The following is a 144,179-nucleotide window of genomic DNA, read 5'->3' on the forward strand; positions in this document are numbered from 1 at the left end:
TTTACTGGAACCCATTACAGGACCTAATCAGAAGATTTCCATGTACTACCAAGACATGTTCAATCAGGTGTGTGTACTAGGAAATGAGGACTGTAATTGGCATACAGGAAGAGCTTTTCATCTATGCAGTTTAATAACCTTTTTCTAACAGTGCCCCTTCTGATGCAATGTGATTCAGAGATGAATTGTGCCAAGCAAATGGTGTCTTTATCATTGCATAGCAGACTTTACCAAATGGTTAGTGCTTATTATTGGCAAACGCCCTAGAACTTGGAGCCCTACAGTGTAAAATGTTAGGAGTTACGTCTCCTATAAAGCTTGGGCCTCTTCATTAAACATCATGAGGGTGTTTATGGTTTTCTTTGTATTCTGCAGATCACAGCAGAGGTCCAAATTTTTCAGCATGGGATTTTTCTTTGTTTGTAACACTGAATTAGATTGAAATTCTTTCCACATAGCTCTGTTCTGCAGGACAGCTTATGATAGAAACAATAAGTCCAGTACTGTTTGTCCTTAGCTGGCTCTGAACCAAGACATATATATTTAGCCTTTATAATCTTTCCTTGTGAAACATTTTCCCCAACCATGTAATAATTTCTGTCACTCTCTGCTGACCCACCTGATACTGACGTAGCAAAAGGAATTTGCTCTCTTGGCTGCCACCCATATCATTAGGGAAAACAAGGAAAGACAGAAGTACAAAGGCAAGTCATTGACTGTGCAGAGCAGCAACAAATAGAATATAAAAATGCAGGGTGTAGGAAGGAGATGGCATTTTAAAGGGTTTAAAACTTGCAGAATACTGAGAAATTTCTACATGTAAAATTTTTCTCCTGCCACATTTTTTATTCCCTGAGGCACCACCGTATGATAAAACAACATAAAACCAACAAAGTATACTCAAAATCAAGCCACCAGTCTGAGCTAATTATTATCTAGATATGGCATTACCTTGCACCTCATTTACAACATGAGCCACTATTCCTTATTTAAATGCATATTTGTGTACACATGTTCTTTAAGGTGTCAGTGAATGTGCAAATGCATAAGGTGTCCCATCCATATGATCATGCTTAATGATTATCACCTCAGACACCAAGCACTTTGGGCAAATCTTCTCAAATACATTACTAGCTATACTTAAATCTACAGACACACTTATCAACATCCAAGGTAATTTGTACTGCACCTTTAGAGCTCCATGATATCCTGGAGCTTCTGCTTACCAGCATATTTGTTAGAATTTCTAACAGCAGCTCTTAATAACTAACTTTTGTTTGTTTAGTTTAGTGTTTTTAAGTGTGGCCAGCAAGAGCAGGGAGGTCATTCTGTCCTGTGCTCAGCATTGTTTAGGCCACACCTTGAGTACTGTCTCCAGTTCTGGGCCCCTCAGTTTAGGAAAGATGTCGAGTTGCTGGAACGTGTCCAGAGAAGGGCAACAAAGTTGTTAAGGGGTTTGGAACACAGCTATATGAGGAGAGGCTGAGGGAGCTGGGGTTGCTTAGCCTGGAGAAGAGGAGGCTCAGGGGAGACCTTATTGCTCTCTACAACTACCTGAAGGGAGGTTATAACCAGGTGGGGGTTGGTCTCTTCTCCCAGGCAACCGGCACCAGAACAAGAGGACACAGTCTCAAGCTGCGTCAAGGGAGGTTTAGACTGGACGTAAGGAAGAAGTTCTTCATAGGGAGAGTGATTGCCCATTGGAATGTGCTGCCCAGGTAGGTGGTGAAGTCACCATCACTGGAGGTGTTTAAGAAGAGACTGGATGGGGTGCTTGGTGCCATGGTTTAGTTGATTAGATGGTGTTGGATGACAGGCTAGACTCGGTGATCTCAAAGGTCTTTTCCAACCTGGTTTATTTTGTAAAAACAAATCAAAACATAACCACCCTCCCCCGCCCCAAACAAACAAACAAACAAACCAAACACCCAAACCAAACGAAAACACCATCAGGTTTCTTCAAGTGCCGACGCTGCAGCCGCTTCCATCCCGCGTCCTACCCAGGAAACCACCGGCCCGGCGCCGTTCGCCTTCCCGGAACCTTTGGAGCTGGGACGCAGATTCGCGGCGCGGGGGCCCGGCCGGAAGACGATATTGGGTGGACCCTGGGAAAGATGGCGGCCGCCGTGGAGGGCCCACGTGGACGTGAAGCTGCGGTGGGCGAGGAAACGGACAGCGGTAACAGGCATTCCTTGTCCAACGGGAGCGGGAAGGGGTTTGGGTCTCTTTCTTCTCGGACGGGCTTCTAGGGTCTTCTCAGTTTCCGTTGTAGGCCACCTTCGGCCTTGATAAACTGCTCCGCTCTGCCCTATCCAAGCCCGCCGGTGCTCCCGGACCCCTTCTTCTACCGTGCCAGGGCCTGGGCCGAGGACTGGAAACAGTTGGCACGGGGCGGCGGGAGCGAAGGCAGTGGCCCAGCTGCTGCAGAAGTTCTCCCGGTGGTGTGGAGGCAGAGGGACACGGGGAACCCGCGGGCTCTACCTGCGGGGCTACATGTGGGTGACTCTTCTGTGGTCCCTGAGGTGCCTGCTCCTTGCCTAGTCCTTATGCTGTGGCTTCTGGTTTCTCTCTACTTAGCCTCTGTGTGTGTGTGTACCGGCAGCAACTCGCTTGTTTTCTGGGCTTACCTGAAAACAACATCATCTGCCGTTTGTTTCTGGGATGTGCCTTTCTTGGAGGGGAGCGGAGAGCGATTGAGCAGGGCTGGACGAGCTCCGGGTTGCTGTGAGCTGAGTGTCTCTGCCTGTGCCTTTACGAGACCGGGGCTCAGCTTCTAGCTTCGAAGGATGCCCGTGCGATAGGCCAATTACATTAATCCACCAGGATAGCACGGAGTGTAAACACACACACTCGTACTCTATTCTTTACAGATGGTTCTTCCCTCAGTTTTGCCTCTTTAAGTGTATTGGGGGTATACCTAACTAGCTGTGATCGTTTCTTAATTATATTATATATGGAAATTGTTTTCTTTGGGAGGAATCAAGTTTGTGACCATTTGGAGCTGTAGCTCACAGTGGTTCTGTTTGATTTGAGAATCAGAAGTGAACCTAAAGGGAAGCCTTGTGTGCAGCTTCTTTCAGAGCTCATTTCTGAATGATTGCCTACACCTAGATCACCGAGCAAGTTTGGAAGAATGGAGATGTATACATGTATTTTACACTCTCAATCAGGACTAATATAGAAATATTTTAAACCTATGCTAGGCTTCAATCATTGTGGTTCAGAATAGAGCCCAACGTCCTAGTTGTGATAGAGTTAATCCAGTTTGAATTATTTCAGAATACCTCCTCTTTATCTCATGCTATTGTCAAATCCTTCAGTGTACTAAAGAACCAGTCATGGCTGGTTGTTGAAGCTGTGTTCATCTTTCTGTGATGGCTGAAAGCAAAATATTGTTGATATTATTCATCACTATTCTATTTTGTTGGCAGAAAATATGTAAAGGAGATGAATGGATGCTTTTGGAGTTTTTGGTTTTTTGTAAGTCTGTTCTGATTTTTATGGCTAACTGTGGAGCTGGTCCTAAGTAGTATGTGGAATTCATGTTTAGACTTCTGCTAGCTGTAAGCTTTTTCACATGTATAAAAACTTGCAGCTGGAGGTTAATTACTCATTTTAAATCTATGTATCAGTGTTCTAGTGTGGGTAGGGCTTTGTGCTGAAAGCTTGACATTCTTTCACAGGATATGGAGGCATACTGATGTAAAAGGAATGCCTTTAGTAATATCTGAATGTACTGAACAAATTTGTCACTTCTAACTTTCCAATTTATAGTAAGGACTGTTGGGAAAAACCTGCAATTTTTCCTGCATGGAGCATGACACCTTGCTGTGTTCATGCTGGTGGTAGTAAAAATCATACGGGTATAGATAATGAGCAAGTGTTCAGTAAATATTTCTCTTCCACATGTGTGATGTAAAAACACAATTTTGCTGCTTTCCATGATTATAACTAAATGCTCTCCATGCTTTTAAACATACCTGGGTGTTAGTTTGTTTTAAATAGGTTAACACCACTGCTTTGTGGTGACCTTATTGCTCTCTACAACTACCTGAAGGGAGGTTGTAGACAGGTGGAGGTTGGTCTCTTCTCCCAGGCAGCCAGCACCAGAACAAGAGGACACAGTCTCAGGCTGCACCAGGGGAGGTTTAGGCTGGATGTTAGGAAGAAGTTCTACACAGAGAGAGTGATTGCCCATTGGAATGGGCTGCCCAGGGAGGTGGTGGAGTCACCATCATTGGAGGTGTTCAGGAGGAGACTTGATGGGGTGCTTGGTGCCATGGTTTAGTTGATTAGGTGGGTTGGATTGGTTGATAGGTTGGACACAATGATCTTGAAGGTCTCTTCCAACCTGGTCTATTCTATTCTAGTCTATGTTGAGAGCTTTTCGCTGGTTCCAAAAGACACGGGAAGGCAGAGTAGAAAGTTAGTCTGGCAACAGTGTGTGTTTGTGTTTAAGTAATTAAATAGGCAGTTGATTAGTAATGAATATCATTAATAGCTTTCACCAGGGTTTTACAGCAAATACCTTTTGGAAGCAGTCAGTCCTGGCTTTATTCTCTTAATGATTTGGTTGATAAAGGTAGTACACAGGATATAATAGTGCTTACAAAGTAAAGTGCCTGTCTCAGTAGTACTTAACACTGTGATTTTAAAATATTCTTTAAGTAGTGTGATGAGTGTGATAGGTGGATGAAAGCCTCTCAGCTGGTATCTCAAGAGTGCGTGGAGAACTGTCCACTTGCTGGTGTGACTGAGAAGGTGTCAGAAACCAGCCTCGTTCTGTCCAACACTTGATTTGTAGTCTCAAAAGCTGTGTGTAACATAATTAACTTAAAACTTTTGGGTGAAACAAATTATTAGTGGAATGATAGGTAATAGTGGCAGACACTTGAGTGCTCTTGATTAATTGATACAGTGGGTCCACTGAAAAAAAAACAAACATGTTTTAGCCCACCCTAAACTTGCAACTCATTTCATTTTAGTTAATGAACAGACTGATGAGGGAAGCAGTAGGTTTTTCGTGTATTTGATTTGCCGTCTTGTTCGCTGTTCTCTTCTGTCTTGCTCCTGCCTGATTCCAGACTTCAGTATTTTAACTTTCACAGAATTATCAGTGTTGGATGGGGACCTCAAAGATCATCCACTTCCAGCCCTGCAACTATGGGTAGGGATGCCTCATACTAGATCAGATTGCTCAGATCCACATCCCGCCTGGCCTTAAAAACCTCCATGGATGAGGCTTCCACCACCTCTCTGGGCAACCTGTTCCAGTGTCTCACCACCCTCACGGGGAACAACTTCCTCCTAACATCCAGTCTGAATCTACCCACTTCCAGTTTTGCTCCATTCCCCTTAGTCCTATCATTACCCAACATCCTAAAAAGTCCTTCACCAGCTTTCCTGTAGGCCCCCTCAAGATACTGGAAGGCCACAATAAAGTCTGCTCAGAGCCTTCTCTTCACCAGACCGAATAGCCTGACTCTCTCAGTCTGTCTCCATAGGAGAGGAGCTCCAGCCCTCTGATCATCCTCGTGGCCCTTCTCTGGACATGCTCCATCACATCCAGATCCTTCCTGTAATAGGGGCTCCAGAACTGGATGCAGTACTCCAGGTGGGGTCTCACCAGAGTGGAGTACAGTGGGAGAATCACCTCCCTCGACCTGCTGGCTATGCTCCTCTTGATGCAGCCCAGGATGTGATTGGCTTTCTGGGCTGCAAGTGCATACAAATTGCTTATATTGAGCTTCTCATCCATCAGTACCCCCAAGTCTTTTCTTCAGGGCTGCTCTCAAGCCCTTTTCTATTTTGTAGGGAGCATAGAGTGAGTAAATTGAATTGGGAGATACTCTGTTTGCATATCAAGAATTTGAGCAGTTATACCAGAAAATTTCTGTGCCCCTGGTTTCTATTGGGCTGACAAATATCTTAATTCTTTATTTCACAAAGCAGTCTCCCCTCTATGTTCAATCAGTTTTGCTAGTATTATTTTCTTTGAGCAGATTTTGCTTTCATGTGAGAAATGCCCTCCCCGCCCCCCCCACCCTTATGTTAATTCATGTGGCTGTTTGCATTTCATGGAATCATGAATTGTTTTGATTATACGAGGCCTCTAAGATCATTGAGTCCAACCTTCAACCTAAGACCACCATGGCCATTAAACCATGTCCCCCAGTGCCATGTCAACTTTTCTTGAACACCTCCAGGGACGGGGACTTCACTACCTCTCTGGGCAACCTATTCCATTGTAACACTAGGTGTCAGTGTTGCAGCTCTTATATAAGTATGTACATCCATACATTCATGTATATGCCTGTGTTTATATCTGCATTTGCAAAGTATAAATTTTGAACTGGAAAATACTTTTTTTTTCCCTTTCCATAAACTCGACTCTCTTAATGTAGAAATGTTTATTAATCTAATAGTAAATTTCCAAGGCTGCCTGTTTTCTAACCTCTGAAATCACTTGAAATCATCACCAAGATGAGCAAGCACTTGAACGGGATACTTTCTAATAAATTAATTATGGGTCAGGCCTGCTTGAGCAATTTATTGTAACAGCAAGCGGTACATGGCCCTGAACTCCAATAATATTTGCCTATGGAACAAATTAAGCTAGTGATGGATCCTTACTAGAGATAGAACTCCTGATACATTTGTTTGTTTGTTTCCATTTTTTTTTTTTTAACACCTAGATTCTGAATTAAGCTCAGGAATTCCAGAAGACAGCTACTCTTCAGGAGGTGAAGCCCTGGATGGTGATGATGAAGATGAAACGGCAGCCCCTGGCAATGTGGCTAAAGAGGCAACAAGCTCCAAAGCTGGCTCAAGTGCAGGCTGGGCAGATGCCATGGCAAAAGTGCTCAACAAGAAGATTCCACAAAATAAGTCTACCATCTTGGCCAAGAATAAAAAGCTGGAGAAGGAGAGACAAAAGTTAAAACAAGAAAGGATGGAGAAGAGAATGAAGGTGAGAAATATTTTGTTGTACAGTCAGTCAAATGGGGATACATGCAGGATCCCCTCAGTGACTGTCTCAGTTTTGGAACCCCTCCTGCACCATGTTAAGTAGCTTCAATTATTTTTACTTTCCAAACAGTCATGCTGTAGGGCTTTTTCCTTTCACTGCTTTTTCTGGGCCATCAGGCAGGCTGATCTTTGGCAGCAGGAATGTTATAGTTTGTCAAGTAAGGTGATTTTGTGGTTGAGAGAAAGCAAGCAGCTGCTTTAAGCTTAGTTTTCTAATTGTTGTTGTTAATTGGGGTATAATTCACATTGTCAGCATTACAAACTGAAATAGTTCTCTCTCATAAAAAATGAGGGGGATAAAGAGAAGACTGCTTTCATTTAAGTTCTGCAATGACTTCCAAAATCAAAGGCCTCTGCCTTGAGACTGCACAAATCATTGATGTGGTCATGGATCATTGTTTGCTCCTCTCAATGATTTTCCTGGTAGGAGCTTTCTATTAGAGTGCCCATGCCCTAAATTGCTTCTGGTTCTGTAATTGTTATGAAGAAAGCATAACTATGTTGGCACTAAAGTTATTTGTATGTCTTCAGTGAAACCTTTAATTCCAGGCTGTGATTGATTTACCTTCAGGCTAAAAATACATTAATAATGATTATGTCTCATCTTCCCAGTTCTGTTTCAATAAGATAACCAGATTATCCACCTGACGGTCCAGGACATGCTGTGGTAGGCCACAGCCTGCCTTTTAAATACACAGAGCTTCGGTACGGCATCTGCTCAGTTGTGGTTGCCCTAAATACTTGTTCTCATCTAGTAAATATGTGGGAGTACTGCAAAGCAGAGTGGGGCAGCTGGTCCCCTAATGGACTTGTTTATCCTTAGAAAAATTTGGGACCAGCATGCCTTCTGTTGATTTCTTGCTGATGGAAGTTAGAGCAGGGCAGTTCTTTTGCTAAATGCCAAAACACAGCCAAACTTGTGAATTCTCGGTAGTCTGCCTGGAATTGTAAGGACTCTGAAACTCCATTCTTGCATAATCCAAACTTGATACAGGATTACTGGGCCTAGAACATTGCTGGAGTGTTAAAAGGGATAAAAAAAAATTACATTGCTGCCTTGGTGCTGAAGCAGAGTTCGAGGGAATGCAGTGTTCTATTGTAGCATGACAAAAAACTGGTGGTGCTGTGGCCTCTGGTGATGGGAAAGTGGATCAGTCCATTTTTAAAATGAAGAACCTCAAAAACAAAGACAAAAATAAATCTCCAGTGGGCACTTGGTGCTTCTCCTGGTGGTTGAGTTCAGCCCATCACAGACTTTGCCATGTGTCGCTGTCATTCACACATCTACTCTGATTAATTCAGTGAGGGAAGTCAAATTCTGAGGGCTTAAAATGCAACATGCCTATCCCAATAGGCCCAGGATTTTACTACATAAAATTTCTCTGTGATCAGCTTGTGAAGGCTTGGAGTTGAACCATAGAATTGTTTCAGTTGGAAAAGACCTCTAAGATCATAGAGTCTGAGCATCAACCTAAGACCACCATGGCCATTAAATTGTGACTCTACCTCCCCAGGCAACCTATGCCAATGTCTTTCCCCAAGGCTCAGGCAAGAATATCTGTGTATAAAAAAACACACAGAAAGCAAAAGATTGTCCTACTGAGTATCAGGTGCTGTGGTAACAGACATCTATGAAATCATCTTTATTGTCCTGTTGAACTCTTCTCCCACCTCTCAGCTGGTGATGGGTACACAGCTACCCCTGCCAGATGGGCTGCTGGCAGGGCTGGGCAATCATCAGAAAAGGTCAAGCTACAATACCTCCAGGCTTTTAAATCTAAGTGCTAAAATTACTGTGTGGAAGGAGCACACAGCTGACTGAATGATTTCCTTGTGTGTAGCAATCAGTTTGAAGCATTTGAGTTTGTCTGGACTTATTTTGCTTGCCTTGAGCCAGAGTCATCATTCTGGTGCAACTCTTCTAGCTTTTGTTACAGCAGAAGGTTATCAAAGAATCTTTGAGATTTGTCTGTGGCCCCTGGTGTGTCAGTGCAAGAGACTTGCCTCAGACCCGTTGTCCGGCCTCATGTTGGAGCTCCCCTTAGCCTCAAACCAAATTCAGCTTTGTTGATCTATCTTTCCACCCCCTCACCCCTCCCTCCCCTTCTGCTACCTACTCCTTCAGAGTTTGCTGCATTCCCAAATGCTCCATGTTGTTTCACATAACAATATTTATAACGCAGCTCGACAAGAAGCGGGAGTGGGAAATGATGTGCCGAGTGAAGCCAGATGTTGTCAAAGACCGAGAGACTGAAAGAAATCTTCAGAGAATTGCCACAAGGTAAGAGGGTTGGTTTTTTTGTGTTTTTTTTTTTTTGAATGCTTTCCTTAAATATATGTATATTGAAAAAAAGGAGGAAAAGGGGAAGAAAAGGCCTACGCAGGTAATCTGTTTCCAATCAGATGGAACTCGTAAGAAGTGACTAGCAGGAGCAGAGTGATTTATATACAGGCCTGCATTGTACAGTATCAAGTTCAAAAAACGATTTCAGAAGCTTTATGGAAGAGTAAAAATTTAAATGGGAATGTAATGTTTGCTTAACAGAAGTGCTTTGTTGGATCCTCTCATTTTGGTCATGTTTAAAAATGCAGTACAGTTGTTTCTACTACTCTGTTTTTCCCTTCTCTGTAGAGCATTCACCAGATCCACATCTGTTATGTTCAGTTGCCTGTTCTGCATTGTGGTAGTTCAGCAGAACTAGTTGAACACCTTGATATGTTCTCTGTCTCACAGAATGGTAGGGGTTGAAAGGGACCTCTGGAGATCATCTAGTCCAAACTCCCCCTGACAGAGCAGGTTCACCTATCTCCTTACTCATTCCTCTGCCTTGTCCTTCTAGTCCAACCGCTCTTAAGATTTTGTCTGAGGAGTTTAATATCTGATTGTGTTGTGAATAACATGGTTCTGGACATGAAATATGCTCTTGAAGTGATATCAGTGCCATGCTACCATGCTTACTTTGGGGTCTGAATACTTACTTGTGAATTTGTTTGTAAGTGTGAAAGAAAAAAGAAAACTGAGAGTCTCTTGAGTTGTAAATGTTGCTTCCTACCTGAATTGAGGTTTTAAGTAACTGTGTTGGGGAGCTAGAAGCCATCTAGCATCTGCCCTGATTAGTTGCTTTCGTAGGAGCTTCATTTCTGTAAAGAGAACTTAAAAACATTGTTTTGTTGTTGTCTTTTTTCCCCCCTCCATCCCAGAGGTGTTGTGCAGCTATTTAACGCTGTCAGGACACACCAAAAAAATGTTGATGAGAAGGTGAAGAAAGCTGGGAGCTCCATCAGGCAGCGTGCTAAACTGATGTCATCTGTGTCAAAGAAAGATTTCATCAGTGTTTTAAGAAACATGGAGGGTGCGAAAGGAAGCAAGAATCCTTCTGGAAAGGCCACAAAAAGTAAACAGGTAGGCTTAGTCCTGGGGGGAAAAAGCATACAAGATACCATCTTAGTATAATAATTGTCTGTTAATGGGCCTGCTCTTCAGAGCAGCTGTGATCCAAGTGCCTGGGTTTTTCTGAAACTACTTAAGAAGGGAGCAAGTAGCTCTTAGCTTGTTTTCCCTGTCTTTTGACAATCTGAGCACAAAACATGGAAGCTCTTCTGATAAGGCATCAAGCTTTGAATATAAATAACTTGGTTTAGTTGTGTGTTTAAGAAAAGAACATGAAAATTTGGATTTTATCTTGGGTTTTTGCACTGACCATGGAACAAACTACAGGATTTTAGTGGGTTATGGCATTTGGAATTAGGCCAATAGTAGTTATCAGCTCTTTAAAATTGCTGAAGGCGTGGGGGCACTTCCTCTTACATGGTGTATTGGACTGTACTACTTGTGTGTACCCACAGTTTTGGGCGTTGCAAACTCACTTCTGAATAGTTATGGTATCTGGAACTGAAGGCCTTTGTCACACAAGTGAATACCACAACAGAAACAAACTGAGATATATTGAACTTTATATATAAGCTTTTCTTTAATCCTCTGTGTGTGTTAGGCTGCTGTGGCTTTAATACTGCTAGGATGTTTTGGAAAGAAGCATTTTAACACATTTTCCAAACATGCTTAAGAGAGACAGGGTAGTTGTCCATCAGTTCTTTCAACTCACCAAGTAGCTCAGAGTTGAAAACAAGCTGCTCTTTCTCGTATTTCAGAAGCTGCACGTTTTTGAGGCGTATTTGTGCTCAGGTTTGAACTTTGTGCTTGGTAGTGGGTGGAATACTTCTTTTGGCCCACACTCACAGCAGTTAACTAAGTGCTTTTCTGTGCCAGGAAGAAATACCTTAATCAGTTAGGAGACAACAGTTTGTCATATGTTTTTTGTTTGTGTGCACTTGGGGAGCATGCTGAAACACTGCCTGGCATGAAGAGCTCCTACAATTTTCATGCAAGTGTAATATTAAAGTATTTTTTAAATTCTTTGGATAATGAGAACAATTTAGCTTGGTGCTGACACTATTTCTCCTTAAATAATTCCAGCTTGTGTGTGTGTGGTTCTTTTTTTTTCCCCTCCCTCCTGAAACAGCAGTGCCAACTGCTGTTGTAGTAGACGTTCAATCAATAGCTGAGCAGCAAATAGGAACTTTTTCTTCTTTGTGTCAGATTGTAACAGGGCAGTTTTTTAATTATTAGGTCAGGAAACATTGCAAATGTTTCAATACTATTGTGGTGGGTTGAAAATTCCACCCCCCCCAACATAAAATTGCCAGACTAGCTCAGTTAGAAAGCAAATGAAGCTGTATTGACAAGCAAAACTACAATCTAAATATGACTTGCAATTAATATGTACAAAATATACAATATTTATAGGTATACAATAAGGTAGTACCTTTAAATATACAATAGCTATAAACAGCACAAGAAGCCCCCTGGACAAACTAGGGGGCTACCAACAGCTTTCCCCTTCCTGTTCCCTTCCCTCCCCCCTGTACACGGAGCATGAGAAGAAAGGAGAAAAACAGAGACAGCTATTTGTTAATACTTAGCCACAAGAAGAATGCATTCAAGGTCAGCAAAGCCAACAGAAGCACAAGTTAATATCTGCTAGAGCAAAAGAAGTGAAAAGAGAGAGTTATTTTACAGATATTTCATGTTTGTTATCTGTCCAATAGGATTATTTAGAACTTATCATTATTTTTGTTTTTTTTACATCCAATACTAATTTATTTACTTTCTGCTACTTCCTGTTCAAGATCTGTGGAAAATTTTCTAGTCACAGTCTAAAACTACCACAACTATGAAAAAAAGTCTTTATACAGCATGCTTCTATTGAAGTGCCCTGGAGATTCTTTAAATGCTGGCTGGATAGGGTTAGTTTTGAGTATTGATATAGGTGCTGCTTTCACATAGCTTGTGAACAAAAACTTCAGATATTGGTTTTGGTTGGTTTTTGGGTTTTGTTTTGTTTTGTTTTTCATTAATATATGGCTGTAGTCATAGGTTTGTTTTGGTTTTTTTGTTTGTTTGAGGAGAGGGTTGGAGTTACGTGTGCTGGATGGACCCCCCTCTCTTCCCGTGTGGCATTTGCTTCAGTGCCTCTCCATTCAGTGCTCAACCAAACTCTCTTAACTTCCTTTCAAGCTGTTTTCAATCTGCCTTATTTTCTCTTGAGAACTTATCCTACCTATTTAGCAGGCTCCCACCCTTACAGTTGTTGATTCTTGAAGGCTGAGGCCAAAATCTGATCTTAAGTCTCCTCAGAATGACACAAACTTTTTAGCTACCAAACAGTGCTACTGGCCTTCACTGTTGTATCTCTGCTTCTTGGTCACTGAGGGTTTTTCAGAGGTTAGTAAGCAGAGATAAGGCTTTTGGGTGGTGAATTCCTTGCAGCAGGAGTTTGGCAGATTTTTTTTTTGTGCCATCTGAAAGCTTGTGCTTGTTTTATGGCATTATTTCTGTGTTGTAGCAGCTTGTCTTGCTTTTTAGCAGTTGAGAGTATGGCATGCATTTCATTTTTTGTGAAAGAGGGGGGAAATGCATTTGTTTATCTCAACAAAAACAATGGAAGAGATGCCAATCCCAAACTCCAGGCACTCTGCCATCAATTAAAATGCAGTCCAGAACAATAAAAAACACTACCCCACCCACATAAAACAAGCAGTCAGCAGGAAAAATAGCAGAATAAAGTTTTACCAGTGAAAGCAAAACTTTCATAGCCTTGTGCTATGAAAGGAGACTTGACTATATTTGTGAGAATGGGCAAACGCTTTTTCTTTCTTTACAGTGGGTTTTGAATGCAAAAATAGCTGCTGTAAATGTGAAAGTTTGGTGGCTTCTCTCAGATGTCTGGGGTTGTTGAATAAACCTCTTATAAAGCTCTGTTGTGGTTGACAGTTTAGGTCTATACATATGTGAGGAAAAAAAAAAGCTCTGTGAAGTCCAATATTTTTCACAGTAGCACAACCACTTTGAAAAGTTTTGTTTTCTCTTTCCATCAACTTCAGACATTGATGGGAAGACCAGGTAACCTGTGCCCTGTAAGAATGTTGATAGTATTGGATACTATTAGCCATCGGGCTAAATATTATTTAGTGTACACCTAGCCCATGTGGGTAAGAAAGAAAGACTGTAAGGCTGTGAAAATTTTCCTGTGCCATGTGAAACTGTAGCTCTTCTTGGGGCTTTTTGTTTTTTTCTGGGGCACAGATGGGAGTAATTACTTAACTCAGCTAGAGCCAAAATCTTTGCCTTTGCTATCATTAGCTGTTTATCAAGGTATTTCTTAATCCTTGCTGAGCCAGCTGACTGTGTAATATTTTTCCCTGTTTTTTTGTTTGGTTGGTTGTTTTTTGGTTGTTTTTAAGGTACTGACTGTACATGATGCTTGCCTCTGGGTAAGATCATCCAATTTCCCTCCCCTTACCACCTTCTCTGAAAGCCTATTTGTTGGTTAGGTGGGAATTTTTTGGTTTTATTTTTTAAGTTTTGGGATGTGTTTGGGGAGCAGCATTCATTGGGAGGTTTCAATCTTGTTCAAGACGGTCCTTGCAGACCAAATTGTAGCTTGCAGGTTCCCTCCTGTAAGATGCTGTAAGAAACAGACTACAAGTTTAAAAAAGGTGCATATCAGAGATGCTATGTTTCCAGCTCTCAAGGCTGAAGTCATCTTTCTGTCTGTAGAATAAATAAAAGTAGGTAGTGACATAGATTTCTGGATTTTGTTTAGGATTATGGGTTAGGGCAGTACCTTTGCTTCCAGGGCTGAGTGCAATTTCTGATCTCTTCAGAGTAGCACAGACAAGGTGACTGATGTAGTCAGTGAATTACATAAGGCCTTAAAATCTTACTTGTAAGAAAATAAAGAAATTCAGAGCTGACATTCCCAGAGCAGCCCCAACTCTTCTCCTTTATTGCATGTTAGTTACAATAGGATGATTCAGTACTGGAAACTCTGGTCTTGACTTTGTGCTTGCAACCAGTGCTACTCCTTGTAAAGCATTGCTGGGTGGTAAAACAGTTTCTAGTGACATATAAATAGCTGGCATGAAAGTTACAAATACTCCTTGTGACAAGCATAACTTGCATGCATCAACCTTTCTTTTTGACTTGGGCCTTTAGAATAAAATAGAATTAACCAGGTTGGAAGACACCTTTGAGATCATCGTGTCTAACCTATCACTCAACACCATCTAATCAACTAAACCATGGCACCAAGCACCCCATCCAGTCTCTTCCTAAACAGCGCCAGTGATGGTAACTCTACCACCTCCCTGGGCAGCACATTCCAATGGCCAATAACTCTTTCTATGAAGAACTTCATCCTAACATCCAGCCTAAACTTCCCCTGGTGCAGCTTGAGACTGTGTCCTCTTGTTGTGGTGCTGGTTGCCTGGGAGAAGAGACCAACCCCCACCTGGCTACAAGCTCCCTTCAGGTAGTTGTAGACAGCAATAAGGTTTCCTCTGAGCTTCCTCTTCTCCAGGCTAAGCAACTCCAGCTCCCTCAGCCTCTCCTCATAGGGCTTGTGCTCCAAACCCCTCACTGGATTTGTTGCCCTTCTTTGGACACGTTCCAGCAAGTCAACATCTTTCCTAAACTGAGGGGCCCAGAACTGGACACAGGACTCAAGGTATGGCCTAACCTGTGCTGGGTGCAGGGCAAGAATGACCTCCCTGCTCCTGCTGGCCACGCTGTTCCTGATACAGGCCAGGATACAATTGGCCTTCTTGGCCACCTGGGCACACTGCTGGCTCACATTCAGCTTACTGTCAACCAGTACCAGTATAGCATGTTTTTCTGAATCACCTGTGTGTGCTTCAACTTGTAAGTTTGCTTACAACAGACATGTTGCAGAGTATTTCAGGGGTGGAAGCGAGGACAGGGTTTTGTGGTCTACTTCAGTAACAATGATCCAAATTCTCCAAGTCAATTTTTCTGTAAACTGTGCTGACTACATGACTTGGAGGTACGATTTGCTTCCTGTGTTGTGATGGCATCTGGAAAATCAGTGTATTGGTCTCAAAACAGTACCTATTCTATAATAATTTATTGATGAGAAGAAAGATGAGTGGAGAGTAATACAAGTGCTATTTCGTATCAGCACTGTCTCATATTGCTCATATGGGACTTGAAATAAAATGCTTTTCCAGAGAAGTTTCTTCTGCCTGAAGTGTATTTTATAAATGGTCCAAGTGTTTGGTAAGTAGTTTGTAAACACAAATTGGTCAGGGTTACTGTAGATTTTCCTTTTGTTTATAAAGCCATCAATATTCAATAAATATTTTAGTTTTAACCAGTAGTTTTAAGATTGTTCAAGGCCAGGATGAATGCAACACTTTTGGCTTTGACTGCTGTTCTTGCTGGGACAGAAGTGACATGGGAGCTTTCATTTTTCAAGTTAGATGGGGATAGAAATGTGCTTTCCAGCTTAAAAATTAGATCTGTTTAAAACCTGTGAAAGCAACTGACTGCCTTCTTTTTCTTGCAGCTGCAATGGCAATTGCATGGCAATTGGTGCATTGTTCTACTTTTTTCCACAGTTTTCACAGTGTGGAATTGGGGAGCGGAGGGACAAAAGATTATTTTCATCCATGTACCTGTTTGGAGAGACAGTGGTCTGAACAATTGCTTTAACGAGCTGTAGGAAGTTGTTTGTTTCTGAAGTGTGGATCGCAGACATAGATGACTCTGAGAAATTTGGAAAGGTGTATCAACTCCTCTTTTAATAGTAAAAGGAAGCTTTTTTCCTTAGGTGATAATGACATTGCAGAGTAACAGAAGTTTATTACTACAGCTGTTGTGTGCTGGTTTTGCAGAACTAATTGAAGGAGTAACCAGGCTTGTATGTATTCCAGCAGATTTGAGAGGGCAGCCAAGTATTAATTCAGTTCAGCTGCAGCCAGAGTTAGATGTGTTCTCCCAATTTTAATAAATGTCTTCCCATCACATGCACAGAAAATTTTAATTTAGATTCCTTTATAAATCATGCATTTTTATCTGTTTTCTTCCCAAATGGGTGTACATTCTCTTGAAGATCACTTGTGTAAGTTTGGAGTAGTGGAGGTAGTGTTTTGGTTTTGTACCAGAAGGTTGCTGACTACCTAATTGTTTGCTGTATTTTGACTGTTTATTTTTTTGTCCTTAGGGATAAATACAGTGCAGCTTGCCACCCAGATTGCTATATCCTAAGTTCTTGACGTTCTTTAAGGCAAAGAATTGTTGTGCAGTATGAGAAGTTGTTTGATGGCAACATATTCACTTGATTACAGGAATATGTATTGACTTAACCCAGTCTGGGTCGTCATCAGGGTTAGGTTTTTAAGACCTACAAGCTCAGTTCCTTATCTGTTGCTGTGGCTGGTAACACACATCTGTGTTAGCAAGGGAATGCAGACCTTTGCCAATATTTAAATGTGTATGTCAGTTAAATGTGTAAATGTCAACAACCTTGTGAGTTCAACTCAATGTAAGAGGATTAAGGGGCCTGTGACAGTTGTATTTCACTAGATTCACATCTTCTGCTTTCCATTTCTGTCCACTTGATCAGAAGTCAGGACGGGGAAAAGATTGTGACTTTGCATTCTGTTTCCATCAAGCTCTCTTTTTATGCTCTTCATATTTTATGTTCCTGAACACATTCTTTCTCCCTTTACCTTTGGATCAAGCATGCAACGCTGTGTCTTGGTGCCTAATGTAAGAGCAGCCCTGACATCTGCTTGCACAGAAAGACCAGTGCCCCATTTGTTATCATGAATCACATACAGTCCAGTTTAATGCTCTCTTCTAATATGCAGACAGTATGTGATCAGTGAAGACAGATATTTGAAGATAATTTGGATACTGAATGCCTATCCTATCTACTTTGTTGATGAACTCGGGTTTGGGGAGGGCAGTCCTCCAGATGTTTACAGCTTGTCCAGATCTGGGAGAATCATAGAATCAATAAGGTTGGAAAAGACCTCAGAGATCATCAAGACCAGCCTATCACCCAACACCTCATGACTAACTAAACCATGGCTTCAAGGGTTCGTGGAGATAGCAAAAGACCTGTTCCTTACTACAAAATTTATCCTTAACTGTTTGGGTTTTTTAGGTTTCAAAAGAATCAGTAAATGACACAAGATTTTAATGGATGTCTGTGGGAAATCTCTCTTCTCTCCTTAAAGCTATGGACAAAACATTTTAAGTTTGTCTTTCTGTGAAAAGGGACAATGTGATTTTAGTTGAATCATTGCACAATCTTTCAGCATGAAGCAGTTGAAGTTTGACAAATTTTCTAAGTGAATGTAAGCAGGGTCTTACTGAATTGTCAGCTCCATCTGTCATATTTGACACTACCTTGCCTTGCTGTTTGATTACTGGTGCACAAGATACTAAGATGACATTCTGTTTTCTCAGATATTGCAAGGCTCTTTTTCTCAGTAAATCTGTCTAAACCAACCACATTTAAAAAGCTGGTTACATACATATTTTGATCTTCCTCTAAATATATAGAGCACAAAACCTAAAACCTATTAGACTTTTATCTGGTAAATGGAGTTGGAAGCCTTGTAAAATCAGCTCTCCACTTTTGGCTTTGTAAATTGCAGGCAATGTACTTAGAGAAAAATGTGTCTAAAGTTTGGAAGGAAGGAAGATAGAACTAGTAGATCTGTATTATAAATGAGCTCTGTGGGCATCTACTCTTATCTTTGTAGACTTCAGGACTGATTAGTCTAACTGCTCCCAGCTTCCAATGGTTAGAGGGTTGCTGAGTGTACAGTTGTTTTTTCCCTATGGGAAAATCTGGCCAATTTAATGACTGTTTCTGAAATTTACTGAAAGCTTAGTAAATATACTTTATTTATTTTTTTTTCTGCCATCTACTATTACTGCAAGTAATACTAAGGCTGTCTCTTTGGTTTGTTGCTGGACCCCGGACAGTGTTTTGTATGTTGTCTGTGTCATTTCTTCTCCACCTGCAGGCATTGGGAAACCCATGCAGAAGGAGATGGAAGGGTCAGAAATGCACACAAAAGGGTAGCCAGATGGCTAAGCTATGAAATTGGGATCACATGCAGGCTACATATTCCCACTTCAGGTTTAAACTGCTTATAGAAAGCAGCCTGGAAGTGTTGAGGGGTATGTTCTATTCCTTAATGGGTTTGCCACTCACCCATGACAATGTGAAGGAAATTATAGGAATATAAAATCAAAGAGACTTGCATTTGCAGACATTTAGGATATGTTACAAAAGCCATTAAAGTAAAAGAAGGGGCAATGAGGTTTAGTCATACAAGCTGCTTAATAGTCATAAAAACTTCAGTATTTCATTTTTAGTAATAAAAATACAGAAAAGTTAGTTCTTTGTGGTTTGGTTTATTTTGTTTTTGCTTTTTTCCCCTCCTGCCTCAGTTTTTTGGATCACTAAAGTTGTTTCAGGACTCAAATGTAAGTGGAAATCCTGACTCAGGAAGAGGAGGCTTTTTATTAGCCCCACTTCTTCCTCATCAGCTACTCTGTGAGATGATTTCTTAAGTGCTGTAAGTGAAGGACTTGGGCATTACTGTGGTCTTTGTTGTTTGAGACAACCTCTTGGAACTCACTCTGTTACACCTCTTGCTGAATCATAATGAAAAACAGTGGATGATTTCAGCATCATTTGCAGGAAATAATCTGAGTCCCATTAAAAAATCTGCAAGCTGCTAATTTATTCTAAAAAAAAAAAAAAAAAAAAAAAAAAAAGAAAGAAAAGGGTCAAAATACTCCAAACAGCTGCAGGCCTATGTGTTTCCTTACTGTGCCAACAGGCAAGCTTTTATAAAAAGCTGCAGACAATTTTAGGTACCCAGCTGAGATAGTGCATAAAGGTCTCGAGTAGATGTGTGACATCTGAGAAAAATCTGTTGTGACTCAAAAATGTTTGTCTCAAGTGGACTGTTGAAAGACATTTGCACTTGACTTCTGAGGATTAGCACATCAGAGGCCTCACTCTTGACCAGACCCTTTTGGCTAGGCATTCTTGCTGTATCTGCATATTTTCCAGGTACCACCTGATGGTTTGGGAGCTGTGCAACTTGAAACAAGGATGTTGTGGATCTGCATAATTTTTAGCTGATCTTTAAACTTGTTCATGTCTTCATTACTGCAGAAAATACATGTTAAGAGATGTGGGACCAGTTGATGTCATCAAGCCTGTCATCTTTTTATCCCTTGTGAGAAGTTGTGTGGCATTTCTTTCAGGGCTGAAATGCCTGAAATACCTAGAAAAGTTCTTTCTTCCTTTGTTTTGAAACCCATCCAAACAGAGGAAGACTCAGTTCATTAGTTTCCTTTCAGGAATAACAATGGAAGCTGGTAAGGAGTTGTCATCATAGAATAGTTTGGGTTAAAAGAGACCTCAAAGATCATGTACTTTCAACCTCCTACCATGGGAAGGGACACCACCTACAAGACCAGGTTGCTCAAGACCCTATCCAAGCTGGCTTTGAACACTTCCAGGTTGGAGCCTCTGCAGCTCCTCTGGGCAACATGTTCCAGTGCCTCACCACCACCATTTCTTCTTAATGTCTAATCTAAATCTAGGTCCTTCCAGTTTGAAGCCACTACCCCTTGTCTATCACTACATGCCTTTGTGAAACTCTCTCTCCAGCTATCCTGTAGGCTTCCTTCTAATACTGAAAGGCTGCTATAAGGTCTTCCCCAGGCTGCCTCTTCTCCAGGCTGATCAACTCTCTTAGCCTGTCTTCACAGGAGCAGTACTCCAGCCCTCTGATCATCTTCGTGGTCCTCCTCTGGACGCACTCATAACAGTTCCATTTCCTTCTTGTGTTGGCAGCTCCAGGGCTGGACACAGTATTCAGGCTGGGTCTCACAAGAGTGGAGATGAGGGGAAGAGTCACCTCCCTTGCTTGACACTCTGCACAGTCATGTTGCCTTGTGCTTTACAGAATGTGAGTTACAAATTGCAAACTACATTTCACAAGGGGAATTGTTAGCTTCCCCCATACTAACAGTTCATACCTGTGTTGTAACTTAACTAGAATACGATTGTTCCATTAGGGTTTTTTGGTTGGTTGGTTGGTTGGTTGGTTTTAATTTTTGACAAGCTTTCTTCTGCAAGTTACTCCTGAGTGTAGCTGTTCATCTCATTAAAATGTGTAAAGGGAATATCAATGCCACTATCACCATTCATTGTCCTGCAGCAGAGTAGGATAAAATTCCTTGTGCAGCAGAAGGGTTTCAGAGCCAGCTGCCATCAGAGCTGGAGCACAGTATGGGCTGAGAAGTTCCAGAGCGACCTATATTCAGAAGGGCCCTGTGTTATGTTTGAATTCTTAAGATATTTTTACTTTTTCTGACAGAAATAGTGATTTATGGGGTTTCAGATGATCTAAGGCTGAAGAAATCCGTTCTCTCATAAGCTCTTTCTGTGATTGCTCTTTATAACTGAGCATAATGATGAGTAATGATGCTAATGATTTTTTTTTTTTCCTTTGCTTAAGTCCATATGAATGCTTGTTGTTAGATATTCTGTAACTTATTTTTGACCCCTCTAAGCCTGGGGCATGTATAAGCCTCTGCAGGCTGACCCAAAACATTCCTTCTCATTCGTACATCCCCAGTTGTAGTAAATCCTAGAGGAGGATGTGAGGATGGGGAAGATTCCTCATGCAGGTCATTAAGCTCTGGGTGGTCTTCTGGCTGTGCTCAAAAGGAAAATTAGTATTTGTTGTGCTTGTAGTAAAAATTCCAGTGTGTTACTTGCAGAGAGGTTTGAAGAGGAACAGCAGATTCAGAACACACTGTAAAATATTTCATTCTTAGATTTATTTAGTAGAAATGCCAGTGCAGATTTGGTGTGCACAAGAGATCTTCTGGTCTGAGTAAATCTTCTGTGCCACTGTTGATATCTTCAGTCGCTTCAGCAGTACCAAGGAAATTTAGTTCAGTCACTCTGGCTTTTTACTTGGAGGGAGGATGCAAATGGGTGTTGAATGACTCTCACCCTAAGGAATAAATGATCATGCAGAATTATGCTGCGGCAGAATAGACTTCTGTTGTGCTGCTTGCATCTTCTGCAAGCTTGGGAACGCTTTCCTAAGTGAATTGCTGTGAGACTTCATCTCAGAAGTTCAAGGTAGTAGTGGTATAGGATATATATTCTATTTCCATTTCTGTTGGGGGTTTTGTCTGTTTGGGATCAGGTATTCATAGGAACCTTTCTTCTAGTCAAGGTCTAACTGTAATTAAAATCAGATAAAGTTGCAAACAGCACTAATGATTAAACCCAAGTATCATTATGTTTTCTACTTACATTGCTGCTTTAGCTATTTCAGCTGCAGTTGTCTTTATTTCTTCCCAGCACAGAGGAAGCATTAACCTATGAGCTTAGGTATTGCTGAAAGCAAATCTGGGACAAATGATTATGCTGCCGTTCTTTGTTTTGCATTTCCATAACTATCAACCAAGTGATGGTTATTTTTTCTTTGGGGTTTTTTGGTGCTTTTCTGTTGTGTTTGTTTGTTTGTTTGTTTGGGATTTTTTGTGAGTTTGGGGTTTTTCTGTTTGTTTCTTTGGATTTTGTTGTTGCTGTTATTTTGGGAGTTTGGTGGGGTGTGTTTGTTCCATTTGTTGTTTTGGTTTGGTTTTTTTTTTCCTTTTTAATTGAAGTTTAACACACCTCAGTGTAAAGTATATATATGCCTGTGCTGTTTGATTTTTTGAGCTAGGATTAAACACTCTTGCTTGGGGATGAGAAACAGAATAGCAGCAGTCATTCAGAGCAAGATACAGGCTGGCAGGGAAGACGGTCATCAGATGTATGTGAGAATGTGTTTTGGCAGCATGTACACTTTTTAACTTCTCCATTGTGACAAAAGCCTCCCTGTATTTCAGAATCTTAGGCATTTGTATGGAGCAAAAGAGAAGAACCTGGGGAGGTAGTTCAGTTGAGTTGGACATGTTAGAATTGTTTTCCCAGGGCTTAGAGTGGTTGCTTGAGTGCTATTTATGTTAGAAATTCCTTCCCTGACAGGTACAAATAAACGTTTATTGTATGTGATGGTAAAGAGAGATGTCCCTGCAAGCTCTGGCATTTCGTGCTGTACGCGGAGCAAAGGCGTGGGAGCATGGCGTGATGACTGTAATTCCTCGGTCTGAAAAAAATGTTCATTTGTTGATAGCCTGCAGTTACTGTCTGCTGGACACAGGCTGTAGGGGAATGTCTGTGGTGATGTAGGTATGTTTGCTGTTTTGCAGTTGCAGAGACTGGGTTAAGTTCAAGTGACAGGAGCTAGTGGGAAGCAGAGGCAAATGCTGTCTTTAATCTGTGCACTCTGATTTCAAACCATACCTTTTAATGTTGCTGCTCATCAATAAGCATTTGGGGACTTTGGTCTGCCTCTGTGCAGGGTTCTGAACAGCTCTGGCAAACTTTCCTGCTCCAGTTTTAGCATGTTGCTGTGCCAGTGAAGCAAGAGATGAAAATGACAGTGTCCTGTGACTTAAACTGAACTTAATTTCCTTTAAGCATTCAAAGGAAGCAGGCTTTGAGCTAAAGCACTCACTTACAGACTGAAGCAGGTATGTGCAGAAGTATTCTGCTGCTGCTTTTCATAACTTCAGAAGGGTAGGGAGTATTGATCTTCACCTGAATGCCAGCGCAGCCTGCAACTCCAGTGTTGGGCTTGGCAGGTCTCAGCTGAAGATACTTAGTGTGATATTAGTTCCAAAGAGCGAATTACATAGCTCCAATTTTTTGCAGTGGTTAAGAAATAAAGCAAAACAGGGAGATTCTATCTTGATCATATAGTTGCATTGATGCCATGGGGCTTCCATAGACCGATTCCACCTCCAGCCCACTTAAGCTAATGCTGTGATAGCTTAGGTAGCACACCAAGCAAGATGACATGTGCTTTATTTCTATAGTGTCTTTGCAACTGGTCTGTTGGCCTGGCCCAGCAAATAAGTATTTGCACAAGAGTAACCACACTGTGCATTGATGTCTGTCTTATTTCAACTCATGATGGGGGCATCGCTATGTACCAGTGACTACTGAGATTTTACTAACTGCTGCCTCTCAGACCTTTTTAAGTAGATTGCTCTTTGCCTGAAGGTGTGGCAAACTCATTGAAATGTGTATATATATAAAAAGAGTAAAAAAGAAACACTGAAATTTTCTCTCCTTGCCTTATCAAAGGGTCCGCTTTATGTAGCATTGCACACCGATGTTTGTATAGTCTGCTTTGTTTTCATTTGGGGTTGTTCAAAGGGGACCTCAGTGTTATAGTGAAAAGTGGGAGATGTGGATGAACAGCTGACTGGAAGTTCAAAAGCAATTGTATAGAATGCAAGCTGGTTTGTATTCCACATGCCAAGAATCAGTTGTGTTTTGTTTAGATGAAACCAGATTATGGACTTGAGAACACAAGTGTTCTAACATTCTTACATAGAGCAACTTGGGAAATGATGTTACAGTTGAACTAGTTGTTAATGATACAAATAGTCTTGCTGCATATTTTCTAAAGACTTAAGGAATGTTTTGTGATAGGGTAGGTTTAGGGAGTTTAGGTTTATTCTGAGTGGAAAATAGAGCAGTAAATTAGTTAGGAATGAAGATATTAAACATGGGGTTTTCTTCACTTGGGAGCATGCTTAAAATTGATTAAATATTTGCTTTCAAGCATTTAATCTTCATCTTTGAGGCAGAGACATGCTACCTCTGTGTTTTTCCTTAGGGCTTGTTGTAAAACTCTATTTAAACTTTTATGGTGCCCTACATACTGGGTAATGCTATGGAGGATCAGCGTCCCTCTTTTGTTGAGATCCTACTTTTGTCCTATTGTTCGCTTGACATAGCCAGAAAGAAGGGCTAATGGTTGCTGAATAGTAGCTCATGATGAATTTGAGCATTGGGGTTTTCAACCCTGAGCCTTTCACTGTCATTGTTGACAGTGATGTGCTTCTGTGCTGTTTAAAAAACAAAACAAAACAAAATCCCTGTTCTATGCATCCGAGGGAAATTAAAAAAATCTCTGTTGGCTTTATTATTGAAAACAAAAATAAGAAAATCAGACTGTTTTGTAAGGAAGATGGGATTGGGCCATCTAGGTATTTCAAATTTAACTCTGTGGCATGCTCAAACAGTGATTTGTGAAAGTTCTGGGACTGAAAAGGCAAAAGGCGTGATGACTTTTGGAGTCTGTCTGACATTCACAGAACATTAGAGGTTGGAAGCGACTACCAGAGATCATCCAGTCCAACCCCGCCCTGCCAGAGCAGGATCACCCAGGGTAGCCTGCACAGGAATCACAGAATTCCAGGGGCTGGAAGGGACCTCAAAAGTTCATCCAGTCCAAGCCCCCTGCCAGAGCAGGATCACCTATACCAGATTACACAGGAACACATCCAGGTGAGTTTTGAGTATCTCCAGAGAGGGAGACTCCACAACCTCCCCGGGCAGCCTGTCCCAAAATGATTCTCAGTTCTGCGAAGGTAAACATATACAACAACTGAGATACAGTTTAAAACTGGGGAGAGAAACAAAACCAAACCAAACAACAACAACAAAAAGGCAGCTACCCTCTCCTTGCATTCCAGAACAGAATACCTGTGTTTGGCTAACACAGATAATTCCCATGTGAACATCTGAATGTCTGCCTAAGGACTTGCCTTATCTGTAACTCTTAATTCCAGATAATTGATTAGCCTGTCTGAGATGATTTTAGGCTTTACTGGTTATAGCACTTGAAGTGAATTGCTTCAAGGGTGGAAGCTGGTTAGGAGGCACTACCCAGGGGGAAAAGAGGGATTATTTGGATGAGATACGGTCTTAAAAGTAGGCATGTGTGAAAACACCAGCAACAACAACAAACCAACCAACCCCAAAAAAACCTCAACCCCAAACCACAATTCCCCCCCAAACAAACAAACAAAGAAACCAAAAAAGCAAAACAAAAAAATCCCACAAACATCCCCTAAACAAACAAGCCAAAACAAGAAACCACAAAACAACAAGCAGAACAAAACACAGTGCAAACATCTTGAGGGACAGATGTAAAGTTGTGGGTTTTTTGACTGCACCCTGGGAGATTACTTTAGGGAAGGAAAGTGCTAGGAGTTGTTACACAGTTTTTGCGAGAGCAGTCTTTCAAAGAGAACTGCAGGAGAACTCAAGGTTAGCATTTCTGCCTTGAGCACCTATAAATAACCTTGTTTGGCAGACTTGCACTCAAATAACTTCTGCACCAGTACAGGTTAGGAGGTGATCTGCTAGAGAGCAGCCCCATGGAGAAGGACTCGGGACTCCTGGTGGACGACAAGTTATCTATGGGCAATATGCCCTTGTGGCCAAGAAGGCCAATGGGATCATGGGGTGCATTAAGAGGAGTGTGTCCAGCAGATCGAGGGAGGTTCTTCTCCCCCTCTACTTTACCCTAGTGAGGTCCCACATGGAATATTGCATCCAGTTTTGGGCTCCCCAGTTCAAGAGGGACAGGGATCTACTTGAGAGAGTCCAACAGAGGGCTACAAGGATGATGAAGTGGCTGGGGCACTGCCTTATGAGGAAAGGGTGAAAGACCTGGGCCTGTTTAGTCTGGAAGAGAGAAGGCTGAGAAGGGATCTAATAAATGTATACAAGTATATGAGGGCTGGGTGTCAGGAAGGATGGGACAGCCTCTGCTTGCGTGCACCCTGTGACAGGACAAGGGGCAATGGATGTAAACTACAGCACAGGAAGTTCCACCTCAATATGAAGAGGAACTTCTTCACAGTGAGGGTCACAGAGCACTGGAACAGGCTGCCCAGAGAGGCTGTGGACTCTTCTCCTCTGGAGACTTTCCAGACCCATCTGGATATGTTCCTGTGTGACCTACACTAGATTCTATGGTCTCAAAGATCTCCAGAGGTTCCTTCCAACCCCTAACATCCTGTGATCATGCTGGCATGGTATGATGTATTAGATTTACAGTAATGGACCTGCATCTCTGTTCTTCATTTCTCCTGCCATACAATTGTGTAAACTGTTTTCTGCTGAAGATTGCACCAATGTCATCTTAAATATGCTACAGTTCTATGCATCGCATATTCCTGGATGCATAACAAAGAAGAGGTATGAATAGATGCCTACAAAGATCTGATTTTGGACATGGTAGGTATATATGCATATGCAGAAAGTGCTGTCACAGGTGACCCCCATCAGAGTAGAGTATCAGCGGGTGGTAGTAACTTAAACCAGGGTGAGTCAGTTGGGGTCTATCCTTTTGAGCTGGGAAGTGATAAAAGCACACCTGAGATGCCTGTATTAACAAAGAGCCTGCAAAAGTAAATTGTTGTTTTCAGTGCCCCTGATTCCACTTTCATAGGACAGGTTTTTGCTTGCCTTCTGGACACTGAGCCACGTTGTTCCTCAGAAGTATTTTGCTGCTAAGGCTTAAATCACTGAAATCCTTCTTTTCACTGAACATTAAGAATGTAGCTTCAAGCTGTTCTTCGAATCTGTTGCCACAGGATGGGGCTGTTGCACTGCCCAAATATGAGCTGTCCTTTAAAAGAATGCAACCAAGCACTGTTTTTAGTGCTCACCTAAAAACTACGCTTTTCTTACTTTATTATTCACCAGTCTGTGCAGTGTGGCCTCAGTTTATCCACTTTCAAGAAGTAGGAAATTTGGAGTAAGGTGTTGTTGGCTTGCTGAGTGTAGTTCAACTGTTTCTTTTAGAGGCAGCTTTGCACCATATGACAAGCCCAGGTAGTGAGGTAATGATCCACATAAAGGGGATTTGGTTCATGTATTGCAGAATATGTTAAATATTAAATTTGGGGTGGGGGGTGGGGGGGGTTAAGCCTTTATTAAATCCATATTTGTGTTGTAGAAATGTGCCAAGAAGTGTTCTAATGAAGCAGCACCTGGGAGTTAATAAATAGTATCATGAATCCATTCTGATTGCCAAGAAAGATTTTAATAAAGGAAGCCATGCCCAGGGTTGACTATTTCATCCATGAGGAATAATGGTTTTGTTTCCATATTTCTTTTATTGGTTGGTTAAAGCAAGTTTGCTTTTTAGCATCAAGTCATTTATGATTGTTCTGCATATTTCTGTGTACCATCTGCATGAAGAGCTACCCTTCAGAAGGACTGCTGATGCAAGTTGTAAGCACGTGAGAAGTATTAACTTGGATTTCATTAAGAGCTTCCATCTTTTACTGGCTTTCACATTCATCTCATCTTCCTCTGTTCCCTCTTCTCCTTCCCATAAACATTCAGGGTGAAGAGGGGCCAGAATGGAATATACTGCGTGACGACTTCATGATGGGAGCATCTATGAAAGACTGGGACAAGGAAAGTGATGCAGAGGGTGATAATGAACAAGGAGGTGGTCTGAAACAGGAGGATGACAGTGACTGAATGAAACTGAAAACCATTCAAGATAATGTTTTACCTTCCTAACTTTGTTTGGATAAAAAGTCAGCATTCTGTGAATGTACACCACTTGGAGGATGTATCTTTATTTTCTTTTTTTAAAACACAAAGACAGACTTGCACAACTTGGGAGTGTTTTCCCCTCCATGTCAAATTTCTATTTAATATAACTTCATTTGCTATACTGAAATCCTGAAACATTTTCCAAAACATGTATAATTTTCAACATATTTCCAAAACATTTTGTACAGTCAAAATAGTGGCACCTGCCCAATGAAAGAGATTTTTGCCAAGGTCATTAAAAGTTTATACATTAGTCATGGCCATTGATGTATTAGTGTGCCTGCATTTCCAAATCAGTGTTGCACTTTGAAAAGTTGTTAGCAGTTCACAATAGAAATGACTTACAATAAACACAGAAATGCCATCACCTTGTAAAGTTATCAAACTCCTATAGAGTCTTTACTACTTTATCCAGGAAAGGGTTTGTAGATAATAAAGAAAAGTAACCGTTAATGTGATAGTTCTGCTCTTGGAGCATTAGTTTGATTGGAGGCAACTCTGGAAACTTAATTGTAACGAGAGACATGAGCTTACTGATTGGCTTTCATGTTCTATTTACATATATATATTTATATATGTGTGTGTGTACATATATATATGCATGTATATGTTTTTTCCATTGCATATCTGAAGTTGTTGAAGACTGGGAAGAGAGGGAAGGACAGTTCTTGATGTTTTTGTTGGAGGAGTGAGGGCTTTTCTAGCAGTACAGCATAAAATTGTGTTCATTGTTGCTACATATGCAGCTTTGGTGTTAGGACTGTTCTCAGCAAGGAGCTGCATCTCTGAGATACATGCTGGGAGTTTAGTCAGCTTTAATGTTAACTCCTCAGGTCTGTAAAGGGTCAAACAAAAATCCTTCATAGAATGATTAAGGTTGGAAAAGACCTTTAAGAGCGAGTCCAACAGTAAGCCAACAATATTCATTGAAGTATATCCTGAAGCACCACATCTACATGCTTCCTGGGCAGCTTGTTTCAATGCCTGACTAGTCTTTCAGTAAAGATTTTTTTCTTAATATCCAATCTGAACCTCTCCTGGCACAACTTTGTCTTGGGTGCATACTGTAACAGCACCAAATTTTGGAAGACCTCCATCAGCACAAAACTGTTGACTTTGTTTAAGCTACAGCAATGTCTCCTAACTGGTTGCTGGGCTGTGGAGGTGCAGAAGCTAACATACATACTAACAATATATTTTGTGTATAAGCAATTGCATACAGAAGGAAGTGCATTGTGGTTAAGTTGCTCCAAATGAGAGGCTGAGATAGACTGTTCTGGTTGATGCTGAGTCATTTGTTTGACTTTGCTATCACGTTTCCCCGTTTGCCCTGTGAAAAAAAATGCCTTGGGGCCTATTAATTGGTACTTAAAAAGCATAGTGCAGCTCTGTCTATTTCTACAGATGTCCTGAATACAAACCTCTCCTTGTACCTCTTCATGTAGAATATATGATTAGGAGTGACTTGTAAGATTTTCTGTCTTCAGCATTGACGTGTGGTAGGATGCTGGATTTAGATTTTGCTAACAAAGGCACTGAGGAGGGGAGAAGGTCTGAACTTTGTATATACTGCAGGATAAAAAATAGGTGTCCAAAACAACAGAGAACTCCCATCCTGACAACTGGCAGTAGCTGTGTTATCCCTAGCCTATTCCTCTGATATATATTGTAGCATAATTCTTTGAGAAGAACTCAAAGCTAGCAGCAGAAATGTTTAGATTTTCAAGCTGCTTTGAGTGCTAAACATATTAGATATCTAAGGAGACGTTGGTTTGTGGCCTGATATTTATTATCACAAATGAGGGCACACACCCAAAATATCAAGTGGCAAAACCACAGAACTTTGACATGTAGATATCCTGGCTTCTGAAGGCTAGACATCTGTTCAGTGAGTGTTGGCATCTCATTAGTGCAATACAAAAATATACTACAATGAATTTTGAGTTGATGAAGCAGCGTAATAATCTAATCTGACATTGCTTTCTTTCCACAAAGTTCACTCACTTTCTGTGGAAAAATTCTATCAGCACAAACCTCCAGTTCTTCTCTAGCTTGGTATCACCAGTCTCTGACATCAAACCTTTGGAAAATAATCTAGTCTTTCCTAGGAACTCTTGACATCCTGAGGTAATGATTAAAAATTTCCAAAGAGTTTAGAAATTGTGGGTGTTTATAAGTTTTATGTCTGCATTTTTGAAGCAGTATTTTCATTAAAGCACTGAAGTGTCACTTGTGTGACACTTCAGGAAAATGTGGACTATATGGCTGAAAATATCTTGAGCTTCCATTTCATTTAAAGCATATAGCAGTAATTTTAGCTCATAAGTGGAGAGCAGTTCTTGCATTTTAAGAAGCATAATACTCAGATATTTATGTATATTGGTTTTCAATTTTGTTGCTGTACCTTGCCTTTACCTTGTCCTCTGGTTGTGCCATGTGCAGGGAAACTCCTAGAATGACTTAAATAGTTAACTGCCTCGAAAAAGGAATATGGTCAGGACTTTCGTGGCAGGTAGGAGCTAAATTTTAATTTCAGGCATTTGGTGGCTGATTTATTTCACAAGCTTTTGTTTTAATTGACTAGCAATTCAAAAGAAGTTCTAAACTCTGTTTGGCCGGGAACTTTCCAGGCTCCTCATCTGTGGCATCCTACTGCCCCCTCTTCACACGTCTTCAGTAATGTTCTTCCTTTTCCATAGCTACCAAGAAGAGCCTTTAGTGACTTTTCCCAGCCGTCAGAGTACTCAGTCTGTTTTGCCTGCTCCCATGAATATCTGTGCTTGAGCATAGCTGTGCTGCTGCCCTTCATTCCAGAGAGCATGAATCATTTCAACTTTGTGTATTTCTGTACCTATCTATATAAAGCCAATAAGGATGGGGTGGTTCCAGTTTTGTTAGGCTTCAAGCCAGTTCCAGGGTATGTAGAGTTTAATATTCTATGGATTGAATGCAACGACACAAAGTTTTATTTAATAAGAGAAGGCATAGAGTCAGCTCTTCCCCAGGTCTTATCATCTCATTTAATTTCTCATGTTAACTGTGCTAACTTTTTTCAGCAAGGAAAGAATGAGTTGGCCTACAGAAAAAAGTCAACACAACTATCTTCTCTTTCCTTTTCATCAGCCTGCTGTTGGGGAAACACTTTGGGAGTGGTGGTGGAATATACTTTTTGGGCCTGATGCTACTGTACTACAGTGTCTTCCCTGCTAAAACATAGAGGGAATGGCTCCCACTTCTGCAGCTGTAAGGCAATTTCTCGGCTCACAAGTTCAGCAGAACAAAAGAGATGGAAGCTGCTTACTATTGGAGATAGGGTTGTTGGGCTTTTGTGTGTGTGTGTTTTAAAAAGAGAAATTAAATGTTTGGAAGCCATAAAATTGTTTTGACTATCTGATGATTTCAGAAGAAGGTGGTCTGTAAAGCTGCATCTGTTCAGAGCTGGCTCAGTAGCTGTCTCCAGGGAGGAAGGCAGAAGTCATCTGGCACACAACACTGCACAACTTAAAATTACAAACTCCTTATTCTTATGAAATGAGTCCTGGCATAGTTAATGTCCACACAGAGCAGTCATCAATGTTGTTCCCTTCCAAACCCTGCAAATTGCTCAATGATTTCTTCACGACTTGCTGAGGTAAGGAGTAAGAGGGCCAGGAGAAGGCTTGAGGTAGTGAAGACTTGTTAAAGTTAGGGTCCTAGTGCGAAAGAAGATCTTAAACTTAGACTGTAGGACATCAGTGGTTGACACTGTAGAGCAGACAAGTTCTTGGTTAACAGATGATGGAAGACTACTGATTTAATTTCCTGCTATTGTATACCAGTGGCTTTTAACCTCTTGTCAGTATGTAAACATCAGAAGATTTCACCTCTATAGATGATCTATTGGATAAGGGCTTTTCCTTAATCTTTCTCAGTCTGGTAGGGATGGATGATATTTCTCTAAACAAAGCATTTTGTTTTCAAATTCATCTTTTTAATAGTGCTTCTGTCTTAAGGGACATACTGATTGCAACTCCAAAGTGGATGGCTTCAACACCCAAAGTGTGTCTGTAATTCCTCATCCTTTGGAATGATTTCTTTTTGTTTAATCTGTTGAATATCAAACTGTAAAATTAACTGGGACGCTTTCATCAAGCTTTCAGGTGTGACTTCATGAGCACAGTGTCTTCCAAGAAGCACTTTGGAAGGTGTTTTGGAGAATACTCATAAAAAGCATTATTTCTTCACAGTGCCTCAGTTGTTTCAATAGCTTGTTCTCTCATGCCAGTGAGTCAACTTTTTGATCATTATTTTGCAACATTTTCTTAGTGTTTCTTAACTCTGTTCTCAGTGAATATGGTGTTAATTTTGAACTGCTAACTGAGATCAAACTTGCATTGATGTTTCATACCACTAGGACTTCTTAGACAGACAGATGTGTTCTCAGAAGTAGCTAAATAATTTATAGGAATAGTTCACATTAAAGATGTGTGTATATATATTGGCTATATTTCTTATCAGAAACTTAATGCATAGTTTAGAAATGGTTAAATATGCAACCTGCTGATGTTTCCACTAATCAGGTCTTTAAATCATGTCTATTACAGGCACACGTGGAAGATAACAGAGGGTTGTTTGCCATAGTTTTAAAGTCTGTTTGAATATTGGAAGTACTTAAAGATTCCACTAGCCACTTATGAGCCCTTTATAAATTGCATTGTGAATGTAATGTAATCTTGGAGATGAAGGGCAATCAAAACCACATTGTTAACCTTTCCACCACTGTTTGTCTGCTTCCACACTTGTAAACCCAGTGAGTTTCAAAAGAGCTTTAAAGTTCATAAGTAAAGGATGTCGCACAGCTGCACATGGGTAATACTAGTGTGGTTTTGTATGCAGTTGTTTAGGTGGGTGAAATATTTCACACCACCTGCTGAAGGCTTGTTACATGCTTACAAAAGAAATACTTTTTTTAATAAAAGGCTTCATAAAATTCTATAGTGAGTGTCACTTCATGGTAACAGAAAGAGGCTGAAGATTTTTCAGAACTTTCAGACAAAATCCTCAATTCGAGGACTCTGCTCTGCCACAATGTATTAAATCTACTTCCAGTGAGAACACTGATCAAACAAACCCAGTGTGGGGGGGATGATACATTGACATTGATTCTTGTGGACTGTGTTAGCAGAGGGACCAATTGAGCCGTGCATGAGGTTTGAACATCTTTCTGATGTTGTAGCAATTCAATCAGCAGGTCAGATCAGGATTGCCAGTGCCACAGCTGTTCTCTCCGTCTGCTGTGTTTAAAAAAAAACCCTGCTGGAGCATCTGACTTGTGAGAAGTTAATTTCTTTTTATTTCTTAAAGAGACTGCAGTGCTGGGTGTGTGGATTTAGGCCCTTTATGTCAGATGGTACTGGGTCTGACATCTGCATTGTCAGCCAGTGCATAGGCTTTTCTAAGTTCTAACTTAGCTGTTGATGAGATGGATATTCAAATGACATGTATTTGTGAGAGTAGGCTTTTTAACTGTTAGCTGAACCATAATGGAGAAGTTTAGAAGGAAATATCCAAAGGACAGACTTAGTTTTGTTATATGTAATGCAGAGAGTCCTTATATCTGATGTTCTTAAATCTTGTTTGCACAATACCTTTCTCTTATTTTTCTATGAAATACAGGTCTCTTATTGAACTTGTGGAAAAAATTCTTTTGATCTTCCTTATACTTTGAAAGATCTTTGTCCTTACCCACAGTCTGCCCTGGATGGTGTTCTCAGGTGGTCCTCCTTCTGGAGAACACTGCTGAGCATGCTCACAAAGCAGACCACCCAGTTGGGGCAATCATGCGTGCTGTTAGAATTCCAAAAGGGGACATTGCAAAAAGCCTTGGCATGGTATATGGCTGGATGAGGCAGGCCTGGTGGATGTGTAGTTGGAGCTGCTCCTCAGCTTCTCCAGGGCAGCCTTGGCCTAAGGTGGTCCCTCTAGGTGGCACAAATCAAAAAAGTATGGAGGGTCTGTCTGAGTACAGAGCTTGGAAGCCCTGCTGCTGGGAAAGCTGAGCAGTTGTACAGATCTTGTAGCCCGCTGGGTCTTCAAGGCCCAGCTATAGAAGAGGACAGCAGGTGTCTTTAACTGCAGTCCTGTTTAAAAGACCATTGGTTTGGGAGGAGTAGATACTGAACACCTTTGCTACTCAATATAGGTGGCTTATTCTAGATCCAGTTCTAAAATAATCTGGATCTGGCTCAAAATTCTCACTGTCACAGAAATGAATCCTTCTGTTCTATTTCTAGATTGAGTCACAAAGCTCAAACCATTTGGCTGGAAGGATGCAGTTTGATCGCATTCTTTGCTTTCATTGATTTTGGTAGCCAGGCATAGAAAACAGGCTTAAAAATGTGGAATGCTGAAAGGAAACACAAAGACCTTCTCCAGAGATTTGGTGAATGCAGCACAAAAGCTTGGTATTGTATGAGTTTGTTTTGGTTTTTTTTTCCTGAGTTAATATTAAACAATTTATGGCTTTCATTAAACTTGCTAGGACTAACTTAATCATGAGTTGCTTAAAAACTATTAGGAGAAAACCACTTCTAATAAGCTAATGCAGCTTCAGAGCTTTTCTTCTATGCAGACTGCACAGGCATCTTGTGAAGAAGACATGAGTCCAGTCCCAGGGCTGTTAGCTACAGAATGACTTAAAATATGACATTACTGGCTGAACTGTCTTTGAACTTGTCAATTAATCTTGCTCTATACCTAATCTTAAAACTTCAGCAGTGCAGCCTGAGTGCATTTTCTAACTTGAATGACATAATCTTAGTTTGGTGAATAAACTTCTGTAGATCCTCTGTTAGGAATATCATATGTATAATTTGTTTGTTAATTACTGAGATACAACTCAATCACTGAGCAGTTCAGAAACAGAAGGCAACAGCTGTAATGCTGAGAGAGAGGTGCAGGTCAGGAGTTCAAACATTGAGATTAAAGGGGTGACTTTTACTCTACTGTCTTTGTCATGCTTGCTATAAATAGATGCCAAGACTCTCCTGGTACATAAACCACTGTGCCTCTCTTTCTTAATTTTAAGAATTTATTTTCAGTTAGTGGATTTGATAATTTTCCTCTGCTGATATTTAGGTCTTCCTGACTTTAGTGGAAACAGGATTTCCTGTGGTGATTAAAACCACAGGTGCTAGGATTAAGGAAGGCCTTTTCTTTTTGGTGGTACATAGACTAAAGCTGGAATGATACAGAGAAGATTAGTGTGGCATTCTCAGGGATGACAAGCAGATTTGGAAGAGCACATGAGGGGATCAAACTCTGGGAGGTGTAACCATGGGGGAACTCCTCTGTCATTCACAAAATTCTTACCAAGACTTCAATCTTAAGTGATTTAAAGATGTGAATTGTCTTTTGGAATCAGAAACCTCTTTGGATGCAGCACTGATTGTGTGCAACTTTGTAGAAAACATATGGGCAGTTTAGACCATTGTTCATTGCATTGTTTCCCTAGACCCTCTAATGTCCAGCTGTTCTCTTTGGAGAGAAGCAACTTTACTGCAGGGAAGCTATTTTCTAGGTTGCCAAATCCAAGCCATGTAAGATACAGGTAATAACCCTAGCACTGAAATACAGATTAATGGTAATGTTCCTTTCTGTTCCCTTATTCCTCTTACCTATAACTCTTGTGGGAGGAGGGAGGAGTTATTCTAAGGGACAACTATAACATCTCAGTACCATTTCCTTCAAATTTTACTCATCTGGCTTGAGGTGTCTTGGGATCATGATTATGTTTAAAGTTTGTTTGTTTTGTAATTGCATTCTAGAAGCCTTTTATTAAGGTAAAGTTTTAAACACCCAGGCTCTGCAGTGCTATGTGGACATTACAGCTTGGTGTAATACTATGTTCTCACTCATGGTGCCATTCCATAAGGTCATTGAAGTGACACCTGAATGCCTTTTTGGACCCAATCCTGTTGACTACTCTCTTGTGATTGTTTCTACTAAAGTTACTGAATCTATTTGTAGGAATGAAAACTTTTTATATTTATATATATATGTGTGTGTGTGTGTGTGTATTAAAAATACATTTATAAACCAGATATTTTAAAGTGTGTGTATCTATAAATATATATATGAAATATAAAACCCCAAAAGTTGTCATTCCTACTGTATATATTTCTTCCTATATATATCAAAGACTTTAAAAACAAAATATCTTGTTCCTACAAATAGGTTCTCTCTCTCTCTCTATATATATATATATCAGAAACATACCTTTGATTTTCAAGTTGACAAGTAGTTATGTGTATGTATATATGGATAGCAGTCTTGCATGTCAAACAGCATGTTCTATAAAGTAGCCTTTATCTTCTGCAACGTGAGTGTTGCAGGAGTCGGCTGTGGTTGTGTGAAATGCAATCCTAGGGGTGGTGGGGCTTGCTTGTATTAGTAAGGTCAGCAGGATTTGCTCTCAAATTCATCCAGGCATTACTGTGCACACTAATGAAATGTGCAGCACAGAAGCACGGACTTCTACTCACTAAGGATAATAAACAGTAAAATCTAAGGTTTTATTATGGTATATATTACAATTTTCCATTATTTGTCATCTCCTCTTTGCCTCACCTTTATTAGGTGCCACCTTGGCTCTCTTGAGTTGAACCTTTGGACCTATATTTTTATAAAAAGGAGAATTTAAAAGTTGTTTGGTTGTGTTTTTTTTTTTTCACTAGCACCCTGCATCAGAATAACTTAAGATCCTACACGACCACAGTTACAGCTGCAGATTTCTGTGCGTGCCACAAAGAATTAATTGTGCAATCATCCTGCACTCGTCATCAGGGCGAGAGTTTACAAAAGTCACCTCTTAACTTTTAAAAGTTATTCCTCTTCCAACAGTGTTCTTTAGTGTATGAAATGCGGCCAGCCACCTTACTTAATGGCCTGGTCGTCAGCAGTTTTAGAAAGATTATTGCTTTTGTATTTCGCACACCACATTTGCGTACAACCAAAACAATCTAAAAAGAAACCACAAATTGTAAAACCCTGACCACATAATTTTTAACTTAATAGGAAACATGAAACCTTTACGTTTAGTGAAGTAACTTTCCAGGTGTCCCTGTTTTTCTAATAAACAGTTACTGTTTATTAAAAAAAATAATAATAAAGGGGGGAAAAAAAATCAATATATAAAAAGACAGTATTGTACTGAATTAAAAGCTTCAAAACAGGTAAGTTTTGTTCTTTCCCTGCGTGCATGCTAAGGGCCCACTCCTGCTTTTTTACTTAGAAAGCTTCCACTGACAGCAACTTCACGGTCTTGGGCTGCCCGGGGAGGTGGTGGAGTTGCCATCATTGGAGGTATTTAGAAGGAGACTTGATGGGGTGCTTGGTGCCATGATTTAGTTGATTAGATTGTGTTGGATGATGGGTTGGACATGATGATCTTGAAGGTCTCTTCCAACCTGGTCTGGTCTGATCTATTCTATTCTATTCTATTCCATTCCATTCCATTCCATTCCATTCAACTACAGTCCAAAATGGACTTACCATTTCATAAAGGCACAAAGAACAGTGTCAACTGAGTTAGGCTTTAATGTGTGGTAGTGTCAGCAGCTTTTGAAACTCACATGTAATCATTACATATTTTGGAATGAATAATAATAATTAAAAAAAAACAATAAATAAAAAGCTTTTCTGGCTCAAATACAAAGCTATAATTGGGATGGTTTTGTCATATCAGTCCTGAAAGTTAAAGGTAGAATGTGGGAGCTGGGTTACCTGTGCAGAAGGGCATGTGGTGAATTGTGGTTATATTCCTCTTTATCCAGCTCTGTAGGGTACACACAGTTTGTGGTTTCTGACAATTTACTTTAGAAAGGTAGAAATGGCACCTGCTTACAGTCTAGCTTGCAGGACTTTTATGGTAAAAAACAAAACAAAATAAAAACTCCCCCAAACCCTGAAATGTGCAGGGGAGAGGTTTTAGAAATAAATGCAGGTACATCATGATGTATATCATGATGTATATGTTCCACATATTTTCCACTTACAAAATGGAAAGTTGGCATTATGAATGCTGATGTGTTTTTGAGTGATTTGGCTAGCAGGTAGGTGTTCCTTCCTGGGGGGAACCAGAGCAGCTCAAAGCATGTGTGATGGGCCTTCTGCAGCTGCTGGGGATTTAGCTCAAGTGGCTGGGGCTTTTTGGAGTGGGGAAGCCAAAGCCTGTCTTTGCTGCTGTGTGGGGAAAGTTCTGCCTGGCAAAAACATCACCATGGTGATACCAGAGAGTTTTAGGGAACCAAGCTTTCTTGCAGTGGTGAGGCAAAATGGAGACCTGCACCTGGGTAAGCCTGACACCTGGTGTCACAGTAAAAGGGTCAGAAGAGAAGCAAATGGATTATCTCGAATGTCAATTAAAAAAATGATTTTTTAAAAGTTTTTAATACTCTGAGGAAAAATTGCCAAATCAGAAGGAATCTCAGCAACTCTCAAAATCTAGTCAGACTGGTTTGCTGTCAGCCTGGCCAGATCTCTGGTGGCTATGTGGAGGGCCACTCTGGAGCTTGGACCTCCTGCACCTGTGGCTACAGGGGCAGTGTAGCTGACTGGACCCCAAGCGCAAGAGGGGTTGACAGCCTCCAGTAGGCATCTCCAAAGTTCCAGGATTTGTGAAAGTCTGGGGGCTGTTTTTGGAATAAAACTTGCAAGTATCAAAACACTTTGTTCTCTGGCACAGTTGTATCTGCAGAGGTCTCCTGAGAGGTGGTGAGCAGTTTCCTGAAGAAGGAGGTTGCCAAGTATGGTCCTCATGGCTGCTCTCAAGCCAAGTGGTGGGCAGTGCAGTGAAGTGATACAGGGCCATAGATGCTGTGTAAGAAATTTCTCCATGGTTTCACTTGTAGCTATTGGAGGAAATAATTTAATAACCCTTTTCCTTAGAAGTGTTTGTGGTTGAGGTACCTCATGTAACAGAGCTGATTCCTCAGCTGGTTAGCAGCAGAACTCTCAGATGTAACAGCTTGAGGATCTGCCCTCTAGGTTTACAACAGGTGTGTGGCAGAAGTGAAACTGGCTGAGTCTACTTGTTGAGCTTGCTTGTTTATTCGAGTTGTTTTGGAAACATTGCCGTTCCTGACACTGCAGCTGTGTTTTTGAGGTCAGTAGGAGCAGGACGTTGACCTGTATGGCAGTGAAAGTGTGATGTTGTGGCAGAGGTGTTTAATCTGGCCTTGCAGGAATTCATGGATTGAAGTGGAAAGCACCATTTACTCTTGTATCAGGAGGATATAGTCTTGGTTGTGTCTGAAGAGCTGTGCATACCCTTCAGAGTCCGTTTTGTGTACATTCTTGTAAATAATATATTTTCTTAACTTCTTTATCCCTTGAAGAATCTTGTCTTTGCTGGTACCCACGGCAGCACTAGGTTAGCTGGCCAAGCTGGTGCAGGATTCCCTTACAGCAAAGCCCTGCCAATGCAAACAGCATGCAGCAGGTCTGCGCTGCTGAGCATCTCCATCGCCCCAGCGTGCAGCCACAGCTGCTCGGGGGAAGCACTTCTCGTGAACTTGCTAGGGAAGAAAAACTCACTTCTAATTTTGGGGCTGCCATTGGAACATTCTGCAGAAAGAAGATGTTTCCTAAAATATGGCCAGGTGCATAAAGTCTTTTGTGGTGTTTGAGTGGTTTATGTCTTTCATCAATCTCTTTCAGATGGAGATGCTATCTTCACTTCTGTTATGTGTGTTGACCAGTAATACCATGGGCAATGGTCCAGCTGTGCTTCTGAATGCCTGTGGTCCTTCAAGTTCCTCTTCTACATGTTTCTGCTCTGGAAATAAGGCAGAGGTTCTTCAGAAACAGCCTTGTCCTACTTGGGGGGGGTGGGGTGGGGGTGTATGATTAGAAACTCCTGGCAAGTAAAACCTGTGATGACTTAACTCAGAATGGATTACTGGTTGAAAGTGGGTGATGGTAAAGAAAAAGGCTCCTTGATCGATTTATAAACTTAATGTAAATGTACAGGGTTGATAAATTGACCGTGAAGAAAAACCTTTATGGCATGAAGTTGAGTGATGCCTAGTAGACTTAATTTCCCTAGGGCAGAGAAGGGCAGCTGTCCTGAGGTCAAAGCATGAGCTGTTCCCCACATACACCCACTGGAGCAGACATGGATGGAGTCTGTGATGTTTGCTGTGGCCAAAAGAGGCAGTGGAAAAAAATTAATTACAGGCACAGCCTAAGAATTTGGGGCTTCAGAGTTTGTCAAGTGCAGATGAGGTTGTATTTGCACACTTCCGACAGGAGAGGAGACCTCGTCTCTCATCCCGTCCCTGCTTGGCGGGCAGCACTGATTTACCAAGCGGCCCGGCAGCGGGGAGGGCTTAGAACTGCCCAAAACACGCTTGGAAAGTGAAACGTAGAAGGAAAGCGAGGGGCAAGGCAAAGCCCGAACAGCTCCTGCTGCTGGTGCAGGGGGCAGACCCTTACCCTCAGCCCCTTCGCGGAAACACTTTCCGAGAGGCGTCAATTCTTCTTCTAAAGCAAGAGGGGGAATGTAGCCCGATTACTTTTATTAACAGGTACAAGAAACATTAAAGCCGTCCTTTTTAAGAAGGAAAAAAAAAACTTGAATAGCATTTAAAAAAAAAAAAAAAAAAAGGTAGGGCAGGAGTTGCTTTTTCTCCTCTGTTCTGGGTTGCCTCCCCTCCCCTCTCCTCGCCCCCTCACCCCGGGGTGAGGCACCTTGGCAGACAGCAGGGACAGCGGTCGGGCTACGGCGAGTTCCTCGCCCGGTTGCGCCGAGGGGAATAAATAGGCGGGCGGCGGCGGGGGGCCGGCGGAGCCCTCCGCTACCCGCAGCCCCTCCACGTCACTTCGCGGCGAGGCGAGCACGTGGGGCGGGGAGACCTTATAAATCTCCCTCTCCCTGCGCGGCCGTGATGTTATCTGCTGGCACCCGTCCCCTCCTCGCAGGGAGAGCCGAGGGCCCGAGGGCGGCGGCGGGCGGGGGGAGCCAGGCGGAGCGCTAGATCCGCCGGGAGCTGCGCACCGTACCGCACCGCCGGGGCCAGCCCCGTCCCCATTCCCGAGGGGAAGGCCGGGGGCAGAGCGGCGCTGCCCGCCGTGGCCAGCCCAAGGCAGCCGCTCCGCGCCTGCGATCCGGGGGAGGCTGTCGGGGCGGCGGCGCTGCCTCGCTGACTGCAGCGTGGGGTTGGCGTTTCGGAAGGAGGAGGAAGAGGAGGGAGCTGGAAAAAAAAGCTCTGCAGCGCGCAGCGGCCCGGGCGGGGGTGGGTCGGTGCATGCAGCGCGGGGCGCACGCAGCAGCCTGCAGGACGCGGCCAGCCGGAGGATCACCGCTGCTGCTCGCTGCCGCCGCCGGGGCAAGGGGCCGCCGCTGCTCCGCCCGGCCGTGGGGGCCGGGGCTCGGCGCAGCCGGGCGCACACGTGCGCGCCTCTGCCGGCGCCGCCGCGGGGGCTGAGCGCCGCCAGGAGCGGGGCGGTGCCGCTGCTGCTGCCCGCCCGGAGCAGCCGGGCGCCGCGGGCGCACGGCGGGGCTCAGCGCCGCGCCGGCACCCTCTGCCCCGCCGGCTGCGGCAGCGCCCCGTGATACCCAGCGCTGCCTCTTCCCCTCTCCTCCTTTTTTTTTTTTCCCTTCCTTTTTTTTTTTTTTTTTTTCTCTGCAGTTTTTGGTTTTCCAGCTGCTTCGCCAGCGCGCTGAGAACAGTCTTGCTTCCATTTACTTCAGTCGCGGGTTTGTTTATCTTGTTTGGGGGGTTCTCCCCCTTTTTTTGCTGTCCGGCTCAGTCCACCCCTGAATTTTACATATTCGTAGCAACTTGCTGCCTTTTTTTTTTTTTTTAAATTAATATTATAATATTTTTTTTCACCGACGCCTTCTGTGCGTTTTTCGATTGCAAGTCGTCCTTGCAGTCCGTTTTTTAACTGCATTTTGTCTGCAGGTCTTCCCTTTGTTTGTACACATCCCTCTTTGTTTTTTTTTTTTAATATTTTTCCCCCTTGTTGTTCGTTGCTAAAGTCACTCTTTTTTGGGGGGGCGCTGTATTTAAACACTTAAAATGCACTGCTATCTGCTGAGCGTGTTCCTCACCGTGGATCTGGCCACCGTGGCTTTCAGCCTGTCTACCTGCAGCACCCTCGACATGGATCAGTTTATGCGCAAGAGAATCGAGGCGATCCGGGGGCAGATCTTGAGCAAACTGAAGCTCACCAGCCCCCCGGACGAGTACCCCGAGCCCGAGGAGGTACCTCCGGAGGTTATCTCTATCTACAACAGCACCAGGGACCTGCTGCAAGAGAAAGCCAACCACAGAGCTGCCACTTGTGAAAGGGAGAGGAGCGACGAGGAGTATTATGCCAAAGAAGTTTACAAAATAGACATGCAGCCTTTTTACCCCGAAAGTAAGTCCTCTTGTCTTTGTGCATGTGTGTGTAATTTTGCCCCCGAGGCTTGGCAGTGCCCAGCACTGTCAAATGCCAGCCCCACGCATCATAATCTTCTTCTGCTGTTTGCTCTTAGCCTCAGCATCCCTTAGGTGGTGGCTCCTAGGGTTTCCTTTAGGTGGTGGGGGCATGCTTATTCCTGTCTGGGTGGTCAGCCATCCCCTCAGACTTGCCAGGTTTCCAATCCACTGTGAAGTCACACAGAAGTCCCTGAAGGTGCCTCTGCTTCCCACTGCCTGGTACCTGCCCAGGGTCTTGCTTCTTCCCTAGCAGTGGGCTTAGCTCCTCCACAGCCTGGTGTGCAGCCTCCAAAAAGAGCCAATATCTTTCCGCTGCTGTTTCCCTTGGAGCGTCTCAATTGGGCAGGTTTCCATCTCTCTATAACTGAAAAGAAAAGGAAGTCTTAAAAAAAAATACAAAAAGTCACTGTCCTCTCTTCTGTCTGCACCCCTCCACAACATTTGTCCTGGTGCTCAGGGAGGATAGAGACATAGACATCCTCCCTCCTCTTCCCATTTTAGCTAGCCTCCTGTTTCACTTCATAGGAGCTTTCATTTCAGGTACAGAAAAAGTTTTCCCTTCTGGGAAGCCTTGGTTCTTGGAACCTGTCTCAGCCCGTCTGCTTTCTGCTGTTTTTTAACAACCTTCTGGTGATCCATGCCACGTTTTGCACCAAAAGAATCAAAAGGATACAAATGCTCTGTGCTGACCAAATCCACTTAGAGTGATTAATAATCATAAAGACGTGCCTTTTTGTTTTGGGAGTGAAGTTTAAGTATATAGGGAAGGGGAAAAAAAGAAGGAAAGAAAGAGCACCGACCTCCCTTAAAAGAATCTAGATCATCATCATACTGAGGAAAGTGAAATACCAGAAGAAGAAAATAACTTCACTGCTCACATATCCAAACCCTAGTCCCTACTCTCTTCATTTCACTCACTTTTTTCTGCCTTCCCTCCCCCACCACTTGATGCCCTGTACGCTTGCTGTCTGTCTTGGAAAAAGCGCATACCTCTTGCTTAAATAGATAATACAGCCATCTTAGTAACTTTATCCTAGAGTTTCTAATTGCATTTTCCCCTTATTTATTTTTAGTTTAGCAAGTTGTGGCTTTGGGGCTTGCTCCATCTTGCATGTGATAGTCCCAGGATGCCAGCCAAGGTATCTGAACCCCATGCTTGGTGCAGCTGCCTTTCTTTCTTCCTTTATTCTTAAATGACAGCATCAGGTACAGGACATCCTGGCAGTCAGAGCCATTTTATTATTGTAATTATGGCACCATCTATAATAGCCATGATAAATACACTCCACCCTCATTACCCTCGGGGAAGAAATACCTTTTTTTTTTTTTTTTTTTTTTTTTTAAATATATGTATATTTGGAGCCAAGTGGGTATGAGCAGAAGGCTTCAGTATAACTCTTACCCATAGTGAGAACGCAGAAATCATGTCTATTTTCCTCATTGGTGTACTGTATTTTGCTAGTGGTTGTGGTTGAAGCTGGCACTTTGTTTTGAGACCTGTAAGGTCATGCACTGAGCAGAGGAGCAGCCACCAATGGGCAGAGGTTAGGAAGACTGATAGTAGTGCCTTGGCTCATGGAGTTGACCCTGTGACACAGACTCCCTGAGAACTGTAAAGTGCAGCCACCCTGAGCACATCTGTCCTTTTTTTGCTTCACATGAGCAAACGACAAAGAACTGATAGTCCAAAATGCAGCCGCATACTTTCCAGAAAATTAAAATATCTGTGGTCAGAGACTTGGATGGTGTTGACAAAAGGTGGATCTATTTTTAAGTTTTGTCTGAGGCCAGATTTCTACTGAAGTATCGATTCTGGAAGAGCAAGGGAGATTGCAGGTATCTACCAACAGAGTGCATCAGACGTTTGGGATCGGAAGGCCAGTTAGCAGCAGATCCAGTACTACTGTGCGAGGGCTGTCGCTAACATCAGAGTAAGTAGGTTAACTGTTTTTCCACTGCTCTCTAGTTATGCTGGATGAAGAGAACCTTTCCAAAAAAGACAGAAAGGAAGAAATTGCTCCACCATATTTTAAAGGAAGAAATTGAAAGCACAGCTTTGGCTGCCGTGGGTACTTTCTCCTAGCCATCTCAGAGTGAATTTTTTTAACTCTATAGTTTCTGCTGTGTTGGAGGGAGGCAGGAGGGAGAAGGGGATCAGTGTGAACACACTGGAGGTCAAAAGCTGCTGGAAGGAAGGCATGGGAAAGATCAGTGGTTCAGTTTTTACCACAAGTTGTTAGTGTTCAGTAACTGACTACAACTCAAGTATTACAAATATGCTCTAATTATACTCATAGTCAGCAATATATCACTGCAGATTGCTGATAGGTCTTCGTGGGGCATTTTGTAAAGTTCAGACTAAATATTTTTAGCAATGTGGAGATTTAAAAGGAAAACTATAAGAGATATTGTATATGCCCTAAGGCATATTTTGTCTTAAATATTATCCTTGGCCAACTGTACTGTATAAATACAGTAAATATGAATAGAACTGGCAAGGTGCCAATCTCCTGGGATGAATTTTAGTCAAGAAGGTATTTATGGGATATAAATAATACTGTGTCAACATTTAAAGAAGGGATCTGATTAGTTTTGAATTTACTCGTATTAATCTTTTCACATGCTGTTAGTTTAAGGCTCAAAGTAAAGTTGTGCTAAGGTTTACTGATAGTTTGCACTGAGGAAGTAAGGGGGCATCTGGCATCTGGCTTGACAGTCCACTTAAGGTTAAAGACACGTCAAGTCAGACTATATGTGGAAATACAGCAAGTAAGGGACTGCTGAACCCAAAAACAACAGGTGTGAGAGGTAGCAATGGAAGAAAAAATACTACAGGGGGGTATGGAAAAAACAAAAAGCTTTTATCTGTTAAGCATACCTGCCTGCATTGTGCTCACAACAGCATGGATGAGATATCGAGAGTCTGAATGTCTCCTAAGTCCAGTTGGCAGTCAGAAATTGTGTTGCTTTACAGAGTGGTTTCAAAGAAGGAGGTGGGTTATGGAAGCTGAGCACAATATCAGAAAAGGTCTTGTGAATTCAGTGCTGGGAGGAGTTACCTGAGTAGAAGCTTAAAACTGGTCACTCTGAAAACAGGACCACATTAGAAATTTATTACTGATCAGGGTTTCATTGATTATCTTGGTATACTTGATCTACTTATTTATTTGAGGCTGGGTGATAGCTATCATTGCGCTGCTAATAAACGGAAATTTAGTGCTAACACAGTTGAGGATTGTGACTTGCAATACCAATGCATAACTGGGATACTCAAGAAGAACAGGCAGCATGTGTATGCAAGGGCTGGGACTCAATTCCGTTGTCTTCATTCATGGCAACTTTTATCCCAAGTCAGTGAGTTGGTCCACACTGATGGATTAAGGCTAAAGCAGGTAAATTTTTAAGTGTTCTGCATTCTTGGAGATAGGCCTGTAAGTACTCAGTAGCCTATGAAATCATAGTTCTTCTGGGTTTGGGCCTGGTGCTGCACAGGTTTTAAACTACTTCAGTATGAAGGAGCCTGCACCGAGTAGTAGGACTAGTTTTCTCGGGAACTCTGTACCGTGAATATTGCTTTACATAGAACATCATTCTGCTGAGTATTCCCCTCATGAAAGACAACATTATAAACTGTCTGGGCACAATGGCATGCTTCTACTTTATCAACAAGGACTCAATTTACCAGCAATTATACATACATGGTCTCCTTGTGTTCAGGGTACCGAAGTTACTTGTGCAGGAGTGCCATGCCCCCCATCTGCTGGTACTGACTGCATCATCGCCATGCTGTTAGTAGCTACAGCTGTGCGGCTTCCGTGTGTTTGCATTTAGCAGAACACAGAACTTAATCTTTCAGGATTTCCTATAGAATACCTTATTTTATAACCCTCCAGCTATGCTGGCTTTACGGTTATGGTCTGGAGCGCCTCTTGTAGGAGGCATTTGCCAGGCATAGGCTCTGGTTTGCAGAGAAGACCTGAAGCAATGCAAAGGCTTCCCTGAGGAGAGGCAGGGGAGGAAGGGTTCCTTGCTCTTTGTTCATGTATGGCACTTACTGCATCACCAGGTGATGAAGAAAAAAAAAAACACCCAGGAAACTGCAAATAGCTTTAAAAATGGACTAGGTAATTTTCTGGACTGTAGTCCCCTACATACTAAGAGGGGTAGTAAAATAACATGCTCTTTGTGCACTAGCTAAGGGCAGCTGAAATCAGAGAGTGCTCCTCTTCCACTCCCACTCATGGGGCAGATGGTGGGATGCACCACTTGTGTTTCCTGCTTGCCTTGTGAATAATCAGTGTCTTGCTGTAAGCATGGTGTCAGGTTGGGAGAGGAGGAAGTCTCAGGCTAGTTTGGCATGGTATGTGGTCCCTGTGTTTCTTACAGAGGGCCAGGCCTACAGAAAAGTGAAATACTCTTGACCTCCCTCTTTAATGCTGCAAGAACAGAAGACATAAAAGACACAAAGGCTATATTCCCAAGTCCTTTCTGTAACCCTTCTTGAGTTTATCTCTGGTGACTGTTTTAAAGAGGCATTTTCACTCTCATTTGGTCTATGAAGAGTTTAGCTGTGCATCACAGACCCTGCCTCTCCTCACCCCACAGCCCATTGGTAGTGGGAATGTTTCACAGTCTAAGACATCTATCGTGAAATGTGCCTTTGTCTTCTGCTCATGGCTGGAGATGCACAGGGAGTGCCCAGAGTTTATGCCACCCATGCTGTCTCCAGTTAATTGCAGGACTGGATTCAAGTCGGTGATTGTGTGAAGAAGGCAAAACACCATCTTTGTTATCTGCTAGTTTTAGCCTTGGTCATCCTTGGTGCACTGCATGAGGACAATAGTAGTCACCAGGATGGTTGTGTTGCTTCAAAGTTAATGCTTCCAGTATATTTCTGTCTGAGAGTCCTGCCTGCACCAGAGCTGAGTGAAAGGATGAATGAGACCTGCTGGCTGTTGTCCTTGGTTCAGCACAGCTCTGAAACATGTACAGAGCTTCACACACATGAATGGACTCATTAACATTAAGGCTCTGTGTATGCCTAATTAGCTTCCTGAGTTGGGGCCTGGTTTATGGTGCGTTTGCAGGGATGAACAAAACCGGACAGTTAAATCCCACTCACTGCATTGAAATCTGTCATTTGGGCATTGGAGCCCAGTGAGGAGGAAATGCTTTACAAGATTTTTCAGAGAGGAGAGAAGAGGCTCTTCAGTACTCCTGCAGTCCCTGAGAAGACTGACTATCAGACAGCTAGCTTCTTTTGCTCTTGCAATGGCTGTGCTAGACTGCTCCTGTATTACAGATAAAGAGAGGAGCCCCAGGGTGTGGTGACAGAACAAGTCATGAGTGAAGACACACAAGTGTTTCTCTTCCTGTTGTGAAACCACATGCTGCACATTTTCAGGCAGGCAGTTTCTAGCTTGAGGCTAATATACTCCCCAGGTATTATTTAATGTAATACTGTGTTATGGATGCTTCTGCTGATTTGTTTAGACTAAAAAGTTTGGTCTTTTGATTAGGGAAAGTTTGCATCCTGCCTTTAACCACAGGCTGCTGCTTGTTTCTTTGTCAGTCTGTGATGTGGATTTGTAGGTACCCAGCTGCAGCATTGCTGTTAGTTGGCTTCTTGCAGTAGTATCTCTTAAGCAGGGGAACAGCTTCCCACACTTGTCTTCACTGTCCTTGCTGCTGTTAAGTGATTGTGGCTGGGCATCCAACTGTACAAGACATTTAGCTGCAAGGTGTAGAAGAAAAACTCAAAGATACGTCTGTGACAAGATGATGAGAAGTTGAAAAAACCCTCAATGTGAAGGGTTGTGTTTTATCTCCTTCCAGTGTGACCAGTTGTTTTGAATTTATGAATGACTCATGAGCCTGTTTAGTACTGTGGTTCTCTTAGCTCAGATGGCACAGGATCGGCCCTGGAGAACTGAAGTGCTAGACCTGGCTTCATTAGACCTGTCTGGTAAGCAGGTTTTTACATGTTTTTGGTCCTCTGCAAGTTGGTCCAGAGTAGAGAAGTTGCCTCTTTGGGTGGTGTAGTGTTCTTTAAACTAGCTAGATTTTCCAAAGGGAACCACACAGCAGTTCATGCACGCTACTTGGAAAGCTCCTGGCTCCTTGCCGAGGAGGTGAGGTGGGATGAGCTAAGACAGCAGTGCAGGGAGACTGCTCATCTGCTGTGGAAAGATAGGCTCCATTGAAATATATCTTGTGTTGCTGTTTGGGTTCTCTGGCATGATGCTGATTTAAGATTATTATAAATAAAGTAGAAATTATAAGCTGACCTCATAGCTAACCCTGCTTTGAGCTGGAGATTGGGATAGCTGTATCTTTCAACATGAATTAACCCTCATAATACCATGTTTTATAATACAGGGAGAACAATGCATTGTTTCAACTTCCATAGGGTGGTCTCAATTCAAGTATCACCAAACTTCCAAATATGTGCTGTGTTCTGTCAGTCTTGGAGATGCTCCTCTGTTGCAACTTTCTTGCACTCAGATGTTCCTGTTCTTCTCTCCCTCTGCACTCATTTTTATTTCACTTGTGTGACTATTGCTTTCTGCACAGTAGGTTGAATGAAAATCGAGTACTGTATTACACTTCATCAAAAGCTGTGGCATCATTTTAGATGACCTGAGGGAGGAAGAAGGGAAGTGTTGTGATGCTGACCTTTCACTTTGCTTGTTTGGCTCCTTCCCACCATATCTAATCCACACCGCGCTGACAAATACTGCATCTGTCTTGTCAGGCGAGCTCACAAATAGCCATTCATTCGTAACTTGGAGCTTCTGTAAGGCTCCTTATAGGTTGCTTAATCTGACAGTTGTGCATTTGAGCAGAGACTTTGAAGAACAGACTTTGCAGAATGACCGTGAGTTCAGTCTGACTTTGTGAAAACTAAGAGGGAGGTCTTGTGTGAAAGAGGATACTATACTAAGTGTATGAGTGCGTGTGTGCATGCGTGCACACGCGCGTGTGCATATATTTAAGAGCATTAAAACATCTGTTGTTGCCAAAGCCCAAATTGGAATGTTCTGGGAAAGATAATTTAATTTTTAGCTTCTGGATTCATTTCAGTGATGGTAATTTCAACACTTCCTGGGGTGAGTCTATCAGTGGTTATGTGCATCAAATACAGCAGTAAATCTGTCATTCTTTCCATTTCAGTTTTTCAGGCTTACAACTTCGTTATTTTTCCCTGTTTGGCTGGTGTTAGTATCCAGTGTTTTCCCTGGCTTCATCTCTTTTAAACCCTTGCTTGAATTTTAAAAGGCATGTTAAGCCTGTTGAAGTTCCTCCTCTTATTTGTTTTTGTTTATATATAGCATTTGCAATTCAGCAGCCAGTTCAACTGAAATAGTGATGGTAATTTATCTTTATCATAGTGATGACTGAAAGATAGGAATCAGAATGTGTTAGTTTTCATTCCTTGGGAGAGAAAAAAAAATCCAACCCACAAAACCCCCCAACCCTGTGGGTGGACTTTGTACTTAGGAGGCTGAATAACTAATAGATCTTAGCAGCACTGACTCTTTTGAAGTGGTCAGAGAGTACCTAGTAATTCCATACTTGATGAAGGCTTCTGCCCAGCAATTCTTGTTAATCCTGAGCCCACAGCTGTGTTTATAGGTGATCTTCAATACACCACATTGAACAGAGAACAGTGTTTGCTTATTTGAATGGTTGTTGTCAAGTATGTATAAAATGACTCTTTTGGGGGGTTTAGGCAAACAATCACAAAGATCTTCTCTATGACCACCAAGATGCATGGCAGCAAGAAGCAACACCTGCAGAACATTCCATCTTCCTAGTGATGTGTAAAAACAATGCTAGAAATTTGCCTTCTTCAGATGCAGCAGCGGGTTGGAATGGCAGAAGTAGCTGACAGGCTCAGTGTGGTTGGGATCTGGCATTCACCAGATGCTTCTAGTCCCACCTCTGGTTGGTCCCAGGTATAACCCAGCTTACCAAATTTGAGAGACAGCTCTTCTCTCCCTTGAAAGTGATGATGGAAGAGCAGCTCTGTCATTTTCGTTGCAATTCCTGGCCTTCCTGCTTGAAGATTTGATGCAGGAATTGATCCAACTGACTGGATAATACCCAAACAGAGCACTTCATGAATAACTAGTAAACAGAATTCACAGATACCTGGTGTCAGGTCCAGTGATACATGCAGTAATGGCAGTTCATTTCTTCATCCAAATACCTACAGGGGATATAGGGGATGTTTTCTCTCAGAAGGATAAGTGATATATTGTATTCTCTAACATGATAGGACATTTTAAACTGCCTGGAGATGTGTTGGATCCATGCAGATCCTTGGTGTTCTCATTCTCGCCCAATCTCTCAGAGATCCAGCCCAGTTTTCTTGGCTGTTGTAGTTGGCACTGGGCCTCCCTGGCAGAGCAAAGGCTCAATGTGTCTTGTGCCAATCACTGCTCTATACTCTCATTTTTTCTGATGCACACTTTGGAAGTGGAATAGGCACATTTCAACGTTGAGTTATGCTGAAAGATGTCTGTACATTTCATTTGTTGTGCTTGTTGCATGTTTATGTAGCATATAATGGCAGGCTGTTGCAGCAGACATATATACATCTCTAAGTTTGTAAGTGAAGAACAAGTTCCAGCTCTCTTAAAAATAAAACTGCTCTTCTGATCTGGTGGTGTGATAGGAACTGAGAGGCTTCCTGCCAGGATATACAGTTTGGAAAGCGAGGCAGCTGAGCGAGCAGCATTGTCCCAGTTAGGGTGGGTTCAGAAAAGATTGCTGAGCATCTGAGCTTTCTCTCCCTCTCTGAATCTGGATGCCCATCCCAGCATTTCTCCCCAATACTAGGAGCCATGTAGTTGGAAATTTCACATTCCCATTGCTAATCAGGGAAGGAAAGAGCCCCAAAAGGATCTAGAAAAAGAGATCTTTATAATGGTGGCCAGAGACTCAGTTACAACAATATCGTGTGTCTGAAGGAACTTACCTCCTTCCAAGTCGGAGTCCTGTTATTTACCCACTTTATTGGGAGACTTAATTTTTTCTGGCTGGAAGTGTATTTGTTGAGGTAGAGTCTGGAAAAGAATCTGCCTCATGCACACTTGCCACTAGGCCAGCTATACATATGATACAGTCAAACCTTCCCATTTTTCTGCCTTTTGAGAGTATGTTCCCCAGATTAAGGGCCCTGGTCCAAAGCCTTCTGAAAGCACTGGAAGTCTTTCCATTGACTGCAAAAGTTTTTGGATCAGGTGTAGAGTGCCGTTCCTTTGTTTCACAGACCAGCCACATCTTCAAGACATACTGGGATGTATTGGTGTAATGTGGTGCTTTCCCTTTTATTGACTTGCCATGAGAGATGTTCTTCTGCTTGAGGCTTTGCACAAAAAACCCAAAATGACCCAAAAAAATCACTTTTAAAAGTAAACACCTTAGTGTCTTAATGACAGAAACATTTGATGACAGATGTCTTCTGGGAACAGCATATGGCAGCAATATGGCAAGAATTGCAGAATGCAGAGAAGGAGTCATGAATTCATGCCCTATACTTCTTAGGTATTCCACACCACCCCCCATCTAAAATAAATGACCATCTGACTGCAAAGATCTTGGCAAATAAACATGCCATGATATATCTCTATAATCCTCCCTACAGCAAGTTTTTGTCTAGAAACTCATCACTCCCCATCCAGAGGCTTCTTAAGAACATGTGCAAAATCAGACCTCAGCGCCCAGAGCAGGGGAAGAATCTAAAGGCTGTGAGTAAGAATGTGGACTATAAAGAAAGGTCAGGGCTAAGCCAGCAAGGTGGTTTGATGTTATCAATAAAATCTTAAAATGAGATTAGGGCTGGAGCCAGGAGAGCAACTTGTGAAAGTCAGTTTGCTGCATGATATATGCTGAATTTACAAGCTTAAAAGCCAAGCAGTTTGGAAGTAGGAGCTGTGCTTACATCATGAAGGTGCATGTGTTTGGGTTGGGGTTTTTTTTTACATAAAGCCTCTATGACTTGATATGTCTCAAAGTGGCTCATGAAATAGTGAGTTAACTTTTGAGGTACCTTTTGATGCAAGGATGAAAAGTTGGAGCATTTTAATTTGAGTCCGTAAAGCCACTCCAGATTTTTCCCGTGTGTTGAAACTGAAGTCTGTACAGTGATTTTTTAGGCAAGCAGAACAGGAAAACTCTTGGTTAGTGTTTTATCTGTGCAGTATTTCCTATATCCTGTTGGGATGAGTTTTGATCTCAAGCCATTTTTCATGGGATATGAAATTAAACCAAAGGGCTTGCATCTTGTTTAATCTACAGTAATGTTAAAATGTCATAGAATGCAAGGTGTCTTAATGTTATGACAGCCAGACCTGCAAGCAGTTTTCTCATTCAACATGAATGTTGCCTTACAACTGAAGGAGACAGTCATCTCAGCAGAGATGAGATGTTCTTCTCAGGGTAGAATGTTCCAGGTCTGTTCACACTTACAGCTAGTAACATCATGCGGTACTTACAAAAGATTAGATTGATGTAGGCTTCAAGTTATGGCAGAATGGACACTTAGAGATGAAAAAAGCTGGAAGCCATCATGATGGTATTCTGGTCTCCCTACCTGCATTTTGCATGCCATTGAATGTTGTTGAATTAGTTCCTTTGTGAAAGGGAATCTCACATAATACTTGGTAAATTTTTCCACTGATTAACTAGAAGAAAGCATCCTTGTGTTTTGTTTAGCTTCAAGTTTTAGCATTGGAATCTGGTTTAAACCTTCACTTGCTGTTTTCAAAGCCTGTTATCAAATTTGCGGGCACTGTGTAGGCACGCACAGGAGAAGGAAGTTTTGCAGACAGGAACTGATCTGGCCAAGAGCAAGCTGTCGTGGCTGCTCCTGGAAGACCCTGCAATGAGGCAGCCAGGAGGTCAGCTTGGGCTGCTTTACCCAGCTTTGAGGATGTTTCAGATCCATAGACTGTGGTGGAGCCACAGCTCTTTTAACTTATATAAACTGTGCTCCTTGAGATACTTCTTAACTTTTTCAGTTTTCCCTCTGAAACTCCTCTGCTTTATTCATACACTGCTGAGGTTGTGGACAGCAGTATTGGACACAGTATTTCAACAACGACATTGCTGTTACCAAGTACAGGCATGTTGCAGACTCTGTTCTAATTCTAATTACACAGTTTATGTGGCTAATTTCAGCAGTGACTTTGCCAGGAGCGCTACAAGGAGAAGTGAAAATTCATACTTGGGTAATTATCCATCAGGATCTTCCCTAAGTCCTTTTCACAGGTGCTGATTCTCAAGGTGAAGTCCTCTACTCTATAGGTATGATCTAGTTTCTCTGTCCTAGAGTTGTATTTTCATATTTATTCTACTGGCATTTATATCTTGATAATTCAAGATTCAGGTCACTGTATTTGTGATGCATCTTCTTATTTTTCACATTCCTATCATTATTTCATCTACTGTTGGCCAATATATAGTTTAGTTTCCTTCCAGGTGATACATAAGAATATTAGATAGTATTTAAACAGTAAAATGAGCTTTATGGGACCTTGTTAGAAGCTTATCTGTCAAGAATGGTTTGCTGTCTAGTGCTGTAATTTGAGTCTCATAAAACCACAAAGCTTCGATTCAGTTACTGACTGGCCTTGCTAGTGTCCTGTTGTTCCTGTTTCCTAATGAAGTCATTATATAGCACCAGATTAAATGTCTTGCAGCTACCCAAGCACATGACATTAAAACAGTTGTCTTACCAACAGGATTACTGGTCTCACTCACTGAGATCATGGACCTGTGGGATCTTTTTTTCTTGAGCTAATGTTGCTCATACTCCCTTAGTTCCACTGAGCTGATTCTCATCCCTGCACTTTGCATATTTTTTTGGGATCAGTATAATGCTAACTGTATATGCAAGCATGGATTGCCCTGTTTAGGGTGCAAATATGGTCAGCCTTAATCCTTAAGACATTTCCCAGTGTTTGGGATCTATTGAAAGCAAATTTTAATAATTGACATAATACTTTGGAAGACTTTAAAAGTCTAGATGCAAGTTATTTAGTCTTGCTTATTTTACAATGTCTGCTTGTAGTAGCTATTGTTTGAAGATCTTCTGAGTTACTGTTAGAGTAATAAAAAAATTTGCAAAAATACCTTTTTCTCTTATGGTTTCCAGGCTTTTTAAGCTACAGAAGTATATTTCAGATGTTTGTATTACTCTTTCAATGGATGACTATCACTGTTAAATGTCCTTAGTGCTTAAGTAAATCTCATCTTTCAGTTTCTTAGCCATGAAGCTGGTGCACCCGTTTAGTTTTTCTCCTACTGTTGCCCATGGTTCTTATCTTGTGGTGTGTAGCAGTTCTTAGCAGTTGTTACTTTTGTTTGTAATCATAGAATCATTAAGACTGGGAAAGACCTTTAGGATCATCAAGTCAAACTGTAATCCAACTCAGTTCTCTCAGTAAATAAGTTTTTCCTAATGTTTTTCTAAAGCTCCCCTGGCACAGTTTAAGCTCATTTCCTCTCATTCTTTTGCTGGTTACTTGGGAGAAGATACCTCCTTTCAGGTAGTTGTAGAGAGCAGTAAGATCTCTTAGCCTTCTCCAGACTAAACCAGCCCAGCTTCTTCAACTGCTCCTCATATGACATGCCTGCCAAGCTCCTCACCAGCCTTGTTGCTCTTCTCTGGATACACTCCAGGACCTCAATGTCTTTCCTGTGCTGTGGTGCCCAGAGTACTGAACACAGTACTCAAGCTGTGGTCTCATCAGGCACAATCACTGCTGCTGCTCGACACAGTGTTTTTGGTACAAGCCAGGATGCTGTAGTTGTACCTGTTACTGTGTTATGGTTGCCTTTAGTTTCTGTCGCAGTTTTCTAACCTGATTTGCTGATTGTGTCATTTCCACCTGTCCTGGAACCTAAGTGTATGTCAGTTATCTGTTCCTGCTTTCTCTGTAAGCACTTCTTTCTAATCAATTCAGCTCATTCATCTATTCATCTTTGCACGTCTGTCTCCTTTGGAATACTAAATCTGAATGTGTGCAGTTCTTTGGGACTTCTTTTTTTGTGCAGAACACGAGGCAATCACTTCTACCTAAGTTTTGAGTCTTGTAACATCTGTGTAACCAAAGTACCTCAGTTGCATCTTCAAAGTATAATGGTGCCTACATGTGGCTCTTTGAAGGTGTTCAGTTGCTGAAGTACCAAGAGCCTAAAATAAGAGGTTTCTAGAAAGCAGCAGAGAGTGCATTTCAACAGAAACCAGAATATAACGGCATGGCCTGACAGAGTTGGTTGTCCTTGTGCTGATGGGAGCAGTGCCACTCATAGCTCCAAAAAGCAGAGGAGGAGGTAGGTGGAGATGTGTTATCAAGTGCTTGTGCAGTTGGGAGCTTGTGCCTCAAAAAGCGAGGGGCCAGACAGTCCACAGTGAGGTTAGTTCTGTTGCCAGAAACCATAATTTTGGAAAGCAAAGAATGTTTCGGGGTTCAATAGCACAAGACATGGGAGCCCTCCAAGTCACTGACTCAGTTGGTAACTCCATGTTGCAAAGTAATTAGAGGAGATTTCTTTCTAGCCCATGCAGAGGTCTGACCCCTTAACCTGTGATGAAATTTCACTTGGGTTAGAAGTTTTGTGGGGAGGCATGATGAATCATAACTCACTCTAGTGACTGGGATTTAGTAAAAGACCTTTGAATTGGGAATGTGTGCATTTAAGTAATAAGAGTTGATACTCTGAGTATCATCCTTTTAACACCAAACAGGAGCTAAACTTAGCAGGTACCTTCAGGGAGCAGTCTGGTTTTGCCAAGTTACTGTGTAAAAGAGAATGACGACATATTCAACATTAATCTTGTCTCTGATAGCCATGATTTGGGGCTAGTTGTACATGAAGCTCTGCAGAGGAGCTCCTTGAAGTTTTGCTGTACTGTTTGTTTTGCAACCCCTAAGCTTTCCAGGTCCATCTTCATAATAATCTCTGGGCTCAGTAACCAGCCACATTTCCCATGCAGTTCATGAAGTGTTTTAGGGATAGTGGGAAGCTAACTGCCTACAAAATTCCTAGGCCAGTAAATTTGGAAAGTAGTAGAAGGAACTGAAAGCTGAGTTCTTTCTTCATGGTGCATTTTCTGTTTGCAGGCAGCTAGTGGCACGAACTTCTACTGGCTACTACTTCTTCCTAAGAGAGGTCTGCAGTCTCTGTGCTTTTCTGTTCCTGATTTACCCTGGACCAGGGTGTAAATCATTTTAATTGCAATTACTTTTAGGAAGCAGGAAAGGTTGCACAATTTTAGTGTGGTTAAAAACTTTCACTTCTCCCTGTCTCTTAACGTTCATCTATTACCCACTCTCTTTATCTTAATCATTTAAAGATGTGTTGTCTGTGCCTCAAGTCTGTGAACCTCAGATTTCTCTGCAATGCAAAAAAAAAAAAAGTGAAGTTTTGCCTTTCCTTCTCTATTGCAATTTTACTTCTAGAATTCCTTTTTCTTGTCTTTGCTTTTCTTTTTTCTCCCCACCCCCCCCCCCCCCCCCCCCCCTTCCCCGAGTGAAAGGGTTGGACAATCCAACCTGCTTTTCTTGAAAATGACTTGCTTTCATTTCCTCCTCCAGCAAGGGAATAGTTTGGAAAGGCTGTTCTCTGGACCCTTGGCCGAGCAGGAGAAGGCAGCCAGCTGCTGCGCTTGCCAGGGGAACAGGAGCGCTTCCTGGCAGAGGTGGGGCGAGAGGAACAGAGCCTGTGCCGTGGGACTCACTTTCATCTCCTCCACTCTTTGCAAGGCAGTCCTGAAATTGCCTGACCGCTTTTAAATCTTCCCGTTAGAGCAGCCCAGCAGTGAGGCCCCCTCTTCTTTTTCTTTTTCTTTTTTTTTTTTTTTTTTTTTAAAAGAAAAAAAAAAGGGAGGGGAGAGTAATTTGCTCTTATAAATAGCAGCACATTAAAAATACTGATCCGTGCTGGGCAGTCCTGCACAAGTTTCTCTGTGTGGAATGTAGAAACCCAGTAAAGGACCGGCTGTGAAAGTTGGGGCTGTTCAGCCTGGAGAAGAGAAGGCTCCAGGGAGACTTTATAGCAGCCTTCCAGTAATTGAAGTGCACTACAAGAAAGCTGGAGAGGGACTTTTTACAAGGACTTGCAGTCACAGGATGAGGGGGAATGGCTTTAAGGTGGAAGAGGGTGGATTTTAGGCTGGATGTTTGGAAGAAATTCTTCACAGTGAGGATGGTGAGACACTGGAACAGGTTGCTCAGGAAAGTTGGGGATGTCCCCTTCCTGGAGGTGTTCAAGGCCAGGTTGGACATGGCCTTGAGCAACCTGGACTAGTTGAAGGTGTCCCTGCCCCTGGCAGGGAGGTTGGAATTAGATGATCTTTACAGTCCCTTGCGACATAGACCATTCTGTAACTCTATAAGGTGGGTGTGCTCACGTGTCTGATCACCATCACTATCACCTTATACGAATCCCCTTTGTGTGTAACTGTCTACATATTATTCTTCTGTTAAGAATAGGATTTAAGTCTATGGTTTATCCTGTTGGGCTGTATTTAGCATCTTCAGAGTTGGATGCATGCTGTAATGTTCTGATTCCCATTTGGTTGGTTGGTTGTTTTTTTTCTGAAGTTATGGTTATGTTTGGATTTGTGGGTTTGGAGCCATGAGTCCTGTTGCTGAGGTGAAGTATTGGGCAGGAGGAATGCTTTAGCGTTGCATTTGGGCTTTAGAGACCTGCAGACATGTTGCTCTCAGCAACACTGCAAATGTTTGACTTTGTAGAATTTTCTTTGAAAGAAATTTTACAGGTAAAACCTAATTAAATTTAATTCCTTGGTCTACATCATTGGGACCTTTCTCAGAAATACACAGCTGAGAAGACTTCTAAGCCTCCAAGAAAAAGATTTGAAGCATGTTTCATAAAAGGTCCTGTCATGAAGATGATTCCTATGGAGATGGCTTGCTGTTATTTGCCTCTAAGCCTTGCATGCCTGTATCTGTCACTGTTCTCTTGCCTTCTTCTTCAGGCATTTCAGAGACATCTGGAGATGTCACCTTTGTAAGTGATACATTTCTCTGTATCTCTATTGGTTCAGCTTTTGATATGAACCTTGAGTGAAAATCAGAAATGATGAGGGGTTCTTGGTTTGACATAAAGTCACTGGTAACAAAGGCCTTATCTGAGGAGATCATTACTACACTTGCATCAACAGTGATGGGAAACCCTTAAAGCAGTATGAAGCCTCAGCATCACGAGAAAACTTCTCTCATCCTCCCATGCAATTTTCCAAGGTGGAGGAAACAACGTGTTTGATGTATGGAGGAAGCTTTGTTTCATCTGCTTTTGTGAAAGCCTGGCTATGGTGAGATGAGCTTTACAAACTTATAGTTTGAATTGTTGCAATTCATGCTACTCACTTTGCATGCAAAACTTGCCAGGGCCAATGTCATCAAGACCAAGCATATCCCATGTGCTGCACAAATGCCATTTGCTCCTCCAGAGTCTGGGAAGAATTCATGTTTCTGACTGGAAGCTGGAAAGCATGTAAGAGTCAGGGATATTTCTGCCTTAGAGACTTTGTTAACCTCAAGTAAATACCCATCTTAACTTTGAACTCAGTGAAGTCCTGCTGCTGTTTTGGGTACTAACAGCTGTGCAGGTAGGGTTCTTAATTAAAGGGCATTGGCAGCTATTCTGTGTTTATAATTTTTTCATCACTTCTGATAAGGAACCTTAAACTCTTATTGATATTACCAAAGGAAAAAAAAAAAAAATCTATGTAAAAGCAGTCTTCTTGTTCTATGCCCAAAAACTTGAAAGCAAAAAAGAAAAAGAGGTTCACTCTGAATAATATTTTTTTTTTTCTTTCTCTTTTTTTCCCCTTCTGCTCTTGGTCTTATTGAGAGATGTTAAGTAAAACATCCATGGGTAGAAACAGTCCAGCGAGGCTGTAACTGACCGCTTTTAGTGAGTCAGGGCTCTCCACAGCTCCTGTAACAGAGATCCTTTTCTTTGCTTCCATTCTGGTCCTGCTAGTGCATCAGCCAACTTTCACCCCATATTGCAGCTGCTGACAGAGAGGTTTTCTGATGTGTGGAGCCAAGGGCCAACCATAATTGGTCCATGTATTTAAAGGGATCATTTCACTCCAGTAGAAGTGCGGCCAAGTACTTCTTGATAGAAACATGCTGCATCCATCTAACAACACTATCCAATTGAGACAAAGTGAAGAATGCTGTAGTATTTGTATTACAGTAGTTGCTCAAACCCCAGTGAGAGATCAGGACTCTGTTGCGTGAGGCACTGTTGATCTCACAGTACTTCTCCCTGCCTTACAGACCTTCCCCTCTAAACTGGCAAGTCAGATAATGATGCTCTGTGGTATAATCAATTACACTACAAAAGGCACGTGTACTCAAACCCACATCTTAATGTGATCTTAAACATTTCTTCGTGTGACAGTGTTCATCGTCTTGTGGCTGTGCTAGTCCAGCATGCTTATCTAGGAAACAATCATACATGAGGAATGGAGAAATTTAATGTGTCATTCAGTGCTACTGGTGGGTTTTTTATTGTTTTGGTTTGGGGTTTTGTTTTGAGTTTTGGTGTTTTTTTTCCAGGGCCAGACATTAATCTTGGCCTTACAGCCCCAATAACTATTATTTCTCAGCAGCAGCATGGTGAGTCTGGAAAGAGAAATTAGAGTCAAGAGGATATTTTCCCAGAAGATTACAACAGTTATAATGGAGGTCAAACTTTTGGCTTCAGCTATTGGACTGTTTTGCTTTAAACTTGAAATGCACATCAATGAAAGCAGCAAGTTCAAAGTTTAGCATGAAATAATGCCAAAGACTGAGAAGGGGGGGAGAAAAAAAGCATATCATAGTAATTTTTCTAAAGCTTAGCCATCACTCTTCACATTGAATGTAACTTTTCAAGCAGTATTAGAAGGAATCTCACGATAATGAATGATGAGTGGAGGAAAGCACTGCACAACACAGCATCCTAGTTTGGGGAATTCAGGACCAGGGGAAAGAGTATCAATTATAATTATTTACTGTGTTGTTTTAAACATGAACTTGATACTCATGCCACAGGGAATTTGCTCATTATACTTGCATTATTATACACTTCAAATGTCCTGGTCTAAATACCTTTAACACGAGGCTTATCTCTTTAACTTAAGGGACTGTTGCAGTTCATTAGCTAGTTGCTGGATAGTTGTGGGAGACTTCCAAGTGGAGTGTGCTTCAAGGAAACATTCTTACATTTTCAAGTTAATCTGTCTGTGTGTCTGTAATTAACAGCATGTAGAGATCATTCCCAAAGGAAGTGTGTTAGGAGCCTGTCACTCGCTCTGGCTACAGCAGGAGCTTTTTGTGCATGGCAGCTTCAGGTCTGTGCCCCAAGCTGTTACCATCTTGCCGCATACTGGGCGTGGCTCGTGCTGGCTGGAGAGCAGGTCTGTTGATGTTAGCAGAGTTCACCTATTGATCTGCAACCTCTGGAACATGACCTAATGACATATGTTCTGGAATTACTTTGTATGAACACATACGGCACATGCAGACCTCAGTAGATGTATTCATAAAGCTTGTTCAAGAATGTGAGCTGTTTGCCAACAGTTATCACACAAGAAACATGGAGCTGGACGTATTTCAAGAGGCTGCGCTGTTGGTCCTGCAACAGAAGAATTTGTAGACTGCAGCCACGCTATTCCAGATAGGTATTTGTGTAACCTTTTCTTAACAACTTCCAGCCACCACCACAGCCTTCTTGTGAAACTTCTTCTAGTGCATCTTCCAGTATTCTTCATGTCCAAGGGTTTTTATGGTATCTAGCACAAACCTTACTTGCTGCAGCTCAGAAGTTTTCATGAGTTACCCATCATGGAAGTAATCATTCCCCTACTTTTTAGCTGGCAGACGTTTACATACCTGAAGGCTGATTTTATGCAACACCTTCCGTCTGTTTTGGCTGAGCAATCCAATTTTACTCGTTAGCCTGTGGTTTATAGCCCTGTAGTAACCTCATTTCTCTGTAACACCTAGATGGGTAGATGCTTCTATTTTAACTAGAAACCACTGGTAGCTGTTTTGTCAGGGTAGTTTTCCAGTCTTGAAGCCTACCTACTGTATTTTTCAGTCTCAACCATATCTCCCTCGCTTGCTAGTGTACGTGTCAGTGTCCAAACTTACTGATGTCAAGATAAATGTCATCTGTGGTTTCTTCTCTATTTGCAAAGCTTGTTATGCAGTCCTGAAGGCACTTCAGGTTATTTGGACACTAATTGCTTCTGACAAGTCCATGTGAGCTGTTACTCAATTCCGTGTTTTCTTCCAGGTGCTAACAAATGTTTTTGAATGTTTTTCCACTCTTATTCTGTCTTTAATATCTCATTGCTACTTATTCCTCCCCCTCAACTTTTTTTTTTTTTTCTTCTTCCTTACAGATAGATTGTACTATTTAAGCCTTCTGGTACTTGACCCTATATTTAAAACAGTCTTTTGTTATATGTGTGCTCCATTCTAGTAGAAGCAATAAAAAATCAGTAGAGTAGTTGCATATAATATATTCATTTGTGGTAGATCTTTTAAAAGCTTTTGGTAAATGTAGTAACATACTCAGGTGTTCACAGTCCTTTTCATCCAAGGCAGTGCATTACAGCTGAATTGCTTGTATAAAAAAAGGTAGAATAATGGAGAAAGGGCCTGAAATTAGAATAGAAAAGAATAAACCAGGTTGGAAGAGACCTTCAAGTTCATCGTGTCCAACCTATCATCCAACACCACCTAATCTGTGCCTGGGTCCCTGCCTCCAATTGTGATCTGTATCTGGAGTTTTTTACATTGTGCTGTGGCCTTTATTCACCAGTTGGTGAAAATTTAATTGGTTTGTAGCTTGGTGTGTACTTGGAGAATTGGGACAGGCGTGGAGAATCCCTTTTGTCAAAACACATTGCAAGCGGCGAACTGAGTTGCTTGCTGTCTGTGAAAGTCACTTGTCACATTCGAGCAGTGTCACCATCATAGAATCACAGAAACATTCAGGTTGGAAAAGACCCTTGAGTCAAGTCCAGCTGATAACCCTACTCTACAAAGTTCACCCATAAACCCCTAGTCATACCTGGTTTTGTTTTTTAAAATCATTCTGAGGGACAATGCTCGTCATTCTTTAGTATGTTTTGCTCAGGGGTCTCCACAGGTTCCTAGAGTAAGCTATTAGATGAGAAGAATAGAGCTCATCTCTGACCTTCCCCATCATGCATTACTCCCATTGTTTCTTTTTTTTTTTTTTTTGGTGGAATTAGGATGTGATGTCCTTTAAACAATAGAAGCTATGGAAAATAATGGAGGAATAACCTCTAACTTTTTCTCTAAAGCCCCTATTTTGAAATAACCAAACTAATTAAGAAGTGACTTTTTTATACTCTTTTCAAGAAATCAAAATAAAACCATATCATCTTTCAGACATTGGCTAGGTTAACTGTTCCAAAGCATAAAACTGATATTTATGAGAAACTTAATATTCTGGGTTCCTTCGCCTTTGTTTCTAGTAGGTGCTACTCGAGTTTCATGCCAGCCCAATACCTGGCCCAGGTCTCTAGGACATTGATGCTTCATCTTCTCCAATTATTAGTAATTCCCAAGCATCTGTTTTTTGTCCAGTGGCTTATATTTGATCCCATGGTTCATGTTGCCTTGTACATGAGCTCATCTTTGTCATGTCTTCTCTCTTTTCCCTGTTTGCTTCAAGTCTCAGTGGCTCCCTTGCTGTATCCAGGTATCCTTCACATTAGGGTAGCTAGCAAGGGAGAAGGGTTCATTGTGTATCTGCAGTGCCTTTATGCAAGCAGTACCACAGTTTAACCAGAGATGCAGTTTATCAGAAGTAAGCACTGTTCACCTTATTGTTAGATTAGCACTTTGGTAACTTCTTTTCCTGATGAACTCTGTGTTCATGAACTGGATCCTTAGCTAACCAAACTTCAAGCAGTTGTGTCCCCTGCAGCAGGAACCGCTCTGATTTATTCTGACCTGAGCTAGAGCAGAGTCAATTTCTGAAGTGCCTATGTTGTGTTTGGTTTTGTATTTTGGGTTGTTTGTGTGGGTTTTGGTTTTTTTATTATTATTTCTTCTTGAAGTCAACTGCAAAGATTTTGGTTTTCTAAGAGGTAAATCTGGAAGGTGTCTATGCCATATATAATCTCCCCAGAACTTGTTGATGTTTCTTTGTGAGAAGTCACTGACTGCTCCTTCCTTCTAGACAGTATAGTTAGAGCTCAGCAGCTGTATTCATGATGTGGTAGAAGATGAGGTTGCAAAGGGTCTGCTTGGCAAGTGGTCTGTTTCCCCACTATTGATGGCATGTCTTTTTTTACTTAGTTTACTTTTAAAATGCCAAGTGTAAACGTTTATGGAAGTTGCCACTTATACTACTTTTAGAGGTCATTTGGGTTGTTGATTTAATCTACAGTTTAAACTACAACTACAGTGAAGTGAAATACAGAACCATGTCAAACCAAACAGAAAAGCACTCTGAATATTACAGTCTAAAAAGATGATTGCTTTTATGTATTTATTTTATTTTATTTGTTATTAAGGAGTTGGTGAGTGGGTGAAGGTAGGGAATGGTGGTGTTCACTTTACTCTTGCTGGTCTGCTCCATTGTCTTCTCAATTTTTAACATCCTGAGGCCAGGAGTGCCTAAAAAACTAAGGCAGCTGTGCTATAACTTCTCTTAGTGAGCAAGATGAACTCTAAGGTAATGATACTATTAGACTAAAAATTAGTGCTGGTTTCTGCATGGTTGAGTTCTGTCCCATTCCATTACTTTTCATATAGGTAGTCTTTCAAAAGACTCCGAGGCCACTTTCCTTGTTTTCTTGTTCATCTCTGACTTCTCTTTGTTTTGTCTTTTCCCCAATGGAAAGAGATGTCCAGCACTGAAAGTGAGATTACTGTTTTTGTGTATGTGATCTCATTTAGTTTCTGTAGTAAAAGATATTTTCACCTTTCCTTCCAGTCTGAGAGAACATTATTTTTACTACAGTGCTGCAGTGAGAACTTGTTCATCTTCCATGCACTATCAGCCCTTGTTGCCTTGCCGTGTTCTTAACAGCTGAGCCATTTTTTGTTATTATTTTTGCTTAATTATTTTAATATTTGCAATTACTTCTGATTAGGGTTTTGTGCCTTCTAGGTTCCAGTAAAGCTTTTAGATATGTAAAATAATAAATTACTGTGTACATTTGGAAATGGCAAATGTTTGTTCTTTGTTACTTGGCATGGCTATAGAATGGTTAGCCAGTGTCCTATACTTCTCCTTGGAATGTGTGGTCTTGTAGAGTATCTGTATATAAAATATACAAAGCCAGGGAAAAGGCATCATCTTCTCAATATAGATTCAATTCCTGTGTGCATTTTGAAGACATCTTTAACGAATTCTAAAGTGCCACCTCTGAAATGTGGAGCTTTTCCTTTTGATAGCAGATCAGCCTTGGTTTGGGTACAGTTAGTAGTACTCCTGAAGCATACTATGTTTTGTGTAGCTATGTACAGTAGTTCACTGTTATATACTCTGCCTCCAGGGTATGCAACTAATACTTCAAACAAAACACCCAACTCAACAACAAACTCTTTGGACAGTGCCCTGTTTCACAACCTGCTTGCGAGTGTGATGTTCCCTCTGAATGTGGTTCTTAAGAAGCTGAAGTATCCTGTGTAATTTGTGCCTTTGTCATACAACTGAAGCAGTAAAGGCTGTTTCCAGAGCCCCACTTCTGTAGGCATAGGTCAACTGAATACCTGCAGAGCCCCTCCAGGAGGAAGTATGACTAATAATGCATGTAGAGCAGAAAATTTAAAACTTGCTGTGAAGAGCCACCGTAGTTCTCATGCTCCTTTGAGCTAATGTGTTTTCAAATCATTTTTAGGTTATTCTGAGAAGCCACTGATGCATTCCTAGTCTGTTTTGATCTTTGAGAGGCGCAGACGTTGGCTCTCTAATTGCTATCCACATTCATTATCACAGTCATGGTGTTGTATGATGCAATTTGTGAAGCTCTTTCACTGAATGTGATCTCTGTCTGGAGTCTGCGTTAGTTTTGGATCCTTCTGAATCATAAATGGTCAGAACATCTTTTTCTAATACTTAGTTGGATATCATCTTATTAAGCTGGAATATATATTCTATGTTTTTGGTTTCTTCATGTGCATATTTGTGTGCATGTGTTTGTATGCACGGCTCTTTCCCTAGCAAATTTTGCCTCCAACATTCATGTATGACCCCCAGAAGCAGAGAGGAAGTTGCTTACAAATAGGAAGCCAGCTTTCTTCACAATCATTGCAAAAATTGTAAGCCAAAATAGGTGAAAAGGTGGAGGTAAAGGGTGGAGATTAATTGAGCACAATTTGCCATTAAAAATAAGCAGGGAAAAAGTCATCTGTTGTTAAGCTTGGGTGTAGCCTCACTGTCTTGCCAATATTGTGAGTCCACTTAAGCTGTGTGTGTCTGTAGCCCTTTGCTCAAGTAGCTCTGGTGCAGAGCTGTCCTGCACCATGGTTTTGTTATCATGATGTCTCTTCTGGTGTATGATGAAACTCACCAGTAAAAGGAATCAGAAACTTAGTCTTGGTGATGTATATCTAAAGCCAGTCCTCTACAGATGAATCTGAAGCATGTGGTCTCACTCAGAGTAGTTGGTATTCATAATGTCCTGGGGAAAGTTTCCAACTGGATCCATCTAACTGTTCTGTTTGGACCCAGGAAAACTACCACAGTCTCAAGCTGCACCAGGGGAAGTTTAGGCTCGAGGTGAGGAGAAAGTTCTTCTCAGAGACAGTTTTTAGCCATTGGAATGTGCTGCCCAGGAAGGTGGTGGAGTCACCATCCCTGGAGGTGTTCAAGAGGGGATTGGACGTGGCACTTGGTGCTATGGTTTAGTAGTCATGAGGTCTGTGGTGACAGGTTGGACTTGATGATCTTTGAGGTCTCTTCCAACCTTATTGATTCTATGATTCTAGTCTGGCTTTGTAAACCTGAATGCTCAGCTATGAATAGCAAGGGCAAGAACTGAATGCCCACTATGGTATGAACTTGTGCCATTTCCTCATGTGTAAACTGTCACAAGGAGGGAGTCGCGCTATAAAGTAGCAGTTGAATGTCTGTAGTGCCCTGTGATACCTCGTGTTATGGAGAGAGATGTACCTGCAGCAGCAGCAGCTGCAGTGAGCTGTGCCTTTCTCTGTTCTCATTATTCTCCAACTCTCCTGTTTCAGATTCCATAAGGTTAAAATAACAAAAAAGTACATATATTGTAACCAATTAGCTTGATCCTTTTTCAATCTGTATATGATTTTACTTCAGACAAGGCTACTTTCCAGATTTACATTAACCAATGTTGAAATGGGATGGTTTTAAAATTATGAAAGTTGTCTAGGACATCTCACTATGCTAGCCTGAAATGTTTCAGAAAAACAATCTTTTTTCCCCCCTTCTTCTTTATTATTTTTTACTTTTTAATTGACTTTTTTCTTCTAAGAATATTGGAAAGATAGAAGTTTTGCTCTAGCAACAACAAATATTAACACTTGAGTATGGTTTTCTTGACAATACATTTTTAAGTTGGTGTGTTTTTTCTAATCATGTCACTAATCTGAGGTGAGCTGGGGAGGCTCTCACTTGCTTACAATGGCATTATTTACTCCCTCTCAATGTGCTTCTAGCAGTAAAGATTGGAGGCCAGAATTTAGATCAGACTGGAAAACGGATGGTTTTGAGTAAAAAGTAGACTATCGGAATAAATCACTTCTAGTAATTGGTGTCTAGAACATTTCTAGCATTGGGTTAGAAAAATATTCAAATGAACCACAAGGGTTTGAGAAGCAGTGGATTTCCCATGTCTTACCTCTAGTCAGAGGTTCTTGCATAACCGTCTGTGCTGAGTATTGATGTCTTTTCAGTTTCAGTGGGATTTTTGCTTGTTGCTACTTTGTATTTTTGGTCCAGGGCAACAGTTTCCAGATCTAGTATCAACAAGGAGGTGTTGAACTGGGGCCATTAGTTAACAATATTCTATGTTTCTGTTTTGTCTCATACTGAGCTGAGATCTATCTGTTGCCTTGACAATCTCCTCTTCACACTAAAGGTGGGATTCTTTTGCCCTTTCCTGCCAGTGTTGTGGCAGACCATGGCAAGATGCTATCCTATTTTTACCTGCCAGTAGGTTTTCATTACCTGTGTGCTGTTTGAGTAGCTAGGCTGGCAAAGTGGTAAAAGGATTCTTCAGCTGGTGGTTTAATGTATGGGGGTTTTCAGTATTCTGTTTAGCCTTACTGCAGTTTCCCTGCAGACATGTTATTATGGAGTAATACTCTTCCCTGCATCTGAGTCGGGGAAATCCCAAGCACCGCTATAGGCTGGGTAGTGACTGGTTTGACACCAGCCCTGAAGAAAAGGACTTGGGGGTGCTGGTGGATGAGAAGCTCAACATGAGCCACCAGTGTGCACTTGCAGCCCAGAAAGCCAATCGCATCCTGGGCTGCATCAAGAGAAGCATAACCAGCAGGTCGAGGGAGGTGATTCTCCCCCACTACACTCTGGTGAGACCCCACCTGGAGTACTGCATCCAGTTCTGGAACCCCTATTACAGGAAGGATCTGGATTTGCTGGAATGTGTCCAGAGAAGGGCCGTGAGGATGATCAGAGGGCTGGAGCTCCTTTCCTATGAGGACAGATTGAGAGAGTTGGGGTTATTCAGTCTGGAAAAGAGAAGGCTCTGAGGAGACCTAATTGTGGCCTTCCAGTATCTTAAGGGGACCTACAGGAAAGCTGGGGAAGGACTGTTTAGGCTGTTAGGTAGTGATAGGACTAAGGGGAATGGAAAAAACAAGAAATGGGTGGATTCAGATTGGATGTTAGGAAAAAGTTCTTCCCCATGAGGGTGGTGAGACACTGGAACAGCTTGCCCAGGGAGGTGGTAGAAGCCTCATCCCTGGAGGTTTTTAAGGGCAGCCTGGATGTGGCTCTGAGCAACATGTAGTAGTGTGAGGTGGCCCTGGCCATGGCAGGGTTGTTGGAACTGTTGATCCTTGAGGCCCCTTCCAACCCTAACAATACTATGATTCCTTAGCTTCAGTGGAGGAATGCACTCCTCTCATGAGCAGGGTGGGTTTTCATGCTTCTTGTGGGTTAGGTTAGCAAGGTCTAACTTTATGCCTCAAGATATGTGAATACCATATGGCCTATAGGTAGATGAGTAAAGTCATACTCGAGGTAAACTTTTTATCATCGAGTAAGATGATTTTTGTTACTAACACCACCTCTCAGAGGAATTCCTGGACTACCTCTGCTTTCCATGTCTTGTGCAGATATTTGGTTTCCTCTGCTCCTTTCACAGGCACTACTACTTCAACAGTGTTACAGCTTCAGCTGGGTAAACCATTTAGGTGAAAAGTTCAGAAATTTGCAGTAAGAATAAAATTCATTTACATTTAGTTACAGTGCCACTGAGAAGGTTCAGAGACCACTCTATGCTCTGTAAGGAAGAAGAGCATAGGTTTATTTCTTAACTGAATTTTGAGTTCTACACACTGTATTCTCATTCTTCCCTATCCTGATCTATAGGTGCTTCATGAACAAGTCAGTACATCTTACCTTAAGTCTTTACAGTGTAGCCAGGTGTGCTATTCAGAACTCTATACTATCTGTACTTGTGGTATGTACGCATGGTAGGTATTGTGTTCATGAGGGAGAAGTTTTTAAGCTGAGGATTCAATCTCTTCTTAACTTGTGCTGGACATGAAGCATCTATCCTCTTCCATGCAATTAAGTTAGTAGGAGCAAACATTAAATTCAGAAGAGCTCTTCCAGCCTTAGGGGATCTTGCAGTTCTGAACAGAGCACTTGGAGGTTAACATTTGTCAAGACTGAGCCTGTGTGGACCAAGCCCTAGGTTAGCAGGTAAAAAATGCTTGGAGTTTTCCATCCTAAGCCATGCTGGGAATAGTGCTTGATTATAAAGTGAATTTGAACTTAATTGTTGCTTTATGGCTGTTCTTATGCTTCAATATCAGCAGAATCTTTTGCATGTAGGGAAAAGGCCAGGTAGAGGCATCCTCTTCTGCCTTTTGTAGCTGTGAGAGAGAGCTTTGAGCAAATGCCTTTAATCTGTCTTCCGTAATTACTATAATGTTAGAGCTAATGCATATAAGCAAGACAGTAGTCAAATGTATGCCAGACCCTCCATCCAGGAAAAGCCTTCAGCTGGCTCTCTCTGCTATTCTGTAAACCTTACTGTAAAATGTCAGAGCTTTTCATGTGGTGCTCCTTGCTCATGCGGATGATAGTGTCAAAGGGAAGAACCCTAAAGGAGGACAAAGCATGATAAATCAGCCTTTATCTTATTTCGTCTTTGAATTATGAAGGATGAAGGGAAGAAATGTAAGCATATATTCCAGATTGAAAGGTTTATTCAAGACTCTCTGCTTTTCAGAGACTCTAAAAAGGCAAGTAGCACTTGTCTCTTCCCTTAGGCAGGCATTTCTCTTAGCTATGGTTTTGACTGGTAAATGATGTTTATACTGTCCAGGGATTTAATATCTTAATTTGAATTGATAAAGCCAGTTGAATACTATTTGGCACTAGGCAACAAAGTACATACATTGAGATGCCAAGAAGAGACTCTGCTGAGCTCTAGATGCTTCACATTCCAGACCTGTTACCTTGTAAGTGTAGTATTCGCTGAATTTCAGTCCAGCTGGAGATGAAAAGCAGGCCTGTGAAGGAAAGGAGAGTTAGGGAGATTTTAAGCTTCAGGAATTAAAACTTGAATGATCTGGTATAGCATGCTAAATTCTTCCTGGGTAATTGACTTACATGAAGACATGTAAAGAATAGTCATGCATGGCTTTTTTTTTTTCAGGCTAAAATCATGTGCATGGCAGTAAAAGCAAAACAGAAAAAGGAAGGGGGAAAAAATTAAAGGTCTACTCCAGACATGGATGAAAATCTCCAAGCTTTTGTGTTTGCAGACGTGAAAGGATTCTTATGAGGGCACAAGAGCAGTTTTAAAACTTTTGCCCCTGTGCATGCTTGGCTTTTGTACCCAAGTGGCTTTGTCTACTGAGAGGACCTCTCCTTTAGAAGAGATTGCGATCCACAGTTCCATCAGTGCTTGAAATTGTGCTTAAAAACAGAGCTTACAAACAGAGTTGGTTAAATGTGCAAAGCTGAATGACTCAAGCTCATAAACATTTTTAATCTGGGCAAATCATAAAATCCAAAGCCTGAGAAGAGATGAAGGAGCTTTGCAAAATCACCCCAATATTGCGTGTTTCAGTCCCATGTGAGCTCTGCTAGAGAATGATTTCAGATTCTTGTCTACCAAACTGAAGTATCAGGGAGATGCTGGATCCAGTTCAGTTGGACTTTATTGGATTAAGCCTTCATGCTATTGTAGCTGAATAAAATGCTACAATTTCAAATATGATGTGTAACAATTGTGCAGATTCCTTAATCCTGTTTTCCATTCATTTATATAGTAATTAAAACCACAGACCTGGAACCAGGCAACTGTTCATTTGCAGCAGCCTATTTAGTTTGTGTATTTTATGACTGTACTCTCTTTCTCTTCCAGAAGAGAGTGAAGCTCGATGGTGTTACCTTCATTATCAGTCTGTACATTGGCTCAGTTTCTTATAAGTTGTACATTATTCCACTCTGCAGAACATGAAAGTGTAGTTGGGGTGTGTGTGTGTTTTATTTGATTTTGTTATCCTTAGAGGGTACCACAAAATGTTCTCATGAAAGAACAATCATAAGCTTAAGAGGAAGGAAAATTTTAAGGGACTAATTGAAGAGGGGAAATGGCTGAGTGGTTTAAAGGAATTAAATGATGGGAGAGCTCCAAGTGAGATGAGACAGCAAAAGTAAAGGAGCTACCACCAGATGTGATGAATGATGGATGTGCATTTAAAACCTGTGGTCATGGGGCCGTGTAGGTATGCAGGGAGACTGAGGAAAAGGACAGTTCACTATTTGTTCAGGAAGCAGAAGTTCAAAGGTATAGTGCCTTACGTGTGGCAGTCTGCAATTGTACAGGAAATATTTTTTGCTCCACATCTATGGCAGTAGGACACAACTCCTTCTAGGTCCGTGCTAACAGGAAAAGCAACTTAGGACATGGTTTATAGCATACTCTTAGTCAGTACAGTCATCCATGATGAAGCAAAGACTGAAGACTGCTGCCCTCCTGAATTCTGTGAGATGCACTATTTAATTGGATCTCATTGCAAGGCATCTATGTTAACCAGCTTCTGTCAGTTAAAAGTACTCTTTTGCTATTTTAAAAAGAAAATCTGGGGGGAGACTGGATGGTTCTGTGTGGACTGGAATTTAGTACAGGATGGGGAGGCCTAGAAGCGGGTGACTATTCATTGGCCAGCTTGAGATGAACGGGGTGAGCTCAGCCTAGCAGCTAAATCTTGCCATGCTTGCAGAAAGATGATGCTCATTTTTGTTTCTCTCACCGAGTTTGAAGTGGAAGGCCACTAACAGCACAGGCATGAAAGCTGCCACCCACTGCTGCTTCTGCATAGAGGAGCCCTCTCCAAAACAAAGGTTGGGTAGGTTAGGAAGGCAGTTAGAAAAATCACATTGCAACTGTGAGGTGCAGGAAGGATTTGAGCAGCCTCAGGAGCTTCATGAGGGCTGGATTCCTTGCAGCTAGGGACTCAGAGGCAGGAAAGCTCTTAAGCACATAGCTGCATAGGAAAGCTTACAGGATGACTTCAGCAGAACCGTGTTTAAAGTCAAGCCAATACCTGTTGTCTTTCTCTGAAGCAGAATGATAGACCTCTTGCTGTGTTATTCTATGTTATTCAGACTGATCTTGCATATATTCACTTGCAGTTGATTGAACCACCTTGCGAGTGAGTAAGTGGAGGAAATAAAACTTTTAACTTGGAAACAAGAGTAATTATATTAGAATTATCCTGTGCTAAGGTAGAGAGACACTGCAGTACGAACAGCTTAAACAGAATTGTGAAATAGCCTGAGAATGCCTTTTGCTGCTATTTCCTTGATTTCAACACCAGGTTTGTCATGTATGACGGCTTTGTGGTTGTTGTGACACTGTTGGAGAAAATTGGATTTGGGGAAAGTTTTCTTAGTTCTTTAAATAATTCAAAATGTTTTCCAGTTGTGGGTTTTGGTGTTTTGGGGTTTTTTTTTGTTTGATTTGGTTTAGTTTGTTGTTTTTTCCAGTGCAGCTTTGTTCTGCAGTGGTACTTTTTTGTAAAATAGACTTTTTTTTTTTGTATAGTGTTGCATCTCTGTGGCAGTATATAATCCTCAGGGTATATCCAAGGGATTTCCAGCCATCCTCTTGGGTTTGGTAACAATACTTTTGATTAGAAGCCCTTCCACACGGAAAATTAAAATGCAGATGCACATTCACAGGCTTAAAATGCTGCTCAAGTCATCCAGCACTGAAGGCACAAGTCCGAGCCTGTGGTGAGCATGTTTGCTGTCAAGAGTGCAAGCTATACCAAAGTGACATTTAGTGAATAGCCTGATTTTACAGATATTAGACATGTAACTGGTAACTACAACTTGCCTTCAAAGAAGTTTCAGGTCCATTTCCTTGGAGAGGTTGTTTGTAAACATACTCGCCTGATGTCCAGCATTGAAAGTGTGCATATCTGTGCTTCTGTCCAAGGATCATGATCTTCCTCACCAAAGCTTCCTTCTGCGGTCCCATAAAGACTGCCCTAGTTCCCAGGTCTCAGGGGACCTGACCTGGGTTGTTCCTGCACTCCACATGAGTGGTCTGACCCTGCGGGTTGGCTGCTTGCCTTTGGTGTTGATGGAGGAGTGCTGCTTTCTTCTCCTAACTTACACAGCACCCATGGGCACAGGGTCGATTCATTAACAGGTGGCAGGTCCTGCAGGATGCCTCTGTCCCAACTGCTGCCTCAGCTTCAGTGCCTGCAGAAACCCTGGAACTGGGAGGAGGAAGAGATGCAGAGTGTGTGCAGCTGTGTGCAGGCATGCCAAGCTCCTCTTCTATCCTGATGAGGAGAAAAAGTTCATAACAGAAGTTTGGTTGGGGTTTGTTGGTTGTTTTTTTTTGGTGAGTCTGATGGGTTCAATAAACTTAGATCTACACAGTATATTTATATATATTTAAATATAGATCATTATTAAATTGGCTCTGAGATAAAACTGTGAAGCCAGTTTTAATCCTACTGGCTGAGCTGTCAGTGCAAGCGAAATTAATGAGAAAGGTGCCAGGAAGAAGAGGGATTTAAAAAATTATAATAAAAATACACAGACATTCTGAAAGACATGCATGCACATCTAACTTTACCCCTTAATCTGCTATTGAGAAGAGAAGGTAAATATTTTTTCTTAGATAAAAATAATGTAAGGTTATATGGGCTTTGTGGGGTATGATGATTGCTTAGGGATTTTTAGGCACTGCAGTCAGCATCCCAACCTCTCTGTGTAAAGCAGTATGATATAGAAGTAATGTAGCTGGGCTCGTGATCATGTTTGCCTCTTCAGCCTGCCAGTGCAGAGATCTCTTGTTACAGATTGCTTCTGGAGATGCCACTTCAGTGGTATGCAACCAGAGGAAGTTTGGGTAATGAAAGAAGATAAAAGATCTTTATTACCAGGAAAACTGTTGAACAGTCTTGAGAACGGCAGAAGGTTAATTCAGTTTGGTTTAAGTCACTGAGGCCATTGCAGCCATAAAACCTCAGCTGAACAGTGCCAGCAACTCAGTTCTTACTTTGCTATTCAGAAAGGTTCATATTACCTGGAGGGTTTTTCTTTTTGCCCTCATTGTTGCCTTTTTTTCTTCTTTTTTTTTCCCCTTCTTCTCTTTTTATTAAAGAGGAGATAGGCAATTGTACTTGAAATTCTTGCTTATGATTTCTAGCTGAAAGAGGAGCAGCCCTTCATGGAGAGAGATGAAAGACACTAGGAGTACTTTTCTTACATTCCAGTGTAAGCAGAATAGCAAAAGTACATAGCTGAGAAGCTTCCAAACACAACACACATCTATTTACATATTTGATTTCAGTGGTGATACATGATAACCTGGGATTTCATTCAAAGGATCCTGATGGGGATTTGAAAGGAGTTCTTCTTCCGTGAATGTTCGTGAAATAACTGCTGAAAGCTGAAGGACCTTTTGTTGGCAAACTAAATTCACAGAGAGTAGGAGGCAGAGAGGCTAGAGACAGGGGGTTTTGTGCTGAAAATCCCCTATGTGCCTACAAATGTAGGGGTAAATTCCTGGCCTTTTTGAAAATGGTAGGAATGTTTTGTTGGCGACTTCAGCGGGATCAAAACTTCACTCAGGTTTTGGAGAGGCTTTAGCAATTCAGGAACTTACTCTTAATGCCTGTTGATGGACACATCAGATTTCCTGTTAGCTTGTTGTACATCTTCCTAGCAGAAAAGGATGTGTCAGCTCCTATTGGGAATGCATGATTGTGGGCTTGCTGTGATAGCACCTGAACCAGGGGAGAGGGACATAGCCAAAAATGCTTACTCTCACACTATTAAAACTGTAAAGTTACATAAGCAACAGTGAGATTATAGAGGGATTATGCTTGAAAGAGTAAGATATTGTACTGTTTCTTTACACTGCGTGCTTTAATCTGACATAAGATTAGTATTTCTCTGTTGAGAAACAAAGATAGCAGTATGGTTTGTGTTTACATTCCCTCTTGGCTCCTTTTCATGACAGCTATTGTGTAAATAGGACTTTGAGAAGCAGAAAGCTGAGGTCAGACCTTTCAGACTTTATAAAATGTGTGGAGATTGTATTTGTTGAAAGTTGGTCCAGAGTGGAAAAATCAGTATTTGCTGCTTTTCTGAATATTCCTGAGTAGTTAGGTTACCCCAATTAAGCATTGCTTAACACCCAGACCTGAAAATAGCTCTCCTGTCTTGCGTCAGTGTTGTTTGTGTTACCCAGCCCCTACATTTCAGCATGGACAAGGGAAAACAAGCCAACAGCCTAGAAAGCTTTTAAGGCAAGCAGAGAGAAACGTCTGGTGAGTTCACATGAGGGAGTTTTTCTTCAGGCAGCAGATTTTTCAAGCAGTTGTAAAAGCAGAGGTAGAAAGTATCCACTGAGCACCATGCTGCTGAGAGGTACTTACACATGTTGGCATGTGAGGTGCTAATTTACTCCTCTCCAGCTACTCCAGCTTTTGCAAATAGGCCAATAGCGTTTATGTCTAGGAGAGAAAGACCAGGTGTGGGTCTGTGCTATCCGTGTTCTGCTTTGTCTTGAGAGAGGCCATCCTCTGAGAGGGACTCCATGCTCCTTTTTAAGAAATAGGGGTATTTGGCAATGGTCTCACCATATCTTCCTGGGTTAGAGTTTTGATTTTGTTTTCCTGAGAGGGACTGGACAGTTTCCCCTTTCATTTTAGCCAGAGGTTCCATCAGTTTCAACTGGCTTTTGATCCTTCTCCAGTTTCAGAGGTTTGGATCCAGGCGGTTGATTCAAGGCTCACTGCTTAGTCTGGCTCATCTGTAAAGTAATACTCAAAGAGTTTTGCCTTATAGCAGAAGTGGTCTTTGAGGCAGTCTTAGCTTTCTTCAGAGCTGCAGAAGAAAAGTAAGCTCTCTTAGAGGAATTCAGTCTTACTCAACAGAATGTACTTTAAGGACAGGAGAGTTCATAGAAGACCAGCATTATGGCTTGTAATTGCCTCAGGACTTGCCTGTGGCTGTAAAAAAGTAAGAATACAGATTTTTGCAATCTCTGTGCTTATTTTTCTTAGCATATATTTGAAGATGGGAACTTGTGCGTGCAGTCTGTTGTCCTTTCAGGTGTCTTTCTAGACATCCCACAAGTGCTTCCTTTTTTCTTCAGGGCAGTCTGCACAGGCAACTGATTTCCTCTGAAACAAATTGTTTAGCTTATCTGGAAGGACTGTGTATGTTTTTCTGAAGTATTTTTCTCCCATTCCTGAAATACATTCAGGTCTTTTAATCTTTGCAGATGAGCAGTGATGGGGGGAGAGGGGAGACATGGGGAGAGGGTTCGACTGGCATCATTTGGGCAGTACACCACAGTACATACAGTCTGTACAAATGTTTAAGAACAGGTGATACAAGGCTTTGAGATACCTGGTCTAGTGGAAGGGCAGTTAGAACTAGATATCTTTAAGCTCTCTTCCAATCCAAACCATTCTATTCTATGAAGAGAGTTATTCTGTGAGCCTTGGTTTTTGATCACGCACATTGGTTAGTTATTGCTGCCTCTGCTCTAGCAGTACATCAGTTTTCTGGGATATTTGTTTTTTAGAGATCCAGTCAAGGAAAACATAGGTGGAGGGAAGAAGCTGTAGCTGGTTATTCAAAATAGGTATTTTCTTTTCCTTCTTTGTAGCTGGTATGGGTAGTGTGGATTTTTTTCAGTCTGACAAGTGTTTTGAACTGAGCCTATAAAGCACTACAAGCACTGGTACCTTTATGAGAGTAATTGTGGAAGGGTGGCACCCACAGAAATGTCAATGGAACAAAGGTTTTAAATGAGGGCTTTCTGGCTGACAAGATTCACTTAAATCATACAGGAAAATTACAGCCCTTGGTCTCCAGACCAAATTAAGGAACATCCAAAGTCAGTTTCTCTTGCAACATGTAAATACAATTGAGGTTGAGCTTTTGATTCAGGTTTCACAAACATGTCTTCCGACAATCCAATCTTTGCTTCGTTGTGTTCAGTCTGGAGAATGTCCTGGGGTTATTTAGTTCTCACATGTTATCAGATCTTACTGTGTTTTAAGACGAACAGCAAGTGGTTCAACAGTGGAAAATATGTCAGAAAATCTAGTAATTAAGTAATCATTCTTTTCTAAAGCAAAGCCTATCTAGAGCTTCATTGGTGTATGTTTTTTGGTCATGTGGAACTTGACAGAAACAGTGCAGGCAGAAAAAATAAACCATGCATTTGTGCTATGTGAGCACTGCCAAGTGTCTTTACTTTTAGCACTTGAGAGTCTGCTAGTGACATTTGTTCTTTGTAGCCAGTTGTTGGCATAGTAATTAGATGCATGGATTCCGTGCCACATATCAAGAGCTCAGTGTGTCATCATTACAAAGAAAGAGAAAGGTAACTAATGTGAGAAGAAATTACTGAAATAAGAAAACATATTCAGGATTAGCTTCTGTTAGTGTAACTGAAAGAAAGTAATGTTTAAAGAGCTGCAGCAGAAGTCCATGTGGGAGTGAGAATTTGTTTCTTTGGGTTTTCTCCAAGGAGAATCACCTCAGGGCTCTTAAAATACACTGTTTTAGTGAAGCTGCGCTGAGGCTTCCCCATGTCCAGGGGTTAGTAAAAAAGAGGGAAGTAGCTTCAGCTTTGAATTGTTAGTTGTTCTGATCCTCAAAAGGATCATCCAGTGGTTGGATGTTCTTTTTCTGTCTGTGATGCAGAAAGCTTTGTCTTCCTTTACGTATGCCTGTCTGTTTCTCTGGTTAAGTGTTGGCATATCCATGTGTAGTAAATTCCAAGAGTGAAATTCATAGATTCATAGAATGGTTTGGGTTGGAAGGGACCTCAAAGATCATCTAGTTCCAACCCCCCTGCCATGGCCAGGGGCACCTTCCACTAGACTAGGTCGCTCAAGGCCTTGTCCATCCTGGCCTTGAACACCGTCAGAGAGGGGTCATCCACAACGTCTCTGGGCAACCTGTTTCAGTGTCTCACTGCCCTCTGTGTAAAGAATTTCTTCCCAATAGCCAGTCTGTATCTGCCCTCCTCAAGCTTCTAATTCCTTCTCGTTCTACCACTACAAAGTCCCTTCCCAGCTTTCTTGTAGGCCCTCTTCAGGTACTGGAAAGCCACTGTTAAGATCTCCCCAGAGCATCTCTTCTTGAGGCTCAGCAGTCCCAGCTCTCTTGCCTGTCGCTGTAGGGGAGATTCTCCAGCCCTCTGATCATCTTTGTGGCTCTCCTCTGGACCTGCTGCAGTAGTTTGATGTCCTTCTTATGCTGGGGTCCCCAGAACTAGATGCAGTACTCCAGGTGGGGTCTTATGAGAGCAGAGGGGAGAATCACTTCCTTCACCCTGTTGCTCACACTTCTTTTGATCCAGGGTATGTAGAACTGTGAACTATCCATGCCCCTTTGCCATGAATAAATTATGTACTGAGGGATCATTCAGTGGAGGATTCCTAGCTGCCAGTTTCTGGCATGGGTTCTTCATAAAATACAGGTGCAATAACAGACATGATGTCTTGCGTTGTGCTGTAGGTGCACACGTGCCCGGTTTGGCAAATAGAGCTGCTCTAGAGACACTGGGCTTCAGCTGAAAGTCTTATTCACTGTGTTCCCAGCAGATTTTTTTCTGACTTCTGGTCCAGTGTCCTTCCTCAGTAGGAAGTGGTTGATGGTAATAGCTCATTGGCAGCTTTGCAGGTAAAAACTGGAATACTGGAGTAAGTCTCTGTTGTACCATCTGACTTTGAAGCCTTGATGCAAGAGATGGGAATTGATGTCTGAGCAGAGAGCAGTGCAAGTGTTCTGTCCGAGGGCACTGATCAGCTAATGGATGTGTTCATAACTTAATGTCACAGCAGGATAGAGTTTCAGTGCTAATGGAAAGCTGATGTACAACTGATGTACTTCCAAGGACCAATCCTAGTTCCCAGATACAACCTGTAGGCCTCTGTGATTTTGTTCACTGTATTTATATATCCCCTTTCGTTGCAAAGAGGCCATTTCCAGCAGGATTCTGCAGTCACGTCAGGGTCAGAAGGGGTGAGCAGAGTAATTATCCGTGAGCTTTGAGAGCCCAGATGCCTTAAACAAGTTTCTAATTTCTTGGAGAGACTTTCCCTGGAAAAGAGGAAAGGATTTGTGACCCGAGTGTGCCTGACAGGAAGGACAAGATCCTGCTGGAAAGATGTGCTGTTACAGCTGCCTTCCAGCAGTGTTGCACATGCTGCTTTACTTACCAGCTCTGGATGTCTTTAAAGGCAGTCTGACCCAGATTGTGGTAGAGACCCGTATGTTGAACAGAGAGGAAATTCACATAGGGGCAGAAACGATGTCACATTATACTGCCTGTTACACACACCACACCAACAACAAAAAAGAAAGTAGAATTTGCTATCAGTGAGCTGCAATCTAAACAGCCTAAATGGTCCTAATAGTTAGAGAGGTTAGGGGAAGCTTGCCAGAGCATGGAAAGCATAACAACTGCATTTAATAACAATCAAGCTACTCTTATAAATATTTGCATGTGCTGCTTCAAAGCCTACTACATGGTCATTCATGTGCTGCAGATAGAAAGACAAGGAGGGGAAAAAAAACAAGGGAGTGAGAAGAAAAGGGCACTCCATGTTTTGTAGCTGCTGTAATAAAGAATGGGCAAAGCACCAGAAAGAGAAGAAAAAGGAAAAGAAACCCTCCAAAGTTTAATAAACACAAAAGGGAATAAAAATAAATCTTTGCAGCATTTATTACAAGCCCTTGATGGAAGGATTAGATTGAAGCTCTCAGCCTTTCCAGTGTGGGTGTATGTGTGAAGTCGAACCGTCTGGCCTCTTCCAATGAGAAAAGTAAAGCTGTTTAACTTTGCTAACTTTGGGCTGTGCATATAATTGATTTTGTTGTTTCAATAGCAGAAATGAAAATTCAGAAGGGAAAAAAAAACACAACCAAACAACCCTTTTTTTGATACAATTGAATTTAGGCCTTTTTCCTTGCCAGAATGAAAGCCCAGATCTCAGAAGAGCTGTGTCAAATGGTGTTTTATTTTTTTTCTGAAATGTCAGTACATGCAGTACTTGTGAGGAAAGCTGCAGAAATACAGGGCTTAGTTCATCAAACACAACTGTGAAAGGCAAAAGTATCACCCTTTTGTGCAGGACATTCTTGATTTGGGCAGTATCTTCAGTTTGAAAGACTCCTATTCCCAGTTACGATTTAAGGAAGCTTGGTTTCATCTTGCTTTCCTCCCAGGAGCAATGCCTGGGGGTCTATATGCTGTGTTGGATGGTCACTCAGAAGATGTATTCAGTCTCTCCTGCTGACTGTGCTCCAACCTGGAGCAGTGCTAAAGGCTTTTGAGTATTTTGGAATAGATCTCCTGCACTCCTCCCATCACTGCTTTTCTGCTTTCTCAGAGCGGAGCTGCTTTCTGTCCTAGTTGCTTGGCATAGGAGCTTAGAGGATGCTAGACTTTAACAAAGTCAGTAAGAAGCACAGAAACCACAGTGTCTTTATGCATATAAGAATTCAGCAGATTACATTTTAATCTGGCAATTTGAACTGTCTTGTGAAAGCAGCTAATGAAGCTTCAGCTCATTCAAGACAAACAAAACAAAATGAACCAAAAAAGCTAAACTTGCGATGCTTGGTGCTTAACAGGCTAAAGGGAGGAGGAGGAGAGATGCTGCCTTCACCTTCTCCAGCTGTGTTTTGTAACTCATCTCAACTGTACTGTGATGATTGTGATTATGATTATTACAGCTGGAAGTCTTCATTTTTTAAAGGATTGAATTAATAATTTAAAGATGATAAAAATGGTATCTTTAAAGATTTGTAATATTCAGTATCTAAAATAGAGAAACTGAGGAGAAAGACTACAAATATAGTGCAAGAAAGTTCTAGAAATAAATTGGAAGTTAAATTTCAATCAAACTGGCAGTTAAATATTACCTTTCAATCTGAAATAAAGTCCAGATGGACAGGGTGTTTCTCTGTGCCACAGCAAGTGGCTGGCTGCTAGCTTGGCTTGTCCACAGGGAATGAAATGGTGGGTTGATTCTCAAATAAATGACAGGGAAGGACAACTTACAACTCATCCTGGAAGAACCAATCTTGTATATACATATTATTATGCCAAGTTATATTCCTAGTAGGATTAGGTTTGGCCAAAGAACAAGTAGTAGTCCTGGAGTTTCCTATAACAGAAAAATAAATTGAGGAGATGATTTCTCTCTCAAATGAGGCCACAGTCTCTGAAGCAAGTGGGTTTTTATAAGAATTTCCAAAATACATAGGAATTAAGATCATAATTTCGTACAGTTAAGTTTTTCTCAGAAGATCTTCACTTGGCATTTTGAGAGAGACCATCACTAATGTGTTGCTCATGGGAGAGAGGAGCAGTTCTGGTGTGGATGCAATTTGATTCCATTTTATTTTGAGTTCTCATGATGAGATTGTAGCATTTTTATGTCAATAAGCTTGGCAGGCAGGGATACTGATGATACTTTATGGATTGTTTTCTAGCACTGCAGATACAAATGCTGAGAAACCTCTCTTCTTTTTTTTTTTTCTTTTAATTAAATGTAAACATGAGGAAGCCTGTGGCTTCTGTTTGTATTTATACATCTGACCATACCAAGGGTCTACTTTGGAAATAACTCTTTCAGAAGATTTCTTTAAGTACTTACCGTCTCTGACGTCTAATGCATCTGTAGTTGAAGCTGAGATGATATCTTTATTACTGATGATTTTCTTAGAGCTAGGATTATTTTACCTATGGTCATTTAAAAAAGAGATTTTGGCTCCATTATGTGGAGGAAACATACCTGTTAATTTTGTGAAGACAGAATAAATGTGGTTTATTCTTTGTGTGACTGACTTACTGACTTGTACTTGGTATTTATTTTGTAGTCAGTTTGAGTTAATCATTGAAAGAGCTACAACAAATCCATTAAGTAAAAGCATAATAAGTGAAGAGAAGGCTCTGAGGAGACCGAATTGTGGCCTTCCAGTATCTTAAGGGGGCCTACAAGAAAGCTGGGGAAGGACTGTTTAGGCTGTCAGGTAGTGATAGGACTAAGGGGAATGGAAAAAACAAGAAATGGGTAGATTCAGATTGGACGTTAAGAAGTTCTTCCCCATGAGGGTGGTGAGACACTGGAACAGGTTGCCCAGGGAGGTGGTGGAAGCCTCATCCCTGGAGGTTTTTAAGATCAGGCTGGATGTGGCTGTGAGCAACCTGATGTAGTGTGAGGTGTCCCTGCCCATGGCAGGGGGGTTGGAACTAGATGATCCTTGAGGCCCCTTCCAACCCTAACAGTTCTATGATTCTTTGATGTTGCCTTGTCTAGTCAGGAGCTGCTGTGTTGCTCAGACATTCCAGTAATAGCAGCCAGTCTAGAAACACTAGATACTTGGAAGAAGATCTTAAGTTACTAATGGGTCTTATCGATATGAATAAATTTTATTAAGGATTTACTGCAACTATTTTCAATTACTAGTAGTTAGCAGCAAAGGTAAATGTATTGTACTTGGCTTTTCCCATTTCTTTACATGGAAATGATAACTTGCGTGTGTTACATCTATTAAGAATTATCTATCTTCCAGAAGAAGGTACTTTATTCAATTGATAAATATCTTCCAGCTGCAGTGGTTCTATGATTCTGTGATAGATTCCTATGTTAATGGCCTGGATATCTGATGGAGGCAGTGGAGCCTTGCTGGGGTTACAGACAGCCTGGCTCTTTCATAGCTGCTGAACTGCTCGCCTTCCTAAACATTGATGCCATCATCTCCTGCCACTGCATGACAAATCCTGAGCTACATGACTAGTGGGAAAACCCCATGTTTTGTAGTTATGATCTGAAGTCTTCCTGCTGGCATCTGCCCAGGGAAGCCTGTAAGATTTTGCTTCCTCAACTGAAAATCCGCACTCCCCCCCACCCCCCGGCCCAGCCTCCCAAATACAATTTTCCTCTATTTGCCTTGTTTAATTTTTCCTTTATCCACTTCAGTTCTCACACTGTAAGAGACATGGAAAACTTTCCCTTGGTTTGCACAGAGATTCTTATCAGGGTTTTTGAGTCATTTTGACTCATCTCTGAGTGTGGCTCTGCAATTCAAGGAGAGCCTTGCCAGGCAGCAGGTTGAGGAAGGGGTGATGCATGGTCAGCGGGTGGTCAGAGGCACCATTTGCTGAGCAGGTTCCTCTTTGTGCTGCTGGCCAGCATAGGGGTGGTAAGGCCTCAGATGATCACTGAACCCTTCAGGGTAACCCAGGTTGTGCAGAAGTGTTTTGTTGCTTTGCCTCAGTCAGGGTTTACAGCTGCGAAGGAGGAAGAGACTGTTTTGAAGCCTAAACTGATATGTCTAACACTGTTACTCAAGACTTGAGTCCATCTTTTGTGTTTGTTTTTTCTTTCCTGCTTTCTACCTGGTGTATAATGAGAGGTAATTACGTTTATGGCTTCTACTGATCTAAATTCATACAGTTTTGATAATAATGTCTGCTATCTGCTTGCCTTTTCTTTCCCTTTCTTCTTCCTCTTCTATTTTTGTCCCATCACTATGATCAGAATGAATATTTTTTTCCTATAAAACATTTTAATCTGAAACAAAATCTGAAGCTGCCTAATTAATGCTCATATTCTGGGGGAAAATGGGCTTCAGAGAACATACAGAGCAGATGAATTGCTGTTACTTGTCATTTTAGCAGATCCTTGTGAACTCTGTTCAAGTGCAAAGGCATTTGCCAGATACCAACTGCTGTGATTTTTTTTTTCCTAATTTATAAGCATCCAGAATTTTCCAACAATATATTGAAAGAGGGGATGACCTGAAATACAGTTGGAAGTACTTGTTAATCTCTATTAAGATGGTGTTCCTAAATCAAACACATGTGGAGCTGTTTTTTATCTTATTAAATTGTTCATCATCATAAATTGGCCATTGGAAACTGAATGACAGTAGAGATATTTCCCTTACCGAGGCTGTCTGGTCTTGAAGGAACAGTAATTTTATGATGAAAAAATAATCATAAAACCATATTGCCTTCTTGCAGATGCCATCCCACCAAGCTATTACAGCCTGTACTTCAGAATCGTCAGATTTGATGTCTCAGCGATGGAGAAGAATGCTTCCAACTTGGTGAAGGCCGAGTTCAGGGTCTTCCGCTTGCAGAACACAAAGGCGCGTGTCTCGGAGCAGCGGATAGAGCTGTACCAGGTATGGGGATACCTCCTAGGAGTCAGCTCCTGTCTTTCTCTAGCAAACCAGTCTTGCACCCATCTACCAGGTGGAACAACCCATAGGGAGAATTGATTGAGTCCCATCTTGACAAAGTAGTTCTTATGTCCTGTGCCTCTCCTAGAAAGGGCTTTATTCAAAACTGTATGAAGCTGAGACAGGCAAACTTGTTTGTAGCGGTTGTGTCTCAGGGCTCCAAAGTTTCAGCATGTAAGTGACAGCAAGATGTCAAATAAATCATTCCCAGATCTTTGTCTTCCAACATGTGGCCTGTACTGTGGTTTACATAGAAGTCAAATTCTTTTCTCTTTTAACTCTCTCAGTCTTTCAACTGCTTCTCATGGAAATGGCATTGTTGGAACGGGCGCTGAAATGAGATGGCCATTTAATATATGATAATGGCAGTTTTGGTGGTTATCTCTGCCACCATGTGCTAAATTTACTGATCTGTGCTACAAGCTGGTTTTAATGAGCAGGTTGAATCCTTCACTTGAGAGCTGATTCCACTCTAACCTGGAAATAAAAGATAAATGTTTCATTTTGTTCTTTTCCCGAATTGAGTTACAAAACTTAGCAGTTTAAGACCTGGCATTTGTATGGTAGCCCAGGGGGTGAAGCAAGTGAGTGTACAAATCGGGGACTGAGGACTGAGGAAGAAAATAACCCCATGGCTTTCTCACTCCTTCTTGTTGATAAGATTGATGTAATTTCAATCTTTTAAAATAGTCTAACGCCATTAAAGTCACTTACATAGTGTCTGCATTTGTGCAAATACTGCCTAGAGCATATTTCCCCTAAAGCAGAGTTCACTTTGCTGAGAAACATAGCAACCAAAAAGGGCTCAGCTTCCAGCAGTTTTATACCAAGTGAAACTCATGGTACTTCCAGCACCCTGGGATTTGTTCTACTGAAAACCCTGTCAGATTGGATACCACCTTGTAAGTGTGTCTTGACCCCATCTTTGCCTCTGTTCTTGCTGGCCTCATTAGCTATGCCTGAGCACACCCCTAGGTTTGAAGCACTGTACTCTTCAATTACATCTAGTGGGTGCAAATTCAAATTAGTATTCTCCCTTACTTCCTGTGTTCACCTTTTCCTCACTGTTCAGGTTAAGTGCAAGCCAAACTTGGAGCAGACAGAGGGACAAACTGATGTTCACATGCTTGTTGAATTGGCTATATAAGCCAACATTAGTGGCTGAGAGCAGAAAAAAGTGCACTGGTCTGTTTAGATACTGTTTAGCTGTAGGAGAAGCATGATTCCCAGCTAAATGTGGTTCAGGTCCACAGGTGGTCACTGGCTTCACATCTATGACAGACTGACAGAAAAGTTTAGTAAATAATGTATTTTTTGTTAAAAGAGAAACCTAGGAATCTTTAATGAGATTTATTGGTATTGTCTGTATGTAGCAAACATCACAGAGAGAATTCTACTGTAAGTCACTGTGTTGCTGCCACACCAGCCTCTTGAAATGATTGCTTGGTCAGACATCCTAAAAACAGTTGATGGCATCTCTGGGCTTTCTGTTGTTCTACTTTTGAGACTCGTTACTCAGCCACCTGAGAGGAGTACATCTGTAGTTGCCTGAGCTCAGTTCATTGCATTTCTGTGTTTGAGGAGCTTGGGACAGAAAGGGCTCAGCAGATGTAAGGGAAGAAAGGGCTTTTGCTTGGCTGGGATTTCACCCTACGATGAGAAACAGCTGGAGCTTAGTTGAGAGAGCCTGACTGCAGCAAGCCTGTGCCCATGGAAATGATGGACACCTGCATCCAGGGCAGGTACTTGAGTCCTTTAGATAAATATATAGCTGGTGAGTAAGGCAGTTTCTTTTTTAGGCTGGGTGGAGCATACTGAGTGAAGTGTTAGGTGAGTAATGAGTGCAGGTTATTGTAGGATTAGGTCTTTTCTCCACCAAGTAACATGCAAACCAAAGGCAGCAGGCTCTGAGTGCATGTTTGTGCCAGGCATATTTTTGGCATATTACTTTGCCTGTATAGAGGCAAGCTCTCTTTGAAGCATTTCCCTTGCAGAGCACCTATTAAAATGGTAATGATAGTTCCTCTGTCTGCTGTACTTCTTACTAGCTCCTGTAGCCTTCGTATGCTCGTTGTTTTTTCCTCACTTTGATCATACTTATTTCTTGCAGTCTTGTATGAAGGTCTCCTCAAAACCTTGTTTGGTGCTATTATCTTAGCTCTGTGATGGCCAGTATGAACTGTGTGGGTTCCTTGCCTGCTGTAGCTCTACTGTAGGAGTATCAGAGTCCCTGAATACTTCTGCATCTAATCTCCAGTACATGTGATGTTAGCATGCCATGTTTTAACAGGAAAAGCAAAACCAGGAACAAAATGAAGAGCTGGTGCCCATGATCCCTATGAGACCTTTCCAACTTGAGATACTCTATGATTCCATGATATAATGCATCACAGCACTATAGAAAGCATCCTAAAACTTAGTATATGAATTTTAGAAAGAAGAAAATTTAAGGAGCTGAAGGATGGGTAGGAGGCATTGGTGCTACAGTGATGCTAGAGGAGCTTCAGGATTGTGTAATGATAGATGGATAGTGCAAGTAGGGGTGTGCAGCAGTGGAGAAAGGTACAAACATGGAAAGGGAAAAGAAAGAATGAGCAAGATGCTCATTTCAATGGAGGTTGGAGAGGCAGATAAACTCTGTAAGGGCTGAAGACTTAATCCAATATCTTTGCTTCCAGCATGAAAAGCCATGCATGGATTGTGAGCCTCTCAGAGAAGATTGCTCGTGGAGTTGGCACATGCATCCACCATTCCTCCTCTGTGCATAAGCACTGCTTCCTGTCTTATGAGATATGTGCTGGGCTTGCCAGGGCTGTTGTGCCCAGAAGGAACAATGTGGGTTTTCATCTTGCATAAGCAACATTTAATTATTGGGGTAATTTTTTTGTTTGGTTTTGGTTTTTTCCCTCCCACCAAGTTTCAGGTTGCCTAGTGTTTTGCTTTGTTGAGAAGATCTTGATGAGGGTTTTTTAAATTCCTCTCATACCTGCAGTTTCAGGGAATGGATGTTCCTATGTTCCCTCATCTTTCTTAGTCAAGGAGGAAGAGAGGGGCAGAGGTCTTCTGGAGAGAGTCAGAACTCTCTTCTTGTGGTTCGCTGAGAAAGTGGTTGTCCCTGAACTCATGCAAGTCTCCTAACAGCTCTCTTGAGAGCTCTGTGATTTATTCCAGTGGCAGTGTGGCAGTTTAGTAGTAGTGTATATATATCACTGGTGCAGAAGAGACAATATACTCTGAAGGACTATTTTAGGAACAGCTAGAGACAGATGTGCAGGATAAATAGTAAAAATAAGCAAACAGAATACAAATATTTTGTTTCTCCTCCTCATTCTTTCTTTGTGTGGTCCTCTGCCCTTACTGATCTACCCTTTAAAATGGAATAAGAAAGGCAAGACTGCACCTTTTCAGCTAAGCTTTCCTTGGGCTGTGCTTGGCTTCCTTTTCCAAACCACATCAGAAAAGAACTTTGTGTTTTCCTGCAGCCCTTGTTTACACTGACTCCAGGAACGCAGTCTGGGGCTGCTTGGTGTGGCAAGCCAGGACTGTGGCCCCTTGCTCTTGGCCCCCATTGCAGCAGCAGCAGGACCAGGGTTGGAGCAGAGAGCACCTCGTCTATTTATGCTGGTAGCAAGTGGTTGTGGATCTGTTTGCCAGGTCTGCTGCCCCTCAGATTTCTCCAGGCAGTATGTCTTGAAGATTATTGTCTTAGAGGTACCCTGGATGTGTCCACTAAGCCACTAGGCAAGTGGTAATCCCCATGAGCTCATAGTTTTTTAATACCTGTTTTCACCCAGAATACTTCTCTTGGTATTTAAGGATTAGCCAGCCACATCCCTGTGTTTCTGTGCAGATGGGAAGCACAGTGCATATATTAAGTAGTCTTAGGATGGAAAATAATAAAACTCATAGAAGTAGGAATTAGGTTTATTTTATAAAGCTGTTGTAAAGGCTTCTGTTCTTGGCTCTAGTTAAGTGAAGCCACAGAGAATTAAATTCTTTCAAGGCACTGTCTTTTCTGTTATTTCTTCTGCCCAAAAGTGAGGGTTAATCTGCTGGTGGTGCTGCTGATTATCAGCACTTTGGAGAGTGGGAATCCGCAGGGAAGGAAGCAGCACAGCTTTAGATGATGGAAGTGAGTGCTCTCCCACACTTCTCCTGTCCTTCCACTGTTCTGCATTTGCTCAATGGACTTCTCAGCGTGCACTGAGACCAGAAAATATTAAGAGGATAAAGTACTTTTGAGGGAGGGAGGAGGAATAATATTAAATAAACAAGTTTTAGCATCCTCCAGTGGCCTTTCCTATGTTTTTAAAGATTTATGCCAAATGCAGGCTTTATTGGAATTTGATCAGATAAAGCTCAGTTGTTATGGGAATGTCTTTGTTCATCAGTTTTCTTGCCTGCTTTGAAGACTTCATCACATCTTTCTTTTATTAAGGTGCTTCTGTATTTATGAATAAAGTCCCTGCACCCTTCAAAAAAACACTCTTGTATTTTATGAATCAGCATTCCAAAAAATAAATAGGCACCATTGCAAAGCTGGATGAGTAAAACCCCTCACAGTGCAAAAAGAGGTTGTTCAGGGAGTGTTGTGATACTGTTTTTTAAGGCTTTTTTTATTATGTACAAATGGTCAAACAATAACAAGTAATAATTACTTCCTGTGAAAGTAGTGATGTGTTTTGTTAACACATCATAAAACATCATGAAAAATGAGGATGAAACACTGTTTTTTATTATCTGAGACTGCTGTGTGTGGGTGTACCTGAGAGGCTGTGGACTGGGGGAGGCAGGAGGATGCACTACAGAATGTATCAGAGCACAGGACTGGAGCAAACAAATGGCACCAGGGTAAAATCCCAGAAGCAGATTGCAATCAAGACTTTGAAGCAAGCATCGAATGGTAGAATGATAGAATGGTAAGGGTTGGAAAGGAGCTCTGGAGATCATCTAGTCAAATTCCTCTGCCAGGATCACCTTTGGTCTGTCCATGTTAGGGATGTTCCAGGTCCATGCTGAAGGCTCCTGCAGAGCTTGCTTATGGCTTTGGAAGAATTGTCTGCCTTCCAGACAGTGATAGCCCCGTTTCTTTAAGGGCCTCTCTCCATGCTTGGAGGTATAATGAGGAAGATGCTGTGGAACATATTACCCCATTATGAGTCACATTTAAATTTAAACCACAGTCAGTTGTTCAAATACTTTCAATTCAGACAGTGTTTTGTCTTGTTTTTCAGTCAGAGAATACGTTTAGAGTGAGCTACTATAGACTTAGGCCAAATCTCCACGGTGCAAATCTGAGGCAATTTACACTAACTGAAGCAGAGCTACTCCAGACAGATCTCCATATAATCAGGAGCAGAGGGGCCTTGCTCTCTTTTCTTGCCAAAAAGTGCTGTCTCTAATGCCATGGAAAAAAAATACCCGGAAGCAATGTTTGTGGCTGTGAGCTGGTGCAGGATGTCTGTATTACAGATTTCACCTGGGGCATTTGATTTTAATTGACTGCTGTCACTGTGATCCACATCTAAAGCAGCATATTTGGATTTGTCCTGAAACCAGACTCTTGCTATCTAGAAGGTTAGAAGGTTATGTTAAATGGAAAATGTACTGTGCTCTTTGAAGTGCCAAATTCAGTATAAAGAGTGGATCAAATATCTTTCTACTCTGACAACCTTCTCTTCCTTCCTGGGCCCCCTCAGCCACAGCTCAGGACCAGAGGAAGGTAATATGCAGTATATTTCAGTTGAATTACTGAATTACTGCTTTCTCCTTGTTCCAGCATGATTTGGGTTTTTTTGTTTGATCTACTGTTTCCCCTGAAAAAAACACAAAAGAACAAAACAAAATCAGTATGCTGGAAATCATATATAGAGTACCTTTGGCAAATAATCTGTGAGTGTGGGTGAGGGGAAGTATTTATCACTGCATCATACTCACTGTGATTTGAGTGCTTGTCCCAGATGCAGCCACTTCTTGCCAGGACCAGAGCAGTTATTGAAGAAGACTTGAAGACGTATATAATATCCCCATTAGCTACTGGCATGAGCCAGCATGTACTCGCAACTCAGCACTGCTGTGTGTAGAAATGTGGGGCACTGAGCTGATTTATTGCTGTTTGCAGTGCAGGTACAGTGCATGTTCTCCTCCCCCTCTGCTCTGCCCTGGTGACACCACACCTGGAATGCTGTATCCAGTTTCGGGTTCCCCAATTCAAGAGAGACAGGAATCTACTGGAGAGAGTCCAATGGAGAGCTATGAGGATGACTTAAACATCTCTTCTATGAAGAAAGACTGAGAAAACTGGGGCCATTCAGCCTTGAGAAGAGAAGGCTGAGAGGGGATCTTATTAACATCTATAAATATCTGAGTTGAGGGGAATGTCAAGATGAAGGTAACAAGTCTCTTTTTGGTGGTGCCTAGTGGTAGGAACAAGGAACAGTGGATATAAGCTGGAACACAGGAGGTTCCACCTCAACAGGTGGATAAACTCCTTTACAGTGAGGGTGACAGAGGACTGGAACAGGCTGCTCAGACAGGTTGTGGTATTGTCTTCTCTGCAGACTTTCAAAACCCACCTGAATGTGTTCCTGTGTGGCCTGCCCTAGATAATCCTGCTTTGGCAACAGGATTGGACTAGATGGTCTCTGGAGGTCCCTTAAAACTTCTAACATGCTGTGATTCTGTGATTATAGGGAGCTTAGGAATGAAGGATGTGGGTCAGAAACCAGCTGCTAGGTTTGGGTTCCTGCTCTTTAGACTGTAATCTGGTGGGGTAGTCAAGCCCACATTACACTGAGACACAAGCAAGATGTAACCAAGCACTGAGCATGGCAGTTATTGTGATGAGGAATATCAGTTTAGCGTGGTGGCCTTGAACTAGGAAGCCCATTGGAGCGGGGAAGGTAATATTGCTGTTTGTGAGGGGTGGATGTGGGAAACAATGTGAAGCTTTCTTGGAGAGAAGCCTATGTGAAGAAGAATAAATGATGGAAGAAAATGGAGGAAGGACAGGAGTGGTTTATGTGGAAGCTTGTAGGGGTGGAAAGAGAAAAACACAGGGAAAATCGTGATTTATGGAGAAAAATGCAGGCAAGAGGAAGGGAAGAAAGAGGGGTGACTTGCAGAAGACAACACCATCTTAGAAGAAAGTCCAGATGAGCAGATAGCAAAGAAGTGTTATCCAGGTAGCATGTCAAAGTGTTGCAGTGAAATGCACGTGAACATGAGAGAGGACTGTCAGTGACAGGACTGAGGAAGAGGAAGGGCTTGAGAGATCTGTACATAAAGGGGTGATGAACACAGGAGTACCCTTCAGGATCTAGGGGATTTGGCTAGAAGACAGAAGAACCCACTCTATTTTTGTTGACTTTGGCTCCTTTTTGATGATATTTTAATAACACATAATGTGCCTCTGGCAAGTTAAAGCTAAATGCTAGACAAGTTCGCTTGTTTTGTTTCATTTTATATAAAATCTTTCTTTTGAGCTATCTTAAAATCTCCTAAACAGCAGGAAATTGCACTCAATATTTGAGAATCTTCCAGGAGAAGGACTCCAGACCCTCCGTTCTTGTTTATTGCTTATACAATGCAAAGTCTTCCTGACTGCTTAACTGAATGGCCTCAGGGCTATCCCCAACTTACACTGCACATGTGTCTTCAGTGGCAAGAGGAAGGCCCTGCTTGGGGAACAAATGGAGAGGAAATCCCTTCTTAGGAGCTATACTCTTCCCACAGCTCATCCCCTCACCACAGGGTGATGCAGTGAGTCAGTCACAATGATTCCATGGCATACTTGACTTCCCCTCCCTTTTTGACCTGCTTTAGCTGCTCATCTTCTTTACCCCCCTCATCCTTCACCTTCTTTTACCTTTAAGCAAGTAGCAGCCAGCACTGTAAGAGAATCCTAGTGCAGCTGTAGCCCATCCAGATATAAAAGGGGCTGGGTTATGTGTGCAATATGTTCTTTTTATTTGCAAGTTTGCATGAAGAACGTGTCTGGCAAGTTCTGAGCAGATGGATCAGAAAGCTATGGGGTTTTCTAAAAAAACTTTGGCAAGTACTCCATACCTTTCTATTTTGGCAGGAACTCTGCATCTCATATACTAGTCTCTAAAGATTCTGCCCTCAGTTTGAGCCTGATTCAGAGACCTTTGCAAGTAATGGAAAGACTTCCAGTCATGAGCAGGGGGGCTGTAAAGCCCTTTTAAATTCAGAGCACTGAAGGCAGTGTCTGAATTATGCTTTTGCAGAAGTGATTGCAAGAAGAGCTTGACAATTCACACAGAATTTGGGGGGAAAAAAACAGTCAATCACTTGCACTAGTGATGATAAGAAGCAGCTAAGATTTTGATAGGCAAGAGACTCCTATCTATCTGGCAAAAAGCTGCTACATGAAGGCTTTGCACGTTATAACATATGTTTCTACATATAAAGAGTAAGAAACTGGAGAGGTTTGCAACAGAATTAAGAGTTTGCTTATCCTTGCATCCAAGATAGGGTAAAGACCTTGAACAGGGAGTGAGAAAGAATTAAGAATTAGCATATTCATTTTTAACTTGAAGCTTCAAAAAGGGCTGGATGAAGTTCCTAAGAGCTGTCTCAGGAGGCCTTTGGAACCAAGCAGTGAGTGAGTCTTTCAGCAGAGTAAATAGTATGGAGGAATACTACATAAGAATTTGGAAGCAATACACAGCTGCATATGCAGACCTTGGGAATTTGGTTATTCCACTACAGAGAGTTAAGCTGGAGTCCCCTCTAATTTCTTCTAGTTCAGGAGAGGTTATTCTAAATGGCAGTTTTCATCCATGATGTTGTGCATAGCTGAATTTATCTCTCTTCTGATGTTAACCAGCACTTGCACATCATTTACCACTGGATCTCATTCTTTGGGCTTATTTACTTTGAGCTTATAAGTACATGTCAGGTTATTTCCATTCTTTTAAAAGGCCCTTGAAGTTCCATTGGAAACCATGGATAATGACTGATAAGAGACAGATTAGTGAGCCTGCCAAGATGTTGTAATACACAAGAACATCGCAGGAGTCTGAAATGACAGAGAAGGGAAGGAAGGAAGTTCTCAGGGAGCCAATAGCATCTGGAGAAAGGAGATCAGACAGTGCAGAATGAATGGAGAGGAAAAACAGATTAATAGCAGGTTTTTACTAGATAGTGCCATATTTGCAGCTATTCAGTGATTGCAGAACCCACACTGGTTAAAGCATGCCAAGTTCCAGGGCAATAAAGCAGACAGAATAGGTATTTTTAAGTGGCCATCTGATCGTCTTCTTCTATTTTGAAAGTTAATCAACCTTTTTTAAAGGAAACTAAGTCACTAAAAATACTTCCTGACAGTTGGTGACCATAATACTCAAACCCAGCCATAAAATGCCCTCGTTGCTAAAGCTGGGCCTTTGATGTGTGCCTAGGGTTTTAGTGGCTGCAGCAGATGTATGTTAATGATGCATCAGCCTGTGTGTCATCGCTGCTGAACCACATTCAGTTTTTTGTTTGTTTGTTTGCTTGCTTGATGGGGAGGTGATGAATTTATTAGCCCAAACTATTCCACTGTAAATTATACTTAATTGTAATTTTCCTATTCTTCTGCATTTGATTGTGGTAACTATAGAAAACTAGAAGTAGTTATTGGCCAGACTGTCAAATCTGAAATAAGCTAAGCAAGTTGCTGTTTGGGAGCTCCAGTTATTTGAAAGAACCAGTGTGTCTTTCTGTCACTTTTTTTTTGCCTTTTATGTGTGCAATGAGTCATTGAAGACAGGCTGTTCTGGTGTCTGCTCTTAGTGGCTGTTGTCTAGAATACATACACTAATGTTTTCACTCAGTTATCCCCTGCTTTAGCTGCTGATAGAAGAAGGGCAGTGGGCAAAGGAAAACTTGAGCAAAATAATTAAGTTTCTCTTAGCAGAGTCTTGGGGTTTGAATTTGTTTGTTTGTTTTCCTTCTGAAACAATATAATTGCACCTATGCCAAATGCTGCTGCTCTGCTTAGATCAGCCTCTGATATGCTCCATTTTTAGAAGAAGCCATGTTTCTACTAGTTTTGCAAACAACTTGTTTGTGTGTTTCTTTCTTTGCTTCCTAAACATGTGTAGCTGTACAAGCAGGAGCAATGCTTTGTTTGCAGCTGGCTGCTTCATGAGCCCTTTTCTGCAATTGACTGCATTATTTGTTTATTTGTGTGTTTGTTTTGCACTGATCTGCTGGCAGTAGCGGCATGTATGTGGTATCTAGAGATCCTTCATAGGTATTTGTCAGATCATTTTTCCTCAGGTCTTTTTTAGAAGGATCAACAGGGGAAAAAAGTGATGAGGAGAGGAATAGCAGTGCCTATAGAGAGAGGCAGCACTTTGTCCCTGTGAAAGGGACAAATCCTGTGCAAAAGAAGGTGGACAAAACCAAATTGTTCTTAGAATTTAGAGCATTGATCCTGAATGAAAATTACTCAGCACACTGGGCTAGAAGTCTGCTGGATGACCATTTGGTTGCACAAAGGCCTACTTTTCAGGTCTTCATTTCGCTTCTACAGATACAAGTTGTGCACCAACATTTCTGATAAGAGTGTTCCATGAGGTTGTGATCGGCTAAGCATAAAGTAAGACAGTATTTATGGGCAAGGCAATGTTTATAGGTAAAGATAATAGCTCTTCTAAGACCAATTGGTATAGTTGGAAGTAAACAAGCTTTCAAGCACAAATGCTGCAAGGCAAAAAAAAAAGGCTTTTCTTTCCTTCCCCCCCCTCGCCCCCAAAGTAGTTGAACTAGTGGGAAAAAAAGTATGGGAAATATTGAAAGGTTTCTTTTTTTTCAATGGGAATATAGGCTTGAGCTACTTGAAGAAAAAAGTGTGTTGCTGATGATGGGGAAGATAAGACCAGAAATGCAGTGCATACTACAAAGAAAATGGCAGAGAAAACCTAAAATACTTATTAATAATTTCTGGAAGACTCACTTGAAGAACATCTTGTAGCTGTAAAAATTTCTGAGAGGTTCCTACAAAGAAACCACTTTCTTTACTAGCATGTAGACTGTAATTGTTTCTAGCATGGATGGAAACAGAAAACAGTGCAGTAATATAGATGAAGCGTCCTTCATCAGGTTCTTTTGTGGAAGGAAATTGAGGATCCAGCCTGGGATTTTATCATCCGTTAGCTTTCCACACTTGAAATAATGTAACAGTAAAAGAAGGAAAAAGTGGAAATGATGAGGCTAGAAAATCATTCTTGCTTACAGGCAATGAGGTTGTTAAAATCATACATCACCCTAACACTATAAAGATACTTAGCCCAGAAGAGGAGATTGAAGGAGACATGCTAATTTTGGTAAGTATGACACTCATCACACTTGAGGGCCTTTCACTTAAGAGCTACTAGTGCTAGTTTAACCCATGGTGTCAGTTGTGGAAGCTATGTCATATTCAGTTTGTGACCTTTTGGCTTATTCTTCATAATTTTCTTCCTGAACATGCAGCATGAACAACATTGAGAGAAGCTTTACTTTCAGATATCAGTGATACCAAAGAATGGATAATATCTAGCTTTCTTAAACCACAGTGCTCATCATGTCCCACAGTGTCCTACAGTTTTGAAACCTGCAAACACTTTCCTTGTCCTTCAGTTCATTGGTGAGGATGGATGTTCTTTGTACCATTGGATACATGCAGTGATAATTTCTTGCACTTTTACAAATACCTTTTGTGCCAGGTACACACTGCCAACTCTCAACTTTGTCTTTTAGTAGCAATGACATTGGAATAAAGACATTTTATTTTGGATACCAAGGCACAGCTAAGTCTTCAGAACATACCTAAGGCCAATTATAGTTACCATGAGGAGATTGCTTTTGGCACATTACTTACTTTTAGATCCTTACATCACTGCCAAAACTGAGGTATGCAATTTCTGGAGTCTTTGGAAAGATATGACTGTGCAGAAAGGAAGAGAAATGAGCCAAGTTCTTGTGTCCCATTTGCCTTGCACACCCCCCACCCCAACGCATCTTTGCAGAATGACAGCTGCATTACATCCTCAGAAACACTTGAGTTGACCTGATAAAGACCAAAGGCAAGGCAAAGTTATATTTGTACTTCTCTGGGACTTTCCCAGCATTGATTACTGATTCTCTCATCCCTCTGGCACTTCTGAGTAATGGTAGTCCCCTTGCTGCTGCCAGACTCTCTGTAAACAGTTGTTCAAACACTTTGTTTGAAGGTTGCCTCATAAAAAGGAGTCCCAAGGTTCAGTGTTTGAGTGCCCTCAGTTTCTACTGGAGAACTCAGCATCGCCTACTAGGGGCACTTAGTAATTTCCTGGACTTGTACCAACATCTCATGTCTTTTTCCTAAAGTGTTGTTCAGATAGAAGGCAAAGAGCTTGTCATGCTGCTGTTCTTTTCATAAGACAAATATTATTGTGGGAGCTGCACTGATGGCCTTTGAGAGATCCAGCAGTCCAATGAAATAAATAGAGACTCTACATGTTGGACAGAATCTGGCATTTTCAAGCCTGCTTTTCTTTCTAATTATGAAAAGCCTAATTTTATCATGATGACATAATTTCACTCCCCTTTTGAAATGTATTTTTCTTCACATGTATTGTGCAGTTTCACCACTGTTTTATTCCAGCAGCATTTTCTAAATGTCAGGTTGATGTGGGCTGAGAAAACAGAAGTAAACAATGAGACATTTTCAGTTACTCATTTGAAGATGGACTTGGACGGTTAAAGAGAGGAAAAACCCAAAACATTGCATGAAGTTGCTCAGCCTGGCATGCCAGAGGTTACAAAGTGATGTTATCATTTGGTATCTTAACTGAAATTGACAATGTGGCATGGCATTCTGGCTTCCTACATCACAAAACTATCAACATAGTAATAGCCAGGAAACCAGAAACTTGTTAGCAGCCAGAAGTCTGATTGTTCTCATCCTAGAGTTAGGGTAAAGAACATCAGGCTGTGCTTGCATGTAGGAAGGCACTTGCTGAATTGCTTAGACAGGAGGAAGACTGTGGTCATTCCAAATTCTAGGCATAAAGTGCTGTGCTGTGTCTTGAAAGGGAGGAGCTGGGTTTGCTTTGTACAGGTATTTTTTTAATTGCATGGTCAGTAGCAAGACTTGCTGAAACTTTTGACACAAACACACCTTTGGCTGGCATCAAAGTTGGGATGGAAGCAGCACACGGTTGTTGCACAAATCCATGCGGCCATGATTCACACCAGGCTGTCTCTGCATGCATCCAGCTTGACTATATGGACAATAACTTTTTCTTCTGTTTAATGTATGACTAGTGCCTGTAGTCAGAGGGAAGGCTGTAAGCATGAGTAAGGCAATACCATACAGATTAGTTATGGGTGAGCAATATGCTATCTGCAGTTTAGAGACTGCTTTGTATAGGCTATACTTTAGTGTCTGATGTGGTGCCCCACCAGTGTAAGTACTACTGAAGAAGGTAAAATAGCCTCTCTTGATATTACGGTTGTTGTGACCACATGTGTTGCAGGGCAGTCTTTCTGTGTGATTTTTGTTGGGAAGGAATCTGTGATGCCATGTTTTGCTTGGGAGCATAAGCTGATTTCATTAGGGTGTTTTTATGTCACCTTCCCCTCCTCGCACACCCTGAGGAAACTCTTCCTGAAAACTTGGCTGAATGTACACCTGCTGTGTAGAGTTTTGAGCTGTGATAATTTCTACTGCTATTTTATAATGCTGGTGGTCCATTTTAATAAAAAAAAACCCAGGTAACTGTTAACATATAGGCAGTTATATCTGTTTTTTCTTGCAGGTCCTAAAATCTAAAGAATTATCATCACCAGGACAGCGCTACATTGACAGCAAAGTAGTTAAAACAAGAGCTGAAGGAGAATGGTTGTCTTTTGATGTCACTGAGGCTGTACATGAGTGGCTCCATCACAGAGGTGACAACAGTGCTCTTTGCCTTCACTCCTGCCCCAACTGCTCCTCCATTAACTCACCAATATTTCAGAGTCATTACCACGTGTTAAAAACCAACTCCACTTACTTTTATGTTTTGCAGACAGGAATCTTGGATTTAAGATAAGCTTACATTGTCCATGCTGCACCTTCGTGCCTTCCAATAATTATATCATCCCAAATAAAAGTGAAGAGCTTGAAGCAAGATTTGCAGGTAACAAAAGAGAAAAAAAGCTTTTAAAACTTTTTAAAATGTTGTGATAATTGAGGATGAAAACAGCGAACCCTTACTGCCTCTCTAAATGGCATTCAGCTGGTTGCAAAGTTGCTCATTTGGGGATCTTGATTCTCAGCTCGTATGAAGTGGTGTTGAAGGCACAAGGGTAAAACTATATTAGCTGAACTGTTCTAAAACCAGATGGTATGAGTAAGCCATCTCATTCCACGCATGCAGCTTAGATATCCTTAATTGTCTGTGTTGCACTTTGCAGCATGTACACTGAATACCCAGTTTTGGATTTAGGGAAGATTCTTGCATGGTATACCATCCATTGCTGGATAGTCATGAGATAACTTGCTGAATGTTTTCAAAATAACCCCTTTGACTGCTGTCCATCCTAGCACTGTAACAGTTCAGGCTTAGTAGAGAAAGCTACTGCTGAAAAGTAGAATTAGGGTGATGTTTGGCATGCATTTAAGCTGCTGGCAGAAGGTATGTGTGTGAGTATGGTGTATTTTATGGGTGTTAAACAATACTTCTGGCAAGTTTCCAATGTATAGGTAAGGCAGTAGTTGACTGCTTTGCTTACAGAAAGTGAAGGTCTCAGTGATTTTAGGTACCTGCACAGGTACTTCCAGCTCTTCAAGAACACTAAATATCTCCAGCTGTTCTTTTGAGATTTTTTTTTTCTTTTCTTACTATTTTCTGGTCATATCAGAAATATTTTAAATTACTCTGAGTAATGGCATCAGTTGCTTTGGGAAGAGCTGAACAATATGTGCCAGGCTTAGATAAACATCCTACACTGTTTTACTACCAGTGCACTGTGGGTGGAAGAGACAGCAGTGGTGTGCCTGTATACGTGCTCCTACTTCCAGCAGTGGAAGTCTGATTCTTAGGTGAAATCAACAGAACTTCATTTAGTTTATGCTGATTATCTCAATATGCCTACACTGGCACGCTGAATTTATTGTAACATACTTGCGTGTTACTCACACAAAGTATTTTTTATGCTGAGAATTAGCTTGATAAAAGCCTAAAGATTGGGTTGAGTGGGCATTAAGAAATAAACAGCAGTTTGCAGTTAGGGTTATGGATGTATGTGCTTCTTATGGACAGCAGACAAGGCAATATAGAGTATATCAAGGTCATGTAAGCTCCCTTGTGTCTTTAAGCCACTAAAGAGTCACTTTCAAAGAGGGAGATATTGTTTGCTTGGCTTTGGTATGGTTATTGTGCAGTCCATATAAAACTATAGCTATAGGAGAACCCAAACCAAAATCTGTTTATCCTGTTCTCATTTATTAAAGCATGTTGTGATTTGGTTCGTTTGTTTTCCAAGATGTGACTGTATTGCTTGTCATGTGTCAGTATTTTCTAACCATTGTTTCACTGCATTGGAATTTTTTTCTCTAATTTCATCTATTTACATATGGTTAAAGATACTGTGTTGATTTAAAAAATTGTTAGCATGTTTGGTCATTGCAGTTGTAAATGTTACAAGAAGTGTATCTTTCTGTTTAGTATTATCTGGTTCACATGTTTTTGCAAAAGGATCTCAGCAACAGGCATAATGTGAGCTGTTCAGGCCCTTAGGAAAGGCTGATACCTTCAGTCTTTTGCCTGTGCTATTGCCCTGATAAGAACCTCTGAGGCAGTATTTCAAGAGAAAATGCAAACTGCAAGGCCATTGATTGCCACTGCAAGAAGAAATATTTTGCTCAGTGTCCTTGCTGTGCCCACAGAAAAGGAGAGGCTAGAAGAACTGACTTACTGGGGGAAAAAATAAAAGATTTAAGTAAATTGGCAATGGGAGACAGAGAGTTTGCATGCACTAGAAATTGACAAATCTGATAGAAATAACTAATGGGATCGAAGTAAGTAGTAGGAAGTGCAGGTGGAGTATCCAGAGCAGCTTTAATGAGGTTACAAGGATTTAAAAGGTACATAACTGTTTAAAGATGGGAATACTGTCCTCTGTGAAGTGATAAAAGCATCACTGCTTGAGGTATTTGGAAAGCAAACAATGCAGATGCAATGACTGAAGTAATCTTTTCTGTTACTCCTTTCAACATTTCTGGTAAATGTCCTGGAATGCCCTTAAATGGCTGTGAATGTGGGAGGGCTGATAAAACAAGTAACATGAAAACTGTGACTATCTTGGGAATCCTGGGTTGAAATTTGCCCCCACCTCCCCAGTAAACATGCTCAGCTGACACCATCATTGCCAAGTTTCTGAGAGATATTTTTTTTTAAAGAGATGGTTTATTTAATTTGTGAAGAAAAAAGCAACACAATGTTTATCACCAAAATGTATTTTTTGAAGGTATTGATGACTACACATATTCCAGTGGTGATGTGAAAGCTTTAAAGTCCAATAGGAAAAAATACAGTGGGAAGACCCCACATCTCCTGCTAATGTTATTACCCTCCTACAGACTTGAGTCGCAACAGCCCAGTCGGCGGAAGAAGCGTGCTCTAGATGCTGCCTATTGTTTTAGGTAACTATACATCCATGTTCAGTACACTTACATAGTAGTACCAGCTTGTAAGGTATAATGCAGTTGTTTATCATGTTTCTTTATGGTTGACATTAATGAAGAGTATGGACCCTCATTAGCAGATCCATGAGGTCTGTGTGCAGCAAGTACCTGCCCGATGGTCTCCAATCCCACAGCGACAGTTGCAGATGAGGAGGGTTGTGGCCTTAGAAATCAGTCCCATAATTAAGCCAAACTACCACCTCCACTGTGCTCACCTACTCAGAGGGGCCACTCAGGAGGACCTGGAGAGAGATAGTTGTTAGTCCTCCAGGGAAACCATTAGGTTTACCTGTTTAAGCAATTCCCACCATGTCTAAGCATCTGATTTCAGTTACAGCATAAGCTACTGTTGCTGTGATTTGGTTGTGAATTTTCAGGAGTCAAACTTGCCTGCCTGTGAAGCATCAATCAGGGAGCAAGCAGCTGGATTATTTTTATTCTCTGTGCTGTCTTTGTTATGACCCATGTGTTCATAATTTATTTCCCAGGAACGTGCAAGATAATTGCTGTCTGCGTCCACTTTATATTGACTTCAAGAGAGATCTTGGCTGGAAATGGATTCATGAACCTAAAGGTTATCATGCTAATTTCTGTGCAGGAGCCTGCCCATATTTATGGAGCTCAGATACTCAGCACAGCAGAGTGAGTAATGCTTTTGCTAAGTTTCAGCTTCTATTTTATAACTGGAGGGCGAAACATGTTTCTGGGATGGCTATCAGCACCAATGCCCAAAATGTGTGTTTATTATCTCAGTAATTAAGGATGATGGAATGTTGCCCTATAGAGGGCCTTGCCACATGTTGAAGCAGTAGGGATGTATTGGCCCAGAGATTATATTTTAATGTGTTCATCAATATGGTAAGTGGATGAATTGAATGCCTTTTGTGAGCAGGAGCTTAGTGTAGCTTTGGGAAGCTGCCTGGGAAGGGCGTTATAGAATGTGAGCGTAAGGTGGCATAATGAGTTCTGTCACCAAAGGCACTGAAGAAGTCACTGTCAGAGTAACCAAAGGGCTAAGTTGTACCACCTGATTATAAATTAATTTTATGGCCTGACATTTTTTATTTTTCCTTATTACTGCCATGCTGCCATGCTGAATTTCATGAAAATATGCTGATAGGTGTTCTTCTTTTACTTCAAAATTTGAATCATTCTTGCACATTGAAAATTTGTATGCCAGTGAGGAGCCTTGTGTCTGGGATGCCAAAGAACCAATAGTCATCTGAGGTGGAACTTTTTATTTTAGGGGTTAGATGTGGTGTTTTATCCAGCTGTCTTAGGATGAGTAGTATTCTGCTGTGAAGTGCTTAATGCTGTCAGCTGTCAATACAGATGTCTAGACAGTAGACCAAAGCAGCAGGCATTTGCATCTCGTTTGTCACAAAGAATTTCACCCTCAGGTCCATACTAAGAATGATGCCTCCCATTTTTCAAATCTCCTTTAAAATACCAGATCAGTATCAAACAGCAGGGAGGACTCTGAAGAGAGTTCTCTTCTGTTCAGTTCCCTCTGAAGAGAGGACTCTTCATGTCCAAGAGGCAATTAGATTTTCCTTTGGTCTCAAAAGCCACGATGATGTGTTCTTCCTGAATTAATAAGCCTAGGTGTAGCTATCCTTTGTGATATCCTTTGTAGCTGTCACTGGCTGTGGCATTGAATTGTTAGCAATGTCAGCAGGCAGAAGTACAAACAAGGTAAGTACGTTTCTGTGCTGGTATAAATAGGTATGTTTCTGTGCTGGTGTGCAGTAGTAGTGTACAAAGTTTGGAGCAGCACTTGTTTTTAAAGGAAAGAGGAAGAGTAACTGTCATGGTCACAAATATGTGGTTTGGAGAGTTGCCCAAGAAATCAGAAGTTGCTTAATAAAGTAGTTAGTGTTGCTGACTTGAACAGATCTTCTGTCTCTCTAAGCTGCAAATGTTATGTTGGAAGTTCTAGGAAAAGGTCACTTGGTGTTTGGCTAACACATTAATGGCATCCTCAGAAATACCTATGCATCATCAGCGGGTAACCCTACATACTTCCCTTGCAGAGAACCATGCATATGAATCCAACGTGACATACAGCATCAGCGCTGCTAATCTCACCACAGCTGATTCTCAGCAGGATTAACTGCAGTTTGAGTCCTGGTGCTTGCAAGGTGGCATCAATGAATTTAGCAAAATGTAGCCAGAGAGGAAAAGAAGAGGAGTGCTTATGCTCTGAAGGGCCCTCTTCCCCCTTTGGTGCACTTGTAAAGACAAATGGTAATCTGAAGATACCGATAAAGCCCTTTCAGTTTCTTCTTTCCATATCAATCAATACAGTGTGTGTGTTGAATAAAAGGGCAAGTTCTAAACGTGTACCTGTTTTGAGGTTTAAGACTGTGTGGATAAAACCTTGGGAAACTCAGGCAGATTGTGATGCCAGACTGAAGTGAAGAAGCATAAAAACTACTAATACCCAGGAATCTTCATACTGCTTTCAGGGGGCTTTCTTCCAGGTGCTATGGGAGGAATTTGCTCTGCAGTGGCAAGAAGGCATAGGTAGCTGTCTTAATGTCTCCTTTTCCCTTTCTTCTTCTAGGTACTCAGCTTGTATAACACCATAAATCCAGAAGCTTCTGCTTCTCCTTGCTGTGTGTCCCAGGATTTGGAACCCCTCACCATCCTCTACTACATTGGCAAAACACCCAAGATCGAACAGCTGTCCAACATGATCGTAAAGTCTTGCAAGTGCAGCTAAAGGATATCCCCTTGAATAGCATGACGTGTGTGTATTAAAAAAAAAGTAACCAAGGAAAAAAAAAAAGAAAGAGAGAGTGGGAAGGAGAGAAAAAAAAATGAAACCCCAGGTTCATCAGTGTTAAAGAAAAGAAGAAAAGGAAAAAAAAAAAAAAAACCAAAAAAAAAAAGGAAGAAAAAAACCTCGGTACTAGTCTGAACTGTTTGGAAGTTTGTTTTGTGTTTTTTTGGGGTTTTTTTTGTGTTGTGTTTTTTTTTTTAAACTTGGCATCTGAAGCAAAACATTTGAAGGCCTTTATACTACATTTCACCTACACATAGTGTGAGATAGACAAGAAGCAAAGTTAAAGAAAACAAAGCAAAGCAAAACAACAACAACAGCAAAAAAAACAAAAACAAAAACCTTTTAAAAAACAAACACTGGAAGAAATTTGTTAGTGTTACTATGTGAAAGGAAACAAACAGGAAAATCCCATGAAGTGGAGTTGCTGTATCTGTCCCGTGCCTTACTTGATCTCTCTGTATTGTTATGCAATAGGCATCCTACCCATTCCTCTTAGTTGTAGAGTTAACAGTGCGTTATTTATTTGTGTGTAAAAAAAAAAAAACAACAAACTTATCAAATGAACACTTCCATCTCGGCATTGGAAAAACAGGAAACCAGCCAATGTGGACAAAGTGGAGACCAAATCAGCTGCCAGAAATGCCTATAGAGCCTAAAGGAACACGAGCTCAAAAGAATGAGAAAACTAACGGTTAGTTTAGTTCGATTAAAATAGAAATCAGTTATTACATTATTGAGAAACTCTGTCTTTAAAATACCTAATTTTTCATGCCAGCTGCCTAGAGAGGCTTCTTGTAAGGTCTCAAACACTTGTTTTAAATACTGAATAATTTACTAATAAAGGACACTCTGTTTCAGTCTCAAAGACAAGTCTATAAGATATTTTTTTTTTTTTAACTGTAAATGATTTAAATTTCAGTTTAGTAAACCAGTGAAATATTTAACATGTACTGGTCTAATCTTCAGACCTTAATATGTTGCTGTATAGCTATGCTATGGGATTTTTTTTGTTCTTTTGGTATATGTAACCATACCTAGAGTATTACAATAGGTGGGTAGTAAAAGCCAGCTTAATTGGAAACATATCTGTAGATCTCTATTTGTAAACTATTAAAAAATTAGTTACTTTATGTGTAATGTGTAAATTTTCACCATATTTTTGTACTCTGTAATACTTTCAGCTCTCATGAGTTTGACTTTGAATTTGGGGCTCTTTTTTGATCACTCAGAATCATGTGTTTCCCTCTAGCTGGCCAGTATGAGTAGAGTCCCTGTATTTTGACTTGCACTACAAATACATGTTTTATAATAATTGCTATACATGTGCTTTGTATATTGTTCATCATTATGACATAAGCTACCTGACTCCATTTGTTTTCTGTTTTACAAAAAGGATGGATTAAAGCAGTCTCTTCCCCCTGCTCTGCCGCTCCCTCCGAGGTTGTCCCTGTTTGTAACACTTGAATCACGATGCGGTTCATATTCCTAGACCTTTGAATATCCTTTTGGCTATAGACATTCAAACAGATGGGCAGGGAGCGAGGTGTTGCAAGAGGAGGTGTCCCGGCCTGGCTGGGGCAAGGCAAACCCTGGCAGAGAATGGCATTTGCCTCTGTGCAGAAGGCTGGTAAGAAGGACCTGCCTCAACAATGCCCTGAATGAGGCATGAGCAGGACTGGTTTCTGGTCAGGGGCCGTGTGTCAGCCTCAAGTGCAGCGAGGACTTGCTCCCATGTTTATTCTGTGGGACTGATCCTGCTCCTATTGCAGGAAACACAGATTTGCCTTTGACTTCTGCAGTGGCACGTCAGGCTGTTGGGTTGTGTGTAAGTATCTGCAGAATCAAACTTTTGGATTTTTGCAAGTTTGCCAGGTTTTGTTTGTTTGTTTGTTTTTCGATGGAGTTCACATTAAAACTTCTTTAAAACAAAAACCAAAAAAAAGGAACATGGAGTTCCTAGGATTTTGTTGTTGTTACACATTTAAGTATTGTAGAGGTAGTAAAAAAAAAAAAAAAAAAAGAACAAAAATACTTCATTTAAAAAGAAAAAAAAAAAAAGCCCCAACCAAAATTAGCCCCCCCAAAAAAATAATCATGCAGAGGGCACATTGAGTTCATTTTACATGAATGATTTCGCACAGCAAAGCTGGAAAGCTGCATTAGAAACATACTACTTGGAAGAGAAGGCCACTTTCTGTCATTGACTCAAGTGGTGTCAGGAGGACGCTCCTGAGCTCAATGTAGTCAGATCCAGTTTTAAGAAGTGGAATTTCTTTGGCTTCAGCAGAACACTGATGCAAAAGTGAAGTGCCGCAGTTGCTCGCGCATGCAGCTCCTCGGGACTTCAGTACAACCTGTGCTTATTGCCTAGATGGAAACAGAGCCCCACAGATGATCTAATCCCACCCGTTGACTCAGTGCAGAGGAGGAGGTATGTTAGACTTCTGATTGATTTAGTGAGTTGAGATGAACAAGTGAAAAATCTGTCCTGCTAACACTTGCTTGAGCCAGACTTACTCCAGTGAGAAGATGCACTGAACTCAGTGAAACTCCTCAGGGTAGTAAATACTCTGGATTTTGCTGTATACGGCAGCAAAATTAGTTTTATCAGGTTCAGTATGAGAACTGTATTTTTGTTGGACAGGAAAGGAGACGAGGACAAACGTATTACACAACACTAAAACTTTGCTGCAATTCTCTGCTGTGGGAGTGCAGCTCAGAACTGGTTTGGAAGCTTCAAAAAAGTGGAAGAAGAGCTAGCACAGTTCTCCAACTAGACTCACCGTGCGCTGGACGCAGCTGAAAAATTCAGTTTGGGTTTGGAGTTTTTCCTCTAAATTGAAGTATAAAACCTTATTTCTGGAAGTTGTTACCCCAAGACTGAAAACCAGTTTATTTTATTTTTTAGTTGATTGTTATTATTTTTTTTCCACAAAATGCACTGATAATATTTGAAATACTCTTATTATAGAGCTCCTACTTTTTTTTTTTTTTCTTATTAGGCATGTATTTCCCTTTAATTACCAAGGATGTTAGGTCCTACAACGTGCAGAACTCGTGGGTGAAATTCCCCCCCTAAAGAGTGGGGTAATGTGAGTCCTAAGCACCACTCAGGTCTGATGTAAAGCCCTCTGGAATGATGTTTAGATGGATCTGTAACAGCTCAAGGACTTTGTGCCAGAGGCCTTATCCTGACAAGGTAGTTGCCACTGATCAAAGTCCCTGAGAACTGGTGGGAAATGTTCAACACCTTGAAAGATCAGACCCATGGGGCTGACTGGAGCTGAGGGGGAATCTTAGCACTTAGCTGGGTGGGGTAGGACAGCATTTTTTCTGTGTTTAGCATCAATACAATTGTATGGTTGGCTGGTTTAAAGGAGACAAAAAAAAAAAAGGAACTTAAAGGACAGCTGTGTTGTACTTTAGTGATCGATTACTCTGTATTTTAACACATTGTATGTCTGTTTTTGTGGTGCTCTAGTGGTAAATAAATTATTTCAATTATATGCTGGTGTTGCTTTCGTATGGCAGTGTTCTGGTGTAGGCAATTCCTCAGGTCTGGCTCAACTTAATCTCTGCAGAGCCTGATCAGGTGTGTGATTTTAGTGTGTGCAACCTTGACGTGGTCTGACGCAGGCTGAGGTGAAGAACCATCCAGGGTGAGTGTGAGTCACATCTGCTCTGAGGATTGCTTTCCCCCCCAAACACTGCAGTGTATGTTTTGTTCTACAGACAGGAAGTAGCTTCTGGTGGACTGCTCTGAGCATCATCATGGTCCCATGTGTGTGCAGGACAGGTAGTGCCCTGGGCAGGAGCAGTGTTACCCCACAGCTGCTCTGTGCCTGATCCCTCAAGCAGAACCCTGCCCTGGTGTTCCTGTTTACTGCAGGCACCAATTTGGAGGGCTTTGTTTTCTGATGGAGGATCTCACCATAGTTTCTTCCTCATTTTGGTAGTGCTGTGGGAGGCGAGATGAAATCTGTTTCATCTCACCAGTCCCACGCCCTTTCATCTTTAGTAGAGCTCAGTGAAATGGTTGGGGATTTATGTTGCACAAAATATTCTACAATGGTTTGAGATGGGCTGTTGGAGGAGAGGCAGCAAAGACACTCAGGTTGGAACATGGCAAACTCTGGCTTCATGTGAAAGGAAAATATTATAACAGTGGAGGTGGCCAACCTGTGGGACAGGTTGCCCAGAAAGGGCATGACATCTCCAACCTTGGGGAAGCTCCAAAATAGCTGGGTGAGGCTCTGCACAGCCTGCTCTTGCTGTGCCTGCTCAGAGCAGGAGGTTGGGCTGAAGACCCTGTGGACCCCTGCCCACTCCCATGAATCTACAAACAGCTGTGGTCCAATCCAACCACTGTTTCTGAATCTGCCTAGTAGAGTGCAAGAAATGCTGGTGCTCAGCTGCCTCAGGCATTTGTTTACCAGCAGCAGCCGCACAGCCACGTTGAACTGTTGTTTTGGGGTTTTTTGACAGAAAACAGGATTCTCTGTTGCAAGATTGGCCATTGGAATGGGCTGTCCAGGGAGGTGGTGGAGTCACCATCATTGGAGGTGTTTAAGAGGAGGCTGGATGAGACACTTGATGCCATGGTTTAGTTGATTAGATGGTGTTGGGTGATAGATTGGACTCAATGATCTCAAAGGTCTTTTCCAACCTGGTTTAATTCTAATTCTATTTCTAATAATTCTAATTCTAATTCTAATACTTTCACTCCACAATATGCAATTGCATTATCTAAGCAAATAAGAATTAAAGAGCCTTCTGTTGCAGCTTTGCTTTGTCAGACTTTCTGCAGCTCTAGTCAAATAAATAAAGCTGATGGGAGGACGAGCTGCAGCATGTAATCATTACTTTTATGGTTGATAAAATCATGTATGAAAATGTTTCCAGACCAGGGGGACTGACAATGAGAAGGGGTGAATATCTCTTGTCTCTGGTGCCTTGTCTGGGAATCTAAGGGGTGCATAGCATTTCTTGGCAGGGATGGAAGATTATGTTTATGCCAGACTCTTCAGTGTTGTGCTAAATTGTAACAAATAGACTCTGTGAATATGTGCTTAAGAATGCAACTTGGGATGAGCATTAAAAACAATCTTGGGGGCCATTTCACCCCAGCTACACTCCAGCCTTATTGTGATTTGCCTCCACTGATTTCTTTGAGTTTATACTAGACTAAAACTATTGTACCCCCAAAATTGCCAGACACCAATTTAAATTTTATTTTTAGATACCCAGCTAGGGGATTTGGCATGAATGTAATTTGCCTGCCCTCTTGTTGTGCAAGGTAGCCCTCACACAATAAAGTGAGAATGCTTTGCATCACTGTCTGCTTTATTTCTGAAATCAGTGAAGGACAGGAGGGTTTGAGGAGGAATGTTGACTGGAAATTTTAGATGGGAAAATGGTTGTAGTGCTTCTAAGTAAAGAGGAATGAAGTGGAGGGAACACAGTGTGCTGAGAGAGATTTTATAGCATGGGGCTGAAAAGATGGAAGCCCTCCCACGATAATGAGATTTATGCAGAATATTTTGATGCTGGGCTCATCTTTCCCTTTCTCTAACACAGCCTCTCCAGACTGTATCAGTGAAGGCACTGCTTGAATCAAATTGTGGTTAATAAATGTGGAATATTCAATATAGGAAAAAACCCAAACCATGTAAATGTCTTGAAAACTATTTTTTAGGCCAAAATCTGACTCTTAGATCAGACAGAACAGATTCTACGAGGAGCCATGAGTTCTGGAAGAAAATAAACCAAGAAGTTATGTAATTATATGTGGTTATAAAGTAGATGTGAAGTAATGCAGTTGGCTTGTCAGTGGGTATGGGTGTAACAGTAATTTCTTCATCTGTATAAAAATAAAATTAAATGGAACAGAAAGCTGATGAGAACTCCCAATCAAATTTGATATGCTCATTTAATGAAGTAACCTGCTGGAATCTAATACAGAACCCCTGGGGTATAAACCTTTCTTAAAACATATGGTGGTCCAAGAAAGAAATATCTCCTTTCAATGAGTGTTTTAGTGCCAAACTAAGATGATGGCAGGAATGGAGGAAAGGTCAGTGGTCACTGATTCCTAGGTCTCAGCACTGTTTGCACGTACTGTAAGCATGTCTCTATTAAAAGATCCACACAACTCACACCAAAAAAGTACTTGCCAACAGGAAAAGACACAAGAAAAATATAAATGGCAAGTGGGACCCAAGTCCCCTCTTGTTCAGTGAAGTATACTGTGAGGCTCAGAGAGGAGTTCTTACATGCTGTTTGATCCAGCTAAATAGAGATGGATCAAACCAAAATGTTAACATGTAAGTACGCATTTTATCAAACATGAAAATCGAGTATTCAGGGCACTGATACAGTGTCCAAACCTGAACATCTTTTACAAAATTTGGTTCCATCCAGTCCCTGCAACCAAACATTAATCACCATATTTACTCCTGGGGTGTGTAAGGCCTTTAGTTTAAGGTGCCAAAAGGTCTTGCACTTGAATAGCTCTGAGTATGCCAGATGCAAGTCTCACAGAATATTCTTTGGGGTTTTTGCCAAGCACAAGGATGTGTAAGTCTCATTGCCATGCAGAGTAACGGGAGTCAGAGACAGTCAGTGTAGGGACACAGTCAAGGTGGCTCACAGATAACCAGTACTGGAACACAATAGCTTAGGTCACCTCGTACTTTAGTGATTAAAAGACCAGCATGGAACTATGTGATGATTTTTTTTTGTGTGTCTTCTGATGGAACCTATGTGAAACAAATTGATGGCTTCATTCCAGTTCCTAGTGTAAACTTGTTGGCAGTCTCCAAGGATATGCAGACTAATTTCATCCATCAAAAGCAGAAAATATCTTTTATCTGGATCCCCCCCCCCCCCTTGGAAAAATGTAAATACAAAGAACAAAATATGCAGCAGTTCATGGACAAGTTATGCATTCCTCTGCAGTGTGTAACCTGTTCTCAAAGAGGTGGTCTGGATCAATTTGTGAACATTTAGGAGGGTAAGCTGTATTTGGAGATATTCTGAAATATATTATTTCCCCTGCTTCTTCTATAAAACATTCAATTAAAAAAAACACCCTAAAAGCCAAAAGGCTGTAAATAAGAATATGAACTGACTTTTAAATTTTTTTTTTTCTCACTTTGGTATGCAGCTATGATGGATAACACAGGTGGTGACTCACTGCAGATCTGGAGTGTCAAATACAGCCAACTGATGTACTCAAAGTTGGGTCACAGAAAGCAGAGCAGGAAAGATGAGCGCAACAGAAGGTTTATGTTAGCATAAAGTATGGTCTGTACATAAAGCCACAGGAAAACTGGACTGGTTTTGTGTTGTACTTTTTACTTTAGAATTGGCTGTGCTTCCATAGCACAAAGGTCTGCTCCCATTTCTCATCCTTTGTCTTGGAACAGAAGCAACTTTGGGGAGGTAGGAATTTACCTAGGCATGACTGAAAGTCATTGATACATTTTGAGGTCATTATCAGTCAGGAGACATCATTTAAATGAGCTGTTAACAAGACCTTAATTAACTTTTCCTGTAGCTAAGCACCACTGACTGCTCTTCCGAAATCTATCTCTTATTTTACTATTAAAATTTCCTTCACTGCTTTGTGGTAACAGATGGTGTCTATCAGGCAAGTATCCCAAGGATCAATGAAGAGATCTCAAGCATTAAACTTCTGAAATTCTCTAGTGCCAGGTCCTTTAAAGCAATGCTGTAACACACCAGGTGCTCTGCAGGCTGAGCACAAAGCAGGATCTCAAGCATGCTCTCAGCAGTGAGCTATGTAAATGATGCAAAAATATTGTCTTCCTCTCCACAAGACCCTCATGGATTCATTCAAAGAGTTATCTCACTGAAAAGACCTTCTCGCCTCTTGTAGGTAGTATAGGAGGAATTGGTGACTCTCAGCCATGACAGGGGAAATCTATCCTCAGAAGCTAAAGGATATGTATATCCAGAAGTACATGTCATGAGTTGCAGATACCAAAGCCCCATTTACATACTTGTAAGCAAGAATGCACACAGCAAGAAAGAATCAATTTATGCTTGACCCATTTCTGTAGATGCATTGATTAAAGTGGTACATACAAATTCAAAGATATCTTTAAACTTGGATTTGTGAGCCTCTTTCTCTATTTGCTAAGTATCCTGGCACATTCTGGACAGCTTCACTAGTCATATTCCCAGCAGTCTTATTGCTTGATCCCTGGGAAGTAAGAGGAAAATTCAGAGACTATTTAGCTTCTGGGTTACTCCAGCTAGGGCAGGTTGTTTTTGTAACTAGTGTTCCTAGATATAGGAAATTACTTTTGGAGGCAGTTAAGTTGAACTGACTGGTCTTACTCCTAGCTCTCTTAATTTAGTTTTATTTGAGCACAGCTATTTCAACAGGGGACAAACCAGGCGACAAACCAGGCTTTGAAGTCATTTGGCTAAAAACAGTCAGGTTCTGTTTGCCATATTACTGATTGCTTCACACAGAGCTTGTGTGTTGGTAAAGTGGTTGGCCATTGATTGCCACAGAATGCATCTGTATTACACATGTGAGTTTATATTTGATATCTAGGGGAACAATATGACAATTTTCTGGAGAAGGAAATTGATCTTGTTTCCTCTTAAATGGTAAATTTTACAAGGTGGTGGTGTCATTTTTATCCCATCCAACAGCACTGAAAATAACACTCTTGAATAATGGATTCAATTCTTGTGCTGTATTTATTGCATTGCTACACTATATGTTATAGCTAGGGGAAACTCTTCTTTTCAGTTGCTTACAGCTTTCTCAAGTAGTTTTCTGGCTGAACTTGGATGTTGGAATTCAGCCCAGAGATAAATTTTCCTGCAGGGTTTTATCAGACTGTGTTGAGATATCTCTGACTTCTGAGAGAACAGGTAAGTGTATTTGCCTTATACTCTCCAATCAGAAATGCTGTGCACTCATAGCTCAGTTTGAGAGCAGAATTCAGTCATTTGCACTCTAGGGTGTTTGGGTCATATAGACAGATCAGTGTATCAGTTTCCGTTTCAAACACAAAAGCAAGTTTCCAGTGTTCCTGACTCTAAAGAAATGCTTGAAACTGTGATCTCTGTGAAACTAACATGATGACTTCAATTTGAGTCTGCAGAATAACTGAAATGGAGCGCTGAGTGAAATTGTGCTCTTCGCAGCTTTTTAAAGGAGAATATGCTCTCTTCAGAGGAATGGCTTCTCCTCTGTGCCTCCAGCACACAGCAGAAAAATTCTCCCAAATGAAACAGTCATCTTCTTTCTTTAGTACTAAAGAAAGAAGAATGAAAATGCCAGGTTTTCAGATCCTTGCTGAGAAAAAAAAAGAAATCTGAGGAAAAAGAAATAGCTAATAATCTAAGATGTTTTCAGACTTGACAATATTCTCTCCGGGTAAATAACCCCATATATATGTAGCATGAACCAGTCCATTTGTACAAATTAAAAGATTCTCTACAAACATCCCAGTTCTCCCCTGCTTTTGATAAAAGGGTGAAGCACCTCAGTGGCAATACTCTCCACCAGTAACTGGGAAGGGAAGTCAAACACTTCTTAAAGAAGTTATTTGCTATGCTTCCCACTTCCAGTTGGGCTTTTATTTACTACCAAGTAGCGGCAATGTGACAAGAGAATAAAGCTATGCTTGCCTTTTAAGATAAGGTAAATCTCAGCAGAACACAAACTATGTTCAGACACATCCTGATGTTCAGCCACTGCATGACCTAAGAGAAAATGTAAGCGTAAAGGAATCTCATTCAGCAAAAAATCCCGAAACAACCAACAACCACAAAGAGCAAGAACTTCAAGCTGCATCTCCAGAGACTAACAGTCAGAATGAGAAGGTTTTATACCAGACAAAGACCTGCTTAGGAAAGTGCAAAAGCAGTGATTATCTCTGTCAAGGCACTACAAAAACGATGACACATCCCTAGGCTGGTCAGGCACTGTGTGGGAGTAGCTTCATCACAGTCTAGTTTCAGCTTCATCATGAGTTTGGGTTGCTTGCTGGTATGCATTTGTCTCTGAATCTTGATCTATTCCTTTGAAATCTTTTCAAGAATGATCTGCCACAGAATGTGTTTTTATAAAGGGATGAAAAGCAGCAAATGTCCAAGTAAAAAATAAAGGTCAGACTCTGTGTGAATCATCATTGCACCCACTTATCCCATTGGAATTAGTGCAGGATTTGTTTAGAAGACTGTGACTCTCCTGCTTTATTCCAAATCTGTTGGAAATTACTTACCAGAGGTTGCATACTCATCATCTTTGTACTAAAATAATTCCCAATCTATACCAAAATTTTTTTATTTGTTTTAAGGGAACAGCTTCCAGAGCCTAAGGGACAAATCTTATTCCTGTATCTCCTCCTTCTGCAGCCTGTCTTCTGAGGCTTGACTGTATCAGTGCTGTGAGTGCAAGCTGTTGACTTTCTTGTATCTGATGTGTACATCTTTTGAAACATGAATATGTACATCATTGAACTGTGTCCATCAGTTTGCCATATAGACCATCTATAGGTAGGACACATACATGTGACTTTGAGTAAAGTGGATTGTATTTGAATGGAAGCTGACTTCCTCAAAGTGAAAGAAGACTCCCAATCTCCTAAGCTTGGAGCCCTGTTCTCCAAAATACTTCTTGAGGTCACAGTCACAGTTATTCCTCCACAAGTCTACCTACCAGCAACCAGACTCCTGAAGGCACCTTCATGATAGAAATAGAGTGGTAAGGTCAAAGAGCTTTAAGATCTTTTTATAACACTTGACAACCTAAATATTCACAGCTAACAAATATTTGTATGAATACAGGTCACCATATGCAGTGATCAAGTAGGGCAACATTCTTCCTGTCCCAGAAAAAGCAAAGAAGACATCTCTAGAGAAACCATATGAAAGAGGCTTGTTAAAAGAGGGATAAAACCATTAACTCCAAGTAAATCACAAAGCTGGCCCTGCTGAAAAGCTATTGAATTTTCACCGTTCAATTAACATCTTCTTTGTTGGATTTTTGGTACTTCTGGATTTATGCAACGAGGCTGGGGAGAGGCCTCGAGCACAAGCCCTATGAGGAGAGGCTGAGGGAGCTGGGATTGTTTAGCCTGGAGAAGAGAAGGCTCAGGGGAGACCTTATTGCTGTCTACAACTACCTGAAGGGTGAGAGAGTCATTGGCCATTGGAATGGGCTGCCCAGGGAGGTGGTGGAGTCATCATCCCTGGAGGTGTTCAAGAGGGGACTGGATGCAGCACTTGGTGCCATGGTTTAGTCATGAGGTCTGTGGTGACAGGTTGGACTTGATGATCTTTGAGGTCTCTTCCAACCTTGGTGATTCTGCGATTCTGTGAAAATTTGGTGCATTCACTCAGTCTTCAAATCCAGCGCTGCTTCTCTGCTTAAGTGATAAATATTGGTGTTTTCTGTCACTCATTTAATGCAGCAAGCAAGCAGAGATCAAAGAATCTCGAGAACTACATTTAACTATAATCGCCGCCGCAAATGCCAGAGCAAGATGTGGCTCTTTCATAAAAGAAAACACAGTAAAACAATATTATGCAGTTTACAAATTCCATCAAACCACTGCACAAATAAACAATGCTACTGAATCACACAACAAATCATCTTACAATTAGGCCACACAAGACCATCTGGTTTACAAACCAGCCTACGAGCCAAAGAGGAAAACTTTGAAGATAAATATTGCCATATGTGGAAGCCCAGGAAAAATATTACTTACTAGCACGGAGCATCATTTTGAAATGTAATTCTCCGTGGGAACTGAAGATTTCTTACTGAGGCTAATGTGTTTTGCAAGAAACCTCACAAAATGGAAGCATAAGGTATAAAAGTTAGGCCCAGAGGCTGTGAAGGGCTGAAAGCACCGTTAAAGCAGCTGGATTTAGCCTGTCTGTTGGTTGAGTACCGAAGTTCATTTGGATGTTTTGACATTTTCTTTGTCCAGGACATTTGTCTATTTCCATAAGGGAAACATCTTCTTTTAGAATAGGATAGGATAGGATAGGATAGGATAGGATAGGATAGGATAGGATAGGATAGGATAGGATAGGATAGGATAGGATAGGATAGGATAGGATAGGATAGGATAGGATTAACCAGGTTGGAAGACCTTCAATTTCTTAGTCAAAAGTGTACTGACAGTGTTTAAAAAAAAGACTTTGGTCTAAATGGACTTTTAATGGCTAAAATAGAAATATTTTTATCACTCCTTACTGTACCAACAGAATTTCTCAAGATGCTGATGGACAGTTTTGCAAAACTCCAGGATTAAAAAGCAGGATTTACCCAAGCTAGCAGATATTTGGGAAGTCTGTCTTTGAGTCACATAATAGTTGTGCAGTTCAGGAGACTGGAATTCAGCCTTTTCATAAATCCAAGGCACTGCAAGACACCTGAAAAAAAGACATCAACAATCAAGATATCTAAAGTCATGTTTCAAAGATGTTGACCAATGAAGATGTTTTCTTCCAAAGTCTGTGGTAAGTTCCTCCTTAATATCAATGCAAGGTCAGGTGTTTGATTTGTTTGAAATTTACAGTATCTGTGCAGTTGTGCTGTTTTCTTTCCAGTTTCACATGATCATAGGATGTTAGGGATTGGAAGGGACCTTCAAAGATCATCAAGTCCAACCCCCCTGCCAGAGCAGGACCATAGAATCCAGCATAGGTCACACAGGAACATATCCAGATGGGTCTTGAAAGTCTCCAGAGAAGGAGACTCTGTAACCTCTCTCAGCAGCCCATTCCAGTGCTTTGACCCTCACAGCGAAGAAGTTCTTCCTCTTATTGAGGTGGAGACTCCTGTGCTGTAGTTTATATCCATTTCCCCTTAACCATTGCCCTTATCCAATTTGTTTTGCCTTATGTCATGAAAGACCATGAACACATGAAGAGGGTTTACCTTTCCTGCTTTGAAATAAATAAGTGAATACAAGATAAAATACTAAAAATGATCATTTAGGACATTTATGTAATGATAAAATATCCTTTAAATTATATTGGTTTATGTGTATTATATAGAGTATAAAATTGCTCAAAGGCTTATAACTGACATCTCTGGCTCATTACATGTTTTTTTTTGTCCTGTCACAGGTATTTCTCATAAAGCTGTTCAAAGGTTTGGATTCTCCAGAAAATGTCTCATATGTTAAGAATAACTCAGAAGTGCTGAAGTCACAGTTTTATGCTTGCAGGGTTGCTTATGAAATCTATACTCCTGGTACTGAGGTTTCAGAAATTGGTTGAGGCAATGTTTTTACAAACCAAGCAGGGAAAAAAAAAAAGTCTTTTAAAATGCAGCCCCTACCCCCAGCTTTCAGCCTCGAGGTAAGTTTAACATCTCTACAGATGCTCTCTTTGAAATTTTTGCCAGCTGTTTTGTTCAGTGCATCACCCTCTCAGAAAGAAAAAGATTAAAAATGATAAAAAACTAATTGGGGGTTCGGGAGCTTTTGCTTCAATTGGCTAAGACACGAAGTTATGCATGACTGTATCACATCTCAAACTGTCCTGATGCATGCTGAGCCGTCACGCTTGGTCTCCATTTGCTACACTAGTTCAGTCCAGTGGTTTCAAGGGAGGTCTGATTTACGTCAGTGCAATTCTGAGCCAGGCCTTGATAAACCAGAATGAGGAACAAAAGTGGTGTTGGCCTGACTTTGGGTGGTGCTAGCTTTGGTGAACTATTTCGTCGCATATTTGATAGGTGCTGTACTTCACGGGGAACACGTCTGTGTTTTGTGTGTATTACATCTCATTCTCTGAAGCTTCTCTAAAAATGCCTTAGATGACATGGTGGGAAAAGCATGGGCTTCTCTAATGCAACATAATACAACTGAGATTTCTCATGTTTGTGGCTGACTTCTTACTTAGTTTGAGGTGCAGTCCCTGCATTTGTAGGCTTCTTGAAGCAAACAGCCAGTGCAGAATAGGAGATCTTTTGCACCCCTGGGCATCAGTTATCACTGAGATTTGGAAGCTGCTATGCAAATGTCTGCCAGCTTACATCACTTATAAATCCCAGTTTTGTAGATTTATGTTGATGCTGTGGATTAAAACAGTGACTAAGCAGACTGCACAGAGTTTCAACTCATGATATTTGCTTTACTTACAGCTTTTTTTAATTCATAGAATCATAGAATCACTATGGTTGGAAGAGAACTCAAAGATCATCAAGTCCAACCTGTCACCCAAGACCTCATGACTACTAAATCATGGCACCAAGTGCCACGTCCAATCCCCTCTTGAACACCTCCAGGGATGGTGACTCTACCACCTCCCTGGGCAGCCCATTCCAACGGCTAACAACTCTCTCTGTGAAGAACTTTCTCTTCACCTCAAGCCTAAACTTCCCCTGGTGCAGCTTGAGACTGTGTCCTCTTGTTCTGGTGCTGGTTGCCTGGAGAAGAGACCAACCCTGTCCTGGCTACAACCACCCTTCAGGTAGCTGTAGACAGCAACAAGGTCTCCCCTGAGCCTCCTCTTCTCCAGGCTAAACAGGCATTGACAGTTGTCTTAGAACTACACAGAACATTGAGGAAGATATGATTTCTGCCCTTTCACTGCAAGATAGATAGCTAAAGATGTGGAGAAAACTGAGACAAAATTTCTCACTTAATAGAGTTTTCTCCACAGATTATACTGTTCTGAGGCTTATTTGACAAAAGCTACACCAGTTTATTCTGCCTTAAGATCTACTTGTGCCTAGGCAGCATTGACCCTGACAGACCAAAACATGTGTGCGCCACAGAAAGGAGAGTTTTGGATGGGAAATTTAGAAGGGATGTGGTGGGACAGCACAGAGCAGGGCAGGGCAGGGAAGGCAGGAAGGGTGCCTATGATTGGGAAAGAAGGAGTCTTGTGGCTCTGTGTTTTATTTCTGTGTTTCTTGCCCTGTTGTCTCCTGTTGTCTCCTACTATTTCCAGCAACACACAGGTTGCAGCCCTTAACATGCAAACAATCAAACAGAAAGAAAGAAGTCTTGTAGATTTTGGCTGAAATGTAAAAGATGACATTTCTCTTGTCCTTTCAGAGGTCTGTCTCTCAGCAGCTGATGTTGAACAGCACTGAGTCACAGGGAAAGACATCATTAACTCCCCAAGGCCAAAGAAACCCTTTCCAGCATCCCAAAGGGGATTCCCAGCCACCTCACTCATGAGCAGTGCCTCTGGCATCCAGTGGCTTGCTCAGGTTTTATTTATTTATTTGTTTTATTTACCTCTGTTTTGTCTGGAAAAGACTCATCTATTTCTCCTGCTGCGACTCATGTCTTTATTTCAGCTCCTGCCAAATCCCAGAGCCACATGTTTTGGGAACCTCTGTGGAGGAGAAGCCAGCCTGCGTCCCTTGGCTGACTGGCCAGCAGCCAGCTCGTGGGAGGTGACTGGGACCTGCAGCAAGAGGGGAGCAATACTGTGGCTGGAGGGTGAGATGGCAGTTTGGAGCTGTGGTGTTTGGCAGCTCTCGAAGTCTGTGGGGCTGAAGCTTCACCCAGGGTTGTGGCTTCAGCCCTGGACTGGGCTTCCATCAGGGACGTGGACTCTGCTCATGTGGGTGTGATGGGAAGGCCAGATAGGATGGAGGGAGATGGAAAAGTGATGTTCAGTGACACTGGGAAAATTTAACAGGCAATAAATTTGACCTCCAGAACCTTGCATGTCTAAGCTAAGCACTGCCACAGAAAGATTTCCCTTCTTGTTCGCTTGGGTGAACATAACACTAGCAGGTGCCATTCTGGCTGGGACAAGACTCTCAGCTGCTGCCAAAGCCAGGCCACTGGCCTCTGTGGAAATATGCTAGTTTGCTCCATCTTTTTTTTTTTCATTTCTGCCTTGCTTAGGAAGCTGCATGACTAGTGTCCCCAGCGAGACAGCCCCTCTGCATCCATATCCAGGCTGCAGTAAGGCAAAAGAAGTGGACCCGTCCTCTGTTTTAGAGATGGCTCTTCTCATCATGGGTCTGGCTTTGCTCCTGCCACAAGGCTCTGCCCCACAGGGTGCAGAGGAGAGTGCTGCCATCTCCAGTGAGATCCAACACCCTGCACAGCCACGGCACGCCTGGCACTGAACTGACGCTAAGTAAAGAATGAGAAAAAATAAAGAGATGGAGAAAGGGAGAGAGAGAGAGAGGGAGCGAGTGAAACCTACACCCTCCTTTTCACACAGTGTCCAGAAAGCCTAGCTGTCAGCATCCCTCTGGACTCCCTCCAGGCAGGTATTCATTACATAGATTTGACTTTTTAAATACGATAGAAATGAGAACTGCAAACTTAATATGTTTTTCTTCTTGGGAGATGAGGGGGCAGGAGGGAGGGGAATAGCGTTTACCTCATAATTTCCCTTTCTCTTCCCCTCTCTGTGTAAGCCACATTATTCTTTCTGCAAAGGTACTTGGGGAAACTTGCTAAAATTTTCCCTCATGCTTGAAATTTACTTACCCTGGGTAACAGGAAATGTGGAGTCTTGTGATGTAGATTGTTATACCAGATGGTAATCTTAGCACATGCTATTTGTGTAGATCTACGGTGCAAGTGAGTCATCATTCGTAGCTGACCTTCACTGCTGTGAAAATACTTCTTTCAATAATAACAATAACAATAACAAACAACAGTTCTGCTCTGTTTGGCTCTGCCTGGCGTGAAGACAAGGGCAGGCTGTGCAGTCGGTAAAGGTGGGTCTTCAGCTGCCTGTGGAGCGTGGTTACAATACCTCCAGAGCAGGATCCAAGGCTCCTTACAAATCTTTCCATCAGCTCTGCTGAGCTCTGGATCAGGCTCAGGTGATGTTGCATCACTTTCTTTACAACCTCCTTACATTCCCCTCTCTGTGCTGCTCCATTGACAGAAAGCTCTTGCCTGTTTTCTGCCATACAGGAAGATGCAGAGCCACATAACCAGATCCAAATAACAGGACTGGTTTACTACTCTTTATGAAGTTCCTGCATCATGCTGGATTTTAGGAGAGAAAGAAGACTGAGATGCATTACCCTTGAATCACAATTGTGCTTGCAATTTCCACATCTGAAAAAGGAGAGGTGTTTTTTTTCTGAGCCAGGTAGCAAAAATCCTTTGATATTTTGATAGGGGACCCCAACTTCTGCTAGAGCTTCACACACCTGTGCAAGCTCATGCTTCATTATCCCTTTCCATTGTCTGTGCGGATAACTTTGAGCACAGGTTCCTACCTTGGTGAATCTGCAGATGTAAGCCCAGATCCTGCAAGAACTCCATTTGTGCAGGATGAGTCCATAAATTACAGTCATGCCATGGCAATCCTGTAGAAAGTCAGACACGAAATTTGATTCCAACAGTAAACTTCATTCTGGGAAGAAGCAGTCAGCTTAGTTTTCCTGAAGCTGTCCTTGCACTGTGAGATTTCAAACAAAAGATTAGTTTTTCTTTCCATTACAACTAAAATGCTGGATGCTAGCAGAAAGTGATTTCTGGCCTTTTATAACTATCAAAATCTCAGCTCTTACTGGCTGTGAAAGCTTTCCAGAATCTTTCTTCAGGTCATTTCAACACCTACTTCACTGTGTCCGAGGAAGAAGGGTGAGAGTTTCCAGCCAGGTTATCCATTGTGCTTAGAAAGTTGTCTGATAAAATAAATAAAACATTTAAGTAAGGAGAGCCCAGAAGCCTATCATATGTCAGACTTTTCAAAACTGATACAACTCACATCTGACAGAGTGAAAATCACACTCGCAATTAGATCAAAAATGGCTGATTAAATTCCTCAGGCTTCCCAAATCACAATGCTAGTATTTGTTTCAAAGACCTTGTAATTGCTGTATTTAAAGGCTGTTATCCAATACTCTCCTCTAACTCTAAATGGCTTCTGACGTCAACTCAAGGTACAGGAAATTCTGTCTATGGCATCTGCTATGGTCACTCTGTGGATATGACCTTCATGGCAGCATGTACATCTTTTGCTTTGTATTAATGTTCTCTTTGAAAGATCAGAGTAGATGGATTGTAGAAGAGCCATGAGGTCTGATTAAAAGCCTCTTGAATCAGTGGGGAAAAAATTCCATCTTCTGTGGCTGTTAATGGACTTTGGATCAGGTCCCTTGTGACTGATTTTTGCTTCATCGCTGTGGCAATAAAAATGCCTTATTTCTAATGATGAACTGTACTCACCTCCCAACCAGGGGTGTACAAGTGACACATACATTCATCTTAACCTAGTCCACATTTTTCAGCTGCTTTGATGTCTTTAGATGAGAGGATCTGACAAAGCAGGAGTTAGTAGCAAAGCAAAAAAACCCACCACCAAACCTAAAATGTTGGAGTGCTGTGAAATTATATCTCTCTTCAGCAGCGTGTCTCATTCAAGTGAGTATCGTATTTGTTACTCTGTCTTGCTGGTAGCAGTGATAAAATGCTCTGAACCTGAAGACCATTTTCTTCTCTCACATCCAATATGTGCAGCTCTTGTAAAAGGCAGAAAAATTCCTGATGTTTGAAAAAAAGTCTGTTTTGGTGCCAAAGCAGACAGAAAACTTCTATGCTCCTCTAGAAATGCAAGGAGAATAAAGCTGTTTCTAAGGGGATAAACGTCTCTCCTATTTCCTATTCCCTGTTACTTTGGTTACTGTTACTTTTAAACATTCCTAACATTTTGCACTTAATAAAATGGCAACATCCTTGTTCATTTCTAGACACTATTTTCAAACCAAGGCTGCTTGTGTCAGAGAAAGGTGTAAACACAGAAGTCCATCCCACTCCAGTATAGCAACCCATCCTAGATGGACCTCTTGCCACTCTTGTTGAAAGGAGGGTATGTAGGGGAGGGGGGAAAAAGGCAAAACCAAACCAAACCAAACAATAAAAATGAAGCAGGCATGAGGATTTGGAAAATACAAACATAAGAACCAGAAATCTGCCCATTTTTATCCTGACTGAATGTCTTCTTTCTGTCATTTAGTACACAAAGCAGTTGATACTTTTGGTCATTCTATTACATTTCATACAGTCCTTAGGAGAATGCATAAATGTGACTGTCATAGGACTTATTCTTGCAAAGTACTCTACTAATGAGGTTGGTACTGATGAAGAGAAAAATCACTTCTTATAGCCTGTCTCTTGTATCCAGCTTCCTCATCTATTACCCTCTACTGTCACTCTTTCCTACAAAACTGTTATTCAAAGGAAGCAAACAGCAGGCAGCCCCACTCAACAACCCCTTACCAGAACCACAAACCAGTGAGTCCAGATCAGGACAAAGAGCTTCCTGCTAGGAGCATTTCCTTCTGACAGCCTTGGTTGCTGTTCTGTACCTTGTGTTTCTTTTATTTATTTAGGAATCTGTTGCAGCTTGGTGCTTAATTTTGCTAATGAGGAGAGCAGTGCAGGCATTGTGCATGATTTGGCTTTAGTTCTACCCAGCAGGTTACATCTAATGAAGGAAAACAGAGCTCCAGTTTTGCATTTGCTTGAAACCTTCTTTGTGTTTTCCTGCAGGACTAGAAAGAAAGAAAGTTGCTGCCATCTTGTCATTTCTAGGTTGCAATGCTAGGTGGACTGTGAAACACAAAACTGAGTGAGGTTATCTGCACACAGCCTGACCTACAAGTTAGAAGACTTCACATACACCTTTGCTGCTGCAAAGTGAGTTGGAATCAGGGCCTTGGGAGAGTCACCATCATTTCCTGCCTGGTTCCTCACAGGATCTTTCCACTGATTTGTTGTTTTGTTGTTGTTGTCGTCTGAGAGCAGGCTGGTGTCTGTATTTTCTTTTCATAAGCATTGCCCATGAGTGGCCCTAGTTTTGTGTCTTGCATTGCATGGGATTTCATTCACACTTTTGCAGCCTATTAAAACAACTGAGAGTTATCACTACAGGTTTGCTGTTTCTGAAAACATTTTAGCTTTCATTTAAGAGTAGCATCTGTCTTTGCACTGTGGCTCTTCTCTTCTCTTCTCTTCTCTTCTCTTCTCTTCTCTTCTCTTCTCTTCTCTTCTCTTCTCTTCTCTTCTCTTCTCTTCTCTTCTCTTCTCTTCTCTTCTCTTCTCTTCTCTTCTCTTCTCTTCTCTTCTCTTCTCTTCTCTCTTCTCTTTTCTTCTCTTTTTTCTTTCCTCCTCTTTCCTTCTCTTTTCTTCTCTTTTATCTTCTTTCCTTTTCTTTCCTTTTCTTTCCTTTTCTTTTTTTTTCTTTTCTTTTTTTTTTTTTCTTTTCTGAAAAGTGTAGTGAAATTAATTGTTTATTTTCCTCCAAGCATTACATAAAGTAGCATCCCTGGCTGAAATATCTACAAATATGGCAGTCTCTGATGTTCCTCATTTGTCTGTCATTAGTAATATCCTTTAGTGACCTCTGTCTAAGGCATTTTTCAGATATGCAGTTCTTCTGGTAACTTATTTACTCAGGACAGTTTAATTCAGAGGCAACATCTGGATTTTCATGGAAGCCAGTCTTACAGCTTAGCTGACTGAGGTACTGCAGAGGTCAAGTGAACTGCCTGTGGTGATACTTTAGCTTCCATTGAACTTAAGACCTTCCTGCCTCCAAAACATGATGTTGTAACTGTTAGACTCTCCTCTCTCCTCAAAAATCATATTCCCGAGGATGATCTTCTTTCCTCAGGCCCTGATTATATCCTTCCTTTTTCATGTTCATTTTTAGGCCAATTTTATCTGTTCACTGTATCAGCCCTGTAGGACTGTCTTAAGAAAACATTGCTTGACCTCCTAGCTTTGGCTCTCATTTGCTTCCAAATCATACTTCAGTGCAAAACTTTTATTGTTTTGTTCAGACCACAGACAAGTCTTGAAAGTGTCCTTGAAGCCCATGAAAAATGGTTTTCTGTTCCCTACAAATTTCTGAGATACACAGATATTTCATCATCTGTGGCTGTCTTGTGAAATCATGTCTTATTAAGAGGCTTTTGCAGCCATAAAAATCCATACAAAACCCCAAACTGTATTGTCTTCTGCTATTGTTTCTGTGCTAATTAAACATCTTTCTGAACAAACAGATTGAGGATCGTGTAAACTCTCTAATAAACTTGTAATGAAAGAAATATTCAAAGCCTCAGTGATTAATGAGCAGATGTTAACAGGCAGTGCAAACTTATGGGAAACCATTTCTAATAATGATGTCAACAGAGAACAATTCACAGACATAATTACTAAAAAATTATCAGAGACTTCCTTGTCAAGTATTTTGTATGTTTATAAAGCTGCTGGTGACTCATTTTAAGCAGTCTGGGAGACTTATTTGATTTGGAATAGGGGTTTTATTATAGCTTAGCTGTTATGTAATAGTTTACTCAGACAGAATGGTCAGCTATTCTTCCATCTCAGCATTGTCCTTATGTGTGCACTTCAGATGCCTTGCAATTCTCTCAGCAAATTGTATCTAAATACTTTTCCATACTTTCAACCCTTGGAATATGGTCCTTGTTAGAGCTGAGTAGTAGAACAGCCCTTGGCTTAATTACCCATTAGACTGCCTGCCATCCATTATAAAGTTGAAATGCTGTAGTACCTTGCACAGTGCTGTAGCCACCTTGCACAGCTCAGTTCCCTGTGCCATGTGAAGCAGACCTCTAAAAGGTGCAGGCAGCCTCAGTAAATTTTGCCTGTGTTTGTTTTAGAGGTGATTTCATGGCAGGCAGAGCACTGCCATTTATACAAGGCAGGTGCATTCATGGATTTCTTAGCTTATAGCACAAACCGCACTTAATGTTGCCTGTCTCTGGTGTCACTAATGCTCAGGTGAAGTAGACTGGATGCAATTTTTGCACTGATGCTAAAATGACATTTCAGTGGTTCCACAAGTTTCTATTCCTCTTCCCCCTGCCCAGACATTCCAGTACAATCAGCTATAGAACTTCCCCCCTTTTAATTTGATTACTTACTCTCACTCCTTCAGAAGAACTCCAGGACTTGAACTTAGATTTTAAGAAAAGTTGGGAACAGCTGTCCTCCACACCCAGCTCTGCAAGGAGGCTTTGAGCACTTCATGTAGCTGAGATGTAGCTGGTGTTTGTAGGAAGCACCAAGATTTTTGGATGTTAGGACAGATGTGTTGTTTTGATTTCTGTGCCATATATCATAGTAGTGACAAGCTGTGGCAGATGAATAATGCCCACCAGTGCCCACCAATATTATATTTAGACTTACTCTATGAAAGCACATGTGACATACCATGTGCAAACCATAATTTTATATTAGAATCATAGAATCATAGAATCAACGAGGTTGGAAAAGACCTCAAAGATCATCAAGTCCACCCTGTCACCACAGACCTCATGACTACTAGACCATGGCACCAAGTGCCATGTCCATTCCCCTCTTGAACTCCTCCAGAGATGGTGACTCCACCACCTCCCTGGGCAGCCCATTCCAATGGCTAACAATTCTCTCTGTGAAGAACTTTCCCCTAACCTCGAGTCTAAACTTCCCCTGGTGCAGCTTGAGACTGTATTACCCCTCTGAGAACTCTCTGTAGCCAACTGTTGGTACTCCTTTACATACTTTCATGTTTTCTCATCTGCAAATGTTATTTAGATTAAATTCAAATTATCAGCTGCAGTCAACTCTCCCCACAATTTCCTGGAAAACTATTTTGCTGCACAAACACTAAAACTTATCAGCACCTCTCACTCAGGCTGTACTCATTTGGGGACAGAAATAGCCTATATTTTTAATATGCATAGCCAACACCTTGTATACCAGCAAACTGCTTCTAGTGAAGGTGATGTCCTTGAGCACACTCTCAGCCTGCAAGGAGCTTCAGAAAAAGTTGTGAGAAAAGACATTTTCCTAGAGTTGGCTCTGCTAATTGCCTAGCACTCCAGATGTCAAAAGCATACAGGAAGGGACTGTTACAACAGGGAGGAGAGATCTCCTACTCATTGTACAAACCTTGCCTTACCTTACAATGTCTTACAGAAGAAACACATCATAATGTGATAGAATAGCAGAGACATGCCACAGCACTTTCTCTTAGTGATTGCTTGTGGTGTACTACTGAGGAGCTGTTCATCTGAAGAACACTTATCTCGAAAAATGGGATAGCATCAGTGTTGTTCATAAATGGTGTGCTCCCTTTTCAACCCCATCAGCATGGGAGACTTGTGAGGACTTATGTAGACATCCAGAAGTGTTTTGTGTTTCCTAAGCAGTGCCTCCAAATCTTGAATAAATTACTGCAAACAATAAAGCTTACAAGACTGGGAGACCTTCTGCCTTTGCTTCTGCATTCAGCTGTGGAGTTCCCTCTTCTGGGCTGCAGGACACATGGGGTACCAAGATGGCTTTTGCAACAGCAGTGGCAAAACAGAAGCACTTAGTGGATGAAACTCACCCTTGCAGAGGTCTCTCCTTAACTTCTACCTTAAATTTCTCAAATCAGAACTGAGTGGGAGTTTAGCATTGGGAAAACCTTGCTTCTTAAGGGCAAGCCAAGCCCAAGGGCTGGGGTGAGAAAGAATACATTGACCAGCTTCAGGATGATTACTGAAAGAACTGAAGTGGCCCAACTGGTCAGCCCCAGGGACTTAGCTCTATGTCCTTCAGTGGCAATATTGCCTAAAGATGAAAAACTTGAAAAAGACAAGACTCTTAAAGACTGGGATATTATTTTAAGCACACTATTTACGTATCTAAGATATGCTCGCTTATAGCATGGTCAAGTAAGGTAATAAAGGCTATCTTTAATCATGTAAGCCCCCTAATCAATATCTTACTGTGTGCTCAGAATTGATTCTCATCATGAAACCTTCTCCTCAACTCATGCTTTTAAATTACTTTGAAAACCCAGTCTCCTCACCACTGAATCACATGTGAGTCATTTAATTCAGCTTGAGCCTCAAGTCAGTAAGCTTAAGTCTTTCATATTCATTTGAATTGTAATTATCATCTTCAACAGATCTTTCAATTACCAAAAAGTTCAGCTTTTTTTTTTTTTTTTTTTTTTTTTTTGTGGAAAAGGCATAAATAGCATGCAATTTGGTACATGGTAATTGCAGAAATGTTTAGGAGTATGAAAGAGGTGGAGAGAATGACTCATGCATCCATAGCTCTGAACATTGTACTTTTTGAAGTGACTTCTGGATAAGAAAGTTATCTCTTTTTTTTTTTCCTTTTTTCTTTTTTTTTACCAAAACAATGAAATTTGGAGCTGCTTGTACGTTGTAAATCTTTGAATTAACTCCCATTTAGATATTTACTCTTTTTTTTGTGGGTGTATGGTGGTTAGTAAGACCTTTCATAAAGTTAACATCCACATGTCTTGAAGTTATTTTCAATCGTTATTTGTCAGGGAGGTTTTGGTGAGCTCGAAGTGTAAAACGAGCAGTCATAAAATAACATTGTAAAATACAAAAAGCCCCTGAACAGCAGGTACTTTCTAGAGTTGTTTTTCTTACTTGTTATGAGATATGTTTGGAGGAGAAATGAATGATGCAGTGACCAAGTGGTTAAAAAAAACCAAACAGATGTAGTAAAGAAACTGCAGGTTGCTTCTTCTTGTTGTTGATGATTTGTTTTGCGAGTTTTTTTGTTGTGGGTTTTTTGTTGTTTGTTTAGTTTGCCTTCTTTTGTTGTTTTTTTTTTTTTTTTGTTTGAGGAGGAGAAATGAAGTGATCAAGTGGTTAAAAAAACCCCAGATGTAGTAAAGAAACTACAGGCTGCTTGTTGTTGTTGATTTATTTGTTTTGTGAGGTTTTTTAGTGTTGTTTTTTTTGTGTTTGTTTGTTTAGTTTGGGTTTGGTTTGGTTTGGTTTTTTGTTTGGACTGTTTGTATCTAGCTGGAAACCAGAAAGCAGGGAAGAGGCGGAGGGGGGGGGGTGCTTCGCACAGGGACTGTTTGAACTTTGTAAAGGAGAAAAGAAGCTTTGGGGATATCCTGTGCCATAGAAAGAAATGTGTGTCAGAGCTCCATGTGTCTGTATATTTATGTGGTGTGTGGGTGAGAGAGAGGGTCCTGGAAGAAGAGACTAAATGAGGGATGTGGTCCTGGAAAGAGAAAACCAGAGAAAGGCCAAAGAGCATTGCTGAGCTAGATCCAGCCCTGGGACATCACTCCAGCCAAGGAAGCTGTGAGTTAGGTTTTTTGGTTTTGGTTTTTTTTTTCACATGTACATTTTTATTACATTCTGAGTAATTTCCCACAACATTCCACATTTTTAAAGCCTTTTCAGAAGGGGAAAGGGAGGGAGACTTGAGAAACATCTGAACTTTTTTTTTTTTTGAGAAATTCCAGATCTCTTGAGAGCATAAAGCATTTTTAAGGTTCCTTACCCATATTAAAAAAAGCTAATGATGACATAACCTAATAGACTATCAAGGAGCAGCAACTGCTCAGTGAGAAGAAAACCTTAGGGGGGGGCAGATCCTCAGCTGGCCATCACTGGTGAAATCAGAGGCAGCCTGACAGATGTGAGCGGTTGACCCTTCGCAGTGATCAATACTGTGTGAATACTTTTCTACTGGACATTGTGTACACACCACTATAAAGTGAGTGGAGAATGGGCAGAGGAAATGTGTCTCACTTTACACAGCAAGGAACCTGGAGCCAGCTGAGTCACTAAGATCTCACAAGGAGTATGTGGTGGAGGCAGGGATAAAACATAACCTCTTGCTAAAAGCACAGGGCAAGCCTCCCTGCCTCCACTTAGTCCTAAAAGCACACAGATATGGGTGAATCCTTACAAACTCCTCTTGATAGATTCCTTGTGTCCAAATAGTTGAGGTCAAGTTGTTCACAAAGCACACAGAAGCAAGGGTCATTTCTGTGTTCTGTTTGGGTCATTTCTGCTGTTTATGATAATTGTTGCTCTTATTTGTCTTTGTTATGGTCTGTCTTTAAGTTTGCTCTTACTGGTTTTACTTCTCAGAAGAGCTGGGAAATGGCTGCAGCCTGGGGGTAATGATGGTAAAACTCACTAAATAATTTTTGAGTACTGTGGGAGATACATCCTCCCATCATAACATTTTTATGGCAAGTTTAACATTCGGCTCATCTGGAATAAGCTGTGAGAGCCACACTACAGGAAGCTGTCAGGGTTACTGACGATTTTTTTATTCTCTTTGGAGAAGAAGAAAACACAGGCTTCTGTCCTCAGTGAATTCTGTGATTTGTGAAGCACTGAAAGAGATCAGATTTCTGCAGAAAAGGAATATCCAATGGGTAACTATTTGTGCCAATTCCAGTTCAAACATAAGCCTTTCTTATACAAATAGTTCATGGCAGAGCAAGAGGTATTAAGAGGGATGTGAGCTGTAACCAGAGTGGAGGGAATGCTAATATTTCGTCCGGACTGGGGTTTGAGAGGTGGGTTTATTACTGTTTAGAGTAAGAATCAAGAAATTCCGGAACAACACTGTGCTTTATTTTTGTTCTGTTGTGAAATTCCATCCTTACAGCACAGCTCTGTCTTTCTGGCCATGCAGGAAAACCGTTTTCTTTTCCAAATGGGCTAGACTCTGCGTCTTATACACCACCCCACTCTGTGGGCACTGCAAAACCATACCGATCCGGGAAACAGCAGCGCAAAGCTACGTCACCCCACCCTTCACAAGCAAACTCTTGATGGGGGGGAAAAGGTGAATAGGAATTTACTACTTCTTTTTAAGTGGTGCAGCCACTCTCTTCTGCCACATGGAGCACAGAAGGGGGTAGAGACATAATTCTGCCCCCTCCTGCCTCCCCTGTCCCTGCCTTCCCCACTTCCCCTCTGAAGAGTTGCTCCTGTGTTCCCTTGAGCAAAGAGGCTGTGATTCTTGGCAGACTTCATGTCAGCTACACAGGTCAGGGGGAAGTCATTACTTCCTCCTCCCACACTGCTCAGTCGTGTTAGGTTAGGACAAGACTTTGCAAGATGTTGCCCAATATTTGCAATGTGTCTTTCCCATAAAGTAAAGGAAGAAATTTACATGGCTCATAAAACTTAAAATTCTGGAAAATGAGACTGCTTGGTTGATAGGTGAAAAGATATCAAAATATATTATAAAGAGAAATTGAATATAATTGTAGTTATGGCTCTGGTCTGAGGATAGCAGAACTTGAATGCTGTGCTTGATCATGCCCCAAACTACTTCTGGCTTTTGATTAGGCAACTGAGATGCTGTCTGTCTGTGGTGTTGTTAATTGCTGTATATTTCAATAACTTCCTGGCAGTTAGCTCCATTTATTGGTAGGTTTGAAAACATTTCACAGAGGGAGAACCTTTATTTTCCCAGCTGAAAAAAGATTATTCACCTGGGAAGGAGAAGTGGGATTAGGCTTTCCTGCAGTATGGGAGTATTGTGTGCCTTTGTTGCAAAGTGGTCTGAGACAGTGAATAAGAAGCAAGCTAGAACATTGCAATCCCCCCCTTCCCCCAACAGTGACTGTAAACCCTTGCAGCAATTGCAAGTCTTTTTTTTAATCAAATACAGTTAGCAGTAAATGTAGAACAACAGCAGTAAGACTACAGTGAGGATCTTTTGTTGCAGGTGTAACACTAAGATCTACTATATATAAAGCAAAAGAGAAAAGTAGGTAGCCTAGAGAGAACATTGTTGAGCCTTCTATTCCAGATCCATTTCTCCTAAGTAATTATATTCCCCATTGTTAATCAGAGTCACAGTCTTTCATTTATTATCACCATTAAGAGCAATGCCATCTCCACGAGGATGGACAATGAGGAGAATGACACACATCTCTGTGTGTCAGGGAAACATGGGCTGCTGGCTGTGGAAAGGGAAGTGTGCACTGGCATCATGATCACTGGCGATGCTTTCCTTTTAAAAAGGAACCCCCCATCTTATCAGTCAGTGTAACTGTGATCTTGGAAACTTCATCACTTATATATCTTTAGAAAGTATAGAAAGCTAAAGAGGCTTTACTGTATGGTGACCTAAGTTCCCTCTCCCTGAACAGAGGACACAGTCTCAAGCTGCGTCAGGGGAAGTTTAAGCTCGAGGTGAGGAGAAAGTTCTTCACTGAGAGAGTCATCAGCCATTGGAATGGGCTGCCCAGGGAGGTGGTGGAGTCACCATCCCTGGCGGTGTTCAAGAGGGGAATGGACATGGCACTTGCTGCCATGGTTTAGTAGTCATGAGGTCTGTGGTGACAGGTTGGACTTGATGTTCTCTGAGGTCTCTTCTAACCTTGGTGATTCTGTGATTCTGTGAAATTTCCCCCTTCCTCACCACCATCTTACAAGAGAAATTCTTGGTCCTAATATAGTAGCAGACAGCTAAGCAGCCACCTAGGAACAGTGGCTGCTCTGAAGGAGTTAATATTTAAGTCTTGCTCTAATTTTTTCCATGAGCAAGGCACTCCAAAGCTCACTTATGGCTAGAGTTCATTCCTGATGATAATACTGCCATACCTTTTCTAGTTTTCCAGTTAGAAGCAATTGCATAGGGACATTTCTGCATGTCGCTCACACCTTTGCATTTGGAATACTCTGTCTTTCCCAGGTTATAAAGCTCGTGCGTGTTGATGCTGTTCTCAAATGCCTGGAGGAGCTGGAAGCCATATCTGATGGTATGCTCTTGCAATGGCACTGCAGCAGCCTGAACTAAGCTTCCAATAATAAGCACTGACACTAACATAAATATTTGTGGTTATGCTTTCCATTTTTTCCTTATAGGAAACAAGTTAAAATTTTGAAATGCTTCAGTGATGTGATCAGTGGACAGTAGTGGGAAAGAATTTCTCCAGAACTTGAACTGTGATCAAAATATGGAAGGGAAGATCTGAAAGACCAGAAAATATTTTTGTTAATCAGGATATGGCACTTTCCAACATCTGGATGTCAAAACAAGTGTTTTGAATTCAATACTGTTAACATGTGTCACTTAAATGATATTTTTTCTTTCCTTCAAAGATGATTGGGTGGTTACAGTTTTTGGCAATGGTTTTGCAGTCTGTTGCTTACATTACCTGACCCATGCTCTGTTTGTCTTATGATGTCTGTGGGAAAACAAAACAAAACAAAACAAAACAAAAGCAAAACAAAACTGAAAACCAGCTCACCCCTTCCCCCTCCACGCCCTGAAAATAGCTCCAGACCCAGAAAAAAGCTCTAGGACTGAGTCTCATCCTCTCAGTGAACCATTTTGACCCAAGGGTAACCTCATGGGATTTGCGCTGCTTTTGCCTATGACATCATGTAGCACCAAGTGAAAAAGTATCTGATTCTTCTGAATATCAAAGAGATGTGATTAAACAGAATATAACAGCCTGGGAATGTAGGGGAAAAAGAAAGTTTGAATAAAAGGTCAGAGAAAGATCAGGCATCAGCTCTCGCTCGCTGCGAAATGATAAAACTAACAGGGAGTAGTGACTCAGCTTCCCCTGATCAAAAAGCTCCTTTCTTTGCTGTGTAAACAACTGCAGTCAGTGTTCTTGAAATCCCAGACTGAAACATCAACCAGCACTGGAAAATAAGATTCCCCAGAATGCCTTGCCTATCCTAAGCATAGCCTGCCACTGATATTTCAGGAGATTTTATTCCCTGTGACTGGGATTGACTGTCCAAAGGAGTCTGTTGCATGAGTAAAAGGGAAAATAGTTTTGTGTGTGTACTGTAACCTCAAGAGTGTGAAGCAAATATTTTATTTCAAATCAGCTCTTAACCCATTTTAGCAGTACCAGCATTATAAACCAGGAGAAAAAAAAATAAAAATAAAGAAAAAATGGGGAAATGTGGCTTTGGAGGAATGAATAAAAAATGAACCTAACAAAGAATAACTCTTCCAAGCTAAAGCTTGGTGTCTAATTTTTTTTTTCTTCTTATTTTTTTTTTCTTCTTATTTTTTTCTTTTTTTTTTTTTTTCTTCTTCTTATTTTTTTTTTCCTGAATAACTTGTTTTGAAGACTAAGAGACTCTTGCTCTTGCCAGGTCCCCGCAGCTCGATTTTATAGCTACAATGAACAAGTATGCATCTGTGTAAATGCTCTGCAATTTTCTTTTTACATCATATTTACACTGCTCGGACAGTAAAACTGCTGAATGTTTTAATTAGCACTCCCATGGCCACGAAATTGTTTGAAATTTTCGGGCCACGTGAGCGGGCTGGCACACAAAGAAAGGCTGGAGTCGCTAGATGCTCACAAAGGGGGCGAGATGTTTAAAGTGCATCAACTTGTATTTGTTTTGGGCTTGGGACTGACTGTAGAGCGGGCTGCGTGTGCTGGGTGCCAGATTCCTCAGCCCTTACACACAGCACATGCAGACCTGACCCACAGCATGGGCAGTGTACTTTGGACTCGCGCTGGCTCCGATGAAGCAGCTCTAAGGAGCAAGCACCACTCAGCGTGAGCTCAGGGTTGCAAAGTCAGGCACGGTGAGAGCCGCAGCCTGTTTCTGCTTCACAGTTATTTCACCAGCATTTGTCACCTGCTGAAGCAGAGGTGGGGAAATTTTCCTTCTCAACATTTGCAGAAATTCCCCAGTGAGGCTATTAAGAAGAAATCAAGTTATTTGGATGAAATGAAAGCTTTCTGTGGAATCTTTGGGCTTTTTTGTTGCTTTTTGGTGGTTGTTTCTTTTTTTAAATGTAATTTTAATATAATTTTCATAGACTTATAGAATAAACGAGGCTGGAAAATACCTCAGGAGGTCATGTAGTTCAACTTCATTAAGAATAACATTTTGCATGTAAATGTGGAGCTGGTAAAACCTGCCAGCTGCAGAGTATGTGTTGTCCTTGTTGATTCATGGAACATATAAAGCTTTGCAAACTGTCTAACACTGAGTTGTCAACTCATTTCAGCCACAGTCCTGCCCCTGGGGAGGAGAGCAGCTCTTCTGGAACATTTAGCCTCTGTGTTGACTCTATCAACACAGTTGCTAATTATCAGAGAACCATAGCACTGGAAGAAGAGTGCAAGAGATGTTTGAATGCAACCACTGTATTGAGGCAGGACCAAGAATCCTAATGTTTGTGCTTGCTGTGTGTGCAATGCAGACATTTGTCCCCAAATACCTAAACCTTTTTTTTCCCCCCTTTTTTTTGGGCCCCAAAGAGCTAAACTTAAACTATGACTGGACCTGAGGTTTTTACAATGTTCCTGGAACTTTCATAGCTTAGATTCTAATCTGACAAAAAAATTTGATTGCCCATAGATTGAACTCAGTATCCTCTAAAGACCGTAGGAGAGGTCTTTTAGTTGGTGTTGGAGAGAAAAAGGAAGAAGCTGGGACACAGCAAGTAAGTATGCTCAGGGATTTGAGAAAACTGTTTAGAAAGATGAGATTTCATTACATTTGATGTTCAGAAGAGAGTTAGAAAAAGTATGGCATAAAATAGAGGAAAAGAGGAAAATTAGAGGCAAATGAAGCTATGATGACATGTGGTAACAGAGAAAGCAAGATTTTATCTGTATTTCTACAAAAAAAGACAGATAATTAGGAGGATGCAGAGGAGATGATACTGTGGAGGGTATTTGTCATTTCTGCGTGCGATGTGCTGTTAAGATTAGGTTTTGTCTGATGAACTGCAGGCCACAGAGCAAAGAAAAGCCAAGAAATCTTCTGAAACAACCTCCTCTTTCATTAACATTATATTTTAGTAGTTTGGATCTTCGAATCTTAACGTAATTGCAGTGTTCTAGCTGAATTCTGTTCTGAAGTCAGCTTCTGGTTCTTGCCATCTTGTGGTGTGGTGCTGCACTGCGACCATCCTTCCGTCCCTCCTCTACAGCAGTGGTAAAATAATGCATTTTCACGAAGATCTCATTAAAAAACAAACAAGCAAACAAACAAACAAACAAACCCCAACCAAACAAACCAAAAAACCAAACAACCAAACAAAATATTCAAAAGAATTAAAGAAAAAGAGAGAAGAAAGAAAAAACAGTAGATAGTTTCTCTGATTATTCATTCCCATAATTTGCAGGCATTTTTTCCTGGGTTTAGTGCTTCGTTTTTCTTTTCCCCAATTATTAGCAGGAGTTCAGGCCATTCCCAGTCTAGGTCCTGAAACAGACTGAGAGCATCTCTCTGCAAATCTCTTTCTAGTCAGATCTCTTGGGCCATATACTGCTTGGACAGACATAGACTCTCCATGCTCTTCTTGAAGCTGTATTTGTACTTGGGGAAAAAAATTGAGCTTGTCAAGATCTTCACTCATTCTATAGCTTGACAATTCTCTTTCTTTCAGAATGCTAAGACCATTTATTTAATAGTTCTTTTTAGGTAGCTGTACAGCTAAAGTTCCTGTCTCCTTCCCTCTTTTATCTTCCTCTTTCTATCCTTCCAGGGACTATACACTTTTAAGAAGGGGGTACTCTGAGACAAAGGTAATAGACCTCCAGATCCCACAAACTTGAAGGAAAACTACTATACTGTTGCAATGCTTTTTTTGCAGCAGCAGCCCACATACAGGAGACAAGTGCCATGCAGTAATCACAGGTGTTTCCTATTTTTTTTCTATTCTAAATGTGGAGCATGTGCATTGTTAGTGGTACTATCATATTTCAAGGTGCTGGAAAATGATTAATGTATAAGGATGTCTTCTGCCAGCTTCTTATCCAAGTTTACTGGCTTTCAGTAAACTAATTAGAAGAACTCATGTCTCTTGCAGTAGTTCTGTCTCAGCCATCTTCCATACTGAGAGGTCTCCATGAAGGATACCCAAGGCTTTGCTGAGTTTCAGTTTTTCTCAGACTTTTCCAGTCATACTAAGAGCTGAGCTTTGACACTAGGATCATCTCTCTCTGCCAGTTTGCCAGAATGATGACTTCATTCTGAGCCTGAAGAGCTTGGAGGTGAGTCAAAAAGATGTCTTCCTAACTGGTTTACCTAAGGCTGGATAGCTGTGGCTGTCCTCTCTACCTTAAGTTTGGGATCTAGTGAGGAGGAACCAGGGTGTAAAAAATCTTCACATATGCAGTAATTCTGTTTAATAGGATTGCAATAATGAGTTAGACTTTCTTCTCCCAGCTCTTCTTAGTTTGTAGACTCAGATGGAAAAAAATGCAAAATGCTATAGCAGTTAAACTAAAAGAAAAAAAAAAAGACAAAAAAGGAGAGTATTTTCCAAGTATCAAGTTCATATCATTCATAACATCTGTTCATTTGCTTCTTTACTTCCTTTCTTTTTTGTTTGGTTTGCTTTTTTCGTTTGTTTGGGTGTTGGTTTCTGGGACTTTGTTTGTTTATTTGTTTGTTTTTAAACAACCCAAACCTGAGAGCCTGGTGAAACCATGAATAAGGAAGAAGTTTCTTGTCTATAGGACTTTGATCAAAGTCTGTAAGATGTGTCTGGATAACTGAATTTTGTGCACTTGTGTTTCTCTCCTTAGGAAGATAGAAGAAAGCTTGTAACATTTGTTGCTGGGGAGGGAATATATTGTCCTTTGCACTGCCTGGTGTGTGAAAAACACCTTGAGTTCTAGTAGATCAGCTGAGGGGAATGTAACCAGGTTTCACCAGAATCCTTGTGTTCAGGAAAGTATTAAATTTTTTTAGCTTTTATGACTTTCAGCTTTGGTGAGTTTGTCATTCTTTTCAGGAAGAAGCAGAAGGAGTATTTCTAAGTTAAAATGTGAAAAAGTGAAGCACTGAAATACCAGCTCTCTCCTGCCAGTGGTTAGCACACCATGAGGTCTGTGCTAACTGATTGGAGCCATACGGAGAGCAGGAGGTACACAGAGTACAAGTGTAATGAAGGCCTAAGGCTTTGTGCCTGCCAAGGGGAAAGCCTGGCTCCAGAAGGACTGTGGGTTGCCTTGCCATCACATTGAGAGCTGCACTTGACAACCGCAAGGACTCAGAGTGCCCCACGCTCACAGCCTGCACACACACATATTGGTGTTCAGTACTGCCTATCCCCTTCCCACTTCCCTCTAGAAGTGTAAACATCTAACATACTGCACTACATAAAGTGCTTCCACAGACTGATTGTTGTAACAAATTACAACAGTAGTTGTTCTGTGTATGGAAATGGGAAGGAATTCCTGCTGTCTAATACTCTCTCATATTTGTTGGGGGTTCTTTGTTTGTTTTTTTATTTTGTTTTGTTTTCATAGTATCTGTAAATGTTTGCTCCTAGAGAAAACTACTTGAGCTAGGGAAAGGCAAGAGGAGAGTCTGTGAAACAGTGAAACAAAATCCCTTGCCTCTCAGTTACCAGACTTGCTACAAGACACAGCTGCTTGATAGTACGTGCTAGAAATCTGAATCATAACACAGACTAAAAAAACCCAACCAAAACAAACAAACCAAAACAAAACAAACCACCAAAACAAAACCAAAAAACAAAACCCCACGTTAAAAACTGGTTTGCTTTCAGAGTTTTGACAAATATCTGGAGGCCAACAATGAATATACCACATCAGAGACCCTTTTCACCTTGCCCAAAGTGATGAGCTCATGTTTGCAGATTGTCTAACACTTTGTTTTCAAGCCAGAAGTATCAGATTTACACTTGAGTAACAAATTGTTACAATGTGGGAAGAGGCTGTGGACAAAGTACAAATCTGTGGGATTCTTTAACCATCTATGATTATGTCTGTTAAACCGTGTAATAAAAAAAGAGCTGATCCCAAGGGCTATGGCTCCCAACAGGGGGAAGATGCAGTGATGCAGTGACATTCATTCCCTGATCATAGACTCATAGAATCAATGAGGTTGGAAAAGACCTCAGAGATCATCAAGTCCAATCTATCAACCAACACCTCACCAATCCTTTTTTGAACACCTCCTGGGACAGTGACTCTACCACCTCCCTGGGCAGCACATTCCCATGGCAAATAACTACTTCTGTGAAGAACTTTCTCCTCACCTCGAGCCTAAACTTTCTCTGGTGCAGCTTGAGACTGTGTCCTCTTGTCCTGGTGCTGGTTGCCTGGGAGAAGAGACCAACCCCCACCTGGCTACAACCTCCTTTCAGGTAGTTGTAGAGAGCAATGGGGTCTCCCCTGAGCCGCCTCTTCTCCAGAGTCTCCAAGGAACACTGAAATTTTTAAGGATATGTTTTAGGTATGAGCTGTGACATGACAGGTTCTGTCCTTCTCTTCTTCCTTGGCAAGCATGGTAAATGTTTTTGAGGAAACTGAATTAATTGACTTAGCATCTGTTTCTGCAAATACTTTTGCTGTACGATTGGTTGTTTTCAGGGACACTGCTCCTCTGCATACTGAAACTCCTTCTCTCCCTTGTTTTATTTTAATTACTGATTGGAAGGGATTGCATTAAATGGATGAAAACAAGACTCACTTTCTTAATTTTATGGTTTGAACAATCCCTCTCTAATCCTGGCTCAGAAAAACTCAATAGATATTTCTTTTGGGGTTTGTGTTTATATACTGGGGGGAAAGTTTAGACCAATGCTCCTCCCTCTCTCACCTCCCTTGTTTACTTTCTCTTTAGATATCTTATTGAACAGGAAAAGGGAGTGGGGGAAATGCAGGGCTTGAAGGAAAGTGTCAAAGTCATGAGGTACAAATCCTCTTTCCATATTCTTTCCCTGTTTCCTTTCCCCTGGGATCCTTGAAGACAAAGATAAAAGTATCTTGGATGGCCAACAAAGTGTTTCTGCTTGATTTTACTCAAAGCAAGAACATGAGACAAAACAGACTCCAGTGTGGCTGCCATTTAAATTAGCTATAGAAAAGTGTGATGACAGTCTCAGCTAATTAATAAGTCATTATTACAATTTCATATGTTAATATTCTGACTACAATGAAAACTCTGCATGTCTTTGATAATGTTGAAGAAGCCAAATACTCCTTTGTTACAAGTCACTCAGCAGATGATTTCCTCCTGTTAACAATATTCTTCAGAAGACAATGTAAAGCCTCAGAGGAAAAAAATATATATTTCTGTAGTTCTGCCATCAAGAAGAGAATCAGGGAAGATTTCCTGAATTTAGCTTCTTTGCTGCAGGTTCAGAAGGCTTCTTTCATTTCTCAGCTGAATTCACTCAGTGACTCTTCTGAGCAGTTTAAAAGAGCAGTGGCTATTGTTTATTTTTTATGTTCAGTACTATATACATATCACTCAAGGAATTAGTGAGAGAAGCATAATACTCCTCATATTCACCTAGTAAAACACCCTCATCATTATGCTTTTCCTGAGCTTCCTCTTATGAACCTCTAGCCTCTACTGTCCCATGAGCTTCCTTTCCACTTTTCCAGTAAAAGTCCTCTGCCCTTTTGTCTGGCTTCAAGGAGCTGCTTGATGTAAGAAACTTTGGATTGAGCTGGACATCTTTGTGATAGCATTTCCTCATAACCCATGATGTATTTTGATGATGTGCAAATCACACTTAGAAAAAAGAAAAAGAAAAAGGAAAAAGAAAAGTGTCTTGGGACTGTTTGAAATGTTTTATGTAACTTGAAAGTAAGCCTACCAATGAATTTTCAGATTCTTAACATGCAAATAAATAAAGAAATGACAAGTAAAACAAACAAACAAAAGGCATAAAAAAAAGGTTCCAGAATGAAACATTTAAAATGATTCAAAACCCCACTTTATTTTGTTAAAATTGTTTGTTAACAGGAAGATGAATTTGAAGGAGATTTTGAATCCCTTGAAACTCAGTATTTTATTGCATTTCTGTTTTTCACACTGCTGCCTTTAGATAAGCTGCTGAAAGCTGGAAGATATTTTCAAAGGTCTAAGTGAGCCAAAGTTAGGCATAATCTTAAAATGCTCCATTTAATTGGAATTGGAAAATGTTCTGTCTTACCAGATATCAGATAATAACAATAAAAAATAATAACCCAGCTTCTTGCAGATGTGGAGTAGCCTGTATTATGTTGCATGCAGTTCTGGATAGTCTACATTTGGTACCTGAGATTATTTAATTAAAGCTACTCAAGTATCACCAGAACGAGAGGACACAGTCTCAAGCTGCGCCAGGGGAAGTTTGGGCTCGAGGTGAGGAGAAAGTTCTTCACAGAGAGACTTGTTTGCCATTGGAATGGGCTGCCCAGGGAGGTGGTGGAGTCACCATCCCTGGAGGTGTTCAGGAGGGGATTGGACGTGGCATTTGGTGCCATGGTCTAGTAGGCATGAGGTCTGTGGTGACAGGTTGGACTTGATGATCTTTGAGGTCGCTTCCAACCCTGTTGATTCTATGATTCTATGATCTCCATAGTCCATCAAGCAAAAAGATTTGAGGGGCTGGCTGAGACCTAATCTTCTTCTCCTGCTCCTGAAAAAATTGGGAAACACTTTACTGAAATTAGTAAAAGTGGTGTGCAGTATCTTCTCTGAGGGAAAAAAAACAGCTTCTGAAGTCTTTGGGCAAAGTTTCAAAGTGAAGGGCACCATACATATCTAGTATTATTTAGTGAAATGTAAATATATCACTGCTGTGGCACTCAGCACTTTACTCTCAGCCCCCTACAATAATATGCCAGGAGGCAGTGGAGGCAGACAGCCCTTTCATGAACACATTTCCTCCCTAATCGTCACTGACTCTCCCTGCCTTTCCTTTTCATTGTCTCAGATGTTTGCGTGAGTTGTAGCCTTGACAAAGAACACTTGTGTCATTGTTAGATGAATGCTCTCAAACATTTTCATACAATCAGGTGAATAAGTTTAACACTGAAGAGACATTTCCAAACAAACATTTTTCAGGATAACATAGAACTCACTGGGATTAGTGGCAAAATAACAAATATTTTCTAAAGGAGGGACAAGAAAGACAAATTAATCCAGAACCTTGGGGGGGGGGGGGGGGGGAGTGAAGAAAATTTCAAACAGATTCTTACTATATGTAGAAGAAACTGAACTGCACAGTTGTTTTGGGGAAAAATGAGGCTCACAACAAAAAGTCACTGAAAATATTGACCTATCAATGAGAAATGATTTCCCTTTTGTTGTGTCAATAATAAAATACCATCACATGAGCTTATTACAAGCATGTAACTCCATCCAAATTATGCCCCTGCTTTTGTTCTTATGTTATCCCTGTCTGTATAGACTTCACCATTTCTCTGGGACAAACCAGGAAAAGCAGAGGCTTTGTACTTTTTGAGTCATCAAAAAAAACTACTTGGCTTTTCATTTGTTTGTTTGGGTTTTTGTTTCTGTTTGTCTGTCTGGTTGTTTGCTTGGTTTTTGTGCAATCAGGCCATAACTGGCTTCTGTCCTTTACCCTGAAAAGGAACTCCAGGAATACTTGCACTTCCCTCTTTTGCATGGAATAAGACTCTCTTTTCAGTCACAAGAAGTTCACCCATATGATGATGATTTCCCATGAGAGTAACTTAAACTGTAGCACCTTCTTCATTCTCAGGTGGCATGTGTGCAGACGGTTTGTATGCCAGTGATTTCTTTACTGAGAAGCAAACTTCAGACCATCTGTCTCCAAGAAAGAATACTGCAGATTGACAATATTAAATTTCTTTAAGAGGTGAAACAAAATACACGGGCTTACAGCAGGATTAGAAAATTATATCCCAGATGGAAAATTTTATGGGTACAGAAAAAAAATTGTGTGAGTGAAATACCAGTATCATAAAATAAATAACAGGAAATATGGTAATTTATGTGATAGAGAAAATTGTCACTTTCAGAACTGCCAGAAAGTCAACAGCATTTCACCCATTTGACTTCAGAAGTGAACTTAGACCTCAGAGGCTTAAAAATATACGGAGAGAAGCAGAATGAAATAAGAAGTCATGAATCCAATAGGGATTTACAAAGAAGAAAGCAATTTGTGCAAAAAAGAGCTCTATAGAGGTTGGGAATGCATGTAATCAGAATTTAACTTATTCCTGGAAAGTGATTCAGAATATGCCAAACAAATTAAATTCCATTCTGCAAGATGAGCAATCAATGGGGCTCCTAATTTAGAAAACATCACAATTCAGAAATGGCCTTTAAGCCTGTGTAACCTTAAGCATATTTAAAAAAAAAAAATCCACAAAAATCAGCTGGAGATGGAAATTAAACGCAGAAAACAATAGAAGGTCAAACGTGTCTACTTGGTCTAATTGCATCACTAATACTTTGTGGAGTTCCTTACATCTCATGAGAAAAAGTGCCTCACAAATACTGATGACTAAATGGTCCTCTGGTACTACAGTTTCCACACAAACATAGAATTGTTATGGTTAGAAAAGACCTCTAAGATCATCGAGTCCAACATTCAACCTAAGACCACAATGGCCATTGAACCATGTCCCACAGTGTCATGTCCACACATTTCTTGAATACCTCCAGAGACAGTGGCTCCACCACTTCCCTGGACAAGCTCTTCCAATGCTTGACCACTTTCAGTAAAGAAAATTTTCCTAATACCTCCCCTGGTACAATTTTAGACCATTTCCTCTTCTTCTATCACCAGGTACTAGGGAAAAGAGGCCAACTGCCACCACAATCTCCTTTCAGGGAATTGGAGAGAGCAATGAGGTCTCCCTTAGCTTCCCTTTCTCCAGACTGAGCAATCTCTCAGTTTCTTCACCTAAGACATGTTCTCCAGGCTGTCACCAGCTTTGTTTCTCTTCTCTGGACACACTCCTGTACCTCAATGTCCTTCTTGCAGTGAGGGGCCCAAAACTGAACTTAATATTCCAAGCACAGCCTCACCAGCAGTGCTGAACAGAAGGGGACAATCACTTCCCAGCTCTTGCTGGCCACAGTATTCCATCTGACAGGCAGTAGAGTTCTGAGAGGAGAAGCAGGGGTGCAAATTTCGGAGACAGCATAAACGCAGCTATCTCCTCCATGTTACAGAAGATGTGGAACAAAAAAGCCATCTCATATTGAATGACCTTGCAATGGCCAGTAATTGTTACCCCCCCCTAGGCCATAAGAATGAACCTACCGCTGCTAATTTCTATTTTAAGTGCAGTGGAATGCTGTGGTCACGCTGATACCGCTCTGTGGACGCTGCTGGCAAGGGATAGCATAACATTTAATGGCAATTACTGCATGTATAGAAACGATCCTTGCCACTGGCAAGCAGTTGTTGTAGAAACGTTGCTCCTGCTCTCACAGTTGCTCTAAAGCCTATTAGAAAGTGCATTTCCCATTTTTATCCTGACATTTGTGTAATTTTAGCTTCTATATCTTGGCAAATACCGCCCTATATTTTTGGCTCACCCCTGAGTTATCTGAAGGAGAGCAATGAGATTCCAGGCAGAAGAAGGCAGAATTGTCTCAGAATAACAAGCAGGTTTTTTTTAATGCAGTGCAAATGGTTCATACATTATTTTTGCATGAATCAGACATTTATTTTTTTAAAGAAAGACAGGGATGGAGGGGAGAAGGGCAAAATCTTTCACTTAAATCCTCTCATAGCTCATTGCTGAGTATCAGCTTTTAG

The 144,179-nt window shown here is 41.3% G+C and overlaps 2 protein-coding genes across 2 annotated transcripts; both read left to right on the forward strand.

Annotated features, from left to right (window-relative positions):
* Window positions 1-2,082: 2,082 nt before the first annotated feature.
* Window positions 2,083-28,473, forward strand: RRP15 (ribosomal RNA processing 15 homolog). The gene is made up of 5 exons (XM_054168047.1): window positions 2,083-2,178; window positions 6,696-6,970; window positions 9,213-9,310; window positions 10,231-10,432; window positions 27,714-28,473. Exons 1-5 carry the CDS (start codon window positions 2,115-2,117, stop codon window positions 27,852-27,854), a joined length of 780 nt encoding a protein of 259 aa, XP_054024022.1. The 5' UTR covers window positions 2,083-2,114; the 3' UTR covers window positions 27,855-28,473.
* A 13,443-nt stretch (window positions 28,474-41,916) lies between these two features.
* Window positions 41,917-104,020, forward strand: TGFB2 (transforming growth factor beta 2). The gene is made up of 7 exons (XM_009900075.2): window positions 41,917-42,338; window positions 84,198-84,361; window positions 98,212-98,344; window positions 98,464-98,574; window positions 100,907-101,081; window positions 101,612-101,765; window positions 103,690-104,020. Exons 1-7 carry the CDS (start codon window positions 41,996-41,998, stop codon window positions 103,846-103,848), a joined length of 1,239 nt encoding a protein of 412 aa, XP_009898377.1. The 5' UTR covers window positions 41,917-41,995; the 3' UTR covers window positions 103,849-104,020.
* The last annotated feature ends 40,159 nt before the right edge of the window (window positions 104,021-144,179 follow it).

The sequence above is a fragment of the Dryobates pubescens genome, chromosome 2 (assembly GCF_014839835.1).
Source record: "Dryobates pubescens isolate bDryPub1 chromosome 2, bDryPub1.pri, whole genome shotgun sequence".
In the NCBI taxonomy this organism is placed as follows: Eukaryota; Metazoa; Chordata; class Aves; order Piciformes; family Picidae; genus Dryobates; species Dryobates pubescens.

Excerpts from the sequence above, each read along its gene's own strand:
- RRP15 (XM_054168047.1), top strand. The coding sequence starts at position 2,115 with ATGGCGGCCGCCGTGGAGGGCCCACGTGGACGTGAAGCTGCGGTGGGC. Across the intron at positions 2,179-6,695 it reads GGGCGAGGAAACGGACAGCG|ATTCTGAATTAAGCTCAGGA; the intron begins GTAACAGGCATT and ends TTTAACACCTAG. Across the intron at positions 9,311-10,230 it reads CTTCAGAGAATTGCCACAAG|AGGTGTTGTGCAGCTATTTA; the intron begins GTAAGAGGGTTG and ends CCTCCATCCCAG.
- TGFB2 (XM_009900075.2), top strand. The coding sequence starts at position 41,996 with ATGCACTGCTATCTGCTGAGCGTGTTCCTCACCGTGGATCTGGCCACC. Across the intron at positions 98,575-100,906 it reads GCTTGAAGCAAGATTTGCAG|GTATTGATGACTACACATAT; the intron begins GTAACAAAAGAG and ends TATTTTTTGAAG. Across the intron at positions 101,766-103,689 it reads CAGATACTCAGCACAGCAGA|GTACTCAGCTTGTATAACAC; the intron begins GTGAGTAATGCT and ends TTCTTCTTCTAG.